Here is a 144,179-nt window from a genome sequence, read left to right as displayed (position 1 = left end):
CATAGGATATAAGTCTTTTTCTACCATTATTTTCTAGCATTACAATTGCCCTCTCCACATGTTTCTTGAGTAGTTCTCTGGAGATATTTTATCTAGAGCTATTTTATCCATAGAAGTAAAGGTGTATATACATATTATATACATAGTACACGTATCTGTTATATATCTATGTATACATATATCTATAGTATGTGTATATATTATCCTCACATGGTAAAACGCTGTGGCCCCTATTGTGCACCTTGGAATTTTCCAAGAAGGTGAAATATATTTGGCTTTCTAACTTAACAATTTATATTGAAAATTTTTCCATATAAATATGTAAAGTGTTTTCTAAATCTTTTTTTTTTATGGCTGCATGGCTAAAGATGAACCTGTTCTTTATTGATGGCCATTTAGATTGTTCCTGGATTTCATTATCACAAACCACTCACACTGTGTAAAGTTATATATAAGCCATTTTGAATGTGTGAGTTTGTCTTCTAGGATAAATTCTGAGAAGTGATCTTGTAAGGTCAAAGAATGTATAGATGTCCTACTTTTAATTTGTTGACAAACTGCCCTTCACAGAGGCTGAACCAATATACACCACTGGCAATGTATGGGTATGCCTATTTCTCCACACTATACCAATAGAAGGTGTTATCAAACTTTTTTGATATTTGACAGTCTGATGATTTTGAAACATGATTTCTTAGCATATTATTAATTTGAAATTCTCTTATTATGAGTGGAGTTAAACACCTTTTCATTTATAAATTTTGTTTTCTGTGAACTGTTCTTTTGCCCATTTTTCTACTGGCATGTTGATCTTTTTTTTCTTATTGATTTATAGGGGTTCTTTTATATTAGGGACATTAATCCTTAATTTGTGACATAAATTACTAGTACTTTTTTTTTCTAATTGTATTTTTTTAAACTTTGCTTGTGACAGTTTTGCTTTGCAATTTAAAAAAAATTTAGATAGCCAAATATATCAACTTTTTCTTTTATAGCTTCTCGATTTTGGTGTCATAGCTAGAAAAGCCTTCCCCAATCAAAGATTGTAAGAGAATTTTCGCTCTTATAGAACCTTTGTGGTTTCAATGCTTATATTTGAATATTTGATCTTTCTGGAATCTATTTTAATAATATATGTGATGTGAATCCACTATTTTTTGTTTGCTTGTTTGTTTTCCAGCTGGGTACCTCTTTCTTGCCTTACCATTTACTTAATATGTAATTATTTTCCCAACAAATTTGAGATACAATATCAATATATTTGTATTCATTTCTTTGCTTTTTATTATGGTGGAATAATGTCTCTCCCTATTCAAGAGCCAGTATCACACTGTTTTAATTCTTGAGCCTATAATTATGTTATAAAATTTATCTTAATGATACTTTTCTCTTTCTAGTACATTTTTATTACTTTTTTTCAGAGTTTTTCTATTTTTGCTTCTTTATTTCTCCATATGAGCTTTAAAATCAGCATGCCTAAGTGTTGCTATTTTTATTGGGATTATGTTGTATTTATAGATTAACAGGAACTGGCACTTTTTATAATGTTGAGTCTTCCTATCCAAGAACATGGTATGACTTGCCATTTGTTCAAGTCTTCTGTCTCTTAGGAGCATTTAAAATATTTATTAAAATAGAGAACTTGCATGTTTCATGTTGTTTATTCTAGTATTTTTACTTTTTTGCTGCTATTGTAAGTGGAATGTTATCTCCCCTACTTGTTGTCTATGTTAAATCTATTGATTATATATTAATTTTCACCCAGCCATCAGCAAAATGTGATAATATTTCAGTTGTTTCCAATGTTTGTATCTTTAATTTCTTTCCTTTGTCAAAATGGCAAATACCAAGAAACTACATTAAGTTAAATAATACTGGTGATAGTGGAAATCATGGTCTTTTTTTCAGATATTAAGGGCAATGTTTCTAGTGCCCTACCACTAAGCATTATTCTGGCTTATGTGTTGAGAGAGAGATTTTATCATGTTGAGAAGATGTTCATCTCTTCTATTTAATTAACAGTTTTCTTCAATTATTTGTTAAGGTCAAGAATAGATGTTGAATTAACCAAATGCCTTTTCAAAATCTATGGAGAAAATAAGATTGTTTTTGTTAGATCTATTAATATGATGAATTATAATAATGATTTTTCTCATTATTGAACTATCTTTAGATTGATGAAATAAATATTAGATAATAGTGTATTATTCTTTAATAAGCTCTTGGAGTCTGTTTACTAATATTTCTTTGGTATTTGCATTAGTAATCATAAGTAAGGTTTCTTTAAAGATTTTTTTGTGCAATCATTGTTGAGTTTTATTATCAACGTTACCCTTGATGTGTAAAAGGGGAGGAGATTTGTTTTCTGTGCTTTGGAATGGCTCAACTAGCTGTTGAATTATCTTAAAAAAAATTTTTTTTTTAGTTTTAAATAGCTCATAAATGCCATTGTTCCTCTCAGAGATTCAGCCATTGAATTTGTTTATTTGTTTTAAAATTTGTGTTCTAATTAATTTGTGGTTTAATTTTTAAAAATTTCCTGCTTTTATTAAGTAACTTCTTGCATTGGATACTTAATCCATTTAAAAACTCTTTCTTATTAATATAAGTACTGTGGACTATACATTTTCCTATGAATACTGTTTTAGCTGTTCTAATACATATTTTCATTATGATTAATTTTTTAGAAAGTCTTCAGAATTTATTTGTATCTTTTTACCTCCTTGATTATCTTTACAGTTTATCACTCATATGCATCCTAGATACCCTAGTTTAGTCTTGCTCATTAAAAAAATATTGACATGTCTTTTAATTCTTTTAATCTACAGGTTGGCCTTTACCCCTGTTTCCTCCTTATAGTTTATCTGTTGAAGAACCTGGAGCACATGGCTTATAGAGTTTCCCACAGTCTAGATTTTACCAATAGCATATTCATGGTGCAGTTCAACACATCCCTCTGACCTTTGTATTTTCTCCAAATTAGCAGCTGGATTAGCTCTGTGTTCTATCCCTTTGGCAAGACTATAAGTGATGGTGTGTTTTTTCATCAGGAGGCACACAGCCTGTCATCTCTCCTTTGGTGGTGTTGGCAGCCATTGCTGTTCATTGCCTAGATCTGTTAATTCACTGGGGGCTTCCAAATGTTGATCATCTAATTCATTATTTCTTTTTTCATTTGTTACTTATACTTCTTTTATAAAAAAATGCTTTTCCTTCTTTGCCAGTCGTGTAGGAAATAAATCTTCAGATCTTTCCCTTTATTTACCAGTTTTACTTGGTTTACTACTATCCTTTGAGAGTGACCAATTAGTTGTTTTAATATCATCATTCATGTATTTAAACATACTTGATGGGTTTTAATCAACTGCAATTACTATCTTTTGTGAAATTCAAATTGTTCTATTTTTGGCCAATGAGAGTCTCTTCATGTTGGCTCCTGGGTCCTTTTGATTCAATCCTGGTAGGCTTTGATAGCTTCCTTGCTTTCTGGTATGATGAGATATTCCAAGCTCATTTTGTACAGTTCTCACCCTAGACCTGGAAGGAGCATATGCTCTCCCAATTCTCCCTCCTATTTTTAATAGTGGCACTATATATGTTATTTGAGCATATAGCCATTATGTACAACACTCCCTCCCTCTCAATCTTGATTCATTAAGCAACTATGAGCAACTAGATGTCTAATGCTCACCAGCAGTCTTTACAATATCTCACTATTCATTTTGGTTGTCTGACGCTAATTTTTCTATTAAATTTATAAGGAAAAATATTCTCTAAATTTTTGCATTCTGATAATAGTTTGTTGTGCATTTTATGCATGAAAGTAAATTTTTCTGAATGTAAAATCTTTGTCTTACATTTTCTTTACTTGGACATCCTAAATATGTTACTCTGTTGTCTTCTGGCACAAAGAGTTACTGACAAAAAAAAATCTGTTAATTTTTTGCCTATATAAGACACATACTGTTTTTGCCTAAAAGTACAAAGGATTTTTTTTCTTTTTTTTTTAAGTCCAGTAATTTAACGAGAATATATTTTCGTTTTGGTCATTCTGCCACAATATTTTCGGATACATGGTGTGTACTTTCAATATACCATCTTAAGTGTTTTTATTTTTTTTTAATTTCATTTATGCTTTCTTATAGAAAGTTAGTTTTCTTTCTTAGGGATACCAGTTATCTACTAAATATGTGTTGCCCCTCTTCAACGTATTACACTTTTTCTAAAATCCTTTTTATCTCCCCATTTCTTTTCTATATTTAAACATTTCCTCCTTTCTAAAAAAAACTTTCTTAGTTTGTTCAGGCTGCTATAAAAAAAATTTATGGATTGGGTGACTAACAAAGGACATAAATTTATTTCTCATAGTTTTCAAGACTTGGAAGTCCAAGATCAATGTGCCAGCAAATTTGGTGTCTGGTGAGAGCTGGCTTCCTGGTTATAGATGGTGGTCTTTTCGCTGTAACCTCATATGGCAGAAGAGGCGAAGTATTTCTTTGGGGTTTTGTTTATAAGGGCTCTGCCCTTATGAGCTAATCACTGACCCACAAACATCATCACATTGGGGGAATAGATTTCAATATATGAATTTTGGGGAGACAAAAACATTGTCTATAGTACCTTCTGTTCCTCTTAAAGTATCAACCCTGAGATAATATTTCATGTCTGATATTTTATAATTCTGATTTATATTGATCTTGTGTAATTATTATAACATTCTATGTGTTACTATATTTATTATATATATTATATGTTATGTGCCATTATTTTTTATCTATACATGTTACATCTTATATTTTTTCCTTAACAATTTTAGCTTGTTTTGAAATAGTACATTACAATTTTGATTCAACATTTGAGCATGTATTTCTAGTATAAGGATGCCATTTTGCCTCTCTCTGCCTCTCTCTCTGTCTCTCTGTCTCTATCTCTATAATAACTTTGTTTGGGATTGACTTTGATACTTTTATGTTCATTTTTATGTAAAGTTAGTCTTCCCAGAAGAAGATAGTTGAGGGTAGTTTTTAAAATTTCACAGACTTCTAGTTTTTTGTTTATTGTTTCATTTGTCCTTTTTTCCTTCTCTTTTCTTTAGTTTTTATTCATTTATTGATTCTTTTTGGGAGGTGTATGCAATGTTAAAAAGATAGGGTGGCTCACTTTCTGAGATTTCCTGGCTGTGTTCTCCTTTCTCACTTTTATCTGAGTCTTCTCTTGCCTTCATTCTATTGCCCCTTTTCTGCTCAGTTTTGATTCCACTCTCAGTGGTTTCTCCTCAGCATAGAGCTCTGTCCTTGGAAAGAGCCCTGGATGGTCACTATTGAGAGTTTGCAGAATTTAGACTAATTTAACTCCTTCAAATTGTCTGTGCTTCCCCTGCATCCACTTACTACTGAATTGGGGTGAACAACTCTTCATTTCAGCGGCTGTTCTCAATTTCTCCTGTTGGTGTTTTGCCTAAACCTGGTTGCATTTGGGAGTTCATGAAAGAGCTTGTCATCTAGTTTTTAATATCAGTGCTGTCCACGGGAATTTGGTTTTGCTATTTAGTTGCTCTGTTTTTAAGGTAGAGATTTGAAAGTTTAAAAAAATATGTGGTAACACTGTCTTCATCTTCCCAGAATATCCCCTTTGCGTTTTTCTTTCTTTCTTTCTTTCTTTCTTTCTTTCTTTCTTTCTTTCTTTCTTTCTTTCTTTCTTTCTATTTCTTTCTTTCCTTCTTTCTTTTTTTCCGTTCTTTCTTTCACATATGAGTTAAGAGAGAAGTTTTGTTGCTGGTGACAGTATTGTCTTGTTTTTTAAAATTTTTGTTTGTTTTTAATTTTCAGGAAGAATGAGCCTTTCATTTTCAGGTTTTACTATTTAATTCCTAGATTTATTGTTATATTTCTAGTTATGTGATCAGGGATGGTTTGGGGTGCAAAGAGATTCATAACAGTTTTATCTTTATTGTGAAATGTACCTTTTAGCATTAAAAAGTTCCCTCTTTTTGTTTCATTTAATAATTCTGCATCTAAATTTACTTTTTGTTTGCATTTTTCTTAATACTATGCTATTATTTGTTATTTAAACAATGGATTGCCTTTTAAAAGGATTAAAACTGGGAAACAATTCATATTTGTGGCAGGCAGAATAAAGTTCCCCCAAAGCTGTGCACATCCTAATCCTCAGAATCTATGAATATTATGTTATAAGGCAAGGTGTAATTAAGGTTAAAGATTGAATTAAGGTTGTTAATTAGCTGACCTTAAAATAGGGAGATTATCTTGTATTACCCAGGTAGGCCCAATATAAGCATAAGGACCCTCATATGGGGAAGAGGGGGGGAGAAAAGTCAGAATCAGAGAAAAGGCAACACAAGAAAATCTCAGTTTTTGTTGGCTTTGAAGATGGAAGGGGGCCATGAGCCAAGGAAGGTGGGCAGCCTTTAGAAGCTGGAAAACGCAAGAGAACTGTTTCTCTCCTAGGGCCTCCAGAAAGGAATGCAGCCCTGTCAACACCTTGATTTTAGCCTAGTGAGACCAATTTCAGTCTTCTGATCTCTAGAACTGTAAGAAAAAAAATTTGTTGTTTTAAGCCACTCAGTTTGTGGTAATTTGTTACAGCAGCAACAGGCGAATACAATATTTATCCATATATTTACCATTTCAGCCCTCTTCATTCCTTTGTATATTTCCCAGTTTGCATCTGGTAACATTATCTTTCTGCCCGCTTCTTGTAACATTTCTTGTTTACAGGTCCAATGTCTGAAAAAGTCTTTGTGTCTCCCTCAATTTTGAAAGATATTTTCATTTGGTATAGAATCCTAGTTTTAGTGGGTTTTTTTTCTTTAGGTAGTTTGTAGATGTCACTCTATTGTCCTTTAGGGTGAATAATTTCTAATTTTGGTCTGCTGCAATTTATGTTTTTCTTTGCCCCTATGTGTCTTTTTTTTCCCTCTTGCTGTTTTTAACTTTTTCTCTTTAACATTGGTTTTAAGCAATCTTGTTATTATGTGCCTTGGTTTAGTTTCTGTTATGCTTACTTGGTATGCTGTTCATTGATCTTTTTGATCCTGTGGTTTTATAGTTTTTATGAAATTTGGAGGTATTTCAGACATTTTTTTCTCCAAATATTTTTTTCTCCCTCCTTTACCTTTGAAACCTCCCATTATACCCATATGAGACAGCTCGATATTGTCTCAGAAGTCATGGCTGCTCTCATCATTTTGTCTTCTGCCTTTTTCTCTGTTTCATTTGGATAGGTTTTACTGATATTTGTTCAAGTTTATTAATCTTTTCTTCTTAGTGTGTAATCTCCTATAATCTCTTCCAGTGTATTTTTCATTTAGATACTTTATTTTTCTTCTCTACATGGTCCATTTGGGTCTTTTAAAAAATATCTTCTGGACTTCTCTGGTGGCGCAGTGGTTAAGAATCCACCTGCCAATGCAGGGGACATGGGTGTGAGCCCTGGTCCGGGAAGATCCCACATGCCATGGAGCAACTAAGCCCATGCGCCACAACTGCTGAGCCTGAGCTCTAGAGCCTGAGAATCACAACTACTGAGCTCGCATGCCACAACTACTGAAGCTGGCACACCTAGAGCCTGTGCTCTGCAAGAGAAGCCACAGCAGTGAGAAGCTCTCACACCACAGTGAAAAGTAGCCGCTGCTCGCCGCAACTAGAGAAAGCCCGCGTGCAGCAACAAAGCCACAATGCAGCCAAAAATAAATAAATAAATTTATTTTAAAAAATGTATATCTTCTTTTTCTCTCCCAATAGCATTCATGCTTTTCTTTATATCATTGAGCATATCTGTAATATTTATAATATCTTTTTAAAGAGACTTGGGTGCTAATTCATCATCTCTGTCATGTCTGGGTCTGTTAACAATGATTGGATTTTTTTTTCTTGACTGTGGTTCCTCTTTTCTTTTTTCTGTCTTTTTTTTTTTTTTTTTTTTTTTTGTGGTACGCAGGCCTCTCACTGCTGCGGCCTCTCCCTTTGCCGAGCACAGGCTCCGGACGCGCAGGCCCAGCGGCCATGGCCCATGGGCCCAGCTGCTCTGCAGCACGTGGGATCCTCCCGGACTGGGGCATGAACCCGCGTCCCCTGCATTGGCAGGCGGACTCTCAACCACTGCGCCACCAGGGAAGCCCCCTCTTTTCTTGCTTCTTTGTGTGTATGTTAATTTTTGATTAGATGCTGAACATTGTGAGTTTTACATTGTTGAGTGATGTATTTTTTTGAAGAGTTGATTTTGTTCTGGTACACACAAGTTATTTTTGGATCAGTTTGATTCATTTGAGGCATGCTTTCAATTTTTGTTAAGCCAGGTCCAAAGAAACCATTTTACTAGAGATCATTTAATTCTACTACAAAAGTTAAAGACTTCTGAGGATGGTATCAAATTTCCTGTAAATTACAAGGTCTCTCCACACTGACTCACCTTTTTGAGCTCCAGGAATTATTAGTCCTACTCTGTCCTAGTGTTTTTTCCCCTGGCCTCAGGGCATTTCTACTTCTGAATGTGCACATCACTACTCAACCAACATTCAAGGGTACTCTCTGCTGATTTTCAGAGCTCTCACTGTGCATCACACGCTTCTCTGGTCCTCTACCCTGAAAATTATAGGTATCTTAGTCTCTCTGAACTATAATCTCTGTTTCCTCTATTCAGCAAGACTGATGGGCTGTGTGTTGTTAACACTCTTTGAGCTGCATTCTCAAAAGTATCTCCATGTAGTGAGCTGTTACAATTGTAGGGTTCACCTGATTTGATTTCTTTTTGGTCAGAAATCACTGCTGTGCCACTTGCTGACTAATGTCTGAAAACAGTTGATTTATACATTTTTATGTATTTGTTTTATTTGTATTTTACATGTATTTTTCTATTAGGAAGGCCACAGCAATAAATCTTTCAAGGGAAGAAGTGAATGCCTTCTATTTTCACTTTTTTTTTTTTTTTGTGGTACGCGGGCCTCTCACTGTTGTGGCGTCTCCCATTGCGGAGAGCACAGGCTCCGGACGCACAGGCTCAGCGGCCATGGCTCACGGGACCAGCTGCTCCGCGGCATGTGGGATCTTCCCAGATCGGGGCACGAACCCATGTCCCTTGCATTGGCAGGCGGACTCTCAACAACTGTGCCACCAGGGAAGCCCTATTTTCACTTTTAAAGACAAATTTTCATAGCCTAGTAACTTGAGGGAAGTCCATCCTGCCTCAGTATATTATGATGGCCTATGAAAAGTATATGCTTTTTGGGTGCATATGTGTGTGTGTGTGTGTGTGTGTGTGTGTCTGTGTGTGTAATTAGGGGGAAAAAAGGAAGAATTTCTGGATTAGTATGGGTGCTAGTTTGGCTTCTCCTAAAATCAGAACATGAACTTCCTATGGCACATTCATGAATCTATACAACTGTCAGGAAGGGACAGATCAGGTAATGACATTAGCCAAATCAGCCTACATTAGTGTAGAGTCCCAGGGTATGAAGTGAATTACATCAGGATGTTACACTGAGTGGCTAGACTCATACATATCTAAGCAGTAACAGTCATATTTGAAGCAAGGACTGGTCCCATAAGAGATTGTGAAGCCATCCAAGACAAGAGATCAAATGCTGAAAACCTAAAAGTTTTAGAAAAATAGTGCAAGATAGTATAAGATAAGTTTGGGATGGGAGATTCAGGTCAACAGTTCTAAAAGGCTGGAACTTCTTAATGGATGGTGGCCAGGTCGGGGGTTGGGTAGAATCAGATAAGAAAGGATGGTTTTCATTGGTTAGTTTAATTGAAACCAAGCTAGTTTGGACAGGCTCTTCTCATATCCTGTCTTGTATTGTTGATTGAGTACCCCATCCAAACTGTAAGCACTTTGGAGGTAATGTGTAACATTTCTATAACCTACATACCACCCAGCACAATGTTTTGCTCGCTGTATGTTTCCTAACTGGCTGAAAACCTTCCTAACATATCAGCCATTTCATTTAGTCTGGCATAAATAACACTAAGTGCTAGTTCATGTAAACTACATTTGACAAATCGGTGTTAAATGTTTTATGATTTATTATACCTGGCAATATTTACTAAACCCATTTTACTCTTTAAAAAGTAAATCAAGAACATGTTTGCAGGAGGTGTGTGGATTTTAAATCACTTTCACCCACATTAAATGGTCTCATTTAATTTAATGAGAATACTCTCATTTCCATTAGGAAGTTCTCTTGTGTTTTACTACCCCAATGCCCTAAAGAGGGAGTCAAGTTTATATTCCAGCAAAGGGGCAGAGTTCCCTGTACCACTTTCATAGAAAACCTGCCCATGTTATATTGAAAATTCCATCCTGCACTGATTACTGGTCTCAGTAAACACATTATGAAGGCTTTTATGGTTACCAGTGCTTGAGAGTTATTAGAAAATATAATAAAAAAATTTAATATTGCCATGTGATTGCTCCCTCCTTTTTTTTTTTTCTATTTTAAAGTGTTGGTTAAAGTGGTAATATTCACCTCTACCTTCCCTATACACCACGGTTATTGTAAAACTAAGAGACACACACGCACTTTAAAGAGCAGCTGAGCAGCCTAGGTTTGATGCTTTCCAGATGACTTGGTGTCAGGCAAAATGATCTCTCAATCTCAAAGCCATAGGTGCTCAGAATGGAGAGTCAGGACAGGCACACTCACTCCACGTCCCTGCTCAAATGTGACATTTACTGAATATTGAAAATATATGAAACCTGAACTTGTGAGATTATGTTTACAAACTATATATATATTTTTAGTGTGTGTGTGTACAGGCACACGCACACGTGTGTGTAGGATGGAGGGGACTCTTCTTGACACAATAGATTAACTTCTACCAAAGTCCTTAGAACAGGCTGTCTTAGGCCTTGAGAATTCAACGAGATTTCTGAATATCCAGATTACTTCTGAAACTAACAATAAGTATTTTTAGTTTGTGAATGAGATGAGGTGAGTAAAGAGTCTTTATTCTATGGACTTTTAAACCATTCTAGGCCAGAAAAGTCATTCTCTAAAGAGGAGTTACTTAGAAATCACGGGCAGAGAGGTCTAATTTCTGTTTGTGATGGCTTCATAAGGTGTCCTCTGGGCTAGGCTGAACTACATTTCCCAGAATTCCCTTTCCTGTATGTTTCCTGTGAGAACAGGCCAGGTGGGATGAGGGAGATTTGGTGGCGGAAGTGGAACAGCAGCCATTTTGTAACTCATCGTGTTTTTGCTGATCTGCTGATGCACCTCATAGGTGTGAGGGAGTAGCTAGACTGCAAATGCTTCACCTTCCCTTGGATCTTCCTTCAGTTTCTCCAACTCCTGGGCCAGGTGTGTGTGTTTAGTTCCAAGATGAAGGGCCCCAGCAGTCCACACCACCAAAGTCTGAGGCAACAAGAACTGACACAGGTTTCTCCATCTTTGTGGGGCTCTGGCTAGTGGTTATGGATTCTTTCCCGCACCTTATATCCATCTTCCCTTCACACACACAGACCCACACACAAGTATACATAGCAGTCAAGATTCACTCAGAGAAGCTGAACCACAGGCTGTACATGTATGTATAATCACACACATGTATATGTGTATATATGTTTAGCCTGTGGCTCTATTTCCCTGAGTGAATCCTGACTGATACTGTTCACACTGGTATTGAGGCTTGGGTTGAAGGCTTAGGTTTGTTATTGTTTTTGTTGAAATACATTCTTCATTTTGGGTAATCTGTGTTAGTGCAAGTGCCCTTGTAGTGGATTTCCAGCACATCCCTTGAGGGATTACTTTAAAAGAGCTGCAGTTGTGAAATCTGGGCAGCTTTCCAAGGCTCTTTTATTTACCTCTCCTCAATCCTCTTCTCCATTGGCGTCCCTCTAATGACCAGTTTATTTTCTATCTACAGAAAGGAGATTATGCTTAAGAGAGTAGCTGTGGAAACATTTTCATTTATTCTACGATTTATACATGTCATCTAGAGAAGAAAATTCAGAAAGAAATCTTCTAGTGGTGGTCAGTCCTTAGAACTTGGTCTAAAATTTGAAAATCACATGAAGTTTAATCTTTCACATGGAAAGTTGGCTCAATTCTCTCATGATTTCTTTTTCACTTTGATCTGATATTCGGCATGTAGGACACAGTTGGATGCAGGATTCCAGACTCAATGACCTGGCCTGTCAACTCCTTTGTTACCTCATCACTCAGAAGAGGGGGCATTTGGAATTTTGTTGATAGATTGGCTTATATAGGAACCAACTCAGAGTGATCCAGCTTTCTCATCCAGATCAACTTTGGCTCAGTGATGCTGACAGTAGCAAAAATTGCTTGTGATTGCAAGAGCGATTACCTTCAGCCACAGGGAGCAGGTCTGCTCTTTCTCGTCAGCTGACATGGAGCTCTGCTCTTAACCATCATGGAAGTCATCCTGAGGTTTCCAAATATTTTTAGGCCAGATGTGAAGGCACACTGAGCTTGGATTGATCTGGCGCTTCATGAAAGCCAATCCAATTTCTAAGAATTTAAACTGAGAATCATAACAGCTCACATTTACAAAGTGCTGATTCAGGCTTGATGCCAAGTGTTTTACAGGCATTTTCTCATTAAAGCAACTCTCTGAGGAAGTTATCATTATCCCCATGTTATAGTTGAGAGCACTGAGGACCCAACGGTTTAAATAACTTTTCTGAAAGTCACATGGCTAATAGCTTGAAGAGCTAGGATTTGAACCCAGAATGTGGGATGCAAAGGCATGTGTCTCATCACCGTGCTACTCTGGAAACTGGAGGTAAGTCCAGTGGGAGAGAATGAAATAACTTGCATTGCTGATTTACAGTGAAAGATAGAAGCTTGCTCTGTTCTTCTCCCCATCCCACCTTGCAGTCAGAGAATAGACCAGAGAGCTGGAAGTTCATGCTTATCACCTTCATGCTTATCAGCCCCCAAAGTCAAGACAAAAAAAAAAAATGGACTCAGAAGAAGAGCAGCCATCATGAGGGCCCCTCCTGCAGTCTGCCTTTCCTGGCTGTGGCCCCATTCTCTGCTGAGATGACAGATTAGAGAAATGGTGGTGCTTCTGTGAAGGTCTACTAAACAAATGGGAAGCTGTACAGACAAATTTTCTCAGATTATTAAATTACTACTAAATTAGGGGGGTAGGAGTAAGGCAGGGTGAACAGATTCTACTCCTTTTGGCAAGACAAGTCAACAAAAAAATCTGGTCCACATGATTCTAGTCAAATATGCTAAGTGCCCTGTTACCCAGAGAGCACATTTTATGTTCCATGTTAAACTGTCAGGACTTGTTCCACTAAGTGGTATGTGGAGAGGAAAGTCAGTCCTGTGGGCTGCTCTTGGGCGGGGTCTGCAGACCCACTTGGACTGGGCCTGCTATTCAGCATGCCCCTGCTTGTTCTCATTAACATTCTCGTTGCCTTGTCATTGATAAAGAAATAAAATCAATATGATGACTCTCACTTGACTTACAATTTGCAGCTTTCAGCATTGCTTTAGTCTTTCAGATCTTTAAGAGCTAATGAAATATATTCAAAATCTGAATTTCAGTTCCAAATCACCTACCATTTTGTGAGCACAGATGCACCAGGTGTTGTATCTCAGTCCCCTATTGGTTTCTTTTCTTTTAAAAAAATCCATTCATTCCTTAGGTATATATTAAGTGCCTCTGTCTGCTAGGTGCTGGGGACACCAGGCTAAGTTCCACATGGTCCTTCACTTAAGGGGAGCAGAGTCTGGCACAGGAGACCCATGGCTGCGAATGAACCACAATCATCCAATGACTCGTGTGTATGGGAGCTCTGGGGGAAACCAGCAGCTCTATCTAGGGGAAAGGATTTCAGGGAAGTCTGTTGAGGAGGAAGATGGTTGAGCTGCATTTTGAAGGATACAAAGGACAGGTCCTTGAGAAGCTATTGAATGACTTTTGAGTAGTGGGAGTAGACAAAGGGCATGTGTGAAGGCATTGCCAGAACCACATGGAAAAGTAGGTGGAAAAGTAGCTACGTTTTCATAATGGGGAAATGAGAACCATTTAATGATTTGAAGCAAAGGAGAACCACAATCAGAGTAGTGTTTTAGTATTTTGAGAATCTCTCTCTACAGCAATGTTAAGAATGGATTAGGGTGTCCAAAGTGGAGGTAGGGAAGCCAGTTAAAAGTCATTGCATTATTTTTGACAAGAGATGGTGGGGGAAAAAAGCCAGTAAACAGACCACAAAATGGTGTTCAGAGAAGCAGGGTTAGATCTGGATTGAGGGTGGTCAAACAAGGCATTTCTAATCCAGGGGTGGAGAGATTCATGAAGGAAGGAGTGGCCAGTGAAGTTAAAAACTCCGGACACATCTGCAGATGCCAAGTGGGCTTTGAATTTGGCATTTGGTGATGACTGGTGACCTTGGTGGGGTTAGTCTCTGTGAAGTGGTGTGGGGAGAGGTCTGACTGCAGTGGGTTGGGGAAAGTGTGGGAAATGAAGACATTGGGACATTAGTATGACCTGTTCATTTGAGAGGCTTGGCCGTGATGGGCAGGATGGTGGGATGTTTTAGCTGCTGCTTTGTTTTGTTTTTTATTAAAAAAACAAACTAAAAACCCCAGGAGTTGGAAATTGCTGTGAAAATGGAACCCAGTCAGCTCCCTGTTGTCTTGTTTAGTATTGGCTCTTTAAACCTCAAGACATCCTGCAGCTTCAGAAGGAAGAGCCAGTTGGACTTAGCCACCATGAGAATAACTATGTTTTGTCAAGGGCAATTTTCCTGATCGTTTTTCTACATTTATGCCTGAATCCTATCTTCCTCCCCTCTTACAGGACAGTCCTCTGTTTCCTTGGTTGATGCTTGTGCCCTGAATTAGTCCCTGACACTGTTGTTGACCACATCACACTCTTCTGGCTTAGGTTTTGACTCTCTCTGCTCTGGGTTCTGAACTTTATAAAGTCATTCTGGGTGGCAGGCCCACCCATGCCTATGAATGAGGCCAGGATTTCAACCTCTCCCAGGTTAGCATCCTCTAAAATGAATATCCAATGGCAGTATATGGTAGTAGGTTAAGAGTGGGGACACTGTGGCCAGGCTGCCTGGGTTCAAATCTTGGCTCGACTACGTGTTAGATGGGTGACCTTGGACAAATTTCTTGACCTCTCTTTGCCTCAGTTTCCTCATCTGCTCCACTGGGAGTAATAACAGAATCTACTTCATGGGATTAAATGTGTTAATATTTGTAAGATGCTTAGAACAGTGTTTGGCACATAGTAAGCTCTCAGTGCTTGTCCTTATAAATAAGACAAGTTCCACAGTCCATTCCAGCAAGGGTTTCTACCTTTTTGCTGCCCTCTGGTGGCCCGTGAACATATTGGAGGACTCAAAAATGCAAAGTTGACCCCTTGTATCCTGGACACAATGCAGATCATTTAGTGATGATTATGATGATGGTGATGATGGAAGTACTTGCTTATTATTTAATTGAATCCTCACAATAACTCTAGTGAAGTAGGTAGGGATTATTATCCCCTTTGTATTAAACAGGAAATTGACACAGAAAAAAAAAACTGAGAGAAACTATACATGTATTAAATATCGTATGCACTAAAGTAAACCTTATTTGTAGCCAGGGACTCAATTTGAAAGAAATAAAATATTATTTGTTTAGTTTAAATTTAGTTCAGGAGATATTTTTATCTGATTTTGTTCCAGTTCAATAGTTTTGTAAAACATATAGCTTTGGCTTCAAATCAAACTGCTTTCATAGTTTTCTTCTCTCTTCCCCCATGAAAGTTGGTTCAATTCATGGTTTAGTGAAACATTAACATTTGGGTTCAGTTCTGTTTGAATTTTGGTTTGGAGTTAGGTTTGGTTCAAGTCCTGCTTCCAGGAGTCTGGTGAATTTTAGATTGATGGACATATTCAGGAAACAGCCAATGGCTAACAAGAATGCACTGTGCCTGTTTCATCAAAAACATTTCCACGGCCCTCTTGTCTGAACCCGAATGATATCTGGTTCTCTTTAAGTTGGCTGTCCTGAGACAGAATAATAATGCTAAACATAGTAGTGAGCAGTGACTTTGCAACACTGACAAATGATCTCATTTTGCTGGATAGACTTCTAAACTCACAAATTCATGAATTTAATCACACATTCATTCTAAAGGATCATATATCACAGATAGATGGAATTTGGGGGTTCCATGCTTCTTGAACTTGTTGTCTTGTCTCCTACTGTAACTGTGCAAACAGTGTATGATTATGACCACTGTTTTTAATGTGGACAATTACTCACTGGTAAGTTATTTTTTATTTTAAAAGATCTTCTGAATTCTGAAGTTCAACTTTATTATATCCAGGATCCAAATTGATTTTTGAGAGAATTAGGTTCTCAATTTTGTGATGAAGTTTAATGGACAAATAGGGCTCACCTTATGGAAATGATTTATAGCCAATGTAACTGGAACATATTTGTTCGATTAAGCAAGGGAAGCCTAAATTAAGATTTTGTTTGTATTGGGATAGTGGTTGATGGTGTCAGAGCATCAACAAGGATTAGGAAGCTGGAACCTAAAAGTAAAGGCTGAATCAGAGTCTTCGTGAAATAAAAATTGTAATAAAACTTATTGGGCACAGATTGTGTACCAAACTTCTGTCACATAGGTACTATATTTCCATTTAATAGTTGAGAAAAACAAAGCTTAGAGGACTAAAGTGACTTGTTCAAAGTGTGCCAGTTAGTAATAAACAGGATTTGAACCCAGGCTAATCAAAAATTCAATCACTTAACCATCATAGTAAATTTACAGGTAGTTAGGAACTGGGGGCAAATATAAATTGAGATAAAGGCAAAGCAGAAATTCAGACACCAAGCAGACAAGCAAAATTCAGGGCATGTACCGAGTGACCAGGAGTCAGGAGACGTCAAGGGTCAGAACCCTTTCATGTAGATGAAAACCAGAGAGGGGGTCAAAACTAGCTTGATAAAAGAAAAAAAAAGTAAACTTGGCTAGACAAACAGGGGAGCTAGGAGATCAACTGTAAGGCCGTAGCCACAAAGAAACTTTGACCAAAAGGAATCTTCCATCTTAGCCAGTTGGCTTTGGCAGAGAAAGGAACCATCTTAATATTGGACCCATTGGGCCTAATCATAGGAGAAAGTATGTCGGTACCTCCTGCTTAAGTAGACATGTGAGGTCAGAAATAAAAACAGGTTTAAATTAATCTTGGGAGCTAAAGAATCTTCTGTTTTGTTACATGTCATCCAGTTCAGTTCCGTACTCAAGGCAAGAATTTCTTCTATGGCATCTCTAACTAGGTTCTCCAAATCTCTGCTTGAACATTTCTAAGGGTGGTGAGCTCTTCTAGCCAGCTTCTTCCTTTGGTTACCACATTATGATTGCTGCAATGTTCTTTCTTGTAAAGGCTCAGAATTTAATCTGACTGCTATCCATTGTCCGGACTCTGTTCCAGTGGTCACACAGGAACACATCTACCCTTTTTTCTTCATGACAATCTGTAAGATGAAGGTGTTTAAAAATATCTAAAATACAATATTTTCTAAGAGGTAAGAAAAAACAGTCAAACAAATCCAGAGCTTATTAGGGAAAGAACTCCAGGAGGGAAGAGATTTCATGCCCAACAGTAGTCCAGTGTCACTTTCAATTTTCACCCCAAGAAAATGTCACCCTCCCAGATACCACCACCACACCAAGTCTTAAGCAATGCTCTGCTGTCTTTGTAGAACCGTGAAGAGTTGACAGTGCTTTCTTTTTCTTATTAGTTCTGTGGAGATAAGCTAGCATTTCTCAAGAATAAGTATATTAAGAGATAGAAGAAAGAAAATGAAAGAAAAAATACAAAAGAAAGATGATGAGCTTAACATAGGTTCAATAGACATTAGCCACAAATTTGGCTAGTATTTTTTTCAAGCCAGGGTGCCTCCTTCTATATGCTCTCTATAGCAGCAGTCCCCAACCTTTTTGGCACCAGGGACCGGTTTCGTGGACAGGGGTTGGGGAGGCAGGGAACGGTTCAGGCAGTAATGCGAGAGACAGGGAGCAGCAGATGAAGCTTCGCTCACTCGCCTGCCATTCACCTGCTGCTGTGAGGCCCGGTTCCTAACAGACCTCATACTGGTACCAGTCCATTACCCGGGGGCTGGGGACCCCTGCTCTATGGGGATGGGGAGAAGGAGGATGCAGTGGAATCACATCTTCCCTTTGAAGGATTATGGCAGTGTTATAATATGCTGAGTAAGGGGAGCTGTGGCTTTTTGTGTTCTGGTAGGTGGTAGAAAGCAAAGTGGTCATTACTTCTACTGTGAAAGGAGAACTAGAGGAATCAGCCTTTACTGAGCACCTGCTATGGGGCTCTTAATCCTCACAGTAACCTAGTAAGGAGGCAGGTATTATGAAACCCATTTTACAGACAGGAAAATGGAGGTTCAGAGAGGGTAAATTGCTTAGGTGCATATAGCTAGCATTAGTAATAGTAATAAATATAATACAAATACAAATGGAAGTGACATCATTTATTTAATGACTTCTATCATGTTACTAGTTACATACAACAGTTACTTAACATTTTCTTCCACTCATTCATATACTCAACAAACAGTTATTATGTAACTTAGAGCTAATATGTGGCCAAACTGGAATTTGAAAACAATCAAATTTCAGTGTATATGGATTGAAGGCCTATCGACAAACCAAGATTATGCTAAGTATTTGATCAACAAAATACAATCCCACTTTCAAGGAATTTACCATCCAGTAGCTGAGACTAGTACACAAAAAAGCAATTACAATAGTGAAGGATAAATGTTGGTCCAAAGGCGACGTTATTTCCCCTCCAACATATTGAGAAACATGGCCTTTGGAAACATGCTCATGGCTCCTCAGGCTGGGTTCCAAGGAATTTTCCCTTTTAAAGTCACTCCCCTGCTTCCCCTGCACTGTGTAGCCCCAGGAGAGGCCAGAGTGGCCACAGAGGCGGTACTGTAGTACCTGGGGATGTTGGCAGGCAAGGACTTGGAAGTGGCTGCTGGGCCACATGTGTGTGCAGGAGCTTCCAGGAAGCTCAGCCCCTCCCAGAGCTGCTTGCCAAGGAAGGTCGGAGCGAGCCCTTCTGCAGGGCACTGGAGAATTGGCTGGGCCCTGGGGGGTGGGACGAGGGTAAACCAGGGGAACTGGCTTGCTGGGGTCCACAAAGACAGGAACATAAATTTTTTTCATTAAAACAATCTTGAAATTGTTGGCAAGCCCATAAAAAGGATTGGTTAGAGCCGTCTTGGGGCAGCTTTTCTTTGAGTTCAGTTTATTAATGTAGGTTTTTACATGGCTTTTTATTAAGAAACATATGGTACTCTAGGCCATTTAACATTAAGGAAAAAGCTTCATAAAGAAACATTCTGAACACCAATATAACGTAAACTTGTACTCCTGCATTTTACAGAAAAGCAAGTTATTGGGAGATTTGTGAATGATTTCTAACATTCATTGGCGAGGTATTTTATCTTCCTTTAGAAATATATACATTAAGCCTTTCAACAGGGAAAGAAGAATCTGGGTAGGAAAGGGTGTGTGTGTGTTGAAGGAGAATGGAAATTTGACAGTAGGAGGTTTTATATATATTCCCCCTCCCCCAGAATGCCTTATTGACCCTTTGAGGTGTTTTCTTAAAGCAGCTGAGGAGGATGTCTCACGTTGCTTGAATTTAGGGCAAGATTCCATAAAATGAGATCCTTCTAAAACTATTCTCTACAAAGAAATGCAACCTAATTAGAAGAAGAGGCTTGGGGTTGACCTCATTTGCCATTATTTTTTTACCTGTTGCTGGGCTCTGGTTCAGAGTGACAGACTCAGAAGCAAGAGAATTCTCAAAAGAGCATACCTAACCTCAACAAATCATCTGCTGGAAACATGTCCCTCTCACCTCTTGTTCTATGTGGGAACCAATACCAATATCAAGATGATAGCCTTGCCACCCTTCCTGGAGGCAGCCATCCAGGAATGTCCCCATGCCAGGGACTGGAGCTTGGACATAAACCCCAAAGGCAATGTGCAGCTGATCGTGGACATTGGAAGGCTGGAGCTGGGACCAATGGAATCCTAACCTGACAGGGGTCATTTATATGGCAATTTTACCTATATCAGTGGTTCTCAACTGGGGGAGATTCTGCCACCCAATGGCATTTGTGGAAACATTTTGGGGTGCCACAGCTGAGGGGGATGGTGCTACTGGCATCTAGTGGTTAGAAGTCAGGAATGCTGGTAAATGTCCTGCAATGCCTAGGATAGCCCTTTCAATAAAGACTTCTCCAGGTCCAAATACCAATAGTGCCGATGTTGAGATACAAATGTCTTCTTGGCATTGGATTGGTGTACACACATTGAAGTGGGATGTTTTCATTTTTCTGCTCTCCCAAGAAAATTCCCAGAAATTCACTTGACTACACCTGAGAGTACTCAAAGCCACTATGTCAACTCTGCCTTGCCGCAGGGGCAAGAAGAGGTACAGACTTTCCTGATAATTGGGTAGCCACCTTAAGGAGTAGACAGGTGGCTCTGTTGTATTTTTGAAGGCCCTAAAATGTGAAAGCAAAGACAAGGTGGGGAGGGAATGGGAGAGGGAAGAAAATCATTTGGGTTCTGGGTCCTTAAGATGAAAGACTCCACCTTCTAGGATGGATTTGACTCCAGTCCTGGTGATGGCTGTGTCTGTGACCAATGGGGAGAACTGCAGTGGAAAGCATCATTGCTATCCCAGATTGGTGGAGGAAGACAGGACCAGGTGCAGGAACTGGCACAGGACCTCCCCAGGTCAGCTGTTGCTCTCCCACCAGTGCCCTCTTGTGGCCATGATACAAGGTGTTATGTTGTTGCTTCCCTGGTTGACTGAGGGGGTTGACATTCCTGTCCTCAGGGGAAGACCTAGAGTGGGTAGTGCCCCATGAACTGGGAAAGAGGAGAGTAAATACTCAGTTTACACCAAGCTCAGATTTTTGTTGCTCTCATTTAACAATAAAAGTCACAAATATTCATTCAGCTCGTGCTACTAGCAAGACACTATCCTGGGTTCTGTGGGAGAGATATAAAGAGGAATGAATCATGGCCCCTGCCCACAAAGACTCATTCTATGGTCAGGGAGACAGACATATCTCCCACACCATGGAATATAACTATAATAAAAAACAGATCGTCATAAGTGCTATAACAGAGGTAGTACAAGTCACATGTAGTGGGGCAACAAGAAACAGAAAATAAATTTATTCCAACTGGAAGCATGTGGGAAGACATTATGGAGAAAGTGGCATTTGTACAGGGCTTTGAAAATGGTAGAACCTTGACAGATGGAAAGACTAGCATGTGCCCAGAGGTAGGCACATGGTCAGCTTGAGAAATCACAGTTAATTCGGTGTAACCAAAGCAGAAAAAACTTTCAGGGGAGGTGTAATGAAGACGACAAGAGCTGACCATGGAGGACATAGATACCAAGATGAGGACTTTATATTTCATCCTACCTCTAGCAGCAAACTATGTGAAGGTATTTGCGCAGGGGAATGATATGATCGACTCTTTTCTCTAGAATGAGAATTTCGTTAGTAGTATGTAAGATGGAATGGAGAGATGGGAGGCTGGACAACCAGGCAGGGACCTTTGAAAGCAAAGATGAAACTGAAAGGCCCAGCCAATATTTGAGAGGCGGGCAGCACAGTGGAGTGGGTAAGAGCAGGGGCACTGGAGCTCTGTGCCCATGTCCAAATCCTGACTCTGTCACTTGGTTACTGATTGATCTTGGGTAAGTTACTTTACCTCTTTGTGCCTCAGTTTTCTCATATGTAAAATGTAACTAATAAATATAATCTTCTTACAAGTTTGTTGTTTTAAGTGCAATGTTAAAATCACTTAGGATAGAAATCGAGCTAATTATTAAATTTTCAGGAATTTTGCAAGCCATTTGATATCATGTTAGTAGATTGAAATAAACCATGGTGGGAGTAATTACACCCTGGAAATTGGCAAGTGCTACAAATGAGAGAGAGAGAGAGAGAGGAAGACAGAGACAGAAAGACAAAGAGGGAAGGAACTCACACATGAGTAAGCTCTAGAACCATCTCAAATATCACACCGAGCATCTTAAGCAACTTTGAGGTCTTTGGGTGTTACTGAACATTTGATGGAAGGAAAGGGGTCTCAGAATTAAGTACTGTAATATAGTCTGCATTGTCTGTCTCATGGGACTCAATATAAGTGGAAATTGGAAAAGTGGAATTTGAAGTGACTTTTGAGGAATGAGGTCAAGTGGGTTAGCTCAAGCAGCAAGTGTTAGAAGAAACACTTCACTGTTACATTAAGCCTAGGACCGCACAATATATATAACACCGTGGTTTAACTGGAAACGAGATTCAAGGGTAACATAGCTGGTTTGGAAATCAGACAACTTGAGTTTGAATCCCTCTTCAATTACTTATTAAGTTGGACAAGTTTTATCCTTTCTGTGCCTGAGTTTCCACATCTATAAAATAGGGTATTAATAGCACTTCTTTTGCAGGATTTTTATAAGGATTAAATGAGTTATAGTATAAATTAATATATAGACTACATAGAACAGTGCTAGCTCATGGTAAATACAATAGAATTATTAGTTGCTATTATTATGTTTCCAAATATTATCTATGCAAATTTCAGTAAGTCATATGATTTCCCTGAGCCTTGGTTTTCTCATCCATAAAATGGAAATAATATTAACAACTAACTCATCTATCTCATAGGGGTGCTGTGTAGCTTGAATTAAATATCAATATATTGACGTGAAAGTGCTTTGGAAACCATAAAAAACTAAAGAATCACCTTTGGTGATAAGAATAAATGTAGCACAGAGAAGTGGTCTTGGGATGCAATTCCAAGGAATGAGATAACTATTTTTGAGCAAAACCCACAGGCAAATTGTGGACATAAGAGACAAATTGCAACACGCTGTACAAATCAGGAATGCTTCTGCCAAGCACACATTGGCATGCACATGTGCCCAGCATGGAAAAGAGTCTGACCACACAATGGTCTTTTGGCTACAAACCTATAAACAGATAGCAACCATTGTGAGAAACACCAACACACAGTAAAAAAAAAAAAAGTTCACTGTCCGGTTATAACTGAAACTGGAGGAGCCACAACATAAGTGAGTAATGTTGTGATGTTATGAGCTCTAGGAAAGCCTCTAATATTCCATCCCCTTCTGCCAAGCCCACCTACCTTAGCTGAATAATGTCTGACCTCAGAACTCGGTACATAATTCTTCATTCCTAGGAAAGCTAACAGTTTAAGCTATTATCAGCTATTTAAACCTCAGGGTGAATGAAGAATTAGAAAAATACCCTCATCCAGATCTGGGCATGCTATAAATAAATACCCTCCACAACTCTTCTTGGATCACTTCTCAGGTGTCATCTCTGTGTTGATAGACCAGCCTCACTTTGAGATTGGCACCAGTAAAGTCCTTTACCCCCACCCCCACTTTTTAGAACTCTCTTTTTCTTGAGTTCTGTGACATCATTTTATTTGGTTCTTCTATTTCCCCTCTGGCCATGCTTCTTTCAGTCCCTTTATTGATACCTCTTCCTCTTAAATGTTGGTATTCTTCTTGATGTATTTCTCAGTTCATTCTGTAATCTCTTCTGTGTGTTCTCAGTTATATATTTATGTCTCCCACATGTAAATCTCTAGCCCAACTCTCTCCAGTGAAATTCACTCTCACTGTGGATGACTTGAAAGCAAGTCAAATGTTTAAAACCAAACTCAATTTTTTTCTCCTTATCCCCAACTTTCTCTTCCAATCATATTCCCAACCTTATCAACCACAGCCAAGGTTTTCACCATCTACTTAGTAACCTAAGTTAGGAGCCTTCCTATCCTGGATGACTTCTTTCCTTTCATCCCACTCATTTAAATAGCTGCCAACTCACATCTTTACTCCTGCATATATATCAACTAATTCTCTTTTAATGCTTCTCTCCTGCTGCCTTTATTTATGTCCTCTTCATGTTCTGTTTGCATAAGTGCAGTATTTACCTAACCTGTTTTCCTGACTTGAACATCTCTCTCCAGTGGAATTCGTTTTCCGTAAGGCCGGCGAATTATCTTTGTAAAGTGCAAATGTTATTATCCCATTCTCCTATTTGGGCCATCTATTAAACATTGAATTATGTTCAGACTATCACATTATCCAATCCTAAATACAACTCCAGCTTCCTCTCCCATTCCTGTCCAAACATACACTCCATCGTCTAGTTGCAGGAAAATAGTTATTGTTCTTCTATTAGGCTCCCATGCCTTTGTACATGGGATTCCTGCACCTCCCTCACCCATCCCCCCATCCCCGCAGTTCAGATAAATAGCACCCCTTCTGAGAAGGCATTCCTACTTCTCTATCTCAAAGTTGTGGTCCACACAAGAATGGGTATGGCGTGATTGAAAGTAAATATCTGCAAACGATGACTTTGCCTCCGATGTCACTGAGAAAATTGGAGCAGTCATAGGTGATTTTCCCTAGAATCCTGCCACATCTTTCTACCATCACTATCTGTCCCCATGCAGCTGACATATTCTGCCTGCCTGCCTGCTGCCGTAGATTAGCATTGTACACTCCTGTATAAGGCCAGTTCCTCTGTCTGTATCTTTGTTCCCACTCACCCCATGTTACCTACCAAAGGATAGCACTTCAGCAATCCTTCCTGTCTCTCTAGCACCATCAATTTCTTTTTTCATTCTCTACTGGATCACTCCTATTAGCATTCAGACCAGCTGTTATCTCTCCTATCTTAAAAGATAACCCTTTTCTTTGACCCCACTTTCCTCACCGGTTAACAGCTGATTCCTTTTAATTTCTTTGGCAAAACTGCTCAAAAGAGATTTCTATAGTCACTGTTTTCTATTTCTTTTCTCCTATTTTCTCTAAAACCTACATCAGTCTAGGTTTGTCCCCACTGCTACTCCAAAACCACTCTTGTCGAGGTCACTAATGATGTAACATAGCTCAGCCTTTGGTCCTCTTCTCTGTTTACAGTCGCTCTCTTGGTGATACATGAGCCCCAGTGGCTTTAAAGGTCATCAATATGCTGATGACTGCTGATTTTATATCTCCAGTCCGAATCTCTCCCCAGTTCCCAAACTCCACCTGCTTGCTTGACTTGAATGTCCAATAGACATCTCAAAACATGTCCAGAACCAAACCTCTGACCACATCCTGCTCCCCACACAGCTATCTCCATCTCAGATGATAGTAAATCTCTCTTGCCAGTTGCTTGGGCCTAAGGTCTTGGAATCATGACTCCTCTTGTTCTCTCATATCCCATGTTCAGGGGATCATGCTGGAGGTGCTTCTGGATATATCCAGAACCTGACTGCTTCTCACTGCCTTCACTTCTCCCATCTATCCTAGAGTCACAGTCCCTTCTCATCTGGACCATTACACTAACCTTCTAACAAGTCTGTGGTTCTAAACTTGCCCCACTGAGGTCTATGTCCAACATCAGCTGGAGTCAGCCTCTTAAAGTGTAAGTACGATTATGTTACTTCTATACTCAAAACTCTGCAGTGCCTCATCATTTTACTCAGGTGAAAAGTAAAGTCCTTACCCTGGCCTAAAGACCCATCATGACCGGTGAATTCTAGGCCTCTTTGACCTCCTCTTCTGCTTCCCTCCTCCTCACTCACTGCCTTACAGCCACTTTGGGCCCCGCTCCTTTACCTCAAAAGCTCTAAGCATGTTCCTGCCATAGAATGTTAGTTCAAATTTTCTTCTGCCTCTGGAGTTCTTGCCTAGATATTCCATGGCTCACTCATCTCCTTCATGGGCAGAAGTATTGTTTACTTTGTTCTCTAGTGTTTCTCAAGTGCCCAGAACTTAGTATATGCACATAGTATATGCACAGTAATTCTCTCTCTCTCTCCTCACATATACACATACGATTTCCCCTTGCTCCTTTCCTCCCTTTCTTCTTCTTTTCTTTTCCTTCCCTCACTCCCTTCCTTCCTCTCTTTCCAGACACTTTAAAACAACAAACCCAATTAAAAAGTAGGCAATGAATAGACATCTAACCAAAGAATACGTAGAGATGGCAAATAAGCACATGAAAAGATACTCAAAATCACTTATCATTAGGGAAGTGCAAGTTAAAAGAACAACAAAATATTCCTATATACCTATTAGAATGGCAAAAATCCCAAAACTGATAATACCAGTTGCCAGCAAAGATGTGAAGCAATGGGAATTCTAATTGATTTCTGGTGGGGATGCAAAATGGTACAGCAATGTTGAAAGACAGTTTGACAGTTTTTTACAAAGCTGAACATGGTCTGAGCCAGCAGCCACACTCCTAGATATTTACCCAACCAATTAAAAAACTCATGTCTATGTAAAAACCTGCACACAAATGCTTATAGCAGTTTTATTTATAATCACTAAAATCTGAAAGCATACATGTGATACGATGAAAACGGCACTTTACTTGTGTGATCTTCCTAATAAAATCTTATAACCCCAAAAAATATCAGAAGAAAACCAATTCTACAAAATACAAGTGCTCCTCCAAACTGTCAAGGTCATGAAAAATAAGGAAAGGCTGAGAAACTATCATAGCCAAGAAGAGGCTAATAGACATGATGACTAAACATGATGAAATATCCTGCATGAGTGACTAGAACAGAAAAAAAAGTTAAAACTAAGGAAATCTGAATAAACTATGCACTTTAGTTAATAATAATACACCAAAATTGGTAAATGAATTATGAGAAATGCACCAAACTAATGCAAGATGTTAATAATAAGGGATCTAGGTATGGAGAATTTGGAAACTCTCTGTGCTATCTTCACAATTTCTCTGTAAATTACAAAGTAAAGTTAAACTTTTTTTTTTAAACCACTAGGCCACCAGGGAACTCCCATAAATGTATATTTTTAAAAAACTCTAAAGCAATCTTAAATTTACAGAATACTTGAAAGTACAAAGAACTCTTTTACTTCCTAAACCATTTGAGATCATGCCCCCAGATGCCCCATCACACTCAGAAACTTGAGTGTGTAATTTCTACAAACAAGAACATTCTCCTACATACCCACAATACAACCATCAGTATCAGGAAATTAACATTGATGTATCACTACCGTTTACTCCACAGACTCCATTCAACTTCCGCCAATTATCCCAATAATGTCCTTTATCACAAGGGAGCCAGTCCAGAATCAGACATTGCATTTAGTTGTCAACTCTCCTTAATATCTTTCAATTTGGAATCTTTCTTCAATATTTTCCTGATTTTCATGACCTTGATATTTTTTGAAGATTACTGGTCATTTATGTACCATGTCTCTCAACTTGAGTTTCTATAATGTTTCCTTATGACTAGACTCAAGTTATGCATCTTTGGCAGGAATATCACAGAAGCAGTAGTGTTCTTATGACATGACATCAGGTGTGGATTTGTCCATCCACACCATCAGGATGATGCTGGTCATCTTGATCACTTAATTTAGGTGGTTTCTGCCAGTCTCCTCCATTGTAAAGTTGCTTTTTGTCCTTTAGTATTTAATAATTATTTGGGGGATATACTTTGAGACAATGTAGATATCTTCTTTCTCTTCAATCTTTTGTTTGTTCATTTGTTTCTTTATATCAGTTTGGTTTCTTGATGTCCTATTGTATTCAATGGGTTATATAATACTGCCATTTTTCATGTTGATGTCTTTGAACCTAAAACCTCTCTAGCTTCTGAGTTTTCTATGCCAGGGTCAGGACGCTTTAGGCTATAGGAGGCGATCAAACACTAAAGCCCTGTATTTCTCTATTGGGTTGGAGAAGGTTTAAAGATATTGCACAGGAAGTGTCAGTTGTGTTACTGTGGATCAATTTTCAGTTCATACTCTAAGCAAAAAGTGCCTTTCCTGCCAAAAGGATTTCTAAATTTCTCTTTCATTTCTACAGTATACATGATACTGATGAGGCAAGAGAGAGAACAGGTCTATAATTGTCAGTAAGGGGCTGAGTTACTACACAGACATTTTAGTTAGAAATGGTGCATACCATTTCTACAGTGGTATGCCTACTTAGGACCATTGAAAAGTGCAGCAAGCAGTGTGCAGGACACAAAGGCCCACAGAGCCTTCTGAGGAGACCACCAATGAGGATTTAAACACTGGCTTTGAGCAATGAGTAATCAAAGTTTAAAAACTTTCAAAAAATTGGTAGCAAGGGTCGTAAAGCAAAATGTAGCCAACACTACTCAGATTGAAGAAGCCAGACCATACTAGACCATACTAAGCCTTCAGCTCCTGTAGGGGAGGGTCTCCACCACTTCATGACTCAGTAGGCTGGACTGTCTCTCAGGGACTCAACACTCTTTCTCTTTCCATTCTCTCCTTTCTAGTATAGTAGCTGGAAGCCTGGAATTACATTTTCCAAATCCCTGCCAGCAAATTCTAGATTAGGTTTTTTTCAATGAGAGACATCATATTAAGATGTAGAGTCGTGGGGTTTTTGATTTGTTTGTTTGTTTGTTTGCTTGTTTGTTTGTTTTTATTCAGTAATGGTGAGGCCAACAGATCAGGAGACAACTGCCATTGAAAAGATAGTTTGTTATACTTAGAGATCCCAAGAGGATGGGGCATGCCAAGCCATGGGGGCCACACAGGGATGCATCAGCGTCGGTCAGGAGGCAGAGAGAGTGGGGGGGGATATAAGAAGAGCCTTTATGTGGTTTCCATGGAAGGAATGGGAGGCAGGTCACCAGGTTTAGGACTGGCTAGTTTGAGTAATTTCAGAGAGCTCTAGGTCATAGGGGCTGTCCCTAGTTGTCTGGTATCTGGCCTAAGGTGATTAAGGTAGGTGGTTAGTGGCCCAGAGTGTGAGAGCCAATAAAGGAGGTGACTGGGGCTATGGACTCTGGATTGGTTGGTTTGCATGTGAAACGGATGCACAAGTGATTAGTTTCCTATCTCTAGGAATTAGCTCATCCTGGGACGGGCAGTCACTCCTGTGTCAGCAAGGCCACAAGACGTCAGAGCATCAGAAAATATAGGCATTGACATGAGACGTGGAAGCCTAAGCAGAAGCAGATGTCACATACTGTTATTCTGGCAGGAGTAGGCAGACAAGCTTTGGCAGTGGTGAGATTTTGTGGCAATCCCAGAGACACTTCCTGTTAAACACACATCTTGGTGCTATGATCACTGCCTGGAATCTCTTGGAGTTCCTGTAATTTTCGACTCTCTAAAAGCTAATAGCACCCCTGAAATCTAGCTGTGGCCTTCTCTGACCTTCCCTTTGGCATTCTTCCAGTGGTTTTATAAATACCCAATTCCCAGCATTAAGATCTTTCTGCTTGAAATACCTAGAGTGATTTCTGTTTTTCTGACCAAACCCTGACTGCGATTACCATGTACCTTTTATAGTCCACTGTTGATAAGTATGCTAATTGGACTTCTGTCAAGATTCTGGTGCCTAGAATTGGCAAAAGCATGTGCACAATTTCCTTTCTGGAATTCTGCCTTAACAGAGTTAATTCCTCCCTGGTGAGCTGCATGCCACAGAGTCTCTTTATCCTCTGTATTCCCAAAGCACTGTGTCTTTATTTCTACAGTGGTATGCCTACTTAGGACCATCATGATTTATGTACAAAATTGTCCTTTCTGTAAGATCTGTGAGCTCCTTTAGGACAGGGATCTTGTATATAATACCTCATGGTGTAGCCTCAGAATTTTACATGCTTCTTGACACACTGAAAATGGATGGATACACTTCACAGTAAGTGAGCATGTCCAGCCTTGGCTATAAGAGGGAGCACAAACAATTATCACAAAACTGGCACCTGTTTATTGGTTGTACTATATGCTAGGTGTTTTATGATTGACATACCATTTAATCCTCACAAAAACCTCATAATGTAATAATATTTAAGACTGAGACTTAGAAAGGTTTGGTCTTGCTCAGAGTCACACAGCTAAAATAATTGCCACCACCAGGAGGTAAACCCAGTTCTGACAGTCTCCAAAGCCTGGTTCTGTCTATTATACCATTCACCCTCCCTGACAACAAGGTAGATGTCAAGAACAAGCAAAGAGACAGTGAAATATAAAGTCCAGAGCATTACGAATGTCAAAACAAGGCGAAGACTCTGTAATACATAGTCATCCACACTTAGAATGAGGGAATAGAGACAAGCAGAGGAACTGACATATTATATGAGTGAAAGAGCTCAGAGGCCAGGTGAGTGACTGTGTGAACAATGGAGCAGGAACAATTGAGGGAGATCAGGCTAACTGGAGCCATCATTTTCCTCTTGTCCTATAAAGGATCCCAGAACTGCACAGTATTGGAAGGTCAGGTAAAGAGAGTAGAGGCAGTGAGTGGCTTTACTCACTACATGTAAAATTTCTTAAAGAAATGCAGTCATGCTCTCCCCACACTTTTCTTCAACATTGGAAAACAAAACAAACCAACAACCAAAAAAACCCCACAAAAAACAAAGTCCATGGGGAGCTACTTAAAACCAATTGAAATATTAACACCCTTGGAAAAAGGGTTTGGGGCAGAGTAAACTCAGTTACTCTTGGAATGAGAACAAGGAAGAAAATGAAGAGCTTGGCTTTCAAGGATTTAGAAAGTTACACAGAAGAACAAATTCCCAGCTGAGTGGGGATTTGTTTTCTCGACTTATCTAAGATCAGAGCTAACCGTCCCAGTGGTTCTGAAGGTCCCTAAATGTTTCTTTCCACTTGGGTGGAGCTCTTTTGGCCTATTTGGAACTGGATGCATCTCTTTGTAAATCACAATCTATCTTTGTGGTTGCCCACCTACCTCCCTAAGAGCTTTTTGAAGGAAAACATGATGTTTTATTCATCTTCGTATTTTCATCACTCAGCACCGTTCCTGACTCGTGTTAGTTGAGGAAATTAATGATGATTAAATGAATAAACAAATGCAAATAAATACATAAGTAGATAAATAAGAATGAGTTAATTTCCCTAGAATATATCTTATTTCTGTTCTATATAAAGGCATAAACAAAATACTTGTGTCTTAAACTTGTATGTTTTAATGGTAAGTAATGGACAGGCTCTGGAAAATATTCCTGGCAAGCAAGGTTGTGGACTAATAGCTTTCAAAACTTGAGCTGCAAGACTGTTTCCTGTTTGGTGGTCTGGCTATTAAGATCTTGAGATTGTCACAGGCAGGTGAGCTGATAGAACTAACGTGAAGTTTTCTCATCCAGTACGGAAATGTAAATGAAATTCAATCTTAGAAAAATGATGGGTACTAAGACTTGACAAAGGGAAAAATTCTACTTGCTGTGATCTTATTATTTTTCTTTAAAACTACGAAGATTATTTCTTCCCTTTACTTTTCCTGCCAACTTCTCACAGAGCAGTGTGCACACATTATCAAATTGTACAATACTGTGTATTGGTTTTCCAGGGCAGAGTATCAAAGGCCTTCATGAGGAAAGAAAAGGTTTTTGTAGAATGACACTGGATACTCTAAACAGTCTCGTGTTCTTTGCCTTCCAAAACTGGAGCTCCTTTTTGATCAGATTTTACATTTGAATATTTTGAATATAAGACATTTAGGGCAGAAGAACAGTGTCCTTATTCTGTTCACATTTGATGTATTTTAGGAAAAAGAAGGGAAACAAGAAAGCCTTAAGGGAAAAAAGAAATCTTTCAGAATAATCAGTAGGGATTTATAATTTTTAATTCTTTTATGTATGCAAAATTGAATATGTCAGTAAGTGATCTTGCTTTTATCCTGTTCATCACCTGTATTATTTCAGATCAATGGCTAACTCTGACAATGACTCACCATACTCTATTTAAAGTTATCCAAATGGTTTACAGTTGAATCATTTCCACATTTCTTTGGGGACCTAGAAGAAAACAAATATTACATTTGATTTATTAGGAATTTTTTTTTAGTTGACTAGGTTAAAATGTTAAATCTAAAAGATTTGTTGTTATCCACATTGACTGGTGAATTCCATCCTGAAGTTCAACACTACAAATTGTTTTTGAAGAATATATGCTAAGGCAACAACTTCCAACACAGCTCCAGAGAATGAGATCCTTTTATTGATATTATTAATCTCTCACTCTATAGGCTAGCAGTACTCTCCTTCTCACCTCCCTTCCTCTAGCCTCCCAGAACAGTCTAATCAGAAGAGAATAGCCCCAGACATATAGTCTTGATAGATCACTGTCATTCTGTAGGACCCTTGTTCTCAAAGGAAACTTTCCAGATGTGAATTAAAAGAACAGTAACAAGCAATAGACAGGTCAGAACGTGAATGTCTCAATAAGTGTTCTTGGATGCCGGAATCAAAGAGTTTGAAATTGAGACCAGCATGTTTCTGTTTTTCCATTAAATTCATAAACAGCATTTTCCATTCACCTGTATTTGTTTTAGATGTGCTTCAGCTTCCAGAGGAATTTAACAGCCTGAGTCTTAAAAATGAGATGAACTTAAGGGATCAAATAGTCTTAGGGTCTTTTTAAGCAAGGAAGTTAACAAATGCCAACTTTTTCAAATATTCTAATGCATATATAAATATTTTTACCAGCTCACATTTTTTTCCAGTCTATCCCCCTAGCTATGTCACTGCTCTAAGTTTTTCTCCCTGAGCCACAGTGGTCCAACTTATAAAGAAAATAAAACCTTAGGTAATACAGAAACACTGTTTACTTTCTTCTTATCTTTTATGCACAGGTAGTATTTTCTACAATAAGAGTCCACAATAAAATAGATTTCTAAGTTTTCTATTAAAAAGCTAATACTAACCAAAGAGATTCCTTAAACTGGGAATCAGGGTATCATCTTTGGTATCTGCTCTCTAGAAGCTTATAGTCTAGCACCCATCAAAAGTGGAAATGTTTGGTAGTGTATATATGTCCATAGCTAGTGGGAATCAACCGCATAGCACAGGGAGATCAGCTCGGTGCTTTGTGTCCACCTAGAGGGGTGGGATAGGGAGGGTGGGAGGGAGATGCAAGAGGGGGGAGATATGTGGATATATGTATATGTATAGCTGATTCACTTTGTTATAAAGCAGAAACTAACACACCATTGTAAAGCAATTATACTCCAATAAAGATGTAAAAAAAAAGGGGGGGTAAATGTACTCCTAGGCTGTGCATCGCAAGTGGCAGTGAGTGGAGGAGAAAATGTGTGCTGTGGATGATGGGAGGAGACAGGGGAGTCAGTAGGACAGGAGCAACTAGAGAAGGCTTCACAGAGGAGTTGAAATTGAAGTTAGGTCTTCAATGACAGTGTGCTTGTTTCCTGTGGATACTGTAACGAAATACCACACACTGGGTGGCTTAAAACTGGGCCGTGCTTTCTTTGAAGGCTCTGGAGGAGAATCTTTCCTTATCTCTTCTAGCTTCTGGTAGTTGCTGACAGTCCTTGATAGTCCTCTGTGGCAGCTGAAGTCCAATTTCTGTTTCCACCAAAACGTGGCACACTTCCCCGTGTGTGTGTCTTTCTGTGTCTCTCCTTTAAGGACACAAGTCATTGGATTAGGGCTCATCCTAATCCAGTACGGCTTCATTTTAACTTGACTGCATCTGCAAAGACCTTATTTCCAAATAAGCTCATATTCACAGATAACGAGTCTTAGGACTTAAACATGTCTTCTGGGGGGACATGATTCACACCATAACAGACAGTACCTTAGATGATGTTTCTTAGAATCAGAACCTGAGACAGGAAATTGTGAGAGCTGCATTTTGGAGAAAGTGTTCTCAGGAGAAGGCAAGAGAGGGAAGAATGTTGGGGTGGGGGCTGGAAGTTAGTCAAGAAAGTGGGCATAACTTCCTAGTGAGGCTGTTCCCATTGGCCCAAGGCAATTCTTGAGCAGGAGGCAGCTGTGAGCATCTAGCAGCCAACAAGTGCAGCAGCTGGGGACTGGGAACATCTAAATCGACCTGGTGGGGTTCCAACAGCATTCACTTTATTCCACCCCTGATCCTACCCAGAGCTGCTTGCCTTTCATGATAAGTTCCCTCCATCCAGGCACAATTTCCTTTAAATTCTGGTTGTCGTATTTTATGTTAAAGTTTATGAGGATTAGTGGCTAGTGGCTGCTGCAGTTGGTCCTGAGGATGTAGCTGATGCTCATAAACTCCCTCCCTCTACATGTCCCTTACCTCTTGACTAGAACTTCTGCTGGTCTAAATGGCTCAAAAGGGGAGATGGTTCTGAACTTCTCTGTCTACTGTCAATTTGTCAGGTCTCAGTTGCTCTACTTAACCATTTATAGTGAAAGCCTGGCGTGAGACTATTGAGTGACCCAGTGGATCATGAGTGCCCAACATATTTCTTCCTACCTCCTCATGATGATCAGGATTAACAACTCCTGCTCTTGTAGTGAGTTCTTTCTGTACCTGCTGCTCTACTGCCACAGGCAGCCCAAAGAGATCAGGTGGCAGTCTTAGCTTTTGGTTTAGTGGAACTCTTCCTGTATCCCTTGACTGCAGTGTCTCTCTTCCAAGACCTGGGACTTTGAGACCCCCATAACCTAAAATTTTGGAGATGGGAATCACAAATTCCCCAAGTGGGTCACTGGGAGTGGTGGTCAGCTGGGTGACTTCTTACTTCCATGTCTTGGTTCTCAGATCTATGTATTCTTCCTATTGGAAACACAGCACCATGTGATGGTAATTGGTTTAAGAACTATACTACATCCTTAAGGATGACACCTCATCATTGCAAGGTCATCTCTAAGTAGGAGGCTTAACTGCCTCTTCAAGAAGCCATTCCAATGCTCACAGTTTCTGGATGATGCCATATATCATCCAGAGATCTGACACCAAATGTGGGGGATTTTCCACACCAAGCAATTCTCTAATTCTCAGAAAGCACTGACTAGGTGTCTCACAATTTAACCAATTCTCTGAATACTTCCTTTGGATTTTCTCTCACATCCAACAGTACCTTTCCAGCACCATAATCTTGATCCCAGTTGCCCTCTAAATATTGCCTTCATTGATTGATTTTAACTCCTCCTCTAAACCAATTTTTACTAATGTATTTGGCTCAAATTGATCATAGTGACTTGAATAGAGATTTATTTCACAGGTTGGCAACTGATAGCTTTGATTTAACAGACCAGCAATGTTAGAATTGACATCTATGTTTTTTCTCTTGAACATTTCTGTATGAAGGCAAAATGGCTACACTCATCACATCCATGTTCAAAGCAGGAAGAATGCAGGGATTTGGCCCACTGCATCTATAAACTTTTATTGAAACAAACACATTCCCAGGAATTTCCCCAGTAGATTTTCCATTATTACTCATTTCCAGATCTGGAGGAAGCTGGGCATGTGGGATTGTGTTGACTGGCTTAGACTATCATGATCCAACTCCTAGAGATGGGCACATAGCGTCTGTGAACAAAAGTGGGATTTGCTTATTAATAAAGAAGGGAGAGATGGATATTTAGGTAAGTAACTAACACATATGAAATCTTCAGAAGTGTTATAAGAGTAGCAGAGGACAAACATAGTTTTCCTTTTTAACTACCATGCCATAATAAAATTAACAATAATTCTTCAACATAACATAACAGTTATCCCATATTCAAATTTATGCAATTGCCTTAAATATTTGTTTGAATCAGAATTAAAAGTCCACCCATCACACACAATCCTCTCTTTTTCTTGAGCCAAATCTTTCCTGTCCTTTTTTAAAAGTTGTTGATTTGTTGGAGAAACTAGGTCATTTGTCCTGTTGACTCTTTCTCTATCCTGGATTTGGCTGGTTACTTCCTTGTGGTGGTGTTTTACTCAATTCCTCTATCCTCCATACAGTCATCCCTCTGTATCTGTGGGTTCTGTATCCACTTATTCAACCAACCTTGGATTAAAAATATTCAGAAAAAAAAATCCAGAAAGTTACAAAAAGCAAAACTAGAATTTGCCATGTTCCGGGCAACTCCAGGCAACTATTTGCATTTGTATTGCACTTAAAACTATTTACATAGCATTTATATTGTATCAGATGTTATAAGTAATCTAGAGATGATTTAAAGTATACTGGAAGATGTGTGTAGGTTTTATGCAGACACTATGCCATATTATATGAGACGTGAGGATCTGCGGATTTGGGTATCCACAGGGCTGGGGTGTGGGTTGTCTTGGACCAGTCACCCCCAGGTACTGAAGGATGACTGTAATTCCTGTAGATTTGTAGTTAGAATTAGGGACCTTATTATATTAATATTCCTCAAACATTAATTTCATCTGTTCCTCTTTTTCACTCCTGCTCAAAAGTCTTCAGAGGTCCTTGCCTAGAGCAACATTCCCAGACACAATTGATTAAATCATGGGCTATTAGTGATTAACTCAATCTCTAGCTTCTCTCCCCTCCCCTAAAGTCAGGGGGTGAGCCTCAAATTTCCAACCCTGTGGTCACAGGTTGGTTTCCCTGGCAATGATTCCCCATCCATAGAGGCCTTCCAAAAGTTATCTCATTAACATAAACTCAAGTGTGGTTAAAGGTGTTTGATACGAATCACAAAGATGCTCTTTCCACCTTTATCAATCTAGAGCTGTCTCAGGAGCAGGGGACAACCACCAAATAGTATAGCAAGAGATATTCCTACTACCTTTATCACTTAGAATATTACAACAGTTTTAGGAGCTCTAGCCAGATTACAAGATGGAGACTAAAACATATATTTCTACTTACATCACACTATTACACTAGTGATAAAAAATAAAGTCAGTTTTAACTTTTTAGCCAATAATATTGCACAAGTAGTGCTGCACATTTCCTACTACATTATATTATGATGCCTATAATTTTTAGTAATGCTGTCAGTCATATCCTTCCATTATCAAGTTTCACCTAATGGTTTTAGAACCCAGTGGGGATCACTGCCTGAAGCCATTATTTCATTAGTAGTATCAAAATGGTGATTCTCTAATTCTATTTCTTTTTAATTTTATTTTTTTATACAGCAGGTTCTTATTAGTCAGCCATTATATACATATTAGTGTATATATGTCAATCCCAATCTCTCAATTCATCACACTACCCCCCCCATCACTTCCCCCCTTGGTGCCCATATGTTTGTTCTCTACTTCTGTGTCTCAATTTCTGCCCAGCAAACCAGTTCATCTGTACCATTTTCTAGGTTCCACATAAATGCGTTAATATGCGATATTTGTTTTTCTCTTTCTGACTTACTTCACTCTGTATGACAGTCTCTAGATCTATTCATGTCTTTACAAATGATGCAAGTTCGTTCCTTTTTATGGCTGAGTAATATTCCATTGTGTATATATACCACATCTTCTTTATCCATTCATCTGTCGATGGGCATTTAGGTTGCTTCCATGACCTGGCGATTGTAAATAGTGCTGCAATGAACATTGGGGTGCATGTGTCTTTTTGAATTATGGTTTTCTCTGGGTATATGCCCAGTAGTGGGATCGCTGGATCATATGGTAAGTCTATTATTAGTTATTTAAGGAACCTCCATACTGTTGTCCATAGTGGCTGTATCAATTTTCATTCCCACCAACAGTGCAAGAGGGTTCCCTTTTCTCCACACCCTCTCCAGCATTTGTTGTTTGTAGATTTTCTGATGATGCCATTCTAAATGGTGTGAGGTGATACCTCATTGTAGTTTTGACTTGCATTTCTCTAGTAATTAGTGATGTTGAGCAGCTTTTCATGTGCTTCTTGGCAATCTATATGTCTTCTTTGGAGAAATGTCTATTTAGGTCTTCTGCCCATTTTTGGATTGGGTTGTTTGTTTTTTTTGATATTGCACTGCATGAGCTGCTTGTAAATTTCGGAGATTAATCCGTCATGAGTTGCTTCATTTGCAAATATTTTCTCCCATTTTGAGGGTTGTCTTTTCATCTTGTTTTTAGCGTTCTTTGCTGTGCAAAGCTTTTAAGTTTCACTTGGTCCTGTTTGTTTATTTTTGTTTTTATTTCCATTTCTCTAAGAGGTGGGTCAAAAAATATCTTGCTCTGGTTTATGTCATAGAGTGTTCTGCCTATGTTTTCCTCTAAGAGTTTTAGAGGATCTGGCCTTACATTTAGGTCTCTAATCCATTTTGAGTTTACTTTTGTGTATGGTGTTAGGGAGGGTTCTAACTTCATTCTTTTACATGTAGCTGTCCAGTTATCCCAGCACCACTTATTGAAGAGGCTGTCTTTTCTCCATTGTATATTCTTGCCTCCTTTATCAACAATAAGGTGACTATATGTGCATGGGTTTATCTCTGGGTTTTGTATCCTGATCCATTAATCTATATTTCTGTTTTTGTGCCAGTACCATACTCTCTTGATTGCTGTAGCTTTATAGTATAGTCTGATGTCCAGAAGCCTGATTCCTCTAGCTCCGTTTTTTTTTTTTTTTTCTCAAGATTGCTTTCGTTATTCAGGGTCTTTTGTGTTTCCATACAAATTGTGAAATTTTTTGTTCTAGTTCTGTGAAAAATGCCATTGGTAGTTTGATAGGGATTGTATTGAATCTGTAGATTGCTTTGGGTAATATAGTAATTTTCACAGTGTTGATTCTTCCAATTCAAGACCATGGTATATCTCTCCATCTGTTTCTATCATCTTTAATTTCTTCCATCAGTGTCTTATACTTTTCTACAGGCAGAGTTTTTGTCTCCTTAGGTAAGTTTATTCCCAGGTATTTTATTCTTTTTGTTACACTGGTAAATGGGAGTGTTTCCTTAATTTCTCTTTAAGTGAAAGAGAAATTCCTATACATCAGTAGTGTATAGGAATGCAAGAGATTTCTGTGCATTCAATTTTTATCCTGGTATTTTACCGAATTCATTGATTAGCTCTAGTAATTTTCTGGTGGCATCTTTAGGATTCACTAAGTGTAGTATCATGTCATCTGCAAACAGTGACAACTTTACTTATTCTTTTCTTATTTGGATTCCTTTTATTTCTTTTTCTTCTCTGATTGCTTTGGCTAAAACTTCTATAACTATGTTGAATAATAGTGGTGAGAGTGGGCAGCCTTGTCTTGTTCCTGACTTCAGAGGAAATAGTTTCAGTTTTTCACTATTTGAGAATGATGTTCGTTGTGGATGTGTCATATACAGCCTTTATTATGTTGAGGTAAGTTCCCTCTATGCTTACTTATGAGAGGGTTTTTATCATAAATCGGTGTTGAATTTTGTCGAAAGCTTTTTCTGCATCTATTGAGATGATCATATGGTTTCTAGCCTTCAGTCTTTTAATAAGGTGTATCACATTGATTGATTTGCATATATTGAAGAATTCTTGCATTCCTGGGATAAACCCGACTTGATCATGGTGTATGATCCTTTTAATGTGCTATTGGATTCTGTTTGCTAGTATTTCGTTAAGGATATTTGCATCTATGTTCATCAGAGATATTGGTCTGTAGTTTTCTTTCTTTGTGACATCTTTGGTTTTGTTATCAGGATGACGGTAGCCTTGGAAAATGAGTTTGGCAGTATTCCTCCCTCTCCTATATTTTGGAGGAATTTGAGAAGGCTAGGTGTTAGCTCTTCTCTTAATGTTGGATAGAATTTGCCTGTGAAGTTATCTGGACCTGGTATTTTGTTTTTTGGAGAATTTTTAATCACAGTTTCAATTTCAGTGCTTGTGATTGGTCTGTTTGTATTTTCTATTTCTTCCTGGTTTTGTCTCAGAAGGTTGTGCTTTTCTAAGAATTTGTCCATTTCTTCCAGGTTGTCCATTTTATTGGCATACAGTTGCATGTAGTAATCTCTCATGATCCTTTGTGTTTCTGCAGTGTCAGCTGTTACCTCTCCTTTTTCATTTCTAATTCTATTCATTTGAGTCTTCTCCCTTTTTTTATGGTTGAGTCTGGCTAATGGTTTATCAATTTGTTTTCTTTTCAAAGAACCAGGTTTTAGTTTTATTGATCTTTGTTATTGTTTCCTTCATTTTTGTTTCATTTATTTCTGATATGATCTTTATGATTTCTTTCTTGCTAACTCTGGGTTTTTTTTGTTCGTGTTTCTCTAATTGCTTTAGGTGTACGTTTACGTTTTTTATTTGAGACGTTCCCTGTTTCTTGAGGTAGGATTGTATTGCTCAAACTTCCCTCTTAGAACTGCTTTTGCTGCATCCTATAGGTTTTGGGTCATGGTGTTTTCATTGTCATTTGTTTCTAGGTTTTTTTTAATTTCTCTTTGATTTCTTTAGTGATCTCCTTGTTATTTAGTAGTGTATTGTTTAGCCTCAATGTATTTGTATGTTTTACGGATTTTTTTCCAGTAATTGACATCTAGTCTCATAGTGTTGTGGTCGGAAATGATACTTGATGCAATTTCAATTTTCTTAAATTTACCAAGGCCTGATTTGTGACCCAAGATATGATCTATACTGGATAATATTCCTTGAGCACTTGAGAAAAAAGTGTATCCTGTTGTTTTTGGTTGTAATGTCCTATAAATATCAATTAGGTCCATCTTGTTTAATGTATCATTTAAAGCTTGTGCTTCCTTATTTATTTTCATTTTGGATTATCTGCCCATTGGTGAAAGTGGGGTGGTAAAATCCCCTACTATGATTGTGTTACTCTCGATTTTCCCTTTTATGGCTGTTAGCATTTGCTTATGTATTGAGGTGCTCTTATAGTGGGTGCATAAAGATTTCCAATTGTTATATCTTCTTCTTGGATTGATCCCTTGATCATTATGTAGTGTCCTTCTTTGTCTCTTGTAATAATCTTTATTTTAAAGCCTGTTTTGTCTTATATGAGAATTGGTACTCCAGCTTTCTTTTGATTTCCATTTGCATGGAATATCTTTTTCCATCCCCTTACTTTCAGTCTGTATGTGTCCCTAGGTCTGAAGTGGGTGTCTTGTAGTCAGAATATATACGGGTCTTGTTTTTGTGTCCATTGAGCCAGTCTATTTCTTTTGTTTGGAGCATTTAATCCTTTTACATTTAAGGTAATTATCGATGTGTATGTTCCTATTCCCATTTTCTTAATTGTTTTGGGTTTGTTATTGTAGGTCTTTTCCTTCTCTTCTGTTTCCTGCCTAGAAAAGTTCCTTTAGCATTTTTGGTAAAGCTAATTTGGTGGTGCTGAATTCTCTTGGCTTTTGTTTGTCTGTAAAGGTTTTAATTTCTCCATCAAATCTGAATGTGATCCTTGTTGGATGGTGTAATCTTGGTTGTAGGTTTTTCTCTTTCATCACTTTAAATATGTTCTGCCACCCTCTTCTGCCTTGCAGAGTTTCCGCTGAAAGATGAGCTTTTATCCTTATGGGGATTCTCTTGTATGTTATTGGTTGTTTTTCCCTTGCCACTTTTAATATTTTCCCCTTGTATTTAATTTTTGATAGTGTGATTAATATGTGTCTTGGACTGTTTCTCCTTGGATTTATCCTGTATGGGACTCTCTGTGCTTCTTGCTCTTGACTGACTATTTCCTTTCCCATATTAGGGAAGTTTTCAACTATAATCTCTTCAAATATTTTCTCAGTCCCTTTCTTTTTCTCTTCTTCTTCTGTAACCCTATAATTCAAGTATTGGTGTATTTAATGTTATCTCAGAGGTCTCTGAGACTGTCCTCAATCCTTTTCATTCTTTTTTCTTTATTCTGCTCTGTGGTAGTTATTTCCACTATTTTATCTTCCACGTGACTTATCCATTCTTGTGCCTCAGTTATTGTGCTATTGATTCCTTCTAGATAATTTTAAATTTCATTTACTGTGTTGTTCATCATTGTTTGTTTGCTCTTTTGTTCTTCTAGGTCCTTGTTAATTGTTTCTTTTATTTTCTCCATTCTATTTCCAAGATTTTGGACCATCTTTACTATCTTTATTCTGAATTCTTTTTCAGGTAGACTACTTATTTCCTCTTCATTTGTTTGGTGTGGTGGGTTTTTACCTGGCTCCTTCATCTGCTGTGTGTTTCTCTGTCTTCTCATTTTGCTTAGCTTACTGTGTTTGGGGTCTCATTTTCGCAGGCTGCAGGTTCATAGTTCCCATTGTTTTTGGTGTCTACTCCCATTGTTTTTGGTTCAGTGGGTTGTGTAGGCTTTCTAGTGGAGGGGACTGGTGCCTGTGTTCTGGTGGTTGAGGCTGCATCTTGTTTTTCTCGTGGGCAGTACCATATCCATTGGTGTGTTTTGGGGTGTCTGTTACCTTATTATGATTTTAGGCAGCCTCTCTGCTAATGGGTGACTTTGTGTTCCTGTCTTGCTAGTTGTTTGGCATAAAGTGTCCAACACTGTACCTTGCTGGTCATTGAGGGGAGGTGGGTCTTACCATTGAGATGGAGATCTCTGGGAGAGGTTTTGCCGTTTGGTATTATGTGGATCCAGGAGGTTTCTGGTGAACCAATATCCTGAACTCGGCTCTCCCACCTCAGAGGCACAGACTTAACACCCGGCTGGAGCACCAAGACCCTGTCAGACACACGGCTCATGAGAAAAGGGAGAAAGACAGAAAGAAAAATAATAAAATAATTAAAATAAAATATATAAATATTTTTAAATAAAATAATCAAAATGTAATAAAAAGAAAAAGAAAGAAGGAACAGAGCAACCAAACCAAAAAACAAATCCACCAATGATAGGAAGTGCTAAAAACTATACTAAAAAAAAAAAATGGGCAGACAGAACCCTAGGATAAATGGTAAAAGCAAAGCTATACAGGCAAAATCACACAAAGAAGCATATACATACACACTCACAAAAAGAGAAAAAGGAAAAAAATTATATATATATATATATATATATATATATATATATATATATATATATATATATATATATCTATTTGAAAATAAAAAGGAAGAGAGGAACCAAATCAATAAACAAATGTACCAATGATAATAAAGCTTAAATACTAAACTAAGATAAATATAAGACCAGAAACAAATTAGATGCAGAAAGCAAACCTCAAGTTTACAGTTGCTCCCAAAGTCCACCGCATTACTTTTGGGATGATTCGTTGTCTATTCAGATATTCCACAGATGCAGGGTACATCAAGTTGATTGTGGAGATTTAATCTGCTGCTCCTGAGGCTGATGGGAGAGATTTCCCTTTCTCTTCTTTGCTCGCACAGTTCCTGGGGTTCAGCTTTGGATTTGTCCCCACCTCTGCGTGTAGGTCGCCTGAGGACATCTATTCCCCATCTAGACAGGACATTGTTAAAGGAGCAGCTGATTAGGGGGCTCTGGCTCACTCAGGTAGGAGGAAGCACGGGTATGGAGTGCGGGGCAAACCTGCGGCGGCAGAAGTCAGCCTGAGATTGCAACAGCCTGAGGCCCGCTGTGTGTTCTCTGGGGGAAGTTGTCCCTGGATCCCATGACCCTGGCAGTGGCAGACTGCACAGGCTCCCAGGAGGGGAAGTGTGGAGGGTGACCTGTGCTTGCACACAGGCTTCTTGGTGGCTACAGCAGTAGCCTTAGCATCTCATGCCCTTCTCTGGGGTCTGCGCTGATAGCCGTGTCTCACGCCCATCTCTGGAGCTCATTTAGGTGGTGCTCTGAATCCTCTCTCCTTGTGCACCCTGAAACAATGGTTTCTTGCCTCTTAGGCAGTTCCAGACTTTTTCCTGGACTCCCTCCTGGCTAGCTGTGGTGCACTAGCCCCTTCAGGCTGTGTTCACACAGCGAACCCCAGTCCTCTCCCTGGGATCTGAACTCCGAAGCCTGAGGCTCAGCTCCCAGCCCCCACCCACCCTGGCAGGTGAGCAGACAAGCCTCTCAGACTGGTGAGTGTCGTCAGCTCCGATCCTCTGTGGGGGTATCTCTCCGCTTTGCCCTATGCACCCCTGTTGCTGCACTCTCCTCCATGGCTCTGAAGCTTCCCCCCGCCATCCCCCATCTCTGCCAGTGAGGGGGCTTCCTAGTGTGTGGAAACTTTTCCCCTTTCACACTTCCCTCCCAGAGGTGCAGGTCCTGTCCCTATTCTTTTGTCTGTTTTTTCTTTTTTTCTTTTGCTGTCCCTATGTATGTGGGGTGTTTCTTGCTGTTTGGGAAGTCTGAGGTCTTCTGCTAGCATTCAGTAGGTGTTCTGTAGTTGTTCCATGTGTAGATGTATTTCTGATGTATATGTGGGGAGGAAGATGATCTCCACGTCTTACTCCTCTGCCATCTTGAAGGTCTCCACTGAATACGCATTTTTTATGCACTTAAACACTTATTGAGGGAGTAAATGAATAAACAATGTCCTTAAAAATAATACCCATAGTGAACAATTTTTTTTAGTATTTTGTGACTAATAAACATTTGTTCAATGATTTTGTTGGATTATTCTTGAATGTACCACCTTTTTTTTAGGCATGGAGAAGAAGTCGAGTAAAAATAAAGTGAGATCCCCATCTCAGGGAAATTTGGGCCTGGGTATGGAAATAAGACCTGTCCTTGGCTGGTTCTTGGTAAAAACCCGCTGAAACCCAGGCTGTATGTTAATCAGGGGTATTATTTCCAAGACATGGGAAGAGCATAGGGCTGAAAGCACAGCATTTGGATTCAGATAGATAAAGATTTCCATTTATTAACAGCCATCAGCTTTGGATTGCTCAATAGGTGCTAGATATTATGCTTAATACTTTTAAAGTAAAATCTAATTTAGACTTCTTTTAATAGTATGGGATTTTGGTGTATCAGATTAAAGATGGCTGTAACTTTTGATGCTTCTCCCAACAATGGGTAGAGTTTATATGCCCTCTTCTTGAGTGCAGGCTGGATTTTGCCTGCTTTGACCAACAGAGTACAGAAGTGAGTCTATCCCAGTTCAGATTTGGTCTTTAAGAGGATTGGTAGCTCCCAGTTCACTCTCTTAGAGCCCTGAGTAGCCCAATAAAAAGTTTGACTACCCTGATGGGGAGACCACGTGGAAAGGCCTGAGGTTCTGTGGAGAGGGTTGGGGGCCCAGCTGGTCCCAGCCTTCAGACATCCCTACCGAGGTTCCAGGCATGTGAATAGAACCACAGTGGACCCTCTAGCCCAGCCCAGCCACCAGCTGTGACCGTATTCAATGCCAAGTGGAACAGAGGAACCTCCAAGCAAAGTCTGGCCCTAACACCTGACGCAAAATCATGAGCTAGAATAAAATTGTTATTTAAAGCAACTAAGTTTTTGAGTAGGTAGTTATGCAGCAGTAGATAACTTGAACACTTGGGTAAATAATTTAACTTCTCTGAAGCTGTTTCTTCATCTGTATAATGGAGATACCACCATCATTATCATCAGTATCATTTCTGCTTAACATTTATTGAAACCTTACTATGTGCCAGACATGGTTCTGCGTACGTCACATTTAAACCTTCCCAAAACCCTATGAAATATGTGCTATTAAATATTCCCAATTTCCAGATGGTAACTGGGGCACTGAGAGGTTAAGTGACTTAAACAAGATCACACAGTTAGTAAGTGGCAGAGATAAGATTCAGACTCAGGTGGCCTGACTGCTAGATGAGGTGTATAGAGCATAGAGTATAGTGTCATCCATACAGTGGGGGCTCAGTATGATGATGGTGGTGGTTGTGGTGGTGATAGTAGCAGTAATGATTGTTATCATCACACAGGAAAATTGTCTTGGGGAATCTGGTTTTGAGCAAACACTGCAAGGAAAGAAAAAATTGAGATATGTAGGGTGACAGGGAAAATGGCTTTGACTGGAAGGCAAGAACAAGATCTAGCAGAGGGGCATGCAGACATGGTAGAAAATGCTGCCGGGTGAGGGGGAGTGTAGGAGTAGAAAGCAAGGCTAAACTGGTGCTTAGACAAGTAATTCAAAGCAGTACTCTATAGGGTCTTTCAACTCAAAAGGAGAAAGTGACAGGCTGGGCCATGGGTAATTTACTATGGCATCCAATCAGGCCACACATTTACGAAATGTGTGACTTACCACTGCTCTGCATTACCATGCTCCTCTCCCCAATTAGGGGAAATACCCTGTTCATTTATGAAGTGGTTCATGGGCATCTGCATAATCCCACCATTGAGGAGACGTGATGGGGTCATATCAACATGACCAAGGTCAAGTGGTCAAAAGTTATTTACAGCCCATTAGGCTCTGTTCGTGTCAGCCAAGCATATCCTGTGCAGCCTCCCTAAATGAAGTAAATATGCTGGATCCCGGGCTTTCAGCATGGCTGTGTAGCCAGGGATGTTTGTAATTTATCTGAGAAATCCAAACAGCAACAGCCAAAGTGATGGGTCTTCGTGTTGTAGCTGAGTGCTCATGGAGAACCTATCTTTTCCTGAGTAGGGATTTCAGAGAATCATCAAGTGTGAATTCTGGAAGAGACAATAATCTAATCCACTCATTTGAGAGATGCATAAACTGACAGCTATCAAAGCAAAAGGATTTGTCCATTAGTGTCAGATGTCAGTATAGAACTATGTATAATGTTTTGTCACTTCTATTTTCCCTTAGAATATGTAGTGATTCAAGATTACTTAATAGGGGACTTCCCTGGTGGCACAGTGCTTAGGAATCTGCCTGCCAATGTAGGGGACAGGGGTTCGATCCCTGGTCTGGGAAGATCCCACATGTGGCAGAGCAACTAAGCCTGTGCACCACAACTACTGAGCATGCACTCTACAGACTGTGAGCCACAACTACTGAGCCTGCACACCACAACTACTGAAGCCTGCACACCTAGAGCCCCATGTTCCACAACAAGAGAAGCCACCACAATGAGAAACCCATGCACCACAACCAAGAGTGGCCCCCCACTCACCACAACTTGAGAAAGCCTATGCACAGCAACAAAGACCCAACGCAGCCAAAAATTAATTAATTTTAAAAAAATGTAATCTTTAAAAAAAAGATTACTTAATAAATGCCATTGGAATAACTAGATACCAAACTGAGGTAAATCCTTTAGATTCACATCTTATAACACAAGATAAACTCCAGACTAATGACTTAATTGCAAAAATGTCATCCCAAAGAAAACAGTAGAAACTATATTTATTATGTTTGGAGAAGCATGATATATGTAATTATGTCAAATTGAAGCAATAAGGTAATTTAACAGATTTGACTACATTAAAAAAAATTTAACTGTACAGTAAAGGTAGCCAACATGCAATCAAAAGAAATATCACAAATTGGGAAGCTCTTTAATAATATAGCAAGATTTAAAAGCTAACTGGCAAGAAACATAAACAGATAATTTGCCCAAACAGGATATAATTATTAAACACGTAGGAAAATGTTAAACTTCATTAATAATCAAAGGCATAGTTAAAACAAGGTACAATTATATACCTATTAAATAAGCAAAAGTTTTAATTTTCTTGATAGCAAACAATACTAAGTAGATAGTAATGACATCATTTTCTGATGTCATACATTGGTACAGCTATTTTAGGAAATAATATAACAATATTATTAGGAACCATATAATATTTTTATAACTTCGGCTTGGTAATCCCACTCTTGAGAATTTATCCAAAATAACCCCTTGATTCATTAATGACACCCAAATCTACTGCTCAATTTCTGATTCTTAGATCTGTTTTAGTTTCTTATTTCCAGTGAAACTCTCCCTGGTACCTTAAACTCTTCCTGTCCAATATGAATCTCATCTTCTCTCCTCTAAACTGTGTAGCAAGTCCCTTTTGATCTCTGCATCACCAGCACTTAACCCATGCTTTGCACATAGTAGGCATACAATAAAGTTGAATGAACGAACTACGCCCATGTTTTTATCTTCTGGGCCAGGCTAGGAAGCTTGGAGTTATCTTTGACTGTTCTTCTCCTCCTTCCTTAGATAAGGTCTGTCACAAGATTTTGTTTTTTCACAATGTCTCCTGGCCTCTCCTTTCTTCTCAGATCTTTCTTGCATCCAGGCCCTGCACTTTGTTAACTGGAGTAGCCTCCTGATTTATCTTTTGGCTCTCAAGTTTCTCTCTTTCCCAAACCACCCCATGAGAGTATAACCTCTAATTTATCAATACCAATTAGGGATCATTGGTGTAAACAACAGAAAGTAAATCTGGCCAACATAAGCAATAAAAAGGATATTTTGGAAGGTTGATGGGGAGCTCACAGAATGGGAGGAAGAGCTGATCAATCAAGTATCAGAAAGATCAGAAACCAGGGCTATTCCTTTATTTCAACAACACGGATTTGTATACTCTCTTTCTTGGTTACCACCGTTAGATGAATAGCCCCAAGTGCTTTTCAGGGCAGTAATAATTTTCTTACTGTCCTGCAAGTCCAACAGCAAGGATTATGTAATTTATTTTGCAGCTCTAGAGTACTGAGTGCATAGTATATACTTGACTGACACAGACAAATGACAGGAAAGAAACATGAGCTGACTTGTGGCAGAGTATAGGGTAGGACACTGGGGAAAAGTGACTCCGAAGGAAATCTGGAATTCCATTTCGCTGATCCTGACCTACATCTACCAGAGCTACTGTCTTCTCTTCTAGGTCTCTGAGAGAGAGCAAGCCAGCGAGGATAATCTGGGAAAATGTCCCCTTGTCATTACTAGTTAGTACTTTGAGCCCATATTATTTTGTAGCCTTCCACTCTGATAAAAGAGCTGGATCAACTATGAGATGGGAGACTTCTTTACTCCTTTTTCTCCTTAGCTATCCATTGGGCTACTAAGAGGCCCTATGTCCGCATTACCATGCCATAAGGAAGAAAGAGAAAGGAAATGCCTCTTTAAGCCATTCAATAGGAAAGGTCTCAAGAAGGATGAGGTGATCCTCCAAAGGGCAATCCTAATGGAAGGTAAGGTTTGCTCCTATCACAAATTCTGATCTCTTGGCCCTGGTCTGATTGTGAGCCTTGGGTACATACTGGTGTCCCTCCTGGAGGGAGGGAATCATGCTGAATTCACTCTTCTTAGTACAGTGGCTCCCCAATCTGGCTGTGCATCAGAATCACTTGAAGAGGTTATTAAAATCTGGGCCCTATTCTGGGTAGAATTCTGGGGAGGGACCTAGGATTCACATGGAAACAATTTCCCCAGGTGATTTTCAGGCAGTCAGCCCAGCACTGGCACATGTTTTGGATTTGAGGAAATACTGCCCTAGAAATTGGGGCAGTGCAATTACACATCACATTTTGTCCTTTCTTGGGTTAACCCAAGAACATCTAGGCTCCATGATCAATCAGAGATGTGAGTGTCCTTTTCCATGGGTGAGAATCACCAAAGTATCAGAAAATTCCTTCATAAGACATTGTAAGGACAATGCTCGTACATATTCTGCTGTAATCAATGATGTTAGAATGTTGTTAGAAATTATGATATCTTGGTAAATTCCAGAATATAGTTTATGCATTTACATGATCAAAATATATTTTCCCTTGCAAAACAAGTTTAGATTAACTTTCAAAACATATGATACAAAGTACATATGTTTTCCTCCAAAATAATTTATTTATAAAATTAAAATACAAGCTAAACAATATACTTAACCAGATTTAACCTTCAGACTTTATCTTTCCCCAGCCTTTGATTTCCTGAGGCCTACCAGATAATAATAGTTAAGATTTGGTGAGCATTTGCCATGTGCCAGGCACTGTTCTAATTTGTACTTGTGTTAACTCATTTAATTCTTTCAATAACCCCATGAAATATGTACAATTTATCCTTCTGCAGGTGAGGACACTGGGGCAGAGAGAGGTTAAGGAGCTTATCCCAGGTCATTCATCTAGTAAGTGGTGATACTAAGATTCAAACCCTGGAGGTCCTGAGCCCAGGTCCATATTAGCTGAGCCATGCTGCCTTTGTAAGCTCTTCTACACCAATTGCTGCACAGACCTCTCTTCCAGGAAATACCACTTTCCCTATTAAAGTAGATCCTATCTGTTCTTTCTGGATTAATATGTTCATCCTGCAGCCCTAGGGATTCATGGTGAGTTAAAGAGAGAAAGGAGGATTGAGAAAGCAAATATCGTGCCATCTACCAAACCAAGAACCTGTAGATAACCTTGCCCTGAATCTAGAACTGAGCTCTTGTGAATGCCAAGATCAGATTCCTGATGATATTTGTGAAAAGTCGCCCAACAGTTCATGCAGTTGCACTTATAGGTAGAGAACCCCTGTTAGTAGCAGACTCTATCTTTTAAAGTCTCCCCCATAGTTTCTCTGGAACTTTGCTCATGAAAAGACAAGTTGCTCTGGCTCTAGAATGAATGATTATCCCTGCTGACACCAAATTACTTTCTCCAGATCCAATCTCAGTGCAGAAGTCTTCCTTCCCACCTGGGAATTTGCACTGAGAGTTTGGGCTGTTGCTGCAGTGTTTTGCCCCTGAGTGGACCTGCCATCCAGATCCTAGTCCCTCATGCCTATGTTTTCCCTGATCTTCTGGACCATGTCAGATACTCATCATGATGAGTGAAGCAAACCTCCAAACCCTGCAGATGCTCAGCCAGCTACCTACTATGGGTTTCAAAGAAAATGTGCAGAACGGACTGGACATGCAAATGAACATTTTCTCTGTGGCTCAAATTAACCTGGAGAACTGTGTAGTTCAGTCTCAGAACATTGTTGTGTCCCAGAAACAAATTCAAAGCCAAGAGTAAATAAAAGGGATTTCTAGTCTTTATGCTCCAGTGAACTTTAAAGGAGACACATAGAAATGCTTCCTGAACCTCCTTCCCTCTCATCCATTTCCCCTATTCATGCAGCTGCTCCCCAGCCTCCCCTCCATCCCACATAGTCCTTTTCTTCTCCTTGCCTCCATTCCTGCACTTCCCTCCATCATACCTCATTAAGTCAATCAACTTAACCTTGCCCCAAAAGAAAGAAGACTCCTTCTTCAGAATGGACAAGAGGCTTTGGAAATTGAGCTGACAAAGAATTTTTCTGTGGGAACTTTGGGAAAGTTGAGGTTTGAGTCTCTGAGCACTGCTGTCTTAATATTTCTTTTTCTTCTCTTCCTCCCTTCTCCCCTTCCTTCCTTCCTTCTTCCTTCTCTCCCTCTTTTCTTTCTTTCTTTCTTTCTTTCTTTCTTTCTTTCTTTCTTTCTTTCTTTCTTTCTTTCTTTCTTTCTTTCTTTCTTCTCTCCCTTTCTCTTTCTCTCTCTCTTTCTCTTGCTCTTTCTCTCTCCCTTTCTCTCTTTCTTTCTTCCTTCTCTCCCTTTCTCTCTCTCTTTCTCTCTTTCTTTCTCTCTCTCTCTCTTTCTTTCTTTCTTTCTTTCTTTCTTTCTTTCTTTCTTTCTTTCTTTCTTTCCTTCTTCCATGCTGTACATTACATGCCCATGACTTACTTATTCTATAACTGGAAATTTGTGCCTTTGGCCCATTTCACCCACTCCCTTCCTTGCCTCTATGTTCTGGCCTCTTCTAGCCATACTTCATTCTGTGGGTCAGTTTGAACACCTTCTCCACCTTATTGAGATAGTGATAAATTGAACAAAGAGTGTAGACTTACAATTATAACCTTCAAAAGACAAGAAAATATTTTCGGTAGGTGGAGAATAAATGGTCACACGAAAATAGACTATGACACTTGTGTTAAGCAAGTTTTTGTATTTTAAACATTTTCTGTGTCCCGAATAATTTCCAATAATCCATACTCTGTAAAATGCAATAAAAATTAGTATGTTTTCACAGTAGAAATTTTTCTTCAAAAATTCTGTGACAAATATATTTAATGTGGTGTTGCCATAATGCCATTTCAGTTTTCTTGCTGGATAAATCCATCTTATGAATGTTTTACAGGAAATCTGGGGTATGTTTTCTGTTTTAGCAATCAGAAATTTGGAGGTACTCAATTCCTTGTTGTAAATATCTTGAAGTAGGACTTACCATATTAATGGTAATTAATTTATGGCATAATTTAAAGTTGTAGAAATAAAATGTTGATTGCCTCTGGCAACTACTGATCTTTTTTTTTTTAACATCTTTACTGGGATATAATTGCTTTACAATGGTGTGTTAGTTTCTGCTTTATAACAAAGTGAATCAGTTATACATATACATATGTTCCCATATCTCTTCCCTCTTGAGTCTCCCTCCCTTCCACTCTCCCTATCCCACTCCTCTATGTGGTCAAAAAGCACTGAGCTTATCTCCCTATGCTATCCGGCTGCTTCCCACTAGCTATCTATTTTACATTTGGTAGTGTATATATGTCCATGCCACTCTCTCACTTTGTCACAGCTTACCCTTCCCCCTCCCCATATCCTCAAGTCCATTCTCTAGTAGGTCTGTGTCTTTATTCCTGTCTTGCCCCAGGTTCTTCATAACCTTTTTTTTTTCTTGGATTCCGTATATATGTGTTAGCATACGGTATTTGTTTTTCCCTTTCTGACTTACTTCACTCTGTATGGCACACTCTAGGTCCATCCACCTCACTACAAATAACTCAATTTTGTTTCTTTTCATGGCTGAGTAATATTCCATTGTATATATGTGCCACATCTTCTTTATCCATTCATCTGTTGATGGACACTTAGGTTGCTTCCATGTCCTAGCTATTGTAAATAGAGCTGCAATGAACATTTTGGTACATGACTCTTTTTGAATTATGGTTTTCTCAGGGTATATGCCCAGTAGTGGGATTGCTGGGTTGTATGGTAGTTCTATTTTTAGTTTTTTAAGGAACCTCCATACTGTTCTCCATAGTGGCTGTATCAATTTACATTCCCACCAACAGCAACTACTGATCTCTTCTCCGTATCTATGAGCTCTGTTTTTTTCTTCATATGGTATTTGTCTTTCCCTGTCGAACTTAATTCACTTATTATAATGCTCTCAAGGCCCATTCATGTTGCCACAAATAACAAGGTTTCATTATTTTTTATGGCTGAATAATATTCCATCATATATATATATATATATATATAGTTTTTGTTTGTTTGTTTTTGTTTTTTCTTTATCCATTCATTCATCAATGTACACAGGTTGTTTCATATCTTGGCTAATGTAAACAATGCTGGAATAAACCTGTGGGTACATATATCTTTTTGAGTTTGAATTTACATTTTCTTCAGACAGATACCCAGAAATGGAATTGCTGGATCATATAGTAGTTCTATTTTAATTTCTTGAGGAACCTCCATACTGTTTTTCATAGTGACTGCACTGATATTTATCTTGTCACATTACTAACTGGAACTTTTTATGAAACGCCTATCTGGTCTTCTTTCCTGATGAGTTAGTTTAGACTGTATTTGGACTGGGAGGATTCTTTTGCCTAGACTATCATAGCAGATACATGGCCGGGACGAGGAGGAGAAAAGGGAAGCAATTTTTACAAAGGGCTCTTCTAGAAAAGCTAAGAGGACAAGGGAGATTCTGAAAGGAGAGGGAGTCTTGGTGGGCACTCTAGACAGAATCAAGAGTTTTGAACCTCATGGCTCCTCCCACCAAATGCTCCACCCCAGACACCTTGGTCCAACTGACCCACACATCACAACAGAACTTTTCCTCTTGAGAATTTGGGGACCTGAACTCCCTCTAGAGGTTGAAATGTGCCATTAAGAGCAAGTCATTAGAATATATAATGCATAAGGATTGAAAGGAAGCCAAGTGTGAAAAACTATGCGAATAATGAATTTACTACTTCTAACCCAGTAAAATAATGAAGGCTTCATAAAGAAGGTGACAGAAAGAATGAGTGAGTGATTGAATGAATGAGCATATGGGTGCTTTATTGCTTTAGTTTATAACTGATTGCACAAATTTTCTCATTCTGAATATTTGAAAATACACATAAACAATAGGATGCATATATCTGTTTGGGAGATGAGATATTTCTTGATTCTCTTTCTGGAATTTCTCTAGGTTTCTCCTTGCCATTCTACTTCCCAGCCTGGCTGGCTTCTGTGCAGGAATGCTGGGCTCTTCCTGAGCTATGGTTTATGATAGCAGTCCCTTGGAGTCTCTGTTGGGTAGGCATAGTTTCATTTTATGTCTGCAATCTTCCAAAGAGTTTTGAAGCTCCCCAAAGCTCTAAATCCAGGACCAGCTATTTTGAAATAGGACAAAGAGACTAGAAAAAGCAAACTGAACTCTATCTCCCCTACCCACCCTTCTTCCATGTTAACTTTAACTGAGGTGATGGTATTCAGGAGAGAGGAGCCACCCAACAAGAAACACAGAATGATTCTTTTCTTCAACATTGTGGGAAATAATGGGTTTGCTTTGAATGCTGTGTGCTGGGGGGCCAGTGATCCTCAAGCAGTTAAACCACTTTCCAAGTTGTTTTTAACTAAACTTTTGCTCCAGGGTTTAAGAAATCTCCCTCTTTAATTGACGTCTTTAGTCAGTGACTGCTTATAATCAAGAAGATTGCACTTAAAAGGGATAGAGGCTGGTCTTATTATTTGCATTAGAAGATTTTGTTTTGTAATTACAAGGCAGGGAGTCTAGAACCAGTAGAACTTATACAGAGAGAACGGCAGACATTTTAGTGCAAACTGTGCATATTCAGCAAGAAAAACTGTGCTGTGCTGTTTGTAACAAGAAGTACCATTGGCTTTTCATCTTTGGAGCTTCTGATATCCTAGTCCATTTGTTTTATAATGAAATTATTGGTGATATTCATTTATCAAGTACTTACTGCTTAATAGTATGTGCCAGACATTGTACAGAAAGCTTTGTAAACAATGAGTTAAGGATAGAGTTTCAAGCAAAGAAACAGATTGTTGAATTTAAGCCTATATGATCAGGAAGACTTGGGAAGGACATACATCAGGGGTCAGCAAAGTTTTCCATTAGGGGCTAGATAGAAAATATTTTAGGCTTTCTGTTGTGCTAATGGTCTCTGACACAACTACTCCACTCTGTTGAATGTTGAAGGTGAAATTGACCATAGACAACACATAAATGATGAGCATGTGTTGTCTTTTAAGTTGTGTTTATTTATGGGCATTGAAATTTGAAGTTCATGTAATTTTTACATGTCACAAGAATACTCTTTATTTTGATTTTTTTCAACCCTTAACAAATGTAAACACCATTTTTGGCTCATAGGACTTACAGAAACAGGCAATGGAATAGATTTGGTTCATGGGCAATAGTTTGCTGACCCCAGACATGCAATAATCTCTAGCACCATCTTGCCACCATTTGGGAAGTACCTGATTGCAATGGAAGAGAGGAACAAGTGCATTCCTTTGTCTCATGTGTGATTGTGTGTAGCACTCTCACAGAGGCATTAGAGTTGGTAAGATGTTTAATTCTATTCTAAATATTGGAAAGATATTTAGAGAAGGACACTCCCCACACTCCACTCCTCCCCGTATTAAGTGTTCCAATGTGCAAAACCCTTCATTTGAGGTCATTCTTCCCAATGTGTAAACTCAATCCATTGTGCTAGAGGTAAGACTGTATCACCAGAATGAGACCAAATTCTGAACACTAACACATCTGAATTGTTTCTCCATAGAACTCGATGGCATGGGAAGAGCTTCTCTGTAGATAAGGATCACAAACAGGAGGGCAGTGTCTGCAGTGTGGGTTTAGAAGGCTGACATATCGGCCTTATTGCTGTCACCTGGAAAGAACTTTGTCAAATTTAAAGACAATCTTATACTAAAGTCTGATGATGGAGTGAACTGCTTCCAGAGACAGGGAGGTCCACAAACTAAAATTGGGTGAGGAGGAATTAAATACCCCTTACTGATAATGGGGAGAAGGCGATGTGGGATCTACAACTTGAATTTATAAATTCTAAGACCATCACAGATGATGGCTTTATGGCACATGTCATCTTGCCTCAATTGGAGAAACAACATGAAAAAAAGAGAGACTAAAATGCAGTATGTTGTCATGCACAGTATTTTACATTTCAGATCACAAAGGTACAACCTCACAACATGGCAGACATAATTACCAAGACCCACAGTTCCCCGTGTCCCTGGGATGAGTAAATGATCACCAAATGGGTGAGCATTTTACATCCAGGTTGAGTTTTTCTCAGTCTCATGAGCAAAGAACCAGGCATTTTAGTAAAAGTGGATGAAAAAGTGGAGGCGTTTCATTTCATTTAATAACCCAGGCTAACGTCCTCTCCCCTGTCAATTTCTGATCTTAGAAACCAAATACCTGCTAAGGGGGATGAAGTCTGAAAAGGGAAAAATTAAGCTAAGCTTTAGTTAAGTATGTCCCCGTGGTAAGCATTTAAATTAGAGCACAAGAAAAAAGTTCTCTAAACCAAGTGGAGAAGCCTCCCCTGACCTAGACTCTTAGGGTCCAACCCTAAGAAGAAGGGCAGGTCCCTAAGGCAGCTCTCTCTTGCACTGGCTGGATGAACTGCTGTGTCAGCAGTGCCATGCATCATTAGCTGACCTGGAAAAGCTCCAGCTGCCTTCCTCTTACACTCTCTCTGTACCTCTCACTTTAAAAAAGCTTTCATCAACATCATCCCAGACATCTTTTGTTTTCCCAGCTGGAGAAGCCTTTCTTTCTGTTTGCATCCCATCTCTAGCTAACTAAGTTCTTTTGCCCTTAAGAACTGCAGCCATGAATCAAAGGGAATCATCACCTCTAAACTCTAAAGTGAATCTGAGGGCTTTGGGATTCCATAGCCCATCTATCTTCTTGGAGCTGCCATATTTAGTTACATTTTCATATCCACTGTTGGTGGTCATTATCTTCCCCACTTTCCATCCACCATATTAGAGACAAAATATGAAGCTCCTCAGAGCAAAGTTTTCTTCTGAGGTTTAGTTCCAATACAGCATAATCCTCTTTGCTTGGTGGGTTTCCCAATCTCTCTGTCAGGCTGGGGTGAGATACATGTCTGGCCTATGGCTGGAGTTATTTACTACATAAAATGATCTCCTGCTGGGGTTTTCTCTGAATTTCCTGCAAATGGCTTTACAATAAATCTAGGAAAGGAAATCAATTTTTTTAAAGGATTGATACCCATTCCTTGCCCACAAAACCTCACACAGAATTCTTGGCTTTTATTGTCTTCATGCATTTTAATCCTTACCATCTAAAGCTAGATGAAACTTTGAAAGTCATTTGTTCATCCTGTCTCCATAGAGGAGAGTCTGCTCTGATTTAAACATTGTAAAAGCACAAAATTCTGCTATTTCATTCAGGAACTCTGGTACCTCAGGAATACTTTCTTATAATGATTTCTCCTGCCCATTTCTTGTTATTTTGGATTATAGAAGAAATGGCGAATAGACTATCATTATTTTCTGAGAGACATAATTTGATATAATGAAAATATTTTCTAGATGCTCTGCTTCCAAGCTGGGGAGTTACTGACATTTCACCACAGCCCTGCCTTTAATACTATGATTCTTACTCTATCCCTTACTTGTTTCTTCTTTTTAAAATTGGAAAATCCAATGACCAGGTCACAAGAGGAAGAAACCCAGGGAATGAGCACAGTTCAATCTAGACACACACAAAATTGTTACTGCAAAATTTGCTACTCACTAAATGATCTTTTTTCTTTTTGAAATGATCTTAAATATCCATGTAAGTGAGTTTTGAATGAGATTGAAAGCCCTCCCTGGTCTATGGAAACTTTTCTGGATTTTTATTCTCAAATAAATATTCAAGGTATCAACTGGTCATTTTCAAAAGCTAACTTCCTAGTGTCAAGCCAAAAGTAGTGGCTGTGATTATGTGAGAGAGCCCTCCAATACCCTCCTATATAGTTTCTGAGCAACAGGAAGGGAAATGGGGAAGAAAGTGAAAGGAAATTGATACCATCCTTCCCTTTGGAAGGTGGGGCTTTTTTTGTGCCAGTAAACCTAAGGAAAAACTACTGACATGACAATGGTAATACCTTGAATATTCAAGTACCTGGGCCTCATGGACATGCAGCTTTCACAGAGATCAGTAAACTAAAGCCTGAAGAGGTGGTATTATTAGACAAGACTATAGAGCTCATAAGCGATAAGACTCAAATTGCTCAGCTTCTAACAGGGGCTGATATACAGCTGGTGATCACAGGAGTAGCTGTACTGGTTGTTAAAATATTGGAATACATCTCTATGGTTAGTAGATAGCTGTTTCCTTGAGCCTCTGCTGCCTTAGTTCCTCTAGCCTTTGCCTGGGAACTAACCTTAGCTGCAAGCCTCCCTCATAATGCTTCAACTAAAGCTTAGCCCTGGACATAGCAGGCAGCTTCCAGGCCCTGTTCCAGCTTTGTGGTGGCTGGTATTCATACTAGTTTGTCAGTGCCTGTAGTATATCTGTTACATGTTTCAAACATCACTCTCGCTCTTAATTGTGAAACTCCACTTCATCTGTATGCGGTCATGGATGTGACCACACTTCCTGTGATCTCTGCTTGGTGAGTCTGTGAATCTCAGAAGCTTGGATTCTTGATCTTTTGAAGAGCCCAGCCATTCTCAGGGAGCAAGAACTGCTTTTATAAAACTTTAGTTTCTGTTTAGGAATCAGAACCTGTTATGGACTGAATTGTGTCCACCCTCTAAGCCAAATTTATATGTTGAAGTTCTAATCCCTAATAGTTCACAATGTGATATATTTGTGAATGAGGCTTTAAAGAGGTAATTAAGTTAAAGTGAGGTCTTTAGGATGGGCCCCACCCAGTATGACTGGTGTCCTTGTAAGAAGAGGAAATTTGGACACAGACATGTATGGAGGGAAGACCATGTGAAGACACACGAAGTAGATGGCCATCTACAATTCAAGGAGAGAGGCTGCAGAAGAACCCAATCCTGCAGACAACCTTGATCTCAGGCTTCTAACCTCCAGTATGTTGAGAAAATACATTTCTGTTGTTTGAGCCACCCAGCCTGCGGTACTTCGTTATAGTGGCAAACTAATACAGTTCCTCTTCCTGACCTTGTCATTAATTCAAAGATACACTTTCTTTGCAGTATTAAGTTTCTTTGCCAAAGAACATTGTGCTTAGGGTGATCACACATGATAATTTGCCAGGATAGTTCTGGTTTATGCCTGCTGTACTGGCATAATATTTATAGTGCCCCCTTTATCTCTCAAAAGTATCTCAGTTTGGACAGTAAACTGCGTGGTCACCCCAAAGTTGTTTAACTCTTGAGTCCAATATTTGTAATTTTCTCTCACATTCTCAGTCTCTTTCTTGTCAAATACTTGTCAGTTTTTTCAAACTTGATATTTGCTATGTTCTCTGGGTGCCTCTTAAGTAGTCCAGCTCACCATATGTCCCACTAGGCCATGGTGTCATCCAGTGGACATGTGCTGTGTTCAGAGTCCTGAGCAAGTTTCTGTGGAGAACTGTACAGGAAAAAGACTCCACTCCTCCCCTTGAGGAGTGGTGACCCAACATGAAACATACATAAATCAGAGTCAGCCTATGTCATCTTTCTGTCCTGCACAAACCATTATTGTATACTCAAGTAATTTTTTGGAAAATGTTCTTAATGCTGTTTAATCTCCCCATCCAGATTCCCTGCAGTGAATTTATGGCAGGCATCAGAATACAATTAATGCACACTTCTATCCTATCCCATCCTGTAGCTGGCTGTGGCAATATAATGCTTTTTGGCAAGCTGACAGAAGAAGGAGAGAAGAGAAACTCTGTTTTCCAGGGAAATGTTAGTGATAAGTGAATTGGCAGTGTTTCAAATGGCACTGGGAAGCTAGTTTATGGCACTACAAGTGTGGCCTTACCCAAATGTCTCCACTGAAAAACTGCAGTAAATACCCTCTCTTCTTTGCCTCCCATTTGACATTAAAATAATAATAATAAATATAATAATAATAATAACTGCATTAGCAGCTTAAGAAGTCATTAATCTACCAGGTCAGAACAAACATCACATGTAAAGCTTGAAGGTTGTGACTGAATCAAAAAGGACCAGAAGACATGAAATTCCTCCTTTCCTATTTCTGTGGGTTTTTTTGTTTTCTGCATTAGATTAGCTGCATGAGGTAAAGGGTGGTGGACAGTGTTTAGGAGGCTCTATTCTAAATCAAGTTAAAAATTTCTCTAGAGGCAACATTCCTCTACAGGAGGCCAGGTTGTGATCTTATCCAAGGTCCATTTGGCTAATGAGGATATAGCCCAGGAGTGAGTCCCCTCAGTTCCATTTCTAAATAGCTTACATTAACTTGGATACATGAACTACCTTCTCAGCCTTCAGTTTCACTGTCAGTACAGTGGGCACAATGACACCCAATGACCCATTTAATTGGGATGTATGAGTGTAGTCCAGGTGCTAGTGAGATTTATTGTACATATCCACATGGGCCATGGACCCTGAGCAGTACTGTGTGTTGATGATTCTCCTGGACAGTTTCCCACAGACAATATGTTCTTCATCCTTCCACATATAGATTTGGGAAACTATCCTTTTGAAATAAAGATTGGTGTTTCCAGCCCCAGGAGATAATTTATATAATTATGATGACGGAAATGAACAGAGCACAGGATGGTTTCCAGCCTTCATGTCCTGTATTTTGTCAAGAGACATTCTGGCAAGCTTGCTTTTTTGTAACATCTCTATTAGATATTACAAAAAATAGAGAATTATTATTCTCTATTAGAGAATTAAAGAAACCTGCTTCTCTGTGCTCCAAATACATTTGAAAGGAAATGCTATAATTGGACATCATCACTGTCAATCATATTGGGTGTAGAAGAAGGAGGTAGGCCATTAGAAAGGGAGAAGAAATAAGGAATGACCAGGTTGCGTTTTGGGGCAATGCTCTTTCTGTTTTCCTAGTCCAAGTCTTGATGAGATGCATGTGAGGTCTGAGGAGTAGTTCTTAAATCTCTGCTCAGAGCTCAGAAATATTTCAGGGTACCATTGGAGGGCTAAGAAACCAATATGGTCAAATACATTATTACTCAATGTTACTATGATTTTTTAAAAAAGAAAAAGAAATGAAAGGATGATTTGGATGAAAAGTGTTCTAGATTTATATCTGTTCTTAGAGCTCTGTATCTTTCACTCAGATTTATTTTGAAAGAAAACCCAAAAAACGAAAAAGGAAAAAAAAATCTACTTATAACTTTGAAGACCTGTCAGGAAGAAAAGAGCTTTCATAATTTTTTTTGTGGGGGTGGGAGCAAACATATCCTGAAACATGCTTTGAGATGATCAGTTAAGATGCTCAGAAGTCTCACTCTCACAAAAGCCCATGAATTGGCCCTGCTCTAACCTCATTTGACTTCAAGAAAGTGCATCCATTACTCCGAGGTGGTCCATTTTATTTCTTCAACTAATGAAAGACCTTGTAAGAGTCCTCAACCTACAGATCATACAGTCTTATACTTGAGAATAGAGGTGCCATGACTTATCCCAATACTGTCAGGACGTAGCCTTTCCTCACTCTTCATATCCTTGAGATGGGGCACGGGGCTCTGCCTGCTCTGTTTCTGCCTGGGTCTCTTGGGTTCCTTAGGGTTTCTATGTCACTGGGCAGGTAGGGGAGATACTTTTGTCTTCATTCCAGCTGAGCTTGTTCTGCTCTTCCTTGCCTTGTTTTGGGAATGAACCAATAGTGTAATTGACACTGATAATAACTCCAATTTGTTCATTCAAAAACTGTATTCTGTCCCTTCTCACTGGGCCAGATGACCCCTTGGTTCTCAATGACTGCCCTGGAATTGGATTGATTCAGCCCATTCCCAGCCTTGTGCTTAGGACCCTCTCCCCAGGGCAACCTTTGATACCAAATACCATGGGAGAAATAGCAAGAGCCTCTAGGACAATGGAGTTAAACCTTTTGGCCAAAGAAAGGAAATGTGAACTGCCTCTGACCCCTAGGGATGGCGTGATGGTGCCCTGAGAGGGGTTTGGTGATGGTCCAAGGAGACTGTTAGGAGGGAAATTCAGGGTACTGGTTCTCAAATATTTCCAGGCTATTCTCTGGGAAACACCACAGCTTCCTAGTAAAAGTTTATTTTTGATAAAGCTAGGAAGAGGATCTAAAGAGCTTATGCCAGTTAAATACTGAAAGAGCAATGGCTTCTAACTTTAGGAAGGAAGACAAGATCTCTTACACAGAGAAGGAGAAGCATCCTAGCAACAGCAATTGCAGAGGATATGAGCATCTCTCAAGAAACAGAAAGGAGGAAAAGTCACCCAGGACCCACAGAACAGGGACAAGCCTGAGGATTTTGGAATTCCAAATTGGAATTCTACTCCACTGTGATTGCCTCCATAGTTGATTGACAGGAAAATGAATATCACACAAGTATAGAATTATTTGATTTAATATCTGAGAATACACTTTGGGAAGTACAGGTGCTTCATTTACATATGTGTTGTGTATGTACAACACACACACACATATATATATAAAATATATGTATAGTATATATTCACCTATATGCACATGAAACACTACTAATAAGATTTATTTTGTAAAATCTCAAAGAAAAAAGATTTCAGTCCAAAACTCACCTATTTCAGGAAGTCTGCCTAGATTAATCTCATTCAAGTGCCTGTATGTAATAGGAATTGATTAGTCTGTGGTTAACTCCTTCATTCAACCCAACACATTTAATGGCAGTTGACAATTTTGATTCTGTTTATTGTTCTTGCTTGAGGCTCCTCAGCAATACCATGGTCTCTGTGGTGTGATGAAAGGAGTTATATACATTCTGGCTGTTGTTCAGCTTGGCTTCTAAGGGCCAGATACTGTATTTGGTTCTGAGATTGTCATGGAGACTGATGGACACAGTTACTCTCCTCTCCATGTTCTCAGCCCAGCTCTATCCTAGCACCATCCCTATTGGCCAACCCTCCTGTTTTCTCTCAACTGTATTTCATTGTTATGGGGTTCACTGAAGACTGTGTCTGGCTCTGCCAACACTGCATGCACCTAGGCAGGTCATGAGTTGTTGATGCACATGTGGGTGTTGTTATATTATTCTTTGGACTTTGTGATAGTTTAAACTATTTTTCTAAATTGAGAAAAAATACTTCATAAACTTTCACACATGTTGGTTATCTTTATAGCAATTAGATTATAAAGTGCCTTGAGAACAGGTACTGTAAGGAATTTCTTTTAATTCCCCCAGCACTCAGTATAGGACCTTGGATACTTAATGTATGCTAGTTAATTGAATGGGTAAATAAAATGAATGAATGTCCTATACAGTGCCTGTGAGCCTGTGGTTAAAAGTGCCATTTGAACACAATGTGGTTTTTACTTGAAAGGCCATGAAAACTTGCATCAGTAAAATTCTGACTCAACTGGGGGCTCAAATTAATGAGAGAAAAATGTGTCCGAGTTAATTACCTTAATTCTTTCTTGCACCTCACTTCAACTGCCAAATTTCATAAGATCCAAGACATGATGAGGCCAGAGAAAGTCTGTAGTGACAGACACAATAATAGTGTTAGTATTCTACTGTATATTTTTTCTAAACTCCCTTCTGAAATTATAGTGTTCTGTTTATATCAGTGCATGGAAGCTTCTTCTTAAAGATCCCTAAGTTTCCCTTAATCCTTGGAATAGATCTATAATTTAGTTCCCGCTACTGTAAGCCTGTGCCATTACTGTTCCACGCCTGCATTTTTTTCCATGTAGATCCAGAGAGTTTCCTAGAAACAAAGAATTAAAGTGAAAGCTGAGAACTTACCTCAAGTTGGAGGAAATCTAGATGGAAGTATAACTATCGACACCCCTGTGTATCAGTTAAGTTTCTCCAGAGAAAAGAGAACCAGCAAGATGGGTTTATATATGTAGAAAGGGATTTACTATAAGGAATTTGCTCTTGTGATTACGGAGACCAGCAAGTTCAATTCTGCAGTATGGGCCAGCAGCCCTGAGACCCAGGAAAGCCAATGGTGTGGTTGAGGTCCAAAGGCAGTCTGCTGGAGAATTCTCTAGTGCTTGGGGAGGCTGATCTTTTTGTTCTATTCATGAGTTCAGCTGATTGGATGAGGGCCACCCACATTATGGAGGGCAGTCTGCTCACTCAAAATTCAACAATTTAAACGTTAAACTCATCCCCAAACACTCTCCAGCTTGACACATACAACTAACCACCACATACCATGTGGTACATAGTACTGAACAAGAAGAGAGCTCCCAGAGAGAAGAAAGTGTCAGCCAGAGGTAGCTCTGGTGCTGGCTGGCTTTGGTAGGTATCCAGGGTGGAGTAAGAGAGAGAGGTGTGGAGACAGAACAAATGTGCACAAGTATGCAATGCTCAGTGCTTTTGTGAGGGGTTTAGTGTTTGTGGACACGCTGAGCTTCAACCTTGGTGCAGACCTGGAAACTGGTTATTGAGGCTAAGCCCAAACACCACAGCTTGTTCCTAAGAGAATGAGTCTGCCTTCAGCTACTGCCCTCTTCTTGGATTCCCATGGAGTTGGTGAGGGCATTAGACAGAGATTCAGTTTAACACTGCCTGGGTGAATTCTTGATGACGGTCACTTCAGGTCACCTTTTGCAGTAGCCCAGAGGAAATATTCAATTTAAGCAAATGTATCAGACATGGGTTTCCATTTATCAATCCATGCTGACTGACCTTTAATGAATTAGACAGAAATCCATTCCACATTGCCTGGATAAAGATGTAAGGCCGATGCATAAATCTTGACTTTAAGAAAAGGTAAATTCAAACCAGAGTTGGGAGCTTGTGCCTTCTGAGGCCATAGCAAGGATACTAATGACTCACAGTTATGTAATTATTTGAGCTTATTTCTACCTCAAAACCCTACACTCCATTTCTCATGGTATCAATTCAGACTCTCCAAGTTTGGAGTGTTAGTGAAACTCACTGCCTCCCGTCCTTGTCCTGTTCAGAGCTCGTCCCTGTGTTCTGTGTTGGGCAGCAGTCTTTGGTTTCCTTTGTTCTTTTGTTTATTTGTGTTCATTTGGTGGGAGAATAACTCACTCATCCCTCACTGAGCCAGTCTGATTGAAAAAGAAATACAGAACTTGTTTTCATTCTGTTCCTTTTAAAACTGTCCCCCTTTATCCCAATTTTGCTCTCAAGAGATATGACCATTGTGGAAATTAAATTATAATTAGGGTCAAGGACTTTGAAATAATGACCCCCAGACTGACCCCTCTGTCTGTACTCTTAAGTGTCTCCTGGCGGTGCACCCAGTGTTGTGTTCTGGGCCATTTTAAACCTGTTTCCAGAATTGCCACCTGACACCTAACCATGACACAATGGTTTGCCTTAGTAAATGCATCTGTTATATGGTACAGCACTAAATGCTTTCCTGAAATCCAGATAAATTATGTCTGCTGTTTGGGTAATGTGGCCCAAGAATTCAATTTAGGTGAATTTATCAGACATGGCCTTTCCTTTATCATTCCATGCCGACTGACCTTTAATAAATTAGAGAGAAATCCATTCCGTATTGGTGGATGTACAATCTGAGGGGAAGAATAATCGGCACCGGATCTACAAACATGCCCCTGCCTAATTTCCTGCCCTTAATGTGCTCCAGTCTGTGACAGGGCACGGGGAGGCTCATTCAAATTGCCTCAGACTCCTGAAGAGTCAAGTGGGATGTGAAGTTGGAGGAAACGTGAGGGTCTTTATGCCCAAGAGGTGCAGGGAGGGGGACCATGGCTTAGTCATCTGGGTGGGCTTTGCAAGGTTTTGCTTCTGAAAAAAAGGGCTGTGTGATTTTAAGGAGGTTCTTCCCTATCTCTGAGCCTCAGTTTCCTCAGCTGTAAACTGAAGTTGTCGGGAGAGAAGATCTCTAAGGGCCCTTTCACCTCTAAAACTTTCAGCTGAAGGAGGAGATAGAGCAAGGAACAATGATTGGTACTCCAAGGTCAGGTGAGGCTGGCATTCAGACTGGCCTGATGTTGACTGGGATCCCGACTGGTATTAAACTAACTAGGCTCCGATGAAATGGACCCAGTTTCCAAGATCAGAGGGATTCAGAAGCAAGCAACATTAGAGCTCTCTTTTATCCTAGAAGTCTTATTAAAAGAAAGGAAATTTGAAAAAGGTGCCAGAGATGTTCCCTGTAATCCTTGTCCTTGTAAAGATCCATTTTAATTTCAGCACACTTAAGATAGTGACACCTGCTGAGTTAGATAAAACTTAAGCCAACTCAAACTTGAATTTGACAAGATGATCAACAAGAAAATGGTCCATGGTGAAAGAACTTCTCAATGGTCCAATAGTAAATCCCATCTCATGCACAAATTCTGAGGTTCACAGTCCTGTTCAGATCCCATAAAGGCTCTGAAAAGTCCTGCAATAAAGGAATCTGTTTAACTTTGTGTAACCCAGCAGTTTGCAAACTTTTTGATATTGGGACCCATCTTGTTTGCTTGGTTTTTTTTTTTTTAATGCAGTGCCTATTAAAATCATTCAGAACTAATATTCCACAGAGGACATTTTGGAAAACGCTGATTTGAACTTTCCAGGGATCCTCCTGTCTGCTTGTGTGTTGTGGTCACTAAGAACATTTTCATTCTTTCGTCCTTTGGAGAAGTCCATCTCCAAAGTGTCTTCAAGTTGTACTCATTTTCAGGTCCTTAGAAAATATGTTTGCCAACTTGGCTCCACAATCCTATCTTGGTGAGATCCATAAAAACTTGCTAAATGTGAAAATCCTTGCTTAAGCTTTTAATATTTAAAGATATCAATTCGGTATATAAATAAGTAGAGAGGTAAACATTTATTTATGTAAAAACCAAGGGCTATTTAATAAAAAGTTTCCCATAGCCCCAACTTCTTTGGAGAAGAAGATAGAGCCAGAAACTTCCTTGGAGAAGAAGTGTTTGGATTGTTGACTTAGAGAAATCCTGACTACATTGAGTTCTGAACTAGCTGAGCAGCAGGTATGCCGGCTGTGCCCTGGGGATGCCAGGCGGAGGCTGATGGGAGCTGTGCTGAGGCTGAAACCCAGAGCGGAGCACTGAGAAGGTGAAAGTGACTCCTTTAAGCTGGTCCTGGCATCCACAATAATTGCTAACAGACCACATTTTTCCTCACTCTTTTTCCTCCCCTACCCCAATTCCTAGCATGTTAACAGCATACTTTATTTCTGAGTTATTAAAAATTACATCTTTCTTATATTGATTCGTGACAGTTGCCAGCTGACCTCTAATTGGTTCCAGGTCTGAGGTTTCAAATTTACTGATTTTCCTTTTGATATTTTAATCTTTCTTCAATCCCCGCCTCATTCCCTTCCCTGCTCATTGCCTTATTTTCAGCAGCTGTGAGGACCCTAGCTCCATATTTCTTGTGAAATATTTCTTTGTATTTTTAAGGGGAATCACCAACCAGGGAGATGGACATTGCTGTGTCTATACTTCTTTGATCTGCTTTGAACAACTGCTTTTTACACCAGAACAACAGGCCTGTGAACTCCCCCAAGACGTAATTTGTGTGTGGCTCTTCCTCGTTCTCAGGTGATGCTTGGGCAATAATAAGAATTTAGCATTGAACCCCAAACAGATCATAAGATAAAATGATGTATAGAAATGTGAGCATGCAATGAATTCATTCTAAGCAACTTGGGAAAATGGGATTGGGACTGATGTGTGGCTGAGTGAACCTGCCGGCTCAGGCACACTGGGGTTTAAGATGACAGTGAGCTCTGTGAGGTCAGAGAATTTGTCTATATGTTTAATGTTGTATTCTCAGTGCTGGTGCAGCTTGAGGCTAACCGTAGGCACTGAATAAATATATGATGAGCTGAGTATGGGTTTTCGTCTTCCTTTTCATGATTCTGACCAACAATCAGAGTTTGGGACAAATTTAGTAAGTAAAGTCTAACAGGAAATTTCCACACTTCTCCTCAGTGATTTTCCCACTCTTAGCACCATTTAGCAGTTTCCCTCTTTGGCCCAAGAAAATATTCTAAAAACAATATCAATAAAACCTCCCTTTAAGAATGCATATTCTGGGCTTCCCTGGTGGGATAGTGGTTAAGAATCCACCTGCCAATGCAGGGGACACGAGTTCAAGCCCTGGTCCAGGAAGATCCTGCAGGCCTCAGAGCAACTAAGCCCGTGCACCACAACTACTGAGCCTGCGCTCTAGAGCCCATGAGCCACAACTACTGAGCCCATGTGCCACAACTACTGAAGCCCGTGTGCCTAGAGCCTATGCTCCGCAACAAGACAAGCTACTGCAATGAGAAACCCGCGCACTGCAATGAAGAGTGGCCCCGCTCGCCACAACTAGAGAAAGCCCGCATGCAACAAAGAGGACCCAATGCAGCCAAAAATAAATAAATAAAATAAATAAATTTTTAAAATAAAAAAAAATTGTATTAAAAAAAGAATGCATATTCTGAATATACAGATCAATAGAATGTTTAAACCTTAAAGTCAACTGAGTTCAATGCTTTAATTTTGCAGAGACACAGTGGGGCTCTTGGAAGTGAACTAATTTCCTGCAGGGAGTCCTGGGCTACACAGAGCCTGGGTGAGCACCTTATCCATGGAATGAACGTTTATTGCGAGCCTATCTTGGGTAAAGCCCACTTCTGGTCACAGGCAAATAAGGGGAAGTACGACCCATTCCACGGCCTGAATTCTCTTATAAGCACTTTTTCAACCTGCTAGGTTAACCAACATTTAACACTTTGGAGTTTTTGTAGTTACAGAAGTTAATAGATTCTCTTTTCAAAATATCCAGGGAAGGGTGGAAAGAAACTGCAGAAGGCAGCATTTGCCTCAGTGAGAACTCTTCCATCAGACCACACTTTTTTTGTGGTCATGGACTATTTCTTATATGACTTGGTGTTCCTAGTACCTATCACAGTTCTTTGCATGTAGAAGTGACTCAAGAAACATTACGGAATGTGATAAATGTGAATTAGCAATATGGTAGATTTGTCTATTTGAGCCAGAGTTGTGAACACACTGGATCCAGGCATTAACTCGGGCAAGTCTGTCTGGTGGGTCTGTGAAACTAGCCTCCTTGCAATTATCCTGGGCAAAGGGGTCTATAGGAAGGTGTCATTATCCTGGAAAGAAGGGAAGGAATGCAGGGTATATGGAAAACAGCATATTGGAAGTTTTCCAAATCAGCCCTAAGGGGAGAGAGGCTAAAGGCAAAAGTTGAAGAAACTGCTTCGATAAAGGACTCAGTGTCTTAGTCTTGTTTCCCAGAAACTGACCCTGAGATTTAGGTGCAAGTAGTCTATTTGAAGGATGAAATTAGCATCAATTGAAGAGTAGGGAAGTGATACCGGGAAGAAAGGACAGCCAATAAAAGGTAGGATATTAAGCTGATAACCTCAGTGGATAACTTGGACTTAGTCCTGCAGGGAAATTCTGGCAACAGTATAAAACTCAAGCTTTGGGATTATCCCACACGGAGGGGAAGGAGGATAGATCAAACCTTGAAAGTCATTGGTTGAGGGCTTCTGGTGGTTGTTAATTCCCTGGTACATCTGACCTACTGCACACAAGGGCAGGGAAGCCTTTTCCAGTTCTGAAAAAATATCCCCTCGTCAGAGAGATGAAGATCCTGGTAGCTAGAAGTTAGCTGGAGCAGAGTGAAAGATTTGAGGGACACAGTGGGGGACACTGACAGTGCCCACTGCACTTGGTTTGGTGTGGGGATGACAAGCAGCTTTTCAGAATACAACAAAGAGGGTGACAAGGTGTGGAAGGGAAACATGTAGCTCTGTGACACTTGCTTCATAGTGGAAACTACAAGGAATGCATTGCCTCCTTAAAACCCTGAGGTTTAGAGTTTGAGAGTCCTGGGATGTTGTTGCAGGAGCCCTGACAAGGCTGGTGCTGATGAGCTTCCCTCTCTTGGATGATTCACAGGCATTGGCACCAGTGCTGGTGTCAGCAAGGGGAGCCAGGGCAGAACACAACGGAGTCTTTTGTGACATCATGTCAGACACTCCTGGGGAGTCCCAGATTGAATTGGGGAAGTTTTTGAAGTGGGTCTTACCTTACACCAATGGGAGCATAACCTGGGAAGTTAGAATTATTTTTCAAGTGAGTTCATTGGTACATATAGACTAATAAGACCCAGAAAAACTCCAGATATGAGAGTAAATGAGCATAACCCCCATAGGGGCTCCATATGCTCCATACCTCCTCTTCCCACTGCTACCCGAGACCAGGAGCAGGACTTGGAGAAGAAGGTAGTAGAAGACTGACTCATTGGTCTCCAACTCTTCAAACATCCCTATGTTCGAATCACATATCCATGCCATTTGTCACATGACTTTCCTTCCTCCCACTAGAGGAAGAGTATATTTTCCTGCTCCTGGACTTTGGGTTTGGCCATATGATTTGCCTTAGCCCATGAGGTTTTAGAGTAAGTGATGTGAGCAGAGGCTTGAAATGTATACTTGGTTGGCCCTCTTGAGCATCTTCCATTTGCCATGAGGACAGACCTCAGGTAGCTTCTGTTCCCAGTATCCAAAAAGACATGGGGGCACACCTGAATGCAACCTGGAGCCTGGAGCCAACCCGACAAACCTGCACCCCAAAGTACAGCCACTCAGCCAGCTGAGCTCTGATTAAATTAACCAAAACATAGTCCACTTACCAACCGATGAGGTCCTGACATTTTTGAGGTTGTTTGTTATGCAGTGTAAACTGACTTCTGCAGAAACAATGTGTGTGAATAAGTTCTGAAAATGCATGGAAAAAGGTGAATCCTGGACATTATGGCTGTTCAGGATAACCAAACTTGACCACCCAAAATCTTTGACCACATAATTAGCACAGGCTTTGTGAGGAAGCCAAAGTTGGAAAGAAGCTCAAATGAACCAGCAGTATGGGTAGAGGTGGGCCAGAAATTTGAAAGGAAGGCAATAGGGCTTTGCAACACTTAAAGCAATCAAAATAAACAGCTGTGAAACCAGGAAAAGGCAATCCCCAGCCCCGGGGTCTGCTGCTGGGCCGCCTCAGCTTTGGTACATTTAATCTATTGCATTAACACAGCTTTTAGAGTTACAATCCCTCAGAAGGATTTGGAATCCATTTCTATCACAGTTGCCAGGGTCTAAAACTGTCAGTTAGAAAACCATTTACCCAAGTAAACCCCTCCACTGGCTGTCAGGTAAAAGTTATTACTTCAGCCTTCATCTTGGCCCTTTCTTACATGCAGATCCAAACTCTCCAAATCGGCTTCACCATTCAAATCACATTCCCACGGTGTGTTAGAGAAAGGAATGACCTTGAAACAGTTTGCAACTATGCAAACATTAGTCCTCACGGCTTTGTCTCTGAGAAGGTGTGATGCAGAGGTTTGGTTTGGTGAGGAACTGGGCAAGTCTTTTCCATGACTCCTTTTCTTGCTTTTTTTTTCATTCCCAGTTCTAGTTTCTTATTGATTGAATAAAGTAGATTCAAATAACCCTTTTAGTCCGCTAATCATATTACTTTCACACTTCTTATGGAAGAGTGATCAACACAAGTGTCCTTTCTAAAAGTGGGCCCTTCTAGTCCAGGATGCAGAGGACAATTGCAGTTCCTTGCACACCTCCCTGAAATGTGCCACTCCAGGGAGAAGGGAAGCTAGCACTTCCCAAGTTCTTCTGCCTATGTTATCTCATCTATTCCCACAGCCCTCCTGAGTGGAGCGCCCATTAGTTCCACTTCACAGAGGGAAATACTGAGGCTGGAGAGGTGACGTGGTGGAACTTAGATTCCAACACAGCCTGATTGATTTGAAAGCCAGCTGCCCTCCTCTTCACACAGTGCTGTTTGGAGAGAGGAAGATTCTATAGGAAAAGATCCTGAGTCTGTTCCCAGGCATCTTGTAACAGGCTAAGGCCCTCTACCTCTAGACCTGCGTTTGGGCGTGACAAAGTCAGCGGAGTTCTCTTTCACTGTCCGCAGATGGTTGTTGTATTAAACTTTAAATGCATCATGTGCTGTGTTGTACCTGCTAATCTCCTTGCTTCTGCTCTTACCTCCCTAATGTTCTTTCCCCACGAAGCAGCACAGCAGCCAGCAGGGTGTTTGTAACCCCTACTTAAAACCTTGCAAGATGTTCCCATCTTGCTTAGGGCCAAATCCAAAGTCCAGGTTTTGACCTACCAAATCCTACATGATCCAGCCCCTGCTCCCTGCCCCCCACCTCATCTTGCACTGGCAGCCCACCCTCTTATTCATTAGGAACTGGTTTCTCTCTAGGGACACTTCTGTTCCTAGAACATGCCAGCTTTTTCCTGGTCTGAGGCTTTTACAGTTGCTGGTCCCTCTGTCCAGAACATTCTGGCCCCAGATCTTTGCTCAGGTGGGATTTTCAGTTGGTGTACCAACTCCTTCACCATCCTGGCTAATGTAGACTTGCCTGCTTGCTCCATCTTATTCACTTTTGGGCTCATGATACACTTTAATTCCTTCATGTCCCATATTACTCTCTGAGTTCACTGTATTTATGAATTTACTTGTTCACTTTTACATCATCTAACTCCTCTTATCAGAGTGTGGGCTATTTGACAAAGGACAGATCTTTGTCAAACTTGTTCACAGCTCTATCCCCAGAGACTGTGACAGTGCTTGGGGCATGGAGAGTATTCATCAGAATGTATTGAGTGAAGAGAAATCTGTGAATGTGCTTTGTACCCACCTTGTTCCATTATCACTTATTTTAATTTTAGACTTATTCCAGCTGCCCTTTGAGCTGGAAACATGACAATCATATTTTCCAAACTATTAAAGAGACTACAGATAAATGTGGGAGTCTGGAGCATCTCTGTAGCCTTGTGAGGGCTCAAACACTGCTACTTTGTCCATCATTCTATCCCTGTGCCTAGCACAGTGCCTGGCATATACATGGTGAGAGAAAGAGAAACAAGTTCAAGGACAAATGGAGTTCTTAGTGGTCCCTATAGTATTAGCCAAGAATGGAACTTCAGAGGAAGGAACAAAGGGACTATAAATAAAGACAAAAGAGAACAGTATCTCTCTTTTCTCTTTCTCCCTCTGTGCTTTCTTCTCTCTTACATTTCATGGTGAAGTTGTGGCAAAGTGATATTGGAGCAGGGAGGTGCTGTCAGCTTAGAAGTCCAGGCAAAGCCAGTGTGGAACACGGGAATAGGAAACCAAGAGCAGACCTCTTTGTTCTGCCTCTGATCTAGGGCAAGTGCTAAAGAAACAATAGGGTCCTTGAAAATCTCACATGTTAGGAAACCAGAGAGAGATTTGGGAATGAAGCTCCCATCCAAGTGTGATTTTGCCTGGAGTGTCTTTGAATATATAGTTTCAGAAGCCTGGTGGGGGAGTTGGAGATTATACAGGAATTTAGAGTTCGGAGATTTTGACCACAGCTCTTTACCTCTGTCCAATGACAACAATAGTATTTGAAAGCCATCAGTGTGAACTTTCTGAAATACTTTTTCTCTCAGAGAATGGAACTATCTGTTGGTTTAATAAATTGCATAGTAAGAAAAAGAAAGCCTGAGCAATGTAAATGGAAAATTGGATTAATTAGATACCTTTCAACTTTACAGAAAAGTTGTTTCCAAGGAAAGAATATTAAGTAAGGTTTCAGGATCTATTTTTTTTTTAATTTTAAATAAAAGCAGATTAAAATGTATGAGGAGATATGTAAAAAAAAGACTCAGAAATAGCTTCTTTATTTCTTAAATTTGTTTCTAGTATTGAAAAAATTATGTTTCTATGATGGAGGGAGCTCTAAATGGATTTTGACTGGACTAATACAATGGTCAAAGCCCAGATGTATAATATAATGGTTTTGGGATGAGAATCTCCTTATGAATACAGCATTCATTTTCTTGTATCTATATATTAGGAGTAAGATCCAATAGATCTAACTTAACAGTATTTGTTCATCTAATATAATGGACATAGCAGAGTGAACAATTGAAATAAATTCCCAACCCATGAAACAGAATGGTTTTAATTTAGAAGGTTTAGACAATAAAATTTTCATATGAAAAGCCAAAGATAACTGAGTAACATCAGTTATTAAAAAGATATAGTATTAGCAAAATATGCCAATTTTTTCCCTAGGATATTAAAATGGATTCTTCCAATATCATGATGATTTCCCTAACAGTACTATACTACAGTATATTCAAACTAAAACATACCATAATTCTCGACTCTTTTTATGATTTAGGTTGCTAGACATTTGGGAATGAATCTCCCAAGTATCCACAATGACCCAACTGCAGTAGTAGATTGAGAAGTGGGGTGAGGGGAGATTTTCTATTCCTGGGCATACAGGTAAAAATTGGACCCCAGTCATCTTCTACCAAAGCCAAGATGAACTGGAGGTATACTTTACCAGTGGATGATCTCTTTTCTACTAAATTTTGTTTTGATGCATTATGTTGACTATTTATACTACAATAGTTTATTAGTTGAACTAGTAATTATGATATTGGCAGCAAGTCCTAGAATTATATCCTAGTCTTAAGTCCTGATCCATTAACTCTTCTCAATGTAGGCCCGATATGGAATGGGATGTTTGATTAATAAAATATTTTGTTTTTACTTTTATTTTTAATTGAAGTACAGTTGATTAAATATTCTATTTTCTTAACTAAAATTTATGCTATATGTATTAACATTATAATTATATACAATTAAGAAAAAAGCTTGACAGTGGAATTAGGCTGAGTATAATTTATTCTTTACTCTAGGAATAAGGAGATACTTTAGGATATTGGGGGTTTTAGTAGTTCTCATTATCTAGAGAAACACTGTGAAAAAAGTTTTGTCTCACTGGAAAGTTCTGATTACTTGGAGCCTACAAGGGACTGACAAGTGGTAAATCACCTCTCTGTAGAATACTTATGTGGAATAGAGCTCATGCTGTGTTGATTCCAACTTTGTACAACTAACCTGTCTTCCTTGATACCAACTCTTCTGTGTATTTAGAATTTGTTATATCTTTAAGGTATCAAAGTTGGAAAAAGGAGGCTTGGACAGAACTGGAGTCCTTGAATAATGCACTTCGGGAGACCATATAGTATAGAGAAATATCTTTTTGGCAGTCAGGTAACACTGGTAAGACTTCAACATCCACTGCTTACCACTCATGTGACATGAGTAAGTTGCCAGCCTCTCTTAACTATAAACCTGTGGACATAATATCTTGCAGAGCTCTTGACTTTGGATTAAAAATAACACCATCTGCAAAGTGGTCTTTGGCACTTGTGGAAACTACTACATTTTAATTCTTTGGGCTTTGTGGTAAGTATTTAACTTTACTGTTGTAGTGTGAAAGCAGCCATAGGTAAAATGTAAATTAATGGACATGGCTGTCCATTAAAAATACTTTATGAACACTAACATTTGAATTTCACATAATGTCATCAAATATTATTTTCCTTTTGATTTTTAAAAATCATTTAGAAGTGTAAAAACTACCTTACCTCACAGGCCACACAAAAATAGGTGGATGCCCAAGAAAGAAAAGCCCAAGACTAGATGGCTTCACAGATTAATTCTACCAATAATTTAAAGAAGAATTAACACCAGTCTTTCTCAAACTCTTCTGAAAAATAGAATAGCATGAGGCCAGAACTATCCTGATACCAAAGTTCAACAAACACAACACAAGAAAAGTCATTCCTCCAAAAGATTACATGTAAAATAAAAAAATTAAAATAGGTGGAAGGCTAAATTTGACCCATAAGTCATAGTTGCCAACCTCCCCTCCAGATGCTGTAGGAAGTATAAAGGAAATGGAATACATCATCTTTGATCTTTAGAACTTTTTAGCTTTACAAGGATGTCAAGTATTATTCATAAAAGTAGTTGAATAACCACAAAATAATATAAAAATGAATAGACATTAAAGCAATAAAAATGGGGCAGAGATATATTGAGTGGGCAGGACATGAAAAGATCATTCATGAAGGTATGGTTGATCTCTGAAGACTGGAAGAGATAGATTTATTTGTTCATTTAATCATTTGTTTGATTAGGGGATTACATTTTGAGTTTGGGAATCAAACAGAGACAGGTGAAAATGGCAGAGAGAAGAGATAGTTTATGGCTATACAAAAAGCATAGAGGTAAGAATGAAAGAATGAATAAGGAGAATAGTGGTAAAGGAGATGAGAGAGAGAAACAGAGAGTGAGGGAGTGCAATATGGTGATGAGAGATAATAGCTCAGTGGTAGTAAATTAGTTAATGAAAGGTTTTGAAGGTCAGTAGAGAATGGTTAACCATGGATTGAAAGTTAGAAGAGAGCTCTGGACCCCCAGCCCCACAGCCAGCCAACCCAGAACCTGGCCCCACACATTAGTGGGCTGGCACCAGCCCCAGGGCCCCTCCGATCACATAGCCAACCTCGCCAGGACCCAGCCCCCCATCCCCCAGCAGCAGGCTGGCAGCCACCACACAAGAAAAGACCTGGGAGCCAGCTGGACCAGGGTCCAGCCCTACCTACAAGTGAATCTATAGTAGTCAGCCCTGCAACAACAAAATTATGTACAGCTCACATAGGGGTCACACCTAGAGCATAAAACTCTGGTGACCAGAGGAAATTGTGCTACTGAGCCCCATAGGATGTCTCCTACATAAGGCCACTTCTGCAAGGTCAGGAAATGTAAGTGACATACCTACTACACAGAAACAAACATAGAGAATTAGGCAAGGTGAAGAGATAGTGGAACAAGTTCCAAATGAAGGAACAAGACAAAACCCAGAAGAAGAACTAAGAGAAGTGGAGATAAGAAATCTACCTGATAAAGAGTTCAAGACAATGATCATAAATATGCACAATGAACTTGGGAGAAGAATGAATAAACACAGTGAGAATTTTAACAGAGAGTTAGAAAATATAAAGAAGAACCAAACAGAGCTAAAGAATACAATAACTGAAATTAAAAATACACTATAAGGAATCAGTAGTAGATTAGATGATACAGAGGAATGGATCAGCAAATTAGAAGATAGAGTAGTGGAAATCACCCAAGGTGAAAGAAAAAAGAATTTTAAAAAATGATGATAGTTTAAGAGACCTCTGAGACAACATCAAACACACTAACATTTGCATTATATGTGTCCCAGATGAAGAAGAGAGAGAGAAAGGGGAAGAGAACTTATTTAAAGAAATAATAGCTGAAAACTCCCCTAATCTGGGAAAGGGAACACACATCCAGGTCCTGGAAGCATAGAGAGTCCCAAACAAGATGAACCCAAAGAGTTTCATACCAAGACACATAATAATTAAAATGGCAGGAATTAAAGTTAAAAAGAGAATCTTAAAAGCAGCAAGAGAAAAGAAACTAGTTATGTACAAAGGAACTCTTTTTTTTTTTTTTTTTTTTTTAGATGTTGGGGGTAGGAGTTTATTAATTAATTAATTAAATTTTGCTGTGTTGGGTCTTCGTTTCTGTGTAAGGGCTTTCTCTAATTGTGGCAAGCGGGGGCCACTCTTCATCGCGGTGCGCGGGCCTCTCACTATCGCGGCCTCTCTTTTTGCGGAGCACAGGCTCCAGACGCGCAGGCTCAGTAGTTGTGGCTCACGGGCCTAGTTGCTCCGTGGCATGTGGGATCCTCCCAGACCAGGGCTCGAACCCGTGTCCCCTGCATTAGCAGGCAGATTCTCAACCACTGCGCCACCAGGGAAGCCCCCAAAGGAACTCTTATAAGACAATGAGATGACTTTTCAGCAGAAACTTTGTAGGCTAGAAGGGAGTTGCACAATATTTTCAAAGTGATTAAAAGGAAAAAATCTACAACCAAGAATACTCTACCTGGAAAGGCTATTATTCAGATTTGAAGGAGAGATAAAGAGTTTTACAGAAGAGCAAAACTAAAAGAGTTCAGCAACACTAAACTGGCTTTACAAGAAATGTTAAAGGGACTTCTCTAAGGGGAAAGAAAAGAACACAACCAGAAATATGAAAATTATAAAAGAAAAAATCTCATCAGCAAAGGTAAATATACAGTGAGGGTAGTGGATCAACAAAATATAAAGTTTGTAGGAAGTTTAAAAGAAAAAAGTACTAAAATCATCTATATCCCCAATAAGTAGTTAAGGGATACATAAAACAAAAAGATGTAAATATGAAATCAAAGATATTAAACGTGGTGGGGGCGGGAGTAAAAATTCAGTGTCATTAAGATGCAATTGAACTTAAGAGATCATCCACTGAAAAAATAATCATATATATATATATATATATATATATATATATATATGTGTGTGTGTGTGTGTGTGTGTGTGTGTGTATGTGTGTATGCATTTATATGTGTGTGTATATATATATATATGTTGTTATATATGAACCTTATGGTAACCACACACACAAAATCTATAATAGGTACACAGACATAAAAAAGAAAGGAATCCAAACATAACACTAAAGATAGTCATCAAATCACAAGGGAAGAGAGCAAAAGAAAAAAGGAAAAAAGAGAACTACAAAAACAACCTGATAACAATTCACAAATTGGCAATAATTACATACCTATCAATAATTACTTTAAATGTAAATGGACTAGATGCTCCAATTAACAGACATAAAGTGGCTGAATAAATACAAAAATAAGACCCATATATGTGCTGCCTACAAGAGACTCACTTCAGATCTAAAGGCACATACGGACTGAAAGTAAGGGGATGGAAAAATGTATGCAAGTGGAAATGAAAGGAAAGCTTGGGTAGAAATACTTATATCATACAAAATACACTTTAAAACAAATTGTGACAAGAGACAAAGAACACTACATAATGATCAAAGGATCAATACAACAAGAACACATAACAATTATAAATATATATGCACCCAGTTGAGAGACCTGCAAGATAGAGGAGGAGTAAGACGTGAAGATCACCTTCCTCCCCACAAATACATCAAGAATACATCTACATGTGGAACAGTGCCTACAGAACAACTACTGAATGCTGGTAGGGGACCTCAGACTTCCAAAATGCAAGAAAATTCCCACATAACTGGGTAGTGCAAAAGAAAAAATAAAAAAAAAAAAAGAGAGACAAAGCAATCGGGATGGGACCTGCCCCTCTGGGAGGGAGCTGTGAAGGAGGAAAAGTTTTCACAAAGTAGGAAATCCCCTCACTGGCGGGGATGGGGTGGGGGAGCTTCAGAGCCTTAGAGAAGAGGACAGCAACAGAGGTGCAGAGGGCAGAGTGGAGATATTCTGACACGGAGGATCGGTGCCATCCAGCACTCACCAGCCTGAGGCACTTGTCTGCTCACTCGCCAGGGTGGGTGGAGGTTGGGTGCTGAGGCTTGGGCTTCAGAGGTGAGACCCCAGGGAGAGGACTGGGGTTGGCTGCATGAGGACAGCCTGGGGGGGGGGGTTAGTGAACCACATTCAGCTGGGAGGGAGTCCAGGAAAAAGCCCAGGTTTGCCAGAGAGGCAAGAGACCTTTGTTGTGGGGTGCTCAAGGGGCAGCCCACCATGAGAGCTTCCCACTCCGTGCGCTCACAGATGGCAGGACAATGTCTATGTGAGTGAAAGCGCAAGCTGTGGCTGGTATCTTGGACCCCAGAGGCTTCCACCACTGCTGCCAAGGGTCCTATGTGCAAGGTAGGTCACTGCCCACACCTTCCCAGCAGCCTGTGCAGCCCACCACTGCTGAGGGTCCAGCAAACCAGGGCCAACTTCCCTGGGAGAACACACGGTGCACCTCGGGCTCTTGCGACTTCATGTTGGCCTCTCCTGCTGCAGGCACTCCCTGCACATCCCAATTGTGACTGCTGTATCCTTCCCTCCCCCCAGCCTGAACGAGCAAGTGAGCCCTAATCAGCAGCTGCTTTAAACTCCTCTTGCCTCGGTGGGGCACAGACGCCTGAGGGCAGCCCACACGCAGAGGCAGGGCCAAAACCAAAGCTAAACTCCAGGAGCTATGCGACCTAGGAAGAGAAAGGGAAATATCCCCATGCAGCTGCAAATGCAGCAGATTAAATCCACACAATCGGCTGGGTAAACCCTGCATCTGTGAAATACCTGAATAGAACAGTGTTACCACAATTGAGGCTGTGGATTTTGGGGACAACTGTGGACTTTGGGGACAAGTACATGCAGGAGTCAGGCCAGATCAGAGTCTGAGCTGGCCCCACAGTGCCCACAGCAGGGTCAGAGACCTACCTAAAAGTGTTGGAGGACTTGCTGGGCAGGCAGGGATTGGCCGTGGCTCACTGTGGGCCAAGGACACTGACAGCTAAGGCCACAGGAAAATATGACTACTTTTTTTTTTTGGTTCAGCTGTTCTTTATTTTTCTTTTAATTTTATTTTTAATTTGCTTTTTCTTTTCTTTTCTTTTTATGCTTTTATTTTTTCTTTTCTTTTCTTTTATTTATTTTTTCCTAGTTCTACTATACTTTTTGTTATATTGTGTTTTTTCCTTGTGTTTGTTTTTTTCCTTTGTTTTGCTTTATTTTCATTTTATTTTTAACTATATTTTCTATTTTTCTATTTTTACTTTACTACTTTGTGGTTTTGTATTTTTTTCCTTTTGTTTTCATCATTCTTTTGTCTTTACATTTTTAAAATCATTTTTGTGTGTTTGTTTTATGCTTTCATTTCCTTTTTTAAGTGTGATTCCTCATTTGATTTGTTTCTGGTTTTATGTTTTTGTTAGTTTAGTTTTCAGTGTTTGTTTCCATTCTTGGGTTTATTTATTGGTTTGGTTGCTCTCTTCTTCTTTACTTTCCCTTTTTTTTTTTTTTTTGTCTTTTTGATTTTCGTGAGTATGTGTGTCTGTTTCTTTGCGTGATTTTGTCTGTTTAGTTTTTCGTTTACCATTTTTGTTGGGGTTTTGTCCGTTCATTTCGGTATTTGGGTTTTTTGTTGTTGTTTCTTTGTTTTGTTTTTTCTTCCTTTTCTTCTGCACCGAGTGGCTGGTAGGGTCTTGGTGCTTTGCCTGTGGGTTGGGCCTGAGCCTTCAAGGTGGAAGAGCTGAGCCCAGGACATCAGACCACCAGAGAACCCCTGGACCCATGGAATATTAATCAGTGAGGGCTCTCCCAGAGTTCTCCAACACTAAGACCTGGCTCCACCCAACAGCCAGCAAGCTCCATGTTGGACACCTCACGCCAAACAACTAATAAGACAGGAACAAAAGCCCACCCTTTAGCAAACAGACTGCCTAAGTCATACTAAGCTCACAGACACCCCAAAACACACCACCCATCAGAGGGACAAGATCCAGCTCCACCCACCAGAACACAGGAACCAGTCCCCCTACCAGGAAGCCTACACAAGCAACTGGACCAACCTCACCTATGGAGGACAGACAAAAGAAGTAAGAGGAACTACGATCCAGCAGCCTGTGGAAAGGAGACCACCAAAACATTAAGTTAAACAAAATGAGAAGACATAGAATTATGCAGCAGATGAAGGAGCAGGGTAAAAACACACCAGATCAAACAAATGAAAAGGAGATAGGAAGTCTACCAGAAAAAGAATTCACAGTAATGATAGTAAAGATGATCCAAAATCTCAGAAATAGAATGGAGAAAATACAAGAAATATTTAACAAGGATCTAGAAGAACTAAAGAACAAACAAACAATGATGAACAGCACAATAAATGAAATTAAAAACACTCTAGAAGGAATCAATAGCAGAAAAATTGAGGCAGAAGAATGGATAAGTGAGCTGGAAGATAGAATGGCAGAAATAACTGCCACAGAGCAGAATAAAGAAAAAAGAATGAAAAGAATTGAGGGCAGTCTCAGAGACCTCTGGGACAAGATTAAACACACCAACATTCGAATTATAGGGGTCACAGAAGAAGAAGAGAAAGGGTCTGACAAAATATTTTAAGAGATTGTAGTCAAAAACTTCCTTAACATGGGAAAGAAAATTGTCAATCAAGTCCAGGAAGTGCAGAGAGTCCCATACAGGATAAACCCAAAGAGAAACATGCAAAGACACATGTTAATCAAATTATTAAAAATTAAATAAGAGAAAAAATATCAAAAGCAGCAAGGGAAAAGCAACAAATAAGATACAAGGGAATCCAAGGTTATAAGCTGATTTTTCAGCAGAAATTCTGGAGGCCAGAAGGGAGTGGCAGGATATATTTTAAATGATGAAAGGGAAAAACCTACAACAAAGATTACTCTACCCAGCAAGCATCTCATTCAGATTTGACAGAGAAATCAAAAGCTTTACAGACACACAGAAGATAAGAGAATTCAGCACCACCAAACCAGCTCTGCAAACAAATGCTAAAGGAACTTCTCTAAGTGGGAAACACAGAAAAGAAAAGTACCTACAAAAACAAACCCAAAACAATTAAGAAAATGGTAGTAGGAACATACATATCAATAATTACCTTAAATGTGAATGGGTTAAATGCTCCAATGAAAAGGCACAGACTGGCTGAATGGATACAAAAACAAGACTCATATATATGCTGTCTAAAAGAGACCCACTTCAGACCTAACGATGCATACAGACTGAAAGTAAGGGGATGGAAAAAGATATTCCATGCAAATGGAAATCAAAAGAAAGCTGAAGTAGCGATACTCATATCAGACAAAATAGACTTTAAAATAAAGACTATTATAAAAGACAAGGAAGGACCCTACATAATGATCAAGGGATCAATCCAAGAAGAAGATATAACAATGGTAAATATTTATGCACCCAACATAGGAGCACCTCAATACATAAGGCAAATGCTAACAGCCATAAAAGGGGAAATCAACAGTAACACAATCATAATAGGGGAGTTAAACACCCCACTTATACCAATGGACAGATCACCCAAACAGAAAATAAATGAGAAAACACAAGCTTTAAATGGCACATTAGACCACATGGACTTAATTGATATTTATAGGACATTCCATCCAAAAACAACAGAATACACTTCTCAAGTGCACGTGGAACATTCTCCAGGGTAGATCACATCTAGGATCACAAATTAAGCATTGGTAAATTTAAGAAAATTCAAATCATATCAAGCATCTTTTCCAACCACAATGCTATGAGACCAGATATCAATTATAGGAAAAGAAACTGTAAAAAATACAAACACTTGGAGGGTAAACAGCATGCTACTAAATAATGAAGAGATCAAAGAGGAAATAAAAAAATATACTTAGAAACAAATGACAATGAAAGTATGATGACACAAAACCTATGGGTTGTAGCAAAAGCAGTTCTAAGAAGGAAGTTTATAGCAATACAATCCTACCTCAAGAAACAAGAGACATCTCAAATAAGCAACTTAACCTTACACCTAAAGCAATTAGAGAAAGAAGAACAAAAACCCTCAAAGTTAGGAGAAGGAAAGAAATTATAAAGATCAGATCAGAAATGAATGGAAAAGAAATGAAGGAAACAATAGCAAAGATCAATAAAATTATAAGCTGGTCCTTTGAGAAGATAAACAAAATTGATAAACCATTAGTCAGACTCCTCAAGAAAAACAGGAAGAAGACTCAAATCAAAAGAATTAGAAACAAAAAAGGAGATATAACAATGGACACCACAGAAATACAAAGGATCATGAGAGACTACTACAAGCACCTATATGCCAATAAAATGGACAACCTGGCAGAAATGGAAAAATACTTAGAAGTAAACGTTCTGAGACTGAACCAGGAAGAAATAGAAAATATGAACAGACCAATCACAAGCATTGAATTGAAACTGTGATTAAAAATCTTCCAACAAACAAAAGCCCAGGACCAGATGGCTTCACAGGCAAATTCTATCAACCATTTAGAGAAGCACTAACATCTATTCCTCTCAAACTCTTCCAAAATATAGCAGAGGGAGGAACACTCCCAAACTCATTCTACAAGGCCACAATCACCCTGATACCAAAACCAGACAAACATGTCACAAAAAAAGAAAATTATAGGCCAATATCACTGATGAAAATAGGTGAAATAATCCTCAACAAAATACTAGAAAACAGAATCCAACAGCACATTAAAAGAATCATACACCATGATCAAGTGGGGTTTATCCCAGGAATGCAAGGATTCTTCAATATATGAAAATCAATCAATGTGATAAAGCATGGTGACAAATTGAAGGAGAAAAACCATATGATCATCTCAAGAGATACAGAAAAAGCTTTGGAGAAAACACAACACCCATTTATGATAATAAAAACTCTCTAGAAAGTGGGCATAGAGTGAACATACCTCAACATAATAAAGGCCATATATGACAAGCCCACAGCAAACATCATTCTCAATGATGAAAAACTGAAAGCATTTCCTCTAATATCAGGAACAAGACAAGGTTGCTCACTCTCAGCACTATTATTCAACAAAGTTTTGGAAGTTTTAGCCACGGCAATCAGAGAAGAGAAAGAAATAAAAGGACTGCAAATTGGAAAAGAAGTAAAACTGTCACTGTTTGTAGACCACATGATACTATACATACAAAATCCTTAAGATGCTACCAGAAAACTACTAGAGCTAATCAATCAATATGGTAAAATAGCAGGATACAAAATTAGTGAACTGTAGTCTCTTGCATTCCTATATACTAACAATGAAAAATCAGAAAGAGAAATTAAGAAACACTCCCATTTACCATTGCAAATAGAGAATAAAATACCTAGAAATAAACCTACCTAAGGAAGCCAAGTACTTGTGTGGAGAAAGCTATAAGACACTGATGAAAGAAATCAAAGACAATACAAACAGATGGAGAGATATACCATGTTCTTGGATTGGAAGAATCAACATTTTGAAAATGACTATACTTTCCAAAGCAATCTACAGATTCAGTGCAATCCCTATCAAGTTACGAATGACACTTTTCACAGAACTAGAATAAAAAATTTTACAGTTTGTATGGGACAGAAGACCCCAAATAGTCAAAGCAATCTTGAGAAAGAAAAACACAGCTGGAGGAATCAGGCTCCCTGACTTCAGACTATACTACAGATCTACAGTAATCAAGACAGTATGGTACTGGCACAAAAACAGAAGTATAGATCAACAGAACAGGATAGAAAGTCCAGAGATAAACCCATGCACCTATGGTCATCTTATCTTTGACAAAGGAGGTAAGAATATACAATGAAGAAAAGACAGTCTCTTCAATAAGTGGTGCTGGGGAAACCTGGACAGCTACACATAAAAGAATGAAATTAGAGCACTCCCAAACACCATACACAAAAATAAACTCAAAACGGATTAAAGACCTAAATGTAAGGCCAGAGACTATAAAACCCTTAGAGAAAACATAGGCAGAACACTCTATGACATAAATCACAGCAAGCTCCTTTTTGACCCACCTTCTAGAATAATGGAAATAAAAACAAAAATAAACAAATGGGACCTAATGAACCTTAGAAGCTTTTGCACAGGAAAGGAAACCATAAACCAGATGAAAAAACAACCCTCAGAATGGGAGAAAATATTTGCAAATGAAGCAACTGACAAAGAATTAATCTCCAAAATATAGAAGCAGTTCATTCAGTTCAATATCAAAAAAACAAACAACCCAATCCAAAAATGGGTGGAAGACCTAAATAGACATTTCTCCAAGGAAGACATACAGTTGGTCAACAAACACATGAAAAGGTGCTCAACATCACTAATCATTAGAGAAGTGGAAATCAAAACCTCAATGAATTATCACCTCACACCAGTCAGAATGACCATCATCAAAAAATCTAGAAGCAATAAATGCTGGAGAGGCTGTGGAGAAAATGGAACCCTCAAGCACTGTTGGTGGGAATGTAAACTGATACAACCACTATGGAGAACAGTATGGAGATTCCTCACAAAACTAAACATGCAACTACCATATGACCCAGTAATCCCACTACTGGGCATACACCCTGAGAAAACCATAATTCAAAAAGATACATGTACCACAATGTTAATTAATGAACTATTTACAATAGCCAGGACATGGAAGCAACCTAAGTGTCCAATGACAGATGAATGGATAAAGAAGATGTGGCACATATATACAATGAAGTATTACTCAGCCATAAAAAGGAACAAAATTGAGTTATTTGTAATGAGGTGGATGGACCTAGAGTCTTGTCATGTTATACAGAGTGAAGTAAGTCAGATAGAGAAAAACAAATACCGTATGCTAACACATATATATGCAATCTAGAGAAATGGTACTGATGAACCTAGTGGTAGGGCAGGAATAAAGATGCAGGTGTGGAGAATGTACTTGAGGACACGGCGGGGGTGGGGGAATGGGAGGCTGGGACATAGTGAGAGTAGCATTGACAGATATACACTACCAAATGTAAAATAGATAGCTAGTGGGAAGCTGCTGCAAAGCACAGGGAGATCATCTCAGTGCTTTGTGATGACTTAGAGTGGTGGGAGAGGGAGCATGGGAGTGAGGCTCAAGAGGGAGGGATTATGGGGATATATGTATGCATATGCATATAGCTGATTCAATTTGTTGTACAACAGAAGCTAACACAACAAAGTAGCAATTATACTCCAATAAAGATGTATAAAAATGTATATATATCCAACATAGGAGAAGCTAAATACATAAAACAAATATTAGCAAAAATAAAGGGAGAAATTGACAGTTACACAATAATAATAGGAGACTTTAACCATCCTTTTCATCAACTGACAGATCATCTAGACAGAGAATTAGGAAACCGTGGTCTTAAATGACACATTAGATCAGACAGACTTAATAGTTATATATAGGACATTCCATCCAAAAGCAACAGAATACCCATTTTTTCTCAAGAGCACATGGAACATTCTCTAGGATAGATTACATACTAGGTCACAAAACAAATCTCAATAAATTTAAGAAGATGGAAGTCATATCAATCTTTTCCAACCACAATGGTATGAAACTAGAAATTGGCTACAAGAAAAAAACTGAAAAAAAGTACAAACACGTGGAGGCTTATGATATGCTGCTAAGCAACAAGTGGGTCTGAAAAAAAATCAAAGGGAAAATCAAAATATACCTTGAAACAAATGAAGATGGAAATACAATGATCTGAAATCTATGAGATGCAGCAAAAGCAGTTCAAAGTGGGATGTTTACAGTGATACAAACCCACCTTAGGAAACAAGAAAAATCTCAAAGAAACAATTTAGTTTTACACCTATAGGAACTACAAAGAAAAGAACAAACAAAATTCAAAGTCAGTAGAAGAAAAGAAATAATAAGAGCAGAAATGAATAAAATAGATGGAAAAAACAATGAAGAAGATCAATAAAACTAAGAGCTTGTTCTTTGAAAAGATAATCAAAATTAATAAAACTTTAGGTAGACTCATCAAGAAAAAAAGAAAGAGGGCTCAAATCAATGGAATCAGAAATGAAAGAGAAGTTACAACCAATACCACAGAAATACAAAGGATCAAAAGAGATTACTATAAACAATTTTACACTAATAAAATGGACAACCTGGAAGAAATGAATAAATTCCTAGAAATGTACAGTTTCTTAAGACTGAAACAGGAAGATATAGAAAACATAAGCAGACCAATTACCAGCAATGAAATTAAATCAGGAATAAAAATACTCCCAATAACAAAAGCAAAGGACCAAACAGCTTCACAGTTTAATTCCACCAAAGATTTAAAGAAGAATTGCCACTTCTCCTTCTCAAACTATTCCAAAAAATTGGAAGGCCAGCATCATTCTGATACCCAAACCAGACAAAGATACCACAAAAAAATTACAGGCCAATGTCACTGAAGAACATAGATGCAGAAATCCTCAAAAAATATTAGCCAATCAAATTCAACAATACAGTAAAAGAATCATACCATTTGATCAAATGGCATTTATCTCAGTGATGCAATGGTGGTATATCTGCAAATCAACATGATACAGTACATTAACAAATTGAAGAATAAAAATAATATGATCATCTCAATAGATACAGGAAAAGCTTTGAGAAAATTCAATATCCAGTTATGATAAAAACTCTCAAAAAATTTGGTATAGATTGATCATACCTCAACATAATAAAGACCATGTATTTACAACCAATATCATACTCAGTTGTAGAAAGCTGAAAGCATTTCCTGTAAAATCAGGAACAAGACAAAGATGCCCACTCTTGCCACTTCTATTCAGCATAGTACTGGAAGTCCAAGCCATAGAATCAGACAAGAGAAAGAAATTAAAAGCATCAAAATTGGAAAGAAAAAAAGTACAACTGTCACTGTTTGCAGATATTATACTATACATAGAAAATCCTGAAGACATGACCAAAAAACTATTAGAACAAATAAATAAATTCAGTAAAGTTTCAGGATACAATATTAATATACAGAAATCTGTTGTGCTCCTATACACTAACAAAGAATGAGGAAAACAAACCCCATTACAATTGAATCAAAAACATAAAATACCTTGGAATAAAACTAACCAAGGAAATGAAAGATCTGTATTTGGAAAACTATAAGACATTGATGAAAGAAATCGAAAATGACACAAACAAATGGAAAGATCTACCATGCTCATGGATTGGAAGAATTAATATTGTTAAAATGACCATACTCTCCAAGGTAATCTTCAGATTCAATGCAATCCCTATCAAAATACCAATGGCATTTTTCACAGAACTAGAACAAATAATTTTAAAATTCGTATGAAAACACAAAAGACCTCAAACAGCAAAAACAATCTTGAGAAAGAAGAGTAGGCCTGGAGGAATCACACTCCCTGACTTCAGACTATACTACAAAGCTACAGTAATCAGAACAGTATGCTACTTGCACAAAATAGACACATAGATCAATGGAATGGAATAGAGAGCCCAGAAACAAACCCACACTTATATGTCAATTAATCTATGACAAAGGAGGCAAAAATATACAATGGGAAAAGACAGCCTCTTCAATCATGGTGATGGGAAAACTGGATAGCTACATGCAAAAGAATCAAACTGGACAGCTTTCTCACATCATATACAAAAATAAACTCAAAATGGATTAAAGACTTAAATGTAAGACCTAAAATCATGAAACTCCTCAAGAAAACATATCTTTATGCTCTTTGACATCCGTCTTAGCAATATTTTTTTTGTATCTGTCTCCTCAGGCAAGGGAAGCAAAAGCAAAAAAGGAACAAATAGGACTACATCAAACTAAAAAGCTTTAGCACTGAGAAGGAAATGATCAACAAAACAAAAAGGCCACCTACTGAATGGGAGAAGATATTTGGAAATGATGAATCTGATAGGTGTTAATATCCAAAATATTCAAACAACTCAACATCAAAAAATCAAACAATTCAATTAAAAAATGGGCATAATACCTGAATAGACATTTTTCCAAAGAAGACATACAGATGACCACAGATACGTGAAAAATCCTCAACGTCACTAATTATCAGGGAAATGTAAATCAAAACCACAATGAGATATCACCTCACAACTTTTAGAAGGGTTCTCATCAAAAAGACAACAAACAAATATCAGTGAGGATGTGGAGAAAAGGGAACTTTCATGCAGTGTTGGTGGAAATGTAAATTGGTGCAGCTACTAAAAACAGTATAGCAGTTCCTCAAAAAATTAAAAATAGACTACCATACCATTCAGCACTTCCACTTCTGGGTATTTTCCCAAAGAAAATAAAAACACTAATTCTAAAACATATATGCACCCCTATATTCATTGCAGCATTATTTGCAATAGCCAAAATATGGAAGCAACCTAAGTGGCCATTGATAGATGAATGGATAAGAAGATGTGTTATGTATATACAATGGACTATTACTCGGCCATAAAAGGAATGAAATCTTGCCATTTGTGACAATATGGATGGACCTAGAGGGTATTATTCTAAGTGAAATAAGTCAGACAGAATAAAACAAGTATTACATGATTTCACTTATATGTGGAATCTAAAAAACAAGACAAATAAACATAACAAAACAGGAATATATTCATAGATACAGAGAACAAACTATACATGTATACATAGATATGGGGGGTGGAGGAATGAAAGAAATAGGTGAGGGAGGGGGATGTAATGAACATCATAGGGAATATAGTCAAAAATATTGTAAAAATTTTGTAAGGTGACAGATGGTTACTAGACTTATTGTGGTGACCATTTTGTAATGTATAAAAATATTGAATCACAGACACAGATACACAAACACACACAGACACACACACAAGAGAACTGGTTTGATCCTCAAACAGTCTGCATAATCTAATGTTTTGGAAAAGATATTTTGTTTTCTGTTCTGGAACACTATCCTTACTTTTTACTTTTGGTGAGAAAAAACTGTCAAAGCCCCAAAGAAAGAGAAAAGTACTGAATGAAGTCCTAGGCTCAGGAAAAAAAAGAAAGGAAAAAAAATTTTAAATTAGAGGACAATTTAAGTGTTTCTTTTGACTTTGAGTTGCACATATTCCTATTTATTTCTATCTTGTTTTTATTTCTTATATATTTATTATTTATACCTTTCTTACAACCAAAAAAATCCCCACAATGGACTTGAGAGTGCTTCGTGTTCTTTCTTTATTTGGGGATTATTCTGAGCTGGTCTCTACATCCAGATATTTGTCTAGCCAAGTGGCCCATTATCTCTTGAAAAAGGATTTAGATTAATTGCAATAATTATTTGGGGTATGCTAAACTGAACATATTCTTTTGAATATGACTAGATGAGTTTTTTCCCAATTTATATATTGTCAACACACCAGGAATATCATATTTACAATTCTAAATATTTCTATAAGTCACAAAAAAGACCACCCAATCTCACCCCAGGGTGCTCTATTTATGCCTTCTTTCCAGCTAGAAAAATCTATCCTTTCAATTGCTGTTTTGAGCCTGGTTTCTGTCTGGTAAGGTGCTTTGCCCTCAGTCCAAGATCTGAGCTAATGATCTCTGAGATGTTACCAAAACCTTTTTGGAATTCCAAGTATATAACGTTAATCTTTCCATGGTTACTATGGAAACTATATCCTAGAAAAACTCAGTCACCTATTTCAGTATGACCTATCCCTTATAAAACTAGATTGGCCATTTCTAATAAACATAAGCTTTTAAAATTGCTCCTTTACTAAATTGTTGGTAATTGTATTCATTAATATTCTTACCATGACCAACAGTACAATTAATATGAAATCAAGGCAGAATATCAAGATGGCACTGGTGTAGTAGCAAAACCCCTGGACTCGAAACCTGGGCACCTGGGATTAAAACAGACTCTGCATTTACTCTCTGATCTTGTTCAAGTCACATTACCTTTCTGAACCTCAGTTTCCTCACATGTAATATGCGGGTAATAACACTTACCTTAACAGGGCCCTTGTTAAGGTTTAATGAAATGACAAATAATTAGCCCATGGAAGCTACAAAATACATATTCATTATGTGTAATTATGTTTTCCACTAATTTTTTTGCTACTGTGAGTGATTCATGATAAGGCAAGATACAATTGGCATGAGTAAAGAAAATCAATAGATAGCTTCTTAAAACTCAGTTTAACCACAACTTTTGAACTCTTTCTCCCACCAAAAATTTATCAGAGTTAGTAAATTGTTACAATACAAAGCAAAATTTTAATTTTCCTTTTTCTCTTTTAGCAAGTTTCCTCTTTGAAATTGATAGTGACTAGCAGATATTTAAAGATATGGAGACAAAGGATAGAGAGAGAATTCACAAACTGGATTCTCAGTCCCAGATACTTGCAAATTAAATGGATTTGACTTTCTATTTTAATTTATTCACTAAAAATGCAGAAAAAAGTACAAATAATCATTGGAAGCAAGTTATGGTAGTATAATTATAGTACAAACAGGTCTAGGAGTGGGAGGGAGCACCCAGTGGGGAAATCAGTTCAGCTCACCGGTACATCTAATTTTCTCTTGGGAAATAGTCATCTCTCAAAATCTCTCTCATATTATTGATGTAGTATTAAGATTCTGGTTAACTTGGATGATCCTGAATTCTGAGTAATTAGAATTCTGAATTAAAATATTTACTTCTCTTCAATTTACAGGACATCGAAACTACTTATTTTACCCCAATGACTGTCACCAATCAACATCTTAGTCTGATGAACTTATTTATTATTTCAGTTGATGAAGCACCTTCTTCTGACATTAAGATTTGGGTACATCTATTGTCAGAAATCATAGTATGCATCCTGACCTGACAGGTTAGACATTTGGCTATGGCAGTTTAGAGTTGGAGGAAGAAGAATGGCTATTTTCTCAAATCTACCCAAGTTCTTTAGGGTGATTATCCTTCTGATGTTAGGTTGAGAATCAAGACAGAGGGGGAAAAATCAACTTTTTACATCCCTGTTTGGATGAGATAGCTAGAGCCAAAGACTCAGTCCCAAGCAACTCCCCTAGGCATTAGTGGTCACTTTGGAGACTTGCTGACCCTCATCTGGAGGCTCTATGATATTCCAGAGTGCACAGACTTCTCTGTATATTATCATGGTCCCTAATAAAACTGCAGACCTCAACCATCGATGGTCCCAACTGTGGTGCCTGCAGGTAAATATTTAGCAACTTGCTCTCTAGAAGAAAAAAAGCCATTATTTGCAGTGAATGCCCATCTCTGTAGTGTAAATACTCCCACTATCAACCAGAAGTAACTGAAAGAGGGTTTGGAAAGAGATGCACACTCCAGTAAACTGGGTGGGAAAAGTACATTAATAACTTTGTAATAACCACTTGTATTTAAGTGCAGTTCTCATCTAGAAAGATTGTGATATATCAAACACAATAGGTGTAAATGAGATTGTGTCACTTAGCTATTGAAAAGTTCTCAGTGGCTCCCCTTTGCCATAGGAAACATTTCAGAGCAGACGGGTGAACTTGGCATCTCCCTACCACCTCTATCCCCTTTCCAACCTTATCTCCCATTGCTCTTTCACCTTCAACCTGTACTAAAAATGTACAGACATATCCATAATATATGAACCCTCCATATATTTTCATGACTCATTCCCCAGGTGAAGACCAATCATGAGTTCACACCCACAATCAACAAATGCTCCCAAGACATTTAGGAAATGTTTTCTACTCTTTTGAATTTTAGTTCATATAGTCCTTGTTACTTCTACAGCTCTTTGGAACTTTTAAAAATATGAAATGTATCAGGCTTTTTTGATCATTGAAGCTGTTGTAACCTACTACCTGATTTTTGGAAGAAGAAGCAAGAAAAAGACATTTAACATTGAAAATATTAAGGGCATGATCTCAGAATAGAGATAGTCTTTCCAAAGAAAAAGGAAATTGATTCTTTTATACTGACATGTATTTTATGTTATCTTTAACTCATTTCAAAGTGTTCAAGTAAAAACTTTAACACCAACCATGGGTCCTTGTACTGGGGCTTAATTTTTCTAATAGAAACAAAAAAAATCATTGACAACAGGAAGGTCAGTTCTGTGATACATCATAAGCTCAACAAATATTTGTGAAGTTGGATATATGGATGAATAGTTATGAACAAGGTACTACAAAAATAATCTGAGGCCCTAGTTTTGAAGTTCAGTCATTCACTAAGCAAAGATGGCATTATAAATACTGGAAGTTGCCTATGAAAGGACAGGGAGTCATGAAAATATATGGGAGCAAATCTTTGCTTGGAAAAAGAGAAAACAGCAAGATTTTAGTAGTCGCACAAGACTAGAATAACAAATTGAAAATCAGAACTTTCAAACACATGATCACTTTTCCTCACAGAATATTTGCTGAGTTCTGGGGCTACATGAAATGCTGGTGTGTCAGAGTTCCAGAGAAAGAGAAGAAAAGAAAAAGAGACAGAGATAGGATATCTATCGCTATCTCTGTATATATGCATATGGATATGTATATCTATCTATCTTATCATATACATCTATATGTACAGATAATGTGTGTGTATATATATATATATATATATAATTGGAATTTATAAAAAAAGAGTCAGTTGGATATTTTAAAAAGGCATTTCCTAAAATAAAGTGTTCATTCCATTTCAAAGACAGCATATCTCTAAATTTGATTGCACCCCACAAATCTTCAAAATATTTTTTAAATTAGCAAAACTAACATTAAAATAAATAAATGATAATCAGAGTAAGAAGTTTTAACATACTTGTGTCAATAGCTGATAGAACGAGCAACCAAAAAACTCAGAATGATATAAAAATCTGAACATAATTAACAAACTTGGATTATTTGATAAATATGAAACACTGCAACCTAAAATAATATTTTTCCAGGTGTACATAAAATACTTACCAAAATTAACTACATGCTAAGCCATTAAGCAACTCTTGATAAATTTTTAAAAATTAATTAATGTATTTATTTATTTATAATTTTTGGCTGAGTTGGGTTTTTGTTGCTGTGCACGGGCTTTATCTACTTGTGGCAAACAGGGGCTACTCTTCATTGCGGCATATGGGCTTCTCATTGCAGTGGCTTCTCGTTGCAGGGCATGGGCTCTAGGATTGTGGACTTCAGTAGTTGTGGCGTGCAGGCTCAGTAGTTGTGGTGCATGGGCTTAGTTGCTCTGTGGCATGTGAGATCTTCCCAGACCAGGGCTTGAACCCATGTCCCCTGCATTGGCAGGTGGATTCTTAACCACTCTGCCACCAGGAAAGTCCTGATAAATTTCAAAGGATTGAAATTTTTAAAAATATATCCTTTGACCACAGTGGAATCAAGAAAAAATCAGTAACAAAAGATGATTAGAAAAAAATTCACTGCCAGGAGATTAAAAACTAGATGTGTAAATAATCCATACATCAAAGAAGAAATCACATTGAAAGTTAAAATATTTTGGACTGGATGATGATGAAGATATGACATATCAAAACTTGTGGCATTCAGCTAAAGCACTACCTAAAGGGAGGATATTTTATACCTCTAAATGGAGAAAATGAACAAAGTCAGGAAATCAGTGATTTAAACCTCTATCTCAAAAATTGAGTAAAGAGGAGTAGAGAGCCCATCAAATCAGACTTAAGAAGAGTAAATGGAAATAAATAATAAAAAGGACAAATAAATGAAATTTATTTTAAAAACCACATACATATGATAGAGAAAATCAGCAAACCAAAAGTTAGTTTTTTGAAAAGAATTACAAAATTGATAAATCCCTAGCAAAACTTGTCAGGAAATAAGAATAAATCATCAATGTCAAGATTGAAAAGGACAACATGGCTACAGATCCTATAGACATCAAATGATAGTAAGAGGGTATTATGATAAATTTTACACTAATACATTTGGTAATTTGGATACAATGTACAAATTTCTTAAATAAATATTACTTACTACAACTAAAAAAAGAATTAAATAAACTCTGAGCAGTCTAAGATAAGATCTATTTTTAAAATGAAATTTGTTATTAAAATTACAGATTAACTCTCTCATAAACATAAATGCAGAAACTTTTACACAAAAAGAAAACTGAAACCAGTGTTATATAAAAAGAATAATACAATATGCCCAATAGATTTTATTCTGGTTTTGGAAGGTTGATTTAACATTAGAAAAATCATTAACATAATTCACTACATTAACAGAAGAAAAGCAGAAAAATAGACTTCAATAGAATAAAAGATAGCATTTGACAAAATTCAACATCTATTCATGATGAAAATTCATAGCAAAGTAGAAATAGAAGAGAACTTCCTTAACTTGATATATAAAAATGTTATATTCAATGGTGAAATACTAAGACTTTTTCCTTGAGATCAGTAGTGCATATGGTATGATTCAATTTATATAAAATACAAAATAACAAAGTTAAATTATCTGTGTTAGAATCCATGATAGTGATTGCCTTCTGCAGGAAGAGAGCAAAAGGAGGACTTCTGGGGTGCCGATAATGTCTGGTTCTTGATCTGTTGTGGTTATAGAGTTATATTCATTTTTTGAAAATTTATTGATCACTTACTGAAAATTTATAATATGTAAATATTATATGTACAGGTATCAACAAAAAGTTGATTTAAAAATATTCAGATGGAAGTTTTAGAAATTCCACATGTATTTCAAATATCTGGCACTCTCTCATGAGATAGCAGGTTCGATTCTTCAATGCTCAGGCCAGTTGTTTGCCATCATGTTGACCCAGCCATAGCAAGGGCTGAATGATGGACGTATTGGGACCTATTTAGAGAAGTTGAGCTCCTTAGGCAATGGGAAACCATTCAGGCCTTTCATCAGTTTCCTTATAGCTAAGTGAGCTTTTCTATCATCCTTTCCAGTGCTCAGATAATGCGGTTCCATTTCAGGAAACTTTCCTACTGTGTGTAGCTGTCCTTTGACTCTCCAAAGGAAAGGACTGGTGAGCTATCATAGATCTGTTTCTCACAGTCCTTCCCCTGACGGGATAGGAGGCAAGGTGAAAAGGCAAAGCCTCTTAAAACTCAAGCCAGGCAGGAGCAGAAGCTAACAATAGCCTGACAGGTCCTCTGGTCAAAAATCATTCCCAGGAACTTCCACACCAAGAGCAGTAGCTTATGCTTGAAGTATCAACTCTTGAAGCTAGTATTCGAGGAATACTCTCCAAACAAGTTGCACATCTCCTGTCTAGACCTAGGCCTAAGAATGCCTTTCCAAATGTCATTGCATTCTAGCATCTGTTCAGGAGCACCCGCAGCCTTGCTAGTGGTCAGGTGGAGTGGTGGCATATTTGCAACAAGTGTTGTTGACCCCTTATTTTCTTAGAATGGAAAGCCAGTCAGCCAGCTTTAGCAAAACAAACTATGTGGCTTTTTACCCTTTTTCTAGCAGGTAACATGATTTTGATAAGCTACCTTCCCATTCTTCCAAGAAGTTCTTTTCAACTTATTCCAATTCACAGCTCTCTCTTGCTTTTCTGAACTCTGAAAGCACATAGGAGTGATGGTCAGCTTAGAAACTGGCTGTTTTCACACACACACACACACACACACACACACACACACATTTACAGCTTGGAACCCTGTATTTTGTACACATGTGATATCTGTGTAGTACTTAGTTTCTCAGGATGGTCCATGAGGCCTGCTTGATGTAAGTGCATCCAGAAGTTTTGTATTTGTAGTCTGATGACCCTTGTCTTTTTTTAGCAACATTTAGCAAGAGACACAAGCCTTCAGAGTTTTATCTTGACCTGACAGAACCCTACCTGTCCTTGGAGATAGAGGATGGTCTTGTCTCTGACCTGCTCTAAACTTCCTACTGTGGCTGACAATCCCAAAGCAATCAGGCTCCTCGCTAGTTCTCCAACATCCTTGCTCACTCCATTCTTTCTCTCTTTGATTATTATTCAGCCACACTGACCTTTTCTCCTTTATCATATATTCCAAAGATGTTCCTCTCTCCACCCTTTGTATTTGCTCTTTCCTCCACCAGGAATGTTCCCTCCTAAGACTTTAACTTGACCAGTTCCTTCTCATCATTCAGGTATCAGCTTAAGCATTATCTCAGAAAGACCTTCCCTGACCACCCAGTCAATCTACAGTGAGTTATTCCCTAGCTTTTCTCTATTTAATTTATTTATTCTCTTGCTTATGGTATATCTACCCCACTTTATTTATTGATTGATTGATTGATTTTACAGTACACGGACCTCTCACTGCTGTGGCCTCTCCCGTTGCGGAGCACAGGCTCTGGACGCGCAAGCTCAGCGGCCATGGTTCACGGACCCAGCCGCTCCACGGAATGCGGGATCCTCCCGGACCAGGGCATGAACCTGCATCCCCCGTATCGGCAGGTGGACTCTCAACCACTGCGCCACCAGGGAAGCCCTACCCCACTTTATTGCACAGTCCATGAATGGAGGGATCTTGTCTGTTTTATCCATTCTTGTGTCCCAAGCTCTCAGCACAGTTCCTGACACACAATAGGCAGTTGCGTGAGTCTGAGTCCTCTGAGAAGGAGAAACCAAAGATTAGACACCTCAGCAACTTAGTGGAAACACCTATGAGGGATAAAGGGGATGGAGCAAGAGAAGGCCAGAAGAGATTTTAGACTGTGACACAGGTCTGACACCTGTGAAAGGATAGAGGGAAGGAAGGAAGATTGGGTAGGGAGAACCTCAGACCACAGTGCAGTTCTGAGCAAGTCTTGGCCAGACTGAAAGGGGGGCACACACAAAGGTTTCCCATTAGAGAAGTCCCATGTTGGGCAGAAATAGCCTGGCTCCAGAACCCCACCATGCTCAGACGGTGGCTGAAAGTGATCTTGAGGAAGCTGGATCCAGAATGAATCCATAGGAGCAGCACCTGAGGCTGTCGTCCACAAGATGCCCCATGAGGGTTCCTTGAAGAGAGAACTGAATAGTGAATTTCTGTGGCCTCCCCATCAGTTTATAGATATTTGTTGACAAAGGAAAAAATATATAAATGCATGGATGAATCTCTGAAGTCCATGCTGGAGGCACCTTCATGGACTAACTGGACAAATTGTTGAGCTCTTCAACTGGTCTTATGCAGGACTGACTCTTCCTAATCATCACTTCTACGGACAGGACCCACATTTGTGTTGTGTGTAGGACAGGGGCCACTTCTGTGCTTGATACCTCACAATTAAGACTGTAATTGATCTGTAAATTAGCGTTATTATTATTGTTATTATTCTTGTTTTCTCTAACCAGGCGATAACCCAAGAAGGCTTACAAATGTTAATTCATTCCCTGTTTTCTCTGCCATTCTTAGCAGGGTGCTAGGCACATTGTAGTTCTAAAGTAAAAATCCCAACCTTGAAAGCCTACTGAGCCAGACATGCTATGGAGATGAGTGAAGCAGGTCTGGCGGGGAGTGGTAGGGGCTCTGATGCACTGGAGTGGGCTTGCCCCATCCAGATGGGATGAGTGCTATAGAGGGGTAAGCCAATTACTGCCAGGTGGGTATGCAGACTCTGGGCTACCAAATCAAATGATGCCAGAAATCTGGATTTTTATGTAACATCTCCTGATTTTCAAGTGTTGGGAACTAATTAAATATTTCTTAAAACCTCTGTAGGCCAACACTAGCCTGGCCAAGTAAAACATGCCTGTGAGATGACTTGGCCACCAGTAGTCTCCATTCTAAACCTCCGTTGACAGACAACATTCTAGATCTTTAAAAGTCGCCGTTTTGTTAAAAAAGTTTTGTGGCAGTTGTTATTGGAAGTCTTCTCAGAACCAGCCAATGACTCGCCATTTATGTCACTCCCCAGTATCCTGGATCCAGAGAGCATGAAAGAGAATTGACCATAAATGTCTGAGTCACAAAGGTCAGGGGACTCATGGGGCTGGGGTAAAGTCCCCCATGAAATACAAGGTGACAGACATCACTCTGCCAGTGTGTGAGCCAGTCTGCCAGGGAGAGCAAGGCTAAAGGTAAACAGATGGATCTTACTCCCTTCCCAGAAGGAAGACAAAGTGGCCTCAGCGGAGGGAATTCTAAGGCGTATGTCACTTTCAGCATACGTTATGACTGAGAGCTAGAAAACCTAATTATTTTTTGGTGGTAAGCCACATGATTAGAAATTCCAAGGGGTAAAGGTAAGAAAAACAATGGTAAAGCTCATTAGCTGTTCAAAATTATTGGAACTTTAAAGTAGTAATAATAAATTTTAAAAACCCTTCAAATAACAACAGTTTAATCAGTTTCTTTCCTGCACACATACACCATTCATGCCCAATCATATCTTTGGTCCATTTTGAACATGTTAATGAGAATTCTGATACTTAACATAATGATCATTTTCAACACTCAATCAGGATGCACTCCAGGTTTGTGGTGTTGATGGTGACTCTCTGCTTGTATCAGAAGCATGAAGAAATCACAGACCCAGGGGAATCCAAACATTTGCCAGAGTTTGACACACAGTAGAAATATCAGTTCTTGGATTCATGTACTTATCCACAAAGCTATCAGAGGGAACTGCTGTGCTTTCAGGTCTACAAGAGGCTCCTAAATTGTGCTAGTCTTCCAGAGTAAATCTTTGTTCATTCCTTAAAATTCTGACTCTAATCCAACAATGCTGACAATCTGCTTCTGAAGTTGCAACTGTGTTTTCATCGATAGTTCTATAATCCTTCAATTTTGTATTTATTCATTTTTAATTTATTTTATTGCATGATGATTGCCTTCTGCAAAAGTTATCTGTCCAGTTTTAACATAAATAACCAAACTTATGAAAGTATAGTGATGCTTCTTGCTTTTTTGTGTCTCTCTTGAAATTTCAAGTTCAATGTATTTCCATGTTTTGTCACAACCGTAAGAAAGCATCACCAGGTAAACAAGCACTCTGGCAAGTTGGGTTTCTCAGTCTTTCAACTCCCCAAAGTCTTTGATCTGAGGAAGCAGCTCAGTAAGTCTCGTCATCCAGTTTCCCCATCTGATGGCATAAAAATAAATGGCATCTGCCCCACGCTGCTTTAACTGCTTCCAAATATCTCATAAACTGGTGCTGTCTGTGGGGACTGGCTGGGAGAACAGTCACAACTGAAATCACTTGCTGCATTACATCACACAGTGGACTCATCCACAGAGATCATGGTCCTAGCCTTCACAGGATGAGGCAATGGTGGTCTGGCACACCAGCCTGTGCTACTGACTGCAATAAAGCGTCAAGTTGCCTCTTCCCTTTTTTCACCACAGGTGCCCCATTGGCAAATGAACTCATCTTTTCCATGTGCAGACCAAACTTCTCAAACTCATTATAGGCATGTAGTTAGGACTCAGCATCTCATGTATGTCAGATAATTACACATGCATACGTCCACACTTATGTAAGGATCTATACCCATGCTATTGTAAAACCCAGCATTCCCATAGCCTAGTCCTGAAGACTGTCCTCCCACCTAAGCTTCCAGACTCTCTTTATCCTTGTGTTCATTCTACAAATATTTAGTGAGAACATACCACGCTTAAATGCCTAAATTTACCTGTAACTTGTTGAGTCTTTAATTGTCAACCTCAATCTTTTTCCAGTGACAGCACAAATAGGAGAGAGGGGTTTATTTTCAAATGGTCTTGGCAGAAAGTAACATAGCAATTAGCGTCTCTAGAAGAATCCCCTGCTATGTCATCAGTTTACTAACTTCTGTGCACTGGAATCGAGGTTGCTGCCAAGTGCAGCATTCTTTTTGGAAAAAAAATAAATCCTAGTTTAAAATCCTCTACATAATCATATTCTGCTTCACTTGGCAAAACTCTTCACTCCTTTGATTGAGACATCAATTGCTCTTTTTTTTAACTCTCACATAGTAAATCTTGCACATTTCTAAATCCTTCCTGAAATATTATATTTACTGTGTATGTTCTACCATAGGTAGTATTTTATAATCCTTGACCAAAATGCTTTGTGACCTGCCGTGTTTAGCCATCTGCAATCTCCCTCTTGGTCCACATCTGCTCCCTGCTAGACAGCTTGCCTTCGCTATAACTGTTAAACATGACAAGTATTATCGTGTTTGCTATTTTCTGCCATTGGCAATTGTCCTCTTTTAAGGCATGCTGTCTCCTTAGACCACTTTTGAGCATGTACATGACATGAAAAGAAATGACTGAAAAACATTGCTGAAATGCTAGGGCTGGTTGTGGTTTTAAGTGAAACATCTGGGCTCATTCAAATCATTCTTCCTTCTGATGTGACTTTCTTTGCATGGCTGACAAAGGCAGGGGATTTGGTCAGGGAGCCTTTCCCAGGAGTTACTGGAAAGGGGAATTTTTCCTTCAGGGACCGTGTTTCTAGGATCCTTGACACCCTTGGGCAGAAATAAGTGCACCTCATGTTTTTCCCTTCACCTTGTCCTGGTCTGCTGGTAGCTTGATGAGAAGCGTCTCTGGAACTTCCTTTGACAGGAAGTCTAGAGAAGGGTCACCCAGGGGCAGAGGCACAGTGGAGAGAAGTGGAGAATCCTGGGGAGACCTGGCTGTCATCTGCAAAACTGTGTGAGGGGACAGGGCTTGTTTGGGCTGACTGCAGATTGTGGACCAGAGTCTAAGGATGAAAAGGCAGATTTCACTTCATCAAAGGCATTAATTGCTCCTGCTTCAGGTCTCAGCTGAAAGAGCACTTGCTTGGAGAGGCTTTCTCTGCCACCCAAGCTACAGAAGATTTGCCTTCCCTTGATAGTCATGTCACCCTTTTTATTTCCTCAAAACAGTTATGAACTAGTGAGGTTTTTCTTGTTTATTTACTTATTATTTTTTCTTGTTCTCCCCACTGGAAAGTAAACTCCATGACAGCAGGCACCCTGTGCATTTTGTTCACCCACCCATCTCCAGAACAGGGCTGGCCACACAATTTGTAGAACCTGGTACAAAATGAGCATGTAGAGTGCTTTGTTCAAAGAGCAGAAAATAAGTGCTGCTGAAGGCACTAAGGTATAAAACTTTTTCCTTTCTTGAGTGATCTTTCAACTTGCTATTGCATTTTTAATTTGCTAATTTAATGACATTCTAAGGAAAGAAAAATTGAAATTATAAATTATTAGCATAGATTTTACAGTTCATCTTTGTATCATACAATGCTAGTTTTTTTTTTTTTTTTTTTTTTTTTTTTAAGAAGAAGAATGGTTGTATTAGTCTCCTAGGACCGCCATAGCAAATTACCACAAATTTCTTGGCTAGAACAACAGAAATTTGTTTTCTTGCAGTTCTGGAGGCCAGAAGTCCAAAATCAAGGGGTTGGCAGAGTCACCTCCCCTCCGAAGTCTCTGAGGAAGATTCCTTCCTGGTCTCTTCCGACTTATGTTGGCTCCAGGCGTTCCTCATCTTGTGACCACACAACTCTGATACCTGCCATGTGACCTTTTCTTCTTTCTTCCTGTGGGTTTCTCTTCTGTGTGTCTCTTATAGGGGCACTTGTCATTGGATTGGAGCCCACCTTAAGTCCAGGATGACCTCATCCCAAGATCCTTAACTTAATTACATCTGCAACATAATTACATCTTAAACATGAATTTTTTCCAAGTAAGGTCAGATTCAGAGGTTCCGCAGAGGTTGGAACGTATCTTTTGGGGGTCCTCATTCATTCCACTACAAGAAGATGAAAGCATCAGTGCCATGCTGATAAGATGGGAATTTATTTGGATGAGATTTCCTGGTGGCTAGTCAGGAAAATGATAATTTGAACACAGGGATATCAAGTGTTCCATTTGAAATTATTTAAATTGCTATAATGTAAAACCCTCCTCTCTCTTTCCTTAAATTTTCAGTCAGGCTATTACAAACACACACCCATACACACATACTCATACACACACTGTTTTAAACTCCTGTTTGTATGTATATATATATTTTAATAGATCATTATTGGAGTATAATTGCTTCACAATACCGTGTTAGTTTCTGTTGCACAACAAAGTGAATCAGCCATATGCATACATATATCCCCATATCCTCTCCCTCTTGAGCCTCCCTCCTATCCTCCCTATCCCACCTCTCTAAGTCATCGCAAAGCACCGAGCCAATCTCCCTGTGCTATGCTGCTGCTTCCCACCAGCCAACTATCTTACATCTGGTTGTGTATATATGTCGGTGCTACTCTCACTTCTCCCCAGCTTCGCCCTCTCACCCCATGTCATCAAGTCCATTCTCCATGTCTACCTCTTTACTCCTACCCTGCAACTAGGTTCATCAGTACCATTTTGTGGAAGACCTAAATAGATATTTCATCAAGGAAGACATACAGATGGCCAAGAGGCACATGGAAAGATGCTCAACATCACTAATTATTAGAGAAATGCAAGTCAAAGCTGCAATGAGGTATCACCTCACGCCGGTCAGAATGGCCATTATCTGAAAATCTAGAAACAATAAATGCTGGAAAGGGTGTGGTGGAAAGGGAACCCTCTTGTACTGTTGGTGGGAATGTAAATTGATACAACCACTATGGAAAACAGTATGGAAGTTCCTTAAAAATCTAAAAATAGAACTACCATATGATCCAGCAATCCCACTACTGGGCATATACCCTGAGAAAACCATAATACAATGCTAGCTTTAAGTGCAAATATAAGAACATTTAACTCATATGCAAAATCACCAAAATTACACAATTCATATTTCATAGCTTATACATGCATATGTATGTCATTTTAACAGAACAGTGGAAATGCTGCACAAGACTAACTCAACAGTTTTTGTTTGTTTGTTTGTTTGTTTTTTGCGGTATGCGGTCCTCTCACTGTTGTTGCCTCTCCCGCTGCGGAGCACAGGCTCCGGACGCGCAGGCTCAGTGGCCATGGCTCACGGGCTCAGCCGCTCCGCGGCATGTGGGATCCTCCCGAACCGGGGCACGAACCCATGTTCCCCTGCATCGGCAGGCGGACTCTCAACCACTGTGCCACCAGGGAAGCCCTAACTCAAAGTTTTGTTCTACTTTGTGATGTATTCTACCAATGCTCTCTACCTTCAGCTTACTAATGAGTAAGGAAGGACTGAAAGGAAAAGGAACTCTACGTTGGCCTATCTTTCCCTTTCCTTCTATGGCATCATTTTAACATGAAGTGGTTGGCTAATACAGGGAAGGACATGAATAAGAAAGGATGTGAAACGGTTCCTTGGTCCTTGTTCTGGTTCAAAGAAGAAACGAAAAGCATGGCCTTTAGAATGTCAGCACCTCCCTCATCCCCGCTTTACTCAGTAGCAGCAGTACATACTTTCCTTATACTTGCTTTGAGTCTCCCTGAATGCCCATGTATTGCAGGTCACTGAAATTTTGTGTCCATGGGGCATCCCAAACACTCTATGTGAATGAAAAAGTGAAGTACTGTGGGCATCTCGTCTACTCATATCCATGCTCCATTGTCCCATTGGACTCCACTTCCAAAACATAAGTTCAGTAAAAATATCCAGAATTGCAAGATAGCCCCAGCCATGCATTAAACCAAATGTGGAGTCATTTGATTGCACCTGTCTGTGCCCATGAAGCCAGCCCTGGTCTATATCCTACCATATGAGAGTACACTGAGCACAGAGGATGAGAGCATCCATTCCTGTTGAATAGAGGAATGATCAATTCAGAGCTGTCTGTGTGCAGAAATAAGGGACCTCATGGCCCAGATGAGAAAGAAAGAGGTAGAGAGGGTAACTCCAGCCTTAATTCTTAATAGTATTTCTATTCTGAAGACTACTTGTACCTCTTGCCCTTGAGTTCAGTGAAATTTCCATACCTCCTTATAATGAATTTCCCCTGATGTATCTAGTCCAGAAATTATCAGGCTTTTGCAGCTGCCTAACAAATTCATTTTGTGCCCTGGCCCATCCATGACTCACTCTCCAGCCACACAAAGCTATACAGTCCTATGTACATGCCATGAGCTTTCACATTTCCATGATTTTGACCATAGAGATGTTCTTCTTGGGATAGCTATGCTCTCTCTTTTCTAACAGACCAACTCCTCTTCCTCTGAAAGACTAGCTCTTGTGTGGCACCTTCTCCAGTTCTCACTTGAGATAGTCGCTCGAGTGTCATTTTGGTGAGAAAGATTGTTGACATTTTCTGTCCCTGAGATCTCCTCCTGGGTGGGGTGCAGACTTGTTCCCTTCCATGTTTCTCTTGGCTGGAAACTAATACAGTGCCTGGCCCTTAGCAGATGCTCACTGTCTGTTGCATGAGGGTTAGTTGCTGACTTACCAAATTACCATATGTGGTTAGGTCTGGGAAATGCGTTAGGCCTATTTTTGGAATACCTCAGTTGGTTACCACTTCCCAGTTCTTATTGCTCTTGTTCAAAGATGGTTCTTCATTGAGAACTCTTTTAGGTGATTGTGGGAATTATGTAAGGCACTGGTAGTAGAAGTGGGTGTGGACAATAAAAAGAGACACATTGAAATGGGCTTGGAGTTAAGCCATTCAAGGGATCATCTGGGCTCAGCTGTGCCTAGGGTACTTTTGGAACAAGCTACTTATGAGGTTATAGACCACAGGTCACTGACTATGACACCCACATTCATTCCTAAAAAATATGACTCAGTTGTAAGTCCTGCGTATGCACAGGAGCAGGAATCTGAGGGGGGAGGAGTGTTTATCTATTGCAGTTGCCATTCACAAAAATCCCCAGACTGTCTCCTAAGCAGCCTGCCTTGTTCTTCTTGTCTGGTCTGATCCCAGTGGGAAACAGTCCAGGGAGTTAAATATTTTCACTGAATATGGCTGTCTACCTCCTTTGACAGGGTGTTTGGGAGGGGGTCTCTCCCAGTGAGACATTGTTAATCACTTATTTCTCATCTCAATTGACAATTACTATAAAAATCAATCCTGCTTTCACTCAGGACACAGAGTTTTTAAACTATATCTGAAATATAACTGATATTACCATGATTTTACAAAAAAAAAAAAACCCAAAAACAAAAACCTTGACCCTTACAAGATGGGAATCTTAATGAATGAATGACACATTTGTCAAGGTTTCTTTCTCATTGCTATCAAGAGTTGGCCATGAGGAATAGAATATTAGATCATGTGATGACTAGGAAGACACAAGTGAGAAAGGCAAAAGCTGAAAATTCTACATGAGACAGAAGCAAGCCCTGGAAATTCTATTTTTTGTACTCACTTCACCACTGCACACATAAAGTGATTCCTTACTGAATAGCAAGAGAGGCAGGTAAAATTGGCTTTCATTCAAACGATCGGTGAAAGTGCCTCCCCCATGTTTGAAGATCTAGAGCTGTAACGTCCAGATGAGAAAAATGGGAAAAGAGCATTACGTATCCTGACCCCTCCTATGCAATACAGTGGGGGAATCAGTCCCATTCTGTTTAATTCCATGATCTAATTGTGAGTATAAAAATTATTACTCACGCTGTGAACCAGTCTCATCACTGGGTTATCTTTCATTAGCTCTGGGCATGTAACTGTCCTAATACCACTCTGTCTCTGACTAAACAAGTCTGTGTCAAATAATGGTTAAACCTTCCACTGTTCCCCAAAAAGACAGAGCAGCAGCTGGCTGTAGGTCATACGCCAACACCAGCAGTCATGTGAAATCCACTAACTGGGCACACATCTCCTGAGTGCACAAACATGCCTGTGCCAAAGGGGTGACCATGCCTCCCGACACTTTTAGGACATGCAATAATTTCATTGCTTTAAAAAAAAAGTCAGGAAAAATAAGACTTGGCTGAGGGCAAAATTGCTTTTCAAAGGGAAACACTTTTCCCAGGGTGCACAGTGCAGACAAAACTTTCTGCATCCCTTCTGAAAATGTCTCTGGAGCAGTCTTCCAAGATGATTAATAGAACAAGTATTTTTCACAAGGGTCTGACCTTTGAGAGGAGCACAAGCAGACAAAAGGCACTAATCGCTAGAGAAGTGTGGAGAGCTGCAGGCTCGCAGGACACCCTTGTCCACACATGCACCTCTCATCAGAGGCCGTGACACACTGTGCTGTCCCTAGGGGAAAACCCCTAGGACCATGATGCCTTTAAAAGTCTTTTTGTGTAATCATAAAGGTCTTTACCTGAGGAATATTTTCCTTCAAGTGCTGGGACAGCCGGCTGGTGTATTGTAAGTGCAGAAACTGTGAAGACAAACAAATTTCATCAGAAGATTATTGCACCAAGCTTTCAGCTCAGAGCCCTGGGCCACAAGTTCAGAAATAAGCTCCAAGTGCAATGTGTATGTATCACTGGAGAAGGAGGCAAAAGAGTGTAGAGAGTTTGGGAAAAGGAAATCAATATTTTTGAGGATTTTTTTTCATCTTTATAACAATTCTACAAGGCAATGTTCATGTTCCCATTGTACAGACAGGTAAACTGGACCTTGAAGGACATGGGAAACTCCTACTGGTAGAAAGTAGTGGCAATGTAGAGATTCAGGCCCAGTTAGCTGTCATGCCCAACCTCATTCTTGTTCCTCTATCCCAAGCTCTCTCAGGCTGAGGGAAGGAGGATTAAACAGGTAGATCTTGGTGGAAATACACCTGCTTACAAAGAAAGCACATTTCTGAGTCCACCAGCATGGGGTAGTGAGTGTCTTTGCTGAGTTGGTAAGTTGGTAAGTGTAAGCAATGCTGAACTTCCTTGTACTAAACTGTATTAGTGGCCTCTATTTCTTGCTTTTCCTCCGACCTCTTATTATTTTTTAAATAATTTTAATTTATTTATACTTGACATATTTGTTGACTTAAAAATACTTGTATACCCAATCTAGCCAAGTACTGTGCTAGGCAGTTGGTGTGCAGAGATTGTCTCACCCTGGGTTTCCCTCAAAACAGCCTGAGACTAAGGCTTAAATGCGGTTGGTTTATTTGGGAAATGACTCCAAAGGGCAGAGTGAGGGACCAAGGAGAGTGAAACAGGGAAGGGGGAAAGCCAATATAGGGACACATTATAGAGCTGGCCAACCAGTGCAAGTGGCTGGTGTCGTATGTTGGTACCGCGTGTAGAGTGTACAGAGGCATCAGAAGCAGAAGCATCTTTCCATGGGCTCCTGGACTGCCTCGGTGGGGAGTTACCCCACAAAGCATGAGTACTTGCACGCTTCTGGGTTGCACATTTGTGAGTGTCAAGCAAGTACCTGCAGGTACCCCACCCCAGGGAGTGAGGGGAGCCCCCAGGCAGGAAGACAGGTGGTTGGTGCAGGCTTGACCTGTACACTGTCAGTGGAGAGCAGAGTGAAACTTGTGGAACTCTTTGCCAGAGCTGTGAGCTGAGGCCAAGAAGGTGCGAGATGGTGAGTGCGACGTCTGATGCAGGGAGCTAAGTGGATACCAGGAAAAGCCTACAGTTTAGTAAGGGAGAAGCATATTCAATAAATTAACACACTATGTAATTACAACTTTTGATAAGCTACTGTGAAGGAAAAGGACAGGTACCAGGAGAGAGACTAACAGGTCAGCCTACCTAAACTTGGGATGGTGAGGGCGGCTTCTCTGGGGAGTGACATTTAGGCTGAGACCTGAAGAATGAGCTAGAGGTGAGTGGCCAAGAGGGATGGCTGAGAAAGGGCATCACAGAGAGAACAGCCTTTGCAAAAACTGGAGGCAGAATAGATTTCTTTTTTTTAACATCTTTATTGGAGTATAATTGCTTTACAATGGTGTGTCCGTTTCTGCTTTATAACAAAGTGAATCAGTTATACATATACATATGTTCCCATATCTCTTCCCTCTTGTGTCTCCCTCCTTCCCACCCTCTCTATCACACCCCTCTAGGTGGTCACAAAACACCGAGCTGATCTCCCTGTGCTATGCGGCTGCTTCCCACTAGCTATCTATTTTACGTTTTGTAGTGTATATATGTCCATGCCACTCTCTCACTTTGTCACAGCTTACCCTTCCTCCTCCCCATATCCTCAAGTCCATTCTCTAGTAGATCTGTGTCTTTATTCCCATCTTACCCCTAGGTTCTTCATGACTTTTTATTCCCTTAGATTCTATATATATATGTGTGTTAGCATACGGTATTTGTTTCTCTCTTTCTGACTTACTTCACTCTGTATGACAGACTCTAGGTCCATCCACCTCACTACAAATAACTCAGTTTCGTTTCTTTTTATGGCTGAGTAATATTCCATTGAATTTATGTGCCACATCTTCTTTATCCTTTCATCTGTTGATAAACAACCCAATCCAAAAATGGGCAGAAGACCTAAATAGACGTTTCTCCAAAGAAGATATACAGATTGCCAACAAAGACATGAAAGAATGCTCAACATCATTAATCATTAGAGAAATGCAAATCAAAACTACAATGAGATATCATCTCACACTGGTCAGAACAGCCATCATCAACAAATCTAGAAACAATAAATGCTGGAGAGGGTGTGTAGAAATGGGAACTCTCTTGCACTGTTGGTGGGAATGTAAATTGATACAGCCACTTGGAGAATAGTATGGAGGTTCCTCAAAAAACTACAAATAGAACTACCATACGACCCAGCAATCCCACTACTGGGCATATACCCTGAGAAAACCATAATTCAAAAAGAGTCATGTACCACAATGTTCATTGTCGCTCTATTTACAATAGCCAGGACATGGAAGCAACCTAAGTGTCCATCAGTAGAGTAGACTTCAATGAGCTACAGAAATGGAAAGAAGCCCAACGTAACTCAGCAGAGAGAGGAAGGTGGAGAGAGGAGTGAAACACACCTGGAGAGGTAGGCAGTTGGTTTCTGGACTTTTCTCTGGGTGGAATGAAAAGTCACTAGAGCTATTTTACTATTTTTGAAAACTCTCTATGGTTTTTATGAAAAAGAAACATATGCTTTGGATTAGGGGAAGCGGGGAAGCTTTTACGAGGCAGTAGCAGAGTCTGAAACAAATGTTGGTAGCTCAGATGAAGCAGTGACAGTGGGGAAGGAGGAAAGTGGGCAGGTTAGAAAGCTATTTTTTCATTTGAGAGAATGTGGTGGTGGTTCAGTGTGGAGGACGAGGAAGAAGATGACTCTCAGATTTCCATCTTCAGCATTTATTCACTCACTTCACAAATATTGACCTGGCCAAAAAGTTCATTCGGGAATTTCCGTAACATCTTATGAAAAACCCAAATGAACTTTTTGGCCGACCCAATATTTATTAAATACTTACTACCTACGGGGCGTTCCTCTAGGTCATAGGATCCAAAGATTGATAAGACTCCACTCCAGCCCTTGAATGATTCACAGTCCAGTGAGGAAGACAGGGAAGGAGACAGATCATTTCAGTAGAGGGCAGTAAGTGCTATGATAGCTGCACATCCTGGACTTCCCCGAATGTTGACACAGTCAAGGTTACTGCCACACATCCAGGTGATCATAAATGTATTCCGTTTGAGTGGCCCTAGCAGAACACTGACCAGTGGCCCAGAACACTTCATCAGATTGATCCGGAGAGGAACCAATTTCTTGTGGATTCTTTTATCCTTGTTGGTTAATAATTGGCTTCTCAGCCACCTTGATGTATAGAGTCTAATTCAGAGCATTCACTGCTAGAAAAGGGAATGCTAAATAGATTGGAGATATCTGGGGTTAGCACAGAAGGGTCAGTTTGTAAGGAGGTGTTCCTGGCATGATATGTTGGTAATTCCTCTTCTGTTTTCTTCGAAACACCTGAAGCCAAGACTTGTCACTGACAGTGCTGTCCTCCAGCTGGCTTTCTTACCATTATTGACCAATCATCCCAGGCTGAACTATGAGATGATTTTTATGAGCTTGAAGGACTTCCCTCAAACACTGCTGAGCTTGAGTCCCTGTGTCCATAACCATTTCCTTGAAGGTACCTCAACCTGCTGTAAGATTTGCATTTTTTAACTTGCAATAAGATATCAAACAGCATCTCTGAAACCATTCTAGGTATGCCTTTTGTCAGCCTTTCTTGGTCAAATATAGCAAAAAGTGCTACCCCTAGAGGAATAAGAAAAAGATTTCTCAGCACTATTAAGACTGGGAACAGCACTGTATCAGGTACACTTGCCACAGCTGAGAGTTTAAGACATGCCCTCTCTCATCCTGGCTGAGAATCCTTGGGAAACTGTGTATTAACTTCTTTTTCTGAGAAGAATTGCACTATAGTGGGTTAGTAGTGAGGGTGGTAGCAGTAAATAAAGTGCATCTGTAATTCTAGGTCTTGATTCTCCTTCAAAGTTATTGTATCATTAGCTTCAATTCAATATCCTAGAATCAAGCTACATTCACTTGACATCTACCTGATTGGCTAATAATCTTAGTGACAGACCCAAGGCTAGATAATGCAAAGATAACTGCTTTTCTCATGAAATTATTTTTTCTTCTGAGTTCAGGGAAGATAACTGTGCTGGTTTTAGTGCACTGTTCCTAAATGTACTGAATACATTTATCTTAAGAATAAGAGGCAAGACTTGAATCACACTACTGAACAGGTGCTGAGGCTTAGTGAGGACAAATTTCAAGAAAAGGAAAGAAAAGCAGTGGAGGGAGGATCTAGGCTCTTCTTGCAACCTCCCTGCCTGGGGCCCCATCTCAAGGAGCTGACCTCTGTGTGTGACCCTGGTGTTGTCTAGACTTGGCCAGTCATGGCAGTCCGTGCTTGGAGATGAGCATGTGATCCCTGTAAGGTCAATCAGAGACCTCCGTGAACCTCTGAGAAAAGTACTTTCTCTTTCTCTCTGATCTCACTCAATCTGTGAGTGGGTATAAACTTGGAGATGTTAATGGTGTATTGCTTCCACATAGAGAGAGCCTGCTTGCTTGCTTGAGTAGGAAGCCAAGCAGAGGTAAGTAGAGCTGAGCTGGGGGAGGGAGGGAGAAGGGGGAGAGAAAAAAAGGGGGGAGGAAGGGAGTGGGGGAGAAAGAGGAGAGAAAGAGAGAGCAAGAAACAGAGACAGAGAGACAGAGATCAAGACCTGAAGGCAATAGCTGAAGCCCTGAAGAGAGGGGTGCCTCAAGGGAGCGGTTTGTTATGGAAGCCAATGAATTCGCACTTATTTGTGTTTGTATCTCTTGTAGCTGAAGGGTCCTGGCAAATATGTGATGCTGTTTGGTCACTGCATTTCAGCGAGAATGCAGGCAACACAGATGCCAAAGAGTTCCTGTGCTGAGTCTTTGCTGCCATGGGAAATCATGTTCTTTCACACATGTTTAGAGACAGGGGAAAATGCTCAAAATAAAAAGTTAAGTGAACAAAATTTAAAACTGTTTATAGCACAGGATTTAGTTTTTTGGTGACATATATTTATATAATTTTATAAAAGGTAGATTGAAATGATATATACTGGAATTTGAGAAGTGGTTATTGCTGTAGAATTAAAATTAAAATAATTTTAATTCTCGTCTTTAAACTTTTCTTTATTTCCCAGGTTTTCTACAGTACACATAAAACTGCCTGTATAATCTATAGCTAAAGAGCATATTAATAAAAGTCTGAAAACTCATACTTTTGGGTTAATGCAAGTTAGCTTTCAGTTAGCCCACAATGCACCCCAAAATGTATTAAAGGTTATGTTTCAAAACACTTGAAAAATTTAGTATTTGACTTCCAAGTGGGATCCTTTAGGTGCTTGTACATTTTATTATAATGGACCCTGCCCATATCTGTAACACTGTGGCACTTTTACTCAAACTACGGATGAAAACTGTACCTTCCACATGGAGCAAAAAGGGTCCAGTTATTATTACTGCAGATATAAAGATAAGGGGCAAGTTTTGAACCCGCTATATATGGGGCAGTTGTGTCATCTGGAGGATATTTCTTCTCAATTTTATCTGACAAAAACGCTGGATGTCAAATCCTTAGATAAACAATACCAAATTCCTGTGGGGGAACAGCAAGTCAAATAGGAGATACTTGTTCTTGGCATAAAAGTATATATTTGAGAATTAACTTATCACGTTTCACAGCTCATTGTAAACTAAGAGGGGTAGAGAAGAAAGGGTCAAAGGCTGCTCTAATTACTCTCATTTTAGCATGTAGAATGAAATGAAGTTTCCTGGGGTAATTAATCAAGTCATGATGAAAAGCTAACACACGCTGGACACTTTTCTGGGGCCTGGGATTTGGTGGAAATTGCCACCGCCTCACAGAAGACACTGTCGTTGGTCTGGCAGAAGGTTCTCACTTAGGAAAGAACACATAGTTACACAGGGTCCAGCATTCAAAATCAAGGCTTCAGGAAAACAGCAACAATCATCTGGCATTGCTCTTTCTGAGTTTTGGCTTCAGTTCTTGCTGGTAACAAGAGGCTTGCAAGTTTCTACAGTGTGTTGGGTGGAAACGGTTTATGCCTGGTGATTTTCACAAACAGATGAATATACTCCTATTTCCAAGCATGCGATTCAGCCACTTGGACTCCAGCAATATCCGCCACTCATTTCAAAGGAACTGGTGTAATGCAGCCCTTACTATCTGAGCTCATATCTATTACGAAAATCAAGCTGCATGTTTTTCCAGGTGCTACCATCTTGGAAACAAGGCACAAGGGGACCAAAAAATGTGTTTCAGAACCTAATGTGAAAGTCTCCAATTAGGCTTCTTCTTCTTTTTCTTAATCTAGTTGTTGCAAACTGTTTTGGCTAAAACCTGAACATATTTAAATGTCTTCCAAACCTATATACTTTCTACACTTACTACTTATGTGTTATTTTGGAAACGTTTTTTTTTTAAATCCCATCAAATTAAACATATACTTGATGCTGTAGTCTACTTTGGTCTTTTTTATTAGTTTGAGTGTGAAATTAGGCAATGCCTGCTGATTGTCAGTAAAATGAGTACAGTAGAATGACTAAATAGCAAATAGTCCAACTGTCAGAGGATTTCTGAAACCAGACCAGGAAAAACAGCAACACAAAATTAAACGCCATTCAGGGACTTTGATTCTCTATCTGTCTCTTTCTGGTGTTCCATATTTCAGGCCAGTCCTCCTCCCCCCACCCCACCCCCACCACCAACAATACAAAATCAAAGAACAGCTTTCCTGCTGAACACTGTGCTATTCCCAGCTATATTTTCTAAACCTCTGGCCCAGTTAGTCATATGTCTGAAAATGCATAGAATATCCTCTTAAGCAAGAGTGTGACTCAAACTTTCACTACATACTTGTAAAAGAACTTTGGCATGCCCCATCTCTGAGGAGGCTGGTGGGATTGAGATTGGACCAAAGAGTGGCTGGATGCCTCCGTGAACAGGGAGGTCTCTCCTGAGATCAAGGTTGGGTGGATCCAGAGGGTGGGGCAACCCACTGGGCACCGCATAAAGTGGGAGGGGCCTTAGTTTTGGGGAAAAATTGAATAGAAGCTGAAGCAGTCAAACTATGGTTGCTGCCAAGTTTCTCCTCCTCTTTCTACAGTAAATTTGGAATCTGCCCTTATCTCTTTTACTTCACCTCCCACACTCAACCGGAGTCCATATTTGTTCTCTGCACCCAATTGTACTACATTCCATCTCCCAGAATTTAAGCCAGTGTCTTGACAGTAAATTGGTCACTTTCATCACACTACAAACCTTCTAGCTCATAAAGCCCCCTCTTATAATCCTACAATGATACCTTATTGCTTTCCCAAATGCTTCATGAATCTTCTCTGGAAAGCTTTCTCTTATATTTTCAAACCTGGATAACTTGCCTATTCTCTCCACATTATTCATCAAAATTATCAATCCCAAACAAACAGGCCATTTTAGGATTACTGGGACACAATGGGCTTGATCAAATAAAATACTAAAAATTACTCTATGATGCAGAATCACTTGAGCTGATGGCCCTGGAATCAAGACCCCCCCTGAGAGTTATCACTATAGAATGATTGAAGGTGAATTAATAGACACCTCTGAGTGGTGTTCAAAATGGTATTCCTTTTTTTCTTTTTTTTGAGAGTACCTTCTAAGATTTACTTCTGTTGTTTAATGGTTCACAAGAAATACATGATCGTTGTAGATTAGAATACATAGATAAGATAAAAGAAGGCAATAATAACAAATTATCCATACCCACTACTGGACTGTTGATGTTTTTGGTGTATATCCTTCAGGTCTTCATGCTAATATATTTCACAGTCATACACATGAACACATGTGATAAGATACCCTGAGTAAGCCAGAGCTAAGATTCAGATATGTTTGGCATATGCTACTGTCACCCCTGCCCACCTCCTTCTCTTCCCGAATGTATATTTGCTTCCACATGAATCACATGGAGACTGGGAAGCCTTATGAGAATGGAATTAAAGCAGGTCCAAAAGTGGGGTGCAGACATAGGTACTTACGTTTGGCAAACTATGTGTGTGTCTGGATGCTGTTCCCCCAATAGAAGCCAACTTATCAAAGAAGATCTATGGGATTCCTGAGAAATACTTCATCCTAAGTGTCAAGATCATTGGGCCAAACATAGAAACAAGGACTGAAGGAGAAGTGTCACGATTCTGGATTCAGGGTGTAGCTATAATTTCAATCCCCATCCACGCCACTCTCAGTGCCCCAGCTTAGTGCACTCTGGAGAAGAAAACACTGAGCTAGCAAAAGTAAGCGCCTAAAATCTAGGATTACAACCAACCTTGCAGTAAGACTCCTTTAACTAAGCATGGAAAGAGAATCAAAGAGCTAGTAAAACTCAGGCATTAGTGGTAGTTGTCCTTAATGGAAGGTCCATAGACTGCTGACACTCATCCACACATACAAACACTGAATCGTACTCTACAATTTTTTTTAACTTTTTATTTTATACTAGAGTATAGTTGATTAACAATGTTGTGTTAGTTTCAGGTGTACAGCAAATTGATTCAGTTATACATATACATGTATCTATTCTTTTTCAGATTCTTTTTTTAAATATAATATTTTATGATCATTGATTCACATGAGTAAAATATTTCTGTAATATTTTAAATGGTCTCAGTATATGTTTTATCATCATTAACTTATTAGCAGTAGTTCAGTGTATATGCTGTAGCTAAGTATTTGGGTATATGCTAAATTATTTAATTAGGATGAATTCCCAGAGGTGAGATTGTGAGTCACATGGAATACCCATGTTGAAGACCTGTGAAATGAACTATATATCTATATCTATATCTATTGAACCAACTTAATCCTACTAGCACTGAATGAAAGTGGCAGATGAAATATATTATTTTAATCCATGTTGACACCCCTGATAGCGTAATCCCTTCCCTTTCTTAGAACCAGCGCCTACTGTAGATAACATGGATGTGTTAAACTGAATGGATCTGTCCACATTTGCAGCACCTGGTCCTATCTTAGACCGATGTGGCAGAAACTGCTCTGCGTGTAAATCATTAACCTTGGCTGGTCTTGTTCCTCTCCACCCTGCGAGCCTGTATCTAACTTGGCTACTCCCCAGTACAATTTTTTGAATACTGCATTTCCCTCTTACTTAATATCACAATTTGGGGATAATTCTTATCCCTGATATATTATTTTACTTTTCCCTGGATCTGCTCTTATTTGGAATTTCTATCCTGCATTTTCAAACTCTGTGAGTGTGTCAACTTACAGTAACACTGTGTTGAATTTGAATTCACTCACATCTGAGCCATTTTAAATTACGTGCCAAAAAAGAACCCCATGAAGCATTACCATTAACAACAGTGCCCCGACACTGCACACCTGCTCTTTCCTTGCTTTTGGTTTCTTTCTGTGAGCTAATATCTGATTTCATCAGTATCCTCCATTCTTGCTGTCTCTGTCTTATTCAATTTTATAAGTACATTTCTGAGCAGCCCAGTTGTTTAAAAGAGGACTGAAGAATACACCATGAAACACAAACTTTGTCTTCTGTTACTTGGCAAAGGTTGTAAAGAATCACAGTGGTTACATGGGAATTTAAAAATTAACACTCTTACACATTGGTGGGTATAAATTAATATAGTGTTTTCAGAAGGTTAATTGGAAAAATATACCAAAATCCTTAAAAAACATTTTGTATATGCAATTCTATCTCTATGAATTTATCTGGTGAAAATAACTGAACAAGTAGACAAAGATTAATGGAAAATTATGTTTAGTGAAACATTATGTATAAGAAAAATTGAAACAAATATAATGTTTGATAATAGGGGATTGTTTAAATAAAATATGGATATGCATATGGATAGCCATATGCACATGGAAATATATGCAGCTATTAAAAATGAAGACAAATCTGTATTTACAGTAATAGAAGAACATGAATGATATACTGTTGAGTAAAAACAGCAGGTTGCAAGAGTGATTGGTGTTGTGTGATCCCATCTCAGTAATAAAGACATTAGCATTTATTTATGTAACCAGAGTAGAAAAGCTCACTCCCAATTTCATTGGAATGTGGACTGAGCATGGACACTAGAGAGAAGTGTTAAGAATGCCTGCATCCTTGAGGGAGAAAGGAGAAAACAGAAGAGAAGGCCTTGGCCAGCCTATGTATAGGTTGAATCCCTATAGAGATGGGGGCATTGTCTCCAGTTTCAATCCAGCGTAACACATGGCTCTGAACCCTTGAGCATGATGGGAGTGGCAGTCTTGGTTCATACTTAAGGAGGGACAGCTCTGGGAGCCCCAGGAGACAGCATCTTAGGCAGAGCAGCTTGGCCACAAAGAGCACTGACAACAGGGAGTGGCTTGTGGAAATATAAAAGCCTCTTAAGAAACTGGGATTATGGCCTTTCCTCCTTCTTCTGTAGGCTAAAGCAAGTCAGATGACCATAACAAAGTGAGGAGGAAGTGAAATACACTCTACCTCTTTTTTGGGGGGGAGGGGGCAGTCAAGTCATATGGCAGAGTACACGAATTAAGGGAAGGATAAAGAATTATTGCAATCTACCACACCTACATTTTCTCATATCTTGGACAATAATCACATAATATTTGTATAATTATGCTCATAAAAATAGTGTGCTAGATTGTTACACTAGTGGACCCCAAAGAACCATGTTTCCTGGTGTTCATGTCTGTATTAATTTCCAAGGTTACTGTACCACAAACTGGGTGGCTTACAACAAAAATTTATCCTCTCACAGTTCTTGAGGCCAGAGCCTAAAATCAAGACTGACATGGCAGAGCCACATTCACTCCAAAAGCTCGAGGAGAAAACCCTTCCTTGCCTCTTGTGGCTTCTGGTAGCCCCAGGTGTTCCTTGGCTTGCGGCAGCACTGCTCCAATCTCTATCTCGGTCTTCACGTGACCATCTCCCCTCTGTGTCTGTGTGACTCTCCCTATTCTTATAAGTACACCAATAATATTGGTTTAGAAGTCAACCCTACTCTAGCAGACCTCATCTTAACTTGACTGAGTCTGCAAAGACTTTATTTTCAAATAAGGCTACATTTTGTAGTATGTGGGATTAGTGCTTCAACTTATCCTCTGTGGGAACACAATTCACTGGGTAACAATGTCCTTGTGTAGTCCCTCCCACACTGATTCTAGGCCATGTGACTTTCTTTGGCCCACAGGATAGTATTGAACTTGATATGGAAGAGGTGTGATGTGCACTTAAGCACCAAGTCTAGCCCTCTTGAAGCACTACCTCCATAAGTGAGGTAGCCTGGTGTAGCCTCTTTGAGGATGAAAAGACCACAAGGCAAGGGAAGCCCAGATAACACAGATGTCTCAGCTGAATCCAGCCAACCTCACGTTGAATTCGTTCACATAAGTGAACTCATGTGAAGCCACAGAACTGCCCAGGGAAGTACAAAATAGTGAGAAATCATAAATTATTGTTTTATAGGAGATACTGAGTTTCAGGGTGGCAGTAATAGAAAACTGATATGGATAGTTATTCGCTTTCCTAAGGTCTAACCTCCAATCAGATCTGATGTTTCCCAGCCCATCAGTTCTAGAATCACTGGTTTTATTGGAATTGAAAAGAACTTTAGAAATAATCCAGTCTAATTTCTTTGTTTCACAGATAAGAAAAGTGAGCCTCGGTGGCTGAAGTAATACCCTAAAACCATGCTGCTGTAAAGGCAGGCATCAGTCTCCTGTCTCTTGGCTCTGTGCTCTTCCAACATTACCACGAGGTCACATGCTCTAATATGAAAGTACTACTCCAAGGATGGGGCTGGCTCATGGTCACACAGCTATTTAGTGTCAATATCAGGGCTAGAAATCAGGTTTCCTAACTCCTCACCTAGAATTTTCTTCCTTTGGGGGGATGGTGAATATACAGAGCGTGTTTTTAACTCAGGCGTTTAACTGAGTATCGTCCTATGAAATGTTAGCTTTGTGCCAGAGTGGGGTTCAGGGGGGGAAATACCATCCCTTATCTTTCCTAATTCTGAAATTTCTTTCTCTTCCTTTTTCACTTTCCCCTCCTAAGTCCCCCAGCCCTGGAAATATGAGTAAGAGTTCCTAACCCTCCCCATCAGCCACCACTTCATGCAGGATGGATTAATGAGGTTATGTCTCCAAAGAACTTTGAGTTCCTTGGAAGAAAGGCATCAACATGCAAAGTGGTGGTTGTTATTGCGATTACTTCACTGAGTAGGGTTTCACAGCTGTCCTGATGGAAAAGGGGCCAACAAAACAAAATGCCAGTTTCCCCCAGCAGAGGAGCAGCTGGAATGGATTATAAATGAAACCTGTGTGCCGGTTCTCTTTTTCATCAAAGCCCATCAGCCTTTCTCAATGCCCGGCTCTCCCCTTGACAGTCCAACAAGCTCCCTGAGCCAGACAGGTGTGGGCAAAAGCACTATCTAAGCTTCACGTGGATAAGCCTGCTTGGCAGGGGCAGCAAAACCCTATATTCTGAAATGGGGCCAACCCATTACCAGTGCTCAGTAATTCAATGGATTTCTCCAGTGGTGATTTGGGGTAAGTAAAACATTCTCATTGCTCAAAATTCCCTTCACTTTGTAGGACTAGAGGGACAGCAGAGGGAGAGGGAAGAGGGTGTGCAGACTCAGACAAATGTCACATTGCCAGAACCAGAGCACCTCTTCCCACTTGTTCTGCTTTCTTCCTCTTTCTTTCTTCCTCCCGTTCCCTCCCTCCCTCCTCCCTCTTTTCCTCCCTCCCTCCCTTCCTTCTTTTATTCCTTCCTTCCTTCCTTCCTCTCATTTCTTCTTTTCCTTCCATTTAACATATATATTCAATATTATGTCAGGCGCCATGTTAGCTCCTGGAGGTGTAATGGAAAACAAGCAGTCCTTTCCTTCAAGGAATTACCCCTCCTGATGCAGGAGTGAGGGAGACAGACAAAGGAACAGAAAATCATACTCCATAACATTCCAAAAACCACATTGCTGTGACAAGACTAAGTATATGGGGCCATAGGGACACACGGAAGAGCCACTCAACCTGGCTTGGAAAGGGTCTTGGAAGACTCCTAAAGGAGCCATGGGAGACTGTCAGATTAAGTAGAGGGCCAGCTGAGGCAGTGTGCTAAGCAGCTACAGTTCCATTTGTCCTACAATAGTATAAAATTATTAATGTTTTGTGTGTGTGTGTGTGTGTGTGTGTATAAAAGAAAAACAAATGAGCATTCTAATGGTTTTAATTGTTCTGTAATCATAATAGTATTCATACATTTATTGAACACTTGCTATACACTAGGCACTACTAAAAGCTGTGAATATATTGCCTTATTTAATGCTCATAACAATTTTATAAAGCAAGTTCCATGACTATGCTTATTTTACTGAAGATGAAAATGAGGCCCAGAGAAGTTAGGTGACTGGCTCAAAGTCACAGAATTAGCGAGTAGGAGCCTCGGGTATGCACGCAGATAGCCACAACCCAGCGCCCATGCCTGTAGCCCGCACACAGTAGTCCCTTTTTTGCAGAGACCGACCGTCTCTCTATATAGGTGAGCTGTGTCCTGATCTGACTTTTATTTCTAATAGTAGGTCTATAATAGCAAGACATAAGAATAAATGTTTGCTAACTAAAAAATATTTCCCCAACTCCAGGAAATATGGGTTCTCTGTGTTTGGACCTTTTGAGTTATAACCTGCCTTTAAGTTATCAAAACTTTTCTAACTCTGTTGTCTTCTCTCTTCAGCCAGACTGTAATCCCCTGGAGGCCACAGACTTGTCTGCTTTTCTTTCCTGTCCTTGTCAGAACCCAACCCCACTCTCTACGTTGTGCTCCAAGAGTATCTGGCTGTGTCTCTATCAAAAGATTTATCACAGAATCCCTTATGGTTAGATTAGTTGTGTGCAAATTTCATATGAACTCTTGGGGGACATTTTTGGGGCACACACAACAGATTTCCAGTGAATGCCTTTTGACTTGAAAACAGAAGGTACTTGGTACAAGTTCAGGGCTGGCTGGTAAACCAAACCCAAATCTTTTTTTGTGGTACGCGGGCCTCTCACTGTTGTGGCCTCTCCCATTGCGGAGCACAGGCTCCGGACGCGCAGGCTCAGTGGCCATGGTTCATGGACTTAGCCGCTCTGTGGCATGTGGAATCTTCCCGGACCGGGGCACGAACCCGTGTCCCCTGCATCAGCAGGCAGACTCTCAACTACTACGCCACCAAGGAAGCCCCTCTTTCAGCTCTTGACAACCGCTCCTTCACTGCCTGTCCCTGTGCAGCTTTCTTCAGTTGCACGTCAAAACCACTGCCCGTTATGCTCAGTTATAGATTTCCTTTGCAGGACCATCCAATTTGGGGATTTTTGTTTTCTTAAAATAATGACAATCTCAAATGCCAATAAAAGTGTTTTGATTTGTTTTCATGTTTTTGTGTGTGAATGTTTGTTTTATTAATGCCAAGTGTTCTGTTTAATGTATTCTAATAATCTGACTTGCAAATTTTCCTTAGTGTTTCCTGCTTAAACAAAAGTTCTTTGCTGATACAGAGGATGAGGGTGAATTATTTACTCAAAAAAAAGTGAATATTACTGATCCTTTAACTCTAATATAGAATTGGGCTCAGGCTTTTTTTTTTTAATGCATTTGCTTAGTATACTTTTTATACATTTGAACTTGACAGCATCCCTATGTAGACACTGTTATCACATCCACATTACAGATGAGGAATCAGAGACTTAGGGGTTATAGGCGATTTGAAAATGGAATGCTGAGATGCAAATAGGTCTGATTTCCTAGTACTCTTAAAAATTTGACTCTTATTGACCTAGAATTCTCGATTTCTCAAAGCACTCCAAGGTTGATTTCATTTACTTCCCACATACAGAGAGGAAACTGCTGGGCACATGTAGGTGATAGGCCTAAGATCAGAGACTGCTGGGCGCTGATTCTGTTTGTTGCCGATACCCTACTGTTCATGTCTGTTTTGAATAATGAGGTCAAAGAGGGTAGGGATCAAGTTGTTCCCACTGGCTTTATACAGAAGTGGGTCATGTTTAAGTGACACAAGTAAACAGACATTTAAGTATGTCTGAGCTCTGTAAAGATTAGCTACATAAACAGCTTCTACCTTTTTCAGCTCACCAGGATGGTCACAGTGAGAGTAAGGCAGGTGAAGTTAGCTCACCCAAGGCACAGAGCTCCACGTCTTTCCGTGGTTACTATACTTTGCTCCCCAGGCATATGTAACCAAATGGTCATTCCCCTGCACTCCTCAAAACTTTCTTCCATGTATGGCATTTCTTCTGAAGCAAGTTGAGCTTGAAGAGGACAGGGACCTCACAAAAATAAAGAAATATGGAGCTGGGGCTTGGCATCTTGTTGGATCCCATCCATTATAAACTAAAATTATTTCAGAGTGAATCTGCCTTTTTTCATTCTTATTTACCTGAAATCTGACAGAGACTCTGCAGAAAAATTGGCCTCTCCCTGAACCTTACATGTCGTGTGCAGGTAGAAGGCAGTGGTAGGAGTGGGGCCTGGCGTGGGGTGAGGACACCTGAGGCGCACCCTAAGCTACCACTCTTAGCACATGGCCTTGGTCAGTGACCTCACCTCCTCTTGTTGACTTAGGTCGCTGACAGCATCCAATGTGGTACCTTCTCTAAAACATCCCACACAGGGCTCAGTTCATGGAAGGTACTTAACAAATGTTAATTCCAATTCTCCCTTTGTCACAATGTTTTTGATGATTCTCATAAATTATTTTGTCCCAGATCTAATATATATGTTAACCTTGTGTTTCCCTGTCCTGCCACTACCTACCTCTCTGCTCATGGACATTTCACTTGCTTAAGAGGGAATCATCAGTAAGAGTTTAGACCCAGGAGCAGGCTGCCAACATGCGGATGCCTACTCTGTCACTACCTGGCTGTATGGTCTTGGAAGAATCACTGAAGCTTACTGTGACTCAGTTTCCTCATGTTTAAAATAAGTATAAAATAATACTACCCACCTTACAAAATTGTTATGAAGATTTAAGGAGTTAATCTACATAGCTTCTGAGAATATTGTCTGGCGTATACAAGTGCTCAATAACTAGCAATTACTCCTTAACTAGTCTTTGCCTCTGCTTTCTCATGTTATATCTGTAAAAAAAGGAAAATTGATATTTGCTGCATCTTTCTTGTTCAACTGTTGTGAAAGATGTAGGCAGTTAGGAAGGACCTAATATGTGCAGACACTAGCAGCTTATGTGGATCAAATATAAAACAGATTTAAAGGGGAAAGCAAAATTGGGTAAATAGTATAAAAGTCACTGTGATTCAAATTGACATTAGAAATGATTGAGGGAATTTTCATAATGCTGAACACTTCTCCCTTTCACTCTAGGGAGATAGTTGTGTTGAAGTTTTTAGGGGCTGGGGATATAGAATAAATGTCATAACAAAGTCAGCAGATGTCACAGTCAGATTTTTTGAGATTGTCTGAGGCTTGATTGTCTACTATGGGACTACCAGTTCTCCCTTCTCTCTGGCCCTTGTACATAGCCTTCTTTTGAAGCATTTATTATGATTGACTTTATGAGCTGATGGGGTATGATGTGAAAAGAACCAGGAAACAGCCTCACCTCCCACTGGTTGGCATCTGCCCAAGGAGCCAGCCTCAACCCTTTCTGTTCCACAGGCTCCTTCCATATTCATTCCATCTGCTTGTAGCTCCCTGGAACCTTCATGTTGCTGCTCACCTTCAGGTCTTGCCCTTGTAAAAACTTCTGCTTAGAAACCTTTCCTTGCTTATAAATAAACAGACAAATGAACAAACTCTGAATATTTGAAGTCTCAATCAAGCCATTACCTTCTTCACATCTCCTTCCCAATCACCTTCTCCCTCAACTGAAGATTGACTTGACCGTGCTTTTCCTGGCACTCACTGCAGGTGGTTTAATAAATGCTGTATAGTGTTCACAGACAGGGGGTGATGGGAACAGCTGTAACACTGCATTTCTCTTGCCATTGAAATGTCTACATTCCTGATGATCTAGAATGCTTTATGGAAGGCAATATATCTTAATCATCTCAGCTTCCCCAGAACCTAGCAAAGTGCCTGGCATATAACAAATAATCAATAAGTGTTTGTTAAAGGGATAAATGAATGAATGAGTGAGGTTTAAATACCTCTTGGTCTTCAGAGAGCCAGGTAGAAAAAGCTGAAATCAAACTCATTTTACCACATTGAGCTTCTTTAGATAAAGAGTACTGGGAGAGAGAGAGGCTCAAATTCTTAATGACAAGATTTTCTGGCAGATTTATTTTATTCCATCTTCTTATTTCTGTGTCTAACAGCATTTGGGTCAGTATATTTCACATAGTAGATGCTTAATAAATGTTTGATGAATGAATAGAAGATCCAAGAGATTTCATTTTCAGCCACAAGATCTTGGTAGCATCCACGGGGAAGGTGATCCCCAGAGTCTACAGCCTGGATAGACAGGGACAGTCAGGGCCGGATAATTCCTAGGAGATGTAATGGGAGCTGCTACCCTGATTACCCCAACACCAGTAGAGGCATTAGCCATTCTGAGGCCCAATGCATGGAGGAAGGATCCCGGGGCGAACATCTCTACTCCCTCAAGCCATCCTACTCCCAGCAGTCCAGTCTCTTCCTCAGAACACACATAGTGAGCACAATACTTTGAGTGAGATTAATACTCTTTCTCTTTTATTTTTAAGTATTTATGATCAACTTCCTAGTCAATATAAAGTAAGATTATTGAAAAGTAAAAATAAAGGGAAAATTATTATTGGATTTTTGATACTCAAAATAGGATTTGCAGCAAGACGACAGCTGAAATCAGGGGTTAAGGAGCTAGGCTTTTCCAGATTACTCTGGTACCCATGTAATATATCAAGCTAGTCCTGGTGAAACACATTATACGGTTTTATGTAATGTAGAGAAGAAAGGGACTTCAAGGAAAAGTTTGTCCATTCAGACTAAGGAACTGTGGAGAGCAATGAATTCAGACAGGTAATGTCTCCTCTCTGTGTCCTCAGAACCTCATGGGGTACGGAGGGCCAGTGGACAGTCTGAGAGCACAGTAAGAGCACAAGGACTTTTGTTTTGGATGAAGACAACTGACCCTGAAACTACATAGAGGGTCTTACAGATTCAGAGTGTGGAGCGAGAAATTCAGGTTGATGAAAGGACTGGCTTACGGGTCTGAGCTTTGCCTGTTTTCATCTGGCATGGATGCTCCTTTGCAAAGCCACAGACCTCCTGTAGGCTGCTGGGGCGACTGAGATGAGCCTGTAGCATCAGGACCAGGGTTGACAGCCAGGGCCAGAAGTGGCAGAAATGGCAGAGACTCAAAGGGTCTTCATCAACAGGAGTGGAGTGGGCAGTGAGGGTAAGTCTTCAGGGAGGGGCCCCAGACTCTGAGCAAGCCAAGCAGAAATAGACCACAAGTACTTCAGCCACAGATGTCAGCTGCAGGAGCCAGCTGTGGACGCCAGCCATGGGGCGGTGCCAAGCATTCCTCAGCAGACACGAGGCACTTCACACCCCAGGCACAAGTGCAGATCCAGGGGTTCCCCTCCCCCGGTGCCATGGGCTGTAGGATCCGGAGGGAGCAGCAGGAGAGAGAGATGAGGGTTCTGAAGAGCTGAGTAGAGAAACAAGTGAATCTAAAGATTCTGTGTAAATGATTGGGCAGAACTAACCTGAAGACTAAACTGGACTAAATGGAGTTGTTTTCTTGCTACTTTAGCAGGTGAAGGGCACATGAAGAAAGTCAGGTCAGAAATAAGAAAGTAACTAATTTGGGGACTCCACTACTCACCGACAATTTTGATTTTTAGCGGCTTAGTCATGGGGCTCAGGAAGAACCTGGTTTGCCAGGTAAAGTGAGAAGCGATTCCATTCAACATCATGCCCGGAGGGTTTCCAGAGGCTTGCAACACAGGCATTGAGGGGCTGTTAGGTCTCTGCCGCTTCCTTTCTTGCCTCTGAGCTTTCTCTATCCCCTCTTAACCCCCTCCCCAAACCTCTTTTCTTCCATCTCTTGATCTTCTCTTTGAAGAGAGAACATGCACGCAGATGGGCAAGTTGAATCAGAATGGTGCTTTTGGAGGCTTTTCAGATGTTTAGAAGGAGAACTGAAGCTGAACTACATGAGCCCTCAGGAAGCACCTCTCTGACAGAGTTATAGATGCCTCCAAAGACCCTTACAATGATATTAATCATTGAGCATATATTTCCACTTTGGAGCCCAAGGAGAAATAGAAAAGGGAAAAAGAAAAGCTCTTTAGAAGACGTTTAGCTGATGCATATGTTAGTGAATGAAGAAACCCTCAAAAAGTTTAGCAAGTGGAACATTCCTGATGCAGTACGTTAACTTGAGTAACCTAATATAATAACGGCCATAAGGAAAAAAACAAGTCATGCTCCCCAGAGACTATCTATAGTCATAGAAAGAAGATGTGAACTTTAAGTAAATAACTAATTAGAATGATCCAAAGTAAGTGTTGTTTTGAATAATAGTGGGGTCTCTATATGGAAATATGAACTGTCTTTGCTTTGAGGGTTTTCACACAAAATAATCCTGCTCCAGTGAAACTTCTGAGTGTTGAGTAAGTGACAAAGTCTTGGAAAGTAAGAAAGGGGATGGAAACCAAGCAATTTCGGGGTCCATCTGTACAACAGAGACAAGGAGATCCTGTTCTCTCTGGCCTCTTTTTATTGGTGTGAACTTTTATCTCTCAAATATTAAGTTTAAATCAAATTCAGTTTGATGCAGTTTTGAGCCATGCAAGGGTGTGAGGATGGAGAGCCTTGCATTGAACAGATCTCTCTCCTTAGAGAGTACTTTTCATACTTCATAATCCATTCATCAATGATAGGACAGAAGTAGCATTAATTGGGTTCCTACTATACGTCAGGCACTAGAGTAATTATTCTTTACATCTATCTTATGTCATTTAATCCTCACCACAATTCTAGGGCTGGAATAATGTCTCCATTTTACAGATAAAGGATCATTTTGTCCAGCCCTTGCATGAATTCCTGAGTTACCAGCATAAATGCTTCTCCTTTCTTCTAATCCTCCAGGTAGAGAAACCCCACGATCTGTCAGCATTGTCCACCTCAGCAATAGTCCCCTGAAGATGTAGAACATAAATTCCCACTTGCAGTTCAAGTCTTCTTTAGGCCCTTGGCTCTTTAGTACTTAAACCGCTTGTCCTGTGCACAGCAGCACATGGGCTTTCTGGGACCCAGATTAGATTGTATTAGAAAGGGGGCAGTCAAAGGACAGGAGAGACACTGAGTAGATTTCAGGGCATTGAACCTTGTTGTATAATTCTGAAACACAACTTATGTTCTTCTTATTACAGAAGTACCATATGCCTCTTATTTTAAAAAGAAAAATATTGTATAGTATATGATGAAAGTGAGATTGTCCTGAAATTCCGCCTTCAAGGGATTGCCAGTAACCCTTGGCCTTTAATGAAGAGCTGACTAGAGAGGAAGCATGGCTCTGTCCTTGGTCTCTGCCATGGCAAGATAAAAATAGGACTTTGGTCAGTTTGAAATAGTGAAAAGAACACATCAGTATGGGAGTCAGACAAACCTGGGCTTGAGTCTCAGGTTTGATCTTGGGCAAGTTACTTCAATTCTCTGACTCTCAGCTTCCTCCATGTTAAATGGGTGATGATAGCACTAATTCATAAAGCTTGGAGAGGCTTAAATAGTATATATGTAAAGCTCTCAGCAAGGTGCATGGCACAAAGCAGGCATTTAATAATTTCATTCAATAGAATATCACAGACATGCCAGATACCAGGGTCCTTCTGTCTGCAAAACATTACCAGTTGCTGAGACAATTCCCCAACATCTACTTTTTTTTTCCCACTGAGTTAATGGCTACACTTCAGGCATATAATTTAGAGAATAAGCTCTTGGTAAAAGTTTGTTCTTTTTTTTTTTTTTTTTTTTTTTGCAGTACGTGGGCCTCTCACTGTTGTGGCCTCTCCTGTTGCGGAGCACAGGCTCCGGACGCGCAGGCTCAGCAGCCATGGCTCACGGGCCCAGCCGCTCCGCGGCATGTGGGATCCTCCCAGACCGGGGCACGAACCCACGTCCCCTGCATCGGCAGGCAGACTCTCAACCACTGCGCCACCAAGGAAGCCCAAAAGTTTGTTGATTTTTAACACAAGGTGTCTATAGGAATTTTCTTCTGTTTATGTGTTCTTTGTTGCATGATTGAAGCTACTGTTAGTAAAGTGAACACTCTAGAATTATTAATAACTATAAGATATCATTTTCAGACTCTCAAAATAAGTTCTACTTCTGTAGTGACAGCTGCCCAACCCCACTTTTGATACATTGATAAACTGGAACCTTGGAGTTGCCCTCTTTAGTCCTTGAGGGGAGGGGGTGATGCAATGTGAGAGCCGTGGTGTGAGGAAGGTGTTTCTTCCTAATGAATGCCCAGCCATCCCACTTGGTTTGGTTGAAAAGAGAGACTCCAAGTCTCAGCCTCTGTGACTGCCAAGGTCCTGTCACTCTTAATGTGCTCATGTCTAGCTGTGGACCCACGATGCCTCTTGAAACAAATTATTCTGCAACGATTGATCATGTCCCACTCCCATAACTACATTTGAGAGTTGGACAGAAATACTACCTGACAGATGATCTACACTGGGTCCAGAAGACTTAAAGTGCAACTTATCCCAACCCGCTTGCCAGTGTGAGACGTGCACCGGGACCAACCGAACAACTGTGTCAGCGGTAATATGGCTGAAGCGCTGAAACACTCACTGCTTCCTGCCAGCCGATGACCTCAGGACTTGAGAGCAGTTATGTGTCTGGGCTATTCTTCCTCAGATCCCTTGTGTCCCCATCAAACAAGCAAACAAGTTTGTTCGTTGTCTGTCTCCATCTAGCTGGAATATAAGCTCCAAAAGGGCAAGGCATTTGGTCTGTTTTGTTTATTGCTGTAGGTCCAGCTCATAGATGTGTGCCCGTTATGTAACAGGGACTCAATTTCCATTTGTTGAACAGATGAATGAAAGGAGAATCCAACAGTGATGTCTTGCCTTAGTTTTTCTCAAGAAAAGAGAGGTCCTGATAGAAATAAGCAGATAGGAAATATGTTGACTATGGGAATTTGTTTATTGAACCATGAGATACTTCAGGATACCTGTCTTATCATTATAACAGGTGATTATTCTGAGGTGTAGATGCAGTTCAGTAAATTTGATGTCCCTTTCAGCTTATAAGATAGGAAGAAAAATATGCTCATTTTTTAATTGACTTTTACTATTCCTACTTGCTAAAGTTTTTGAAATGGCCACATGGATCATTTTAATAAGAATTGAACTTCAGTAGTGGACCTGTCAAAAGAAACATGGTTTATGTCATAGAATTTCAATGTGAGTTTATTGTTTGCATTTCAAAACAGAGGAGTGATTTGGGGAGGTTCTAGAAATATTTTGCCCTCTGATGAAGTCTGAGGATCAAAAATGAAAAATAATCTTTCTTCATTTCTTTAAAAGGACTTACTTCATGTTGAATCTAGCAATGGCTGACTCCAACCATGCCAAACACCTGTTACTTTTCCTCCCAGAACTTGTCTTCACATGGCTTATGTTCCAATTGTTGCTATTTGATGTGAGTTTACATGTTTAATTATTTAACATCATCTCTTCTGGTTAAATTATAAGCAGGGATTTTCATCAGTTTTGTTCATGCTGCTTCCCCAGCACTTAGAATAGTGCCTGGAATGTGGTAAGTGCTTAATAGATACTGTCAAATAAACAAATTAAATAAATGTACATTGCAGATCCCAATATCTGTGCAAACATATCTTGGAGAGGAAGTGAGGTCAATAACATGGGCACCCAGGACATTCATTGTAGAAGGAGATGTGGACTTGGGAGCGGGATCATTCCAGATACACTCTTTTCTAGGTGTTTTGCCACCAGGCATTGAATCTCCCTCAGCTTGGTTTTGAGTCTTGCAAAATGGGAATAACTATAGCCACTTAATGAAAGAGTTAAAGAGATTACATGAGAAGAGGATATAAATGTGCTTTGCAAAAGCTGCCAAGACTTACAGAGGTATCAGATTTCATTATATGTGGTTACACATGTCTGTTGATGGAATGAGTGATTTGGTTGCACTAATCTGTTACTTAGTTCCACCACTTTGCCAAAGAGGCTACTAATGGATGCTCAGTTGTCATAGCAGGTGCATAAAGGGAGATGCTTTTCCTCTGAAATACCAGGGATTGGAGGCTCATCAGAACTGCCTGAGGAGCTTTTTTAAATTGTATATCCTTAGGTGTGGTAAGCTGTATTGCTTGTTCACATTCATTTGTCTCCCTGACCACCCTCAGGCTGCCATATATACCATGTTTTCCTGTAGGTGATGTTTCGTTTTCATCCCACGAACACTGGGCATGGCCATAGATTTGCCTTAGTCAATGAATTATAAGTGAGCGTGATACCTGCCACACCAATGTAGAAATGTGTTGGCATAGTCTGGATTGGCAACCCCTCTAGCTTCTGCCCTCAGTTATGAGAAGGGCACGCCCTAGTTAGAGGATACTCCTTCAGCCTGGTTTCTGGAATGGGAATACACATGCTTCTTGGTCAAGCCCAGGCATGCCCAACAGAACTGCACCGACTCACAGATCCTCATGAAACGTGAGCACAAATGCTCCTGTGAGCCACTGAGATGTCAAAGTGGATTGTTACCTTAGTGCAAGCTGACTGGTAAACCAGGAACCACTCCAAGGCCCCTGAGGTCCATGCTCTGAGGCTCAGGAATCTGTGTTTTTTTTTTTTTTTTTTTTTTTTTTGGTGGTACGTGGGCCTCTCACTGCTGTGGCCTCTCCCGTTGCGGAGCACAGACTCCGGACGCGCAGGCCCAGCAGCCATGGCTCACGGGCCCAGCCGCTCCGCGGCATGTGGGATCTTCCCGGACCGGGGCACGAACCCGCGTCCCCTGCATCGGCAGGCGGACTCCCAACCACCGCGCCACCAGGGAAGCCCAGGAATCTGTGTTTTTTAAAACCTGATAATCAAGCAGGTTTGGGAACAAGTCTCCTAGATTATCTATACCCCATCCCTCCTTCCTCCCACCTGCCCATAGGAACAGGGTTTGACTAATGCTTCTACCATTCCTATAACTCAGCTGGTAGCATTCTTTGTTGTCAGGCCAGACAGAAGAGAAAAGAATGCCCCTCCACTTTGGGGGTTGTGATAGAATATGAAGTTGCAGAAACTGAATCTCAAATTAACTCAGAGATTTCAAGGTCACCTGGCCTCCCCTCCCCAGCTCTTTGCTGGGAAAGTGATAGAATAATTTATTACTACAAAAGCAAGATATCTATGGAATGACATACTCTATTACGGGCCACGTGGTTTGGATTTTTGTGTGGTCATTATTCTTGTTTCTGACAATCCCTAATAAGTGTGCCTGCATTAGCTACTAAATTATTATTGGCTAACCAGTGCCCAGTAGTTCTGCTTGATGATGAGGTCTCGAGACACCTATAAGAGGCAAGAGGATGCTGTCAGTCATCACTGGTAGAGATCAAGCCTGTGGTTCCAAGGAAGACTTTTCATTTTATTTACTAACATCTCAGCATTACAGCTAGAGCCTTCATGTCTGGATTATGAAAAACAATGACCCTTTTATTTTCTGACCACTTGTAATTAGGCCATATGAAAGGTCATGGGCGAGATTAAAATCACTTTATTTTACACAAGTAAAATAAAATTTCTTAAAAATTGTTGGACAATCTCATAATCATGGTTATCTCTTAATAAAGTTTAGACAAGACTCCATGGAGAACCAGGTCTTTAACAAATAGTGCTTCTTCTTTCAACCCCAGTGACAGTCCAATAAGGATGCCACACTTGGTTTGATCATTTTTTTCTTGGGAACAACGGGGTAGGGTGATGTTTTAATTATCATATTTACGACATTAAAATTGAACTTGAGTTTTGTTCCTACTCTGGCTTTGTATAAGGGATAACTGTTCTCTTCATGTTGTGAAACCAAAATACCCATAGCTTCCAGTTATAGTCAATAGGATAGAAAAAGCTATTTTATGAACTCAGCTATGCTCAAGAGGACTTTTTAAAATGCATGTTATTACAGAGCTTCGGATTAATCACTTGTAATCCCCTGAGTCTTTCTTTCACTCCACAGGTATCTGGTAGATCCAAAGACACAATCACTCATGACAAACAATAAATATACAGCAGGATTCTAGTACATTTATTTCATCAGCACAAGAAACTTGGGAATATTCCATATTCAGATACATTGAAATAGAGATGTTCAGAACCAAAGCTATGTAAACCCTTGAAAATGAAGGTCTACATTCCTTTGAGTGTAGCCTTCCTCAGCTCCTGTCCCCCTTGATTCATATCAAGTATGGAATTGATAAATATCCAATTACTCCTTGAAGAGGAGACTTAGCAATCAGCATTTATATTGGCTTCAAATATTCTTTTAAAAGGCAAGTGTGATTATCTTAAATATTACTCAGATAGTAAGACATCAATTACCTGAAACCCTCCAGGAGGGAGTCCAGGATGGTCCGGCTGATGATGGAGTATGTTTGTTTATGGTCTCTGCTGTTGATGTTGGAACATGAGGAGCAGGGGACAGAGTTGAGTGTGTCACTTCTTGGAATAAGACCTGGGTATGAGTTTATTTGCCTGGTATTTGCCATTTCTTCTAAAATTGAAGACCAAAAATTCTTGGTAATTAAAATTTCTGAGTATTTAGATTCTGAATATTCTATTTTACAAAGGCATGTGTCTCTTTTTCTTAGTTATGGAGATGTTTGAAAATCTGTTGAAAGCTGTAGACCTCCTCCTCCCCAGAAATCCAAATTTCAGAGAGTTCACCTGGGGTTAATGGAGTCCTGGGTAAGAACGCATGAGACAATGAAAACAGCATGAGACTCGTGCTCTAATTTCTCCCTCATTTCTAGCTGTGTGGTCTTAGGCAAATCACTTAAGTTCTCTGAGAGTTAGTTTCCTTTTAGATTTTAAACCATAAAGCGATATATAAATTTTAGCAAGTTTTCTTGTAATTGTAGGAAATGTAAATTTTACTGAAGCCCCCTCCCCAAAATGTTGTTCTCTTTCTCTTTTAATCATTAAGATTAAATTGAGCCCAAAGAAAATCTCTTTCTACCAATTGCGTGTGACCTTAATGTCAGTAACTGGTGTCCTTCCTTTAATGTTTTGTAATATTAAATTTTAAATTAATTGTTACACATTAAAATAGGGCAAAAGATAGAGCTAAAGCAACATGTGTATATTTACAAGTAAATATCTGAAAACCTTTTTGCCTGGAAAATTGCACTGCAAACCAGGGAGATGTACTCAGCTTAATATTAACAGCCAGCAGTTTTTGAGCACTTTATGTATGCCAGACACTTGCTAAGGCCTTTGCATAAGTATTTTCCATTATTTCAAACAACCCTATGAGGTAGGTTCTTCTTTTGTGTGTGTCCTTTTATCTCCTCCATGTGTTTCTTGTGTGTGTGTGTGTGTTTTGAGATATTGCATGCACTAAAATGCACAGATCTTAAGTGTACAGTTTACTGGTTAAAAGAATGCACCCATGAAATAAACACAATCAAAATAGAGAGCTTTGGCATCACCTTAGAAATTTCCTTCCTGTCCCCATTAGCTTATTTCCCTCCCCCTCCAAGAGACAACCATTTTTCTCTGATTTCTTATGCCATTGCTTAGTTTGCCCTATTCTTGAACTTCATAAAAATGGAATTGTATAGTAGGTGCTCTTCTGTGTCTGGCTTCTTTCACTCAGCCATTGGGATCCATGTTGTTGCTGATCTCAGTAGTTCATTCCTTTTTATTGCTGAATAGTATGCCATTGTATGGATGTACCACAATTTGTTGCCATGCTCCTGTTGAACATTTGGGTTGGTTCCATTTGGGGGCAATCATGAATAAAGCTGGTATGAAATTTCTTGTACAAAAATTTCTGTAGACATACGTTTTCATTTCCTTTGAGTAAATATGTAGGAATGGAAATACAGTTCTAACTGTTCCCTTGTTTTAAAGCTTCTCCTGTGCCTCAGATGGCATTTGCCAAAAGACGTTCCTTTTATCCTTGTAGACACTGACATGTGAATGCTAGCTAGAACAGGCCCCTAAACTTGTATTTTAAAACCCTGGAGCTACAGGAGAGGATGGCTTCACAGGTGAATTCTATCAAACATTTAGAGAAGAGCTAACACCTATCCTTCTCAAACTCTTCCAAAATATAGCAGAGGGAGGAACACTCCCAAACTCATTCTACGAGGCCACCATCACCCTGATACCAAAAGCAGACAAAGATGTCACAAAAAAAGAAAACTACAGACCAATATCACTGATGAACATAGATGCAAAAATCCTCAACAAAATGCTAGCAAACAGAGTCAAACAGCACATTAAAAGGATCCTATACCATGATCAAGTGGGGTTTATCCCAGGAATGCAAGGATTCTTCAATATACACAAATCAATCAATGTGATACACCATATTAACAAATTAAAGGAGAAAAGCCACACGATCATCTCAATAGATGCAGAGAAAGCAGAGAAACCTTTTGACAAAATTCAACACCCATTTATGGTAAAAACCCTCCAGAAAGTAGGCATAGTGGGAACTTACCTCAACATAATAAAGGCCATATATGACAAACACACAGCCAACATCATCCTCAATGGTGAAAAACTGAAACAATTTCCACTAAGATCAGGAACAAGAAAGGTTTGCCCACTCTCACCACTATTATCTGACATAGTTTTGGAAGTTTTAGCCACAGCAATCAGAGAAGAAAAAGAAATAAAATGAATCCAAATCAGAAAAGAAGAAGTAAAGCTGTCAGTGTTTGCAGATGACATGATAATATACATAGAGCACCATAAAGATGCTACCAGAAAACTACTAGAACTAATCAGTGAATTTGGTAAAGTAGCAGGATACAAAATTAATGCCCAGAAACCTTTTACATTCCTATACACTAATGATGAAAAATCTGAAAGTGAAATTAAGAAAACACTCCCATTTACCATTGCAGCAAAAAGAATAAAACACCTAGGAATAAACCTACCTAAGGAGACAAAAGACCTATATGCAGAAAATTATAAGACACTGATGAAAGAAATTAAATATGATACAAATAGATGGAGAGATATACCATGTCCTTGGATTGGAAGAATCAACATTGTGAAAATGACTCTACTACCCAAAGCAATATACAGATTCAATGCAATCCCTATCAAACTACCAGTGGTATTTTTCACAGAACTAGAACAAAAAATTTCACAATTTGTATGGAAACACAAAAGACCCCAAATAGAGCAATCTTGAGAAAGAAAAACGCAGCTGGAGGAATCAGGCTCCTGGACTTCAGAATATACTACAAAGCTACAGTAATCAAGGCAGTATGGTACTGGCACAAAAACAGAAGTATAGATCAATGGAACAGGATAGAAAGCCCAGAGATAAACCCACACACATATGGTCACCTTATCTTTGATAAAAGAGACAAGAATATACAATGGAGAAAAGACACCCTCTTGAATAAGTGGTTCTGGGAAAACTGGACAGCTACATTTAAAAGAATGAAATTAGAACACTCCTAACACCATACACAAAAATAAACTCAAAATCGATTAGAGACCTAAATGCAAGGTCAGATACTATCAAACTCTTAGAGGAAAAGATAGGCAGAACACTCTATGCATAAATCACAGCAAGATCCTTGTTGACCCAGCAACTAGAGAAATGGAAATAAAAACAAAAATAAACAAATGGGACCTAATGAAACTTCAAAGCTTTTGCACAGCAGAGGAAACCATAAACAAGACGAAAAGACAGCCCTCAGAATGGGAGAAAATATTTGCAAATGAAGCAACTGACAAAGGATTAATCTCCAAAATTTACAAGCAGCACATGCAGCTCAATATCATAAAAACAAACAACCCAATCCAAAAATGGGCAGAAGACCTAAATAGACATTTCTCCAAAGAAGATATACAGATTGTCAACAAACACATGAAAGAATGCTCAACATCATTAATCATTAGAGAAATGCAAATCAAAACTACAATGAGATATCATCTCACATGAGTCAGAATGGCCATCATTAAAAATCTACAAACAATAAATGCTGGAGAGGGTGTGGAGAAAAGGGACCCCTCATACACTGTTGTTGGGAATGTAAATTGATACAGCCACTATGGAGAACAGTAGGGAGGTTCCTTAAAAAATTAAAAACAGAACTACCATATTACCCAGCAATCCCACTACTGGGCATATACCCTGAGAAAACCATGATTCAAAATAGTCATGTACCACAGTGTTCATTGCAGCTCTCTTTACAATAGCCAGGACATGGAAGCAACCTAATTGTCCATCAACAGATGAATGGATAAAGAAGATGTGGCACATATCTACAATGCAGTATTACTCAGCCATAAAAAGAAACAAAATTGAGTTATTTGTAGTGAGTTGGATGGGCCTAGAGTCTGTCATACAGAGTGAAGTAAGTCAGAAAGAGAAAAACAAATACTGTATACTAACACATATATATGGAATCTAAAAAAAAAAAAAAAGATGATGAAGTACCTAGGGGCAAGATGGGAATAAAGCACAGACGTACTAGAGAATGGACTTGAGGACACGTGGAGGTGGAAGGGTAAGCTGGGACAAAGTGAGAGCCAGGCAGGTAGTGTATATATGGACATATATACATTATCAAATATAAAATAGATAGCTAGTGGGAAGCAGTCTCATAGCACAGGGAGATCAGTTCAGTGCTCTGTGACCAGCTAGAAGGGTGGGCTAGGGAGGATGGTAGGGAGGGAGATGCAAGAGGGAAGAGATATGGGGATACATGTATATGTATAATTGATTCACTTTGTTATAAAGCAGAAATTAATACACCACTGTAAAGCAATTATACTCCAATAAACATGTTAAAAAAACAAAAAAACTCTGGGGCTAGATGCTTTGCGTTTCAGAATTCTTCAAATTTTTGAAAGAAAAAAAGTTATATATATATATATATATATATATATATATATATATATATATATATATATATATATATATATATATATATATATATATATATATATATATATATATATATATATATATAAGCAGTCCCCCAGCAGGGTGTGGACCAGCACCCTGAATCAAACACATTAATATTTCTGTGAAAAAAATACTATTCTTCATGCCGAGTGGGGTAAATAAAAATCTATATTAACCTGTCAATTGGGTTTTAGTTTTGCCACCAAATAAGTTTATGGTAAATTAATAAAAAGAAACATTTTTTCATAGAGTTGTTTTAAACAGCTCTTCTGAAATATAATTCACATTCCATACCATTCACTCATTTAATGGTTTTTGGTATATTAAATTATTATTTTTTTTAAATTGTAGTATAAAATATAACAAATGTTTTACCCACTTTAACCTTTTCTAAGTGTACAATTCAGGGACATACATTTCCAATGTTATACAACTATCACCACTATCTATTTCCAAAACATTTTCATCATCCCAAACAGAAATATTGTAACCATGAAGAAATTATTCCCCATTCCTCTGTCCCCCAGTCTCTGGTAACTTCCACTCTACTTTCTACTTCTATAAATTTGCCTATTCTAGGGAGTTCATATGAATGGGATCATACAATACTTGTTCTTTTTGTGTATGGCTCACTTCACTTAGCATAATGTTTTCAAGGTTGTCCCACGTTGTAGCATTTATCAGAACTTCATTATGTATATATCTTGCTTTGTTTATCCACTCATCCATTGATGGACATTTGGGTTTTTCACCTTTTGGCTATTGTGAGTAATGCTGTTATGAACGTTCATTACAAGTATTTGTTTGAACTTTCTTTTTCAACTTTTCAGGGTACATACCTTGGAGTGGAAATGCGAGATTGTATGGTAATTGTATGTTTAACTTTTTAAATTAATTGTATGTTTCTATGTAATTCTATGGTTTTGAGGAATTGCAAATCTGTTTTCCACAGGGACTGAACCATTTTACATTTCCCAGCAGCAATGTATGGAAGTTCTAAAGTGTGTATCCTCACCAATACTTGTTACTTTGTTGTTGTTGGTGGTGGTGGTATTGTTATTGCCATCCTAGTATATGTGAAGTGGAATCTCATTGTGGTTTTGATATACATTTCCCTAATGGTGACTAATACTTTTTGCCAATTTTATATCTTCTTTCAGGAAATGCCTATTCACGGCCTTTGCTCATTTTTAAATTGTGTTGTTTGCATTTTTGTTGTTGAGTTGTAAAACCTCTTTATTCTGGGTACTATAGAATATGTGATTATCATATATGTGATTTGCAAATATTTTCTCCCATTCTGTAGGTTATCTTTTCACTTTCTTGATTATGTCATTTGATAACACAAACGTCTCAAATTTTGATGAAGTCTAATTTATTTTTTCTTGTTGCTCATGCTTTTGGTGTCATATCTAAGAATCCACTGCCAAATACTAGAGCATAATATTTACCCCTATGTTTTCTATTAAGAGTTGTATGGTTTTAGGTATTGTATTTATGTTGTTGATCCATTTTGAATTAATTTTTGTATATGATGTAAGGGAAGTGGTCCAGCTTCATTCTTTTGGATGTGGCAATCCAGAGGAAATTCAACCCTTTGTTGAAGAGACTATTCTTTACTCATTGAGTGGGCTTGGCACTCTTGTCAAAAATCAATTGGCCATAGATGTATGGGTTTATTTCTGGACTCTCAATTCTATTCCATTGGTCCATATATCTATCCTTATATCAGTACTACAGTTCTTTGTTTTTTTTTTTTTTTTGTTTGTTTTTTACTGTAAATTTGTCATAAGTTTTAAAATTGAGAAGTATAAATCTTCTATCATTGTTCTTTTTTTAGAAGATTGTCTTGGCTATTTGGAGCCCCTTACAATTTCATATGAATTTGGATTGTGTTGACTCTGTAGAGTGCTTTGGACATTATTGCTATTTTAATAATATTAAATCTTCTTATCCATGAAGATAGGACGTCTTTGCATTTACCTAGGTCTTATTTACTTTCTTTTGTCAATATTTTATAACTTTTAAGAAAATTTTATTGGAGTATACTTGCTTTACAATGTTGTGTTAGTTTCTACAGTACAGCAAAGTGAATCAGCTATATGTAAACATATATCCCCACTTTTTTGGATTTCCCTCCCATTTAGGTCACCACAGAGCACCAAATAGAGTTCCCTGTGCTATACAGTAGGTTCTCATTAGTTATCTATTTATACATAGTGTCAGTAGAGTTTATATGTCAATCCCAATATGTCAATATTTTATAATTTTGAGTGTATACGTTTTTCACCTCCTTGGTTAAATTTATTGCCAGATATTTTATTCTTTTCGATGATGCTGTAAATGGAATTGTTTTCTTAATATTCTTTTCACATTGTTCTTTGTTGATGTATAGAAACACTATTGATTTTTTAAGTGTTTCTCTAGTACCCTGAAACTTTGTTGAATTCATTTTTTAGCTCTAGAAGCTTTCTTATGCTTTCTTTGTGCTTTTTAATATATAGGATCATGTCATCTGCAAATAGAGATAATTTAACTTCTTTCCAATTTAAAAATTTTTAATTTCTTTTCCTTATCTAATTACTCTGGCTAGAACTTCCAGTACAATGTTGAATAATAGTAGTGAAAGCAGGCATCCTGATCTTAAAAGGAAAATTCTTCAGTCTGTCACCATTGAGTATGATGATAGCTGTGGCTTTTTCATAAATGCTCAGTATACTGTTTAGGAAGTTCCCTTCTATTTTTAGGTTTCTGAGAGTTTTTATCATGGGAGCGTGCTGGAATTTTGTCAAATTGCTTTTCTGCATTAAGTGAGATAATCATATAAGTTTTTTTTCCCTCTGTTCTACTAATGCAATGTGTTTCATTTACTTATTTTAATATTGAACCAATCTTGCTTTCCTGGAATAAATCCCACTTGGTCATGGCCTATAATCCTTTTCATGTGCTATTAGGTTTGGTTTGCTAGTATTTTGTTGAGGAGACAGTTTTAAATTCAATTTATTTTTTTGTTTGTTTTAGAACTGAGAATAAGGAATTGTGGAATTTGGTAAGGTTACTAAACAGTTAACAAAAAGGAAGCTGATCAATGGAACCACATCAACATGAAGGGAGATCCCCAACAGTGTGTTCCTGTGTCCCAGGGTTCTGCCTGGTTCTCTTCAACATTTTATCGGGTGGCATGAAGGTGCAGAAGGACTCTTATGGTTGAGAGAGCTGAGAAGGAGATCTAATATTTGAGAGAGCAAAATAAAGAGTCTGACAGCCTGGAATAATCAGGCCAAACTAACAGGATGTATTTAAAATACGGGATCAATATTTTGGGTTCAATAAAATGGTTGGGGAAGGTAGGATGGGAGATTGTTGGATTAACAGCCCTTCTATAAAGAGAGCTGGGATTTACATGACTGAAAACTTGACATGAACTGAGCATTTTGCTGACAGTGTCCTGTCCACAGTGTATATGTGCACATGTGTGTTATGTGTGGGGCTGGCTTAGTCCTGCTCTTGGCTTTGCAGGCCTGTCCACATCTGGAACATTTATTGCCTTCAGTTCTGGGTGCCAATTATTAAGTGACAAACTGGAGCCCATCCAGCGGAGAGTGACCAGGACTAAGAAAGGACTCAAAATCATGTCAAGCCAGAGAGTGTTGAAGGAACCAGGGCTATTTAGCCTGGGGGAGAGAAGATTAAGCGGGGGATTTGAGAGTAGTTTTCAAATCACATCATGTGAAAGGAGAAATAGACTTGGTCTGTGTATTTCCAAAGTGGAGGAAAAGACCTAGTGGTAGAGTTAGAAGATATGAGAGGTCAGCCTTCTACAGGGAAACATTTCCAATAGTCAAGTCTTAAAAATCTGTGGGTTGGACACAATATGGGTATCAGAAAGAGTGTTTTAACATCTTAGCTCCCCACCCCCAATTCTGGGGAATTGTTTTCCATTCCCTCAAGGTTATCATTGAAACACACTGAAAGTTACCCCTTACCCAGTTCAAGGGAATGAGTCCTTTCCCTGGGAATTTGGGACTTAGGAGTATAGAGGATTCAGGCTAGCTGTAGCAGAAACTTTCAGAGGTAAAACTAGAGAAGAGCTTCCCACCCGGAGGAGAAGTATAGCAAGAAAGAAAAAATAAAACTAACACTCAGAGGTGTGAGAACGAGGAGGAGAGAAAAGGAGAGAGGAGAAGGAAGTGAGACAGAGGGAAAACAAAGAGAAGTGTTTGAGTCCTGTGTTCCAGAAAGTCCTGAGGTTCACTCTATATTTATCCTCCCATGACTCAGTCACTCAATTCTTTCTTGGATTTTGTGAAATACCCTATTATCATTCCAAAGGGATGATCTCTTACTTAAATTGGAATTTGTTTTTTGTCACTTTCAGTTCAGAGGATTCTAACTAATACTAGCAGTCTGAGGAGGTAGTGACAGCTCCATCTGTGGAGGTGTTTAAAGAGAAATAGGGCTACCATCACCTGCCAAGATGCTATGGAGTGAGTGGGATAATTTTTGAAGCTGGGTGTTGGGTTATTATCTTATTCTCTCCACTTTTTTTCTCATTTAACATTTTTCATAATAAAGACAAGAAAAAGTGATATGAAGAGAATTCCAGCACTGACGGAAAATGAACTAAATCAGTGGTTCTCAAACTTATCAGACTCCTTGGGGTTGATTTAAACAAGAAGAATTTGAAACCTCACTCCTGGAAATTTTGGCTCAATCGGTCTGGATTAAGGCTCAGGACTCTAGATATTTTCAAAACTCTCCAGATTGTTCTGACCATCAGCCAGGTAAAATTATTGTTGGATTAGATAACATTTAAGGCAGCTTCCAAACCTAAGATCCATAGGCTCAAGGAGACTAAAGGCAGGAAGTGACCAACATCTTCACTTTTAAAATGTGGACACTGAGATTCAAAGGGGTCTAGTGATTTAATGTTACAGAGTTGGTAAGCGACAGTGGGAAAAAGTCTAGCTCCAGGGCAATCCCTGTCCTCTGTCCTGCTCTCATCGATTTTATAAAATTGTGAAAACCTTCTGGATAAACAGAGACACAAAGAAAGCTGATTCTAGATCTAGACTGCTTAGTTGGAATCCTGGCTCCTCCCCACCACCTCCCGCAAAGAGCTCTTTGTGTCTCAGTTTTCTCATCTGTATCCACTTCACAGGGTGGTGGTTGTAAATTAAATGAGTCAGTATATATCTAGTTCTTAAAATAATGCTTAGCCTATGGAAAGCAAGTAAGTGTGCTCGCTACTGTTTTGGCTATTACTTGCCTTAGCCCAGTGAGGAAATTCTCACTGAAGACCTTCAAGAAGACTTCAGATAGTTATTCATTGTTGACAATTCAGAGCAGGGGTGGAGTATTTCCAGCCCACACCCAGTATCTGGCTTACTGCTTCATGTCATCCTGTTCAGTCTAAGAGCTCAGGCCAGAGCTTGAGTCATATCTTCAGCCCTGGTGGGCAACACTGGCCACCTCAGCCAGAAGGAAGAAGAGCCAGAAACACGATTAACCCCTTTATTCCAGAAGGGCTCTTGTTTGTTTGTTTGTATTTTCTATTTCCTACATATCCAGTTGTCAAAAAATTAATAACAATACCTGACTTTTAAAGCAAATCAACAACAACAAAAAAAACAGCTAAGAGGGATAGGGTGGCTTCTAAGGCAACTGTTAGGTATTGTGAAATTAGACATTCCTAAATTCCGAAAGAGTAAAGGCAGGAAAGGAAGTGTGAGCTCCAGACGGGCAGAGTTTCTGACTGCTTCCTCCACAGCCAACCCGGCAGCCAGTGCAGGGTCTGGCACATGGTCGGGAGTCAGTAGATATGTGCTGAAGGGATGACCTTTCAGGGAATGGTTCCAGCATGATACAGATGATTAAGACAATTTCCAGTTCAAAGTGTCAATCTACAACTTTAGCTATCCTGTAAAACTGGAGAATTTCATGATTATTTAAAAAAGAAAATTTGAAGTTAAATATAAAAGAAGACTAGATATTTCCTGTGACCTCAAGGGCTATTTCTAAATAAAGGGAGAATAATTTTCAGGGGCAACAACCAGAGAAAAGGAAAAGTGTGAAAATTTCCCCCACCCTCACATCGCTCTTCATCTCCGATGTGCTCTGGTTCCTCTTTCCCTGTTTCATCCTCTTTCTTTATCTTCTCCCCACAACCCTCTTCTACACCCCATTTTAGAGACTGTTCTCTTTCCTTGCCTTTTCCTCTCTTTCTCTTCTTCTTATTCCTCCTCTAACCCAGTCCTTTACTTTTGGTGATAAAATGGAACTGAAATATTAATTAAATAAATCTTTAATGAATATTTAGGAAGCTCATACCATGCGCTAGGCACATTTGGATTATGATTTTTTTGTTGGTGTTAAAGTGTAATTTACACACTTCAAAGTGCAGAAATCGTACATGTACAGCTTGAAGGATTTTCACAGATGTCTACACCTGTGTAATTACCACGAGGTCAAGACAAAGAACACTTCCAGCCTCCCTGCTGCTCCCAGTCAGTGCCCTCTCCAGAGTTAATCACTCTTCTGACCTCTATCACCAGAGATTAGTTCTGAACTTCATGTGATTAGAGTCATGCATGTGTTCTTTTGTATCTAACCCTTCTTGTTCAACATTCTGTTTGTGGGATTCATTTATGCTTTTGCATGTAGCAGGTAGTATGGTTTTGTTTGTTTTTTGGTTTTTTTTGAATTGTCTTATGTCTCCAAGAAGAAATAAGTTTTTTCTTTCTAAAATTGCCAACCAGATTGAGTTTCCTTGTACATAAAGCTGGTTCATGATGGTTTTTTCT

This window comes from Hyperoodon ampullatus, assembly GCF_949752795.1.
Source record: "Hyperoodon ampullatus genome assembly, chromosome: 17".
Lineage (NCBI taxonomy): Eukaryota > Metazoa > Chordata > Mammalia > Artiodactyla > Ziphiidae > Hyperoodon > Hyperoodon ampullatus.
This window is presented reverse-complemented; position numbering follows the sequence as displayed.